This window comes from Apodemus sylvaticus, chromosome 20 (genome assembly GCF_947179515.1).
Source record: "Apodemus sylvaticus chromosome 20, mApoSyl1.1, whole genome shotgun sequence".
NCBI classification, from domain to species: Eukaryota; Metazoa; Chordata; class Mammalia; order Rodentia; family Muridae; genus Apodemus; species Apodemus sylvaticus.
The window spans coordinates 16,966,126-17,109,913 of NC_067491.1; the positions used below are offsets into that span (position 1 = coordinate 16,966,126).

A 143,788-nucleotide genomic window follows, 5' to 3' on the forward strand; every position below is an offset into this window, starting at 1 on the left:
TCAAAACATTTTCAATTTACTTGTACCGGAGAGGGCTACAGCACACAGACTCATCTTTGCTATAGCTAATATAAAGTTTAAAAAAAAAAAAACAAAAGAGTACCCCGTTGATGTGGTTGGTTATGAGTAACTAACTGAACATTTTCAAACGTTTGTTAGCCAGCTGATGAAATTTATATCTTTGTGAATCATTTGAATTCTTTGTTTCTTCTATGGAAATTTTAGAGCTTTTAATTTTTTCCTTATACCTTTTTCTTTCCTACATAGGTTCTCACTGTTTAGTTTAAACTGACCTTCAACTTGCAATCCTCTGGCCTCTGCCTCCTGAGTGCTAAGATTGGTACCTGCCCACATGGCTTCAGTGTTATAAACACACAAACACACGCGCGCGCGCGCGCGCGCGCACACGCACACACACACACACACGATGTTTGTCTCAGCAGCTAGGGGCATTGTCTGCTCTCCAAGATGACCAGGGTTCAATTCCCAGACCCTCTATACTCCTTTATAACTCCAGCTCCAGGAGATCTGATGCTCTCTTCTGACTTGTGTGGGTGTAAGGCAGGAACCACGCTCCAAGGACATCTATGCATTTTATATATATATATATATATATATATATATATATATATATATATATATATATATATATATATATATACACCTTTCATTAAAATCAGTTTTATTTAGTTTTTCATAAATTTAGAACTGCTTGTTGCAAATATTTTCTCTCTCTCTCTCTCTCTCTCTCTCTCTCTCTCTTTTTTGGTTTTTTTGTTTGTTTGTTTGTTTGTTTTGAGACAGGGTTTCTCTGTGTAGCCCTGGCTGTCCTGGAACGCACTTTGTAGAGCAGGCTGACCTCGAACTCAGAAATTTGCCTGCCTCTGCCTCTCAAGTGCTGGGATTAAAGGCGAGCGTCCCCCCTTCCCCCCCTGCCCCTCCCCCCCACTTGGGGCAAATATTTTCTAAGTTTTCTAAAGGTTTTTTTTTTTCATCTTCTTTTTCCTTTCTTGATATAACAGAGCCCAAACCCAGAACTTAAACCCCTAAGCACATGTCTTATGACTGAACTGTATGCAAGGCTCTTATTGTATATTTTATTTTTGAAATTAAATTTTATATGCTTAAATATATTGATATGTTTCTTTATAGCCTTTGTACTATTTTAGACTTAAAAATTCCCTTCTATGTCCACAGGCTGGATATTACTTATACCTTATTTTTGTTAAAGAGTTTTTTTTTTTTTTTTTAAACAATTTATTTATTTATTGTTATATGTAAGTACACTGTAGCTGTCTTCAGACACACCAGAAGAGGGCATCTGATTTCATTATGGATGGTTGTGAGCCACCATGTGGTTGCTGGGATTTGAACTCAGGACCTTCGGAAGAGCACTTAGTGTTCTTACCCGCTGAGCCATCTCTCCAGCCCCTGTTAAAGAGTTTTTAAAAGATTTACTTTCAACTCCATCTATCTGAAACTTATTTTGCTTTCTTTTTAGCTAATGTGTAGAAGTTTCTAATGCATTAGAAATATTATTCTTATGCCTTCCCGATTTGCCTCAACTTTTTATTTCCCATTTAAGTCTATCTTATTTTGATTTTGCACACTTAGAAACATTAAATTTTTGGTAGTTAAGTCTATTAATCATGAGTGATTTCTCCTTGGTTTTTAGTTCAGAAAGGACTCCCAAGAGATTTAATATACACTTATATTTTTTTTCTTTCTTTTTTAATTTTTTCTTCTCCCTTTACTTTGCTTTCTCTTTCCTTTGGCTTTGCACCCAGGCGACTTTCAGCATAACAGAACTATTAAACTTGCCTAAAGTTACTTCTGCCTCTTGGGGGCCTTATAGAGCAAGAAAACCATGGGATTGGGATGAATTTCTTTATACTACAACCCCCTTTCCCTCTTTCATTAAAAAAAAAATAGAAGAGTTCAGTTTCCCAATAAATATTCATATATCTGACAATTCACACGCTGTTGAAATGAAAAGCTGCCTGTGAATATTTGGTATATAAATTTAGCCATTTCTGCAGAGAATGAGAGTAAACGGACAAAATGGTCCAGTTTCTGAAGAGCGCTCTTGCTTCTCCTTATACCTGGGGGTTCTCTGTTCTACGTCATTTCCTTTGAAGTCAGTGGGGCTCTGTGCAGGACCTCCGCGCAAAAGGGCACGCCAGCCTCTATACATGAAGGTGTGAACTGCCATTACGATAAACTATCTGCAGTGTGGCGGAGGGAACATTGGCTTAACACACTTGGTGGTCAGCCTTGCAGATCCCACTGTCTGTGAGAGCTTTGTTCGACTGGAGCAAACAGGACCGTTTTGAATCTTGACACACAAGGGCTCATTCAGCAGAGCATCCCGTCCTGACAGGAGGCACAGTGCCGGGCAGACATTGCAGTTGCAAGCCAGCACACTGAGGGCATTTCCCTCATATCCTCCCCATCTGTAAAGAGTCTGTTTTCCAGTCCCCAAAGTGATTTCTCTATAGATTGGAGGGATGTATAAATATTTTATGTGTTTATGCTCACGCAGAAAGGAGGGTGAACTGCAGTCTTATAAAAGTAGCCTGGCCTTTCCAATATGGAAAGAGAATTCTTTGCGAATTTTACTTATGAAGGGGGGGGCGCTTCGTGAAAATCAGAGCATGTCACGGAAATGAACCTGTTGGAAGCACGGGGTTGTGTACAGTTGCTCTCAAGTTCAGGGATACTGTTCTGTCCATCCGTCTGTAGAGTCCTCTATCATCTATCCCAATGTCTGTGTGCCGTTCATTTGAAACCTAAATCAAACGATGTCAGGTTCTTAATCCTATAAACATCGGAATGAACAAGAGGTAAGAGAGATTGACCAGGGATTACACACACACAAACACACACACACACACACACACACAGACACACACAGACACACACACAGACACACACACAGACACACACACACACAGACACACACACACACATACACACAGACACACACACACACAGACACACACATACACACACACACACACAGACACACACAGACACACACACACACACACACACACACACACACACATCCCATGCCCTCACTTTATAATGGTGTCTTCTTCCTTGTCCCCACCACACCATTCTGCTCTGTCCCCAGATTTTTTTTCCCTCAGACTATAGCACACACTCAACTTTAAGAGCCTTCACTTGCAAGCCTGTTTTCAGGGCAGGACAGCGGCCCTTAGGTGGTATTTTCTCCTTCTGGCTACCATTGGAGTAGAGGAGACATTTTCTTTTCTTTTTGTAAATATTTATTTATTTATTATATATAAGTACACTGTTGCTGTCTTCAGACACACCAGAAGCGGGCATCAGATCTCATTACGGATGGTTGCAAGCCACCTTGTGGTTCTGGGATTTGAACTCAGGACCTTCAGAAGAGCAGTCAGTGCTCTTAAGCGCTGAGCCATCTCTCCAGCCCCAAGGAGACATTTTCAATGTAACATTTTAAATGCTTTTTTTTTTTTTTGAAAACCCGTGTGGGCATTTTACATTATAGACAATATTTACATCTTTGAAGCCGGATGAAATCACCAGTGGAGGAAGTATAGATGAAGGAGAAGAGAAAGGAGCAAGTTCTGGTTTTGTTTTTGTTTTGTTTTTTTATTGGACATCTTCATTATTTACAAATTTGTAACAATTGTTATTACAAATTAATAACAATTTTCAAATGTTATCCCCTTTCCTGGTCCCCTACCAAACCCCTATCCTATCCCCCCTCCCCCCTTCTGTGAGAGTATTCCCCCCACCCACCCACTCCTGCCTCCCCGTCCCCTACACTGGGGCATCGAGCCTTCACAGGACCGAGGGCCTCTCCTCTCATTGATGTCCAACAAGGCCATCTTCGGCTACATATGCGCCTGGAGTCATGGGTCCCTCCAAGTGTACTCTTTGGTTGGTGGTTTAGTCCCTGGGAGCTCTGGGGGTCTGGTTGGTTGACACTATTGTTCTTCCTATGGGTTGCAAACCCCTAAGCTCCTTCAGCCCTTCCCCAACTTCTCCATTAGAGGCCCTGAGATCAGCTCAATGGTTGGCTGCATTTGTCAGGCTCTGGCAGAGCCTCTCAGGAGACAGCTATATCAGGCTCCTGGGACATAACAGTTTTAAGAGATTGAGGGGAAGTACAAGAACATTTTGTCTTGGAGATCTTTTCACAGCAGTCCATAGGACTCCCACCACCCTTTGAAGTAACAGCCACATTGAAGGCCAGGTGTGGGGAATTGTCCCTGTAATCCTTGGGAGGCTGGGGCAGGAGGGTTACTAGATGAGCTTTGAATTTTCCTATAGCCACACTTTCAAAAAGAAAATGCAGGGATTCCTTGATGTCCCCACGTTTTCTCTACTTTTTAGAGAAAATCCTTAAAACATTCCATTCCATCTGAGAGTTGGTCTTAAGATCATGAAGGACGGAAACAGTCTCCCAAAATGAACGGCTCTGCTCCTTCCTCTGCACTTATGGTAAGATGGGCCGCAGCCGTAGGGCTCCTTTCTAGGAGCCTGCAACTCATCTCCCCGGCTGGCAGTTTTATTCTCTTCTGGGACTCGGAGTTCTTGGTATTCTCTGTAACGTCCTGTGCCTTGTTCATGATAATCGTGCAATAAACATTTGCAGTGGTTTAGCTCCAGGGATATTTCAAATAAACATTTTTAAAATTAGAAATAGGCAGGCAGTTGGTGGTGCACGCCTTTGATCTTAGCACTTGGGAGGCAGAGGCAGGTGGATTTCTGAGTCGAGGCCAGCCTGGTCTACAGAGTGAGTTCCAGGACAGCCAGGGCTACACAGAGAAACCCTGTCTGGGGGGGGGGGGGGGGAAGGAGTCTTTAAAAAGGTATAGTTTTTAGTGAGGTAAAAATGGCAAACAGGGTGCAAGTTCCTCATGTAGATCACTGCTTGGTAAACAGTGTTTACAATCACTCACACACTAGTGGGTACCAAGTGGGTACCAAGGTGTGCAGTAAACCATGGTTGAGTCTGAGTCTGAGTCTGAATGTGCGCATCAAACCTAGGGCTCTGGATGCAGCAGGTGAGCACTCTACCACTGAGCTACAGCCCTGGCATAACTACTAACTTAAAAGTTCAAGACTGACGACAGTGGGAAGAATTTTGGAAATTCTTAATACAAAGAAGTGATAAATGGGCCGGGTGGTGGTGGTGCACGCCTGTAATCCCAGCACTCTGGGAGGCAGAGGCAGGTGGATTTCTGAATTCAAGGCCAGTCTGGTCTACTGAGCGAGTTCCAGGACAGCCAGGGCTATACAGAGAAACCCTGTCTCGAAAAAACCAAATCCAAAACAAACAAAAAAGAAGTGATAAATGTTTGAAATAATGAATATACCAATTGCCAATCTTATTGTTAGATACTATATACAAATATTTAAATATCACACTATTCTCCATAAACATGTATAAATAAGTCAATGAAAACCTTAATATATTAAATAGATGTAAGACATGTTTATGTATTATCTATATTATACATATTATAAATACATTATATGTAATATATATTTATACATATAACACATAGCTATATACACAAATGTGTTATATATAATAAATACATAATATATAATACAAATATATAAATACATTCATATAAATTTAAGAATATAATATATATTATGTTTACAATATATTATATATTATATAAACCATTACATAGAACATATAAATATATAAAATACATTATAATATAATAAGTATATAATATATTATATTGTTATTATAATATAATTATATATTTACATTATTTATATATAATATATAATTACTTATATAAATACATATATACATTATTTATATACAATATATTGATCCCTAGGACCCCATGGTAGGTAGAGTCAGCCAGTTCCCACAAGTTGTCTTCTGACCCCCCACCCATACAAATAAACAAATACATACAATTTCACAAAATACTTAGAAGTAAAAATCAGAGTTGTAGTATTATATATTATATATATGGTATATGTATTATTATATTTTATATATAATATAATACATATGTTATATTACATACATGCCAAGTTTGGTAGTATATGCTTATAATTCCAGCACGCAAGAGGAGTAAGAATTTGATTCAGGCTGGGCTATAAAAGAAGACACTAACACCTAAAACAAAACCAAAGCAAAACTATTTACCAAAAGACAAGCATGTGTAAACAATTAGATTCATACTTATAAATATGAATGCACATGTCCCACTCACAAAGCAAGCGCCAGCATATTTTTGACTTACCACGTGTGTGTTTTATAAGTGCTGCAGATTAAACTTGGGCCTTGTGCATGCTAGGCAAGGGTTCTAGCTCCAGGCCGCGGCAAGCCGGCATTAAGACCTGAAGAACGATCCATATCTCTAAAGAGCTTATGGCATCCGTTAAATAATTTCATTTTGTTTTGCCAAGCATGGTAGCACATGCGCTTAATCCCAGCATGGGAGGCAGAGGCGGGCTATTCCTGTGAATTCGAGGCTGGCCTGGGCTATGTAGTGAGTAACCATGTCTCAAAATAATTATAATAATTTAAAATATATCCTTTTAATATTAAAGTTTTATTAAAATGAAGTACAAGGAAGTCCAAACAAACTCTGATATGAACTTCTATATACTTGTGAAAATACTGCATTCTTTTAAAAAATTATGTTTCTTTACTTGTATGTGTGTGTGGAGGCGGTCAGAAGACCCCTTGTGGGAACTGGCTCTCTCCATCCCCCATGGTGTCCTAGGGATCAGGTTGCCAAGCTCGAAAGTCGTTACTACAAGTGCCTTTATCCACTGAGCCTTCTCACCCTTATAAATGCTAATTTCTTAAAACAATTTTTTGGGGGGGTCCTGTTCTTCTAGGGCCTTAATCGTATGTCGTAAGCACACACACCGCCTGCATCATATTGGCTTTTATTCATAGGAATGTAAGTGATCCACTCTGGGAGGCAGAGGCAGGCAGATTTCTGAGTTCGAGGCCAGCCTGGTCTACAGCGTGAGTTCCAGGACAGCCAGGGCCATACAGAGAAACCCTGTCTGGAAAAAACCAAATCCAAAAAAAAAAAAAAGAAAAAAAGAAAGAAAGAAAGAAAGAAAGAAAGAAAGAAAGAAAGAAAGAAAGAAAGAAAGAAAGAAAGAAGAAAGAAAGAAAAAGAAAAAAAGGAATGTAAGTGATCGTCCAAGGGCCCACAAGTGGTGTCCATGGAGGGGAAGTCACTAGGGAATTGGGATCACTAGTGGTAAAGAGGCGCTTTCAGATTTTACTCGCACACGCACCCTATACAATCAAAACAACACCATTTATTATATAAACAGCCATTAAACTGAAAACTAAACGATTCACTATTTCCTGTGCTATCTAAATTTCACACTGCAGTGCCTGTATGGTCAATGCTGGTCTAGACAAGAGCTGAAATCATTCTTCAAGTCGCATATTCTGCAACTTGCTTTCTCTTGGGATAGAGAAAGTATCGTTTGTTAGCTTCACCCCCCCCCCCCCCATTACATTGTGTCCAGTCACTGTTACCATTAACTTTCAATGGGCTCTTCTAGTATTCCTCTAGATGGAGTCTATTAGCCTTACTTTATTAAACTCCAGCAGAAACACAAGTTAGATGTTTTCAATTGTCTCTTCACAGTTAAAGAAACAGACCACCTGGGCTGGAGAGATGGCTCAGTGGTTAAGAGTACTGGCTGCTCTTCCAGGGGACCTGGGTTCAATGCCGCATGGCAGCTCACAACTGCAGGTAACTCCAGTTGCAGGGGTCTGGTACCCTCACACAGATATATGTGCAGTCAAAACACCAATGCACATAAAATAAAAATAAAATTAAAAACGAAAAGCAAACAAACAAACAAACAAACCCTTTGGGCTGGAGAGATGGCTCAGAGGTTAAGCACATTGACTGTTCCTCCAGAGGTCCTGAGTTCGATGCCCAGCAACCACATGGTGGCTCACAACCATCTGTAATGGGATCTGATGCCCTCTTCTGGTGTGTCTGAAGACAGTGACAGCGTACTCACATACACACAATAAAATAAGATCTAAAAGAAAAAAAGAAACAGATCACTGGCAGGTAGGATGGTTCAGTGGTAAGGGTCCCTGCCATCAAGACTGAAGATCTAAGTTCTATCCCTGGGCCACACATCGAGGGTGGAAGAAGCACTAACTGTCTCTAAATGTCCTTGGTCTCCTCATATGCACTGGGGTGCAAAATGCCTACTTTTAACAACTAGCAAAATAAATGTGATTTTCAAAGAAAAGAAACAGGCCAGAGAAGTTTGCGTTGCACAAACTGGTCACACGGGGCTAAGCCGTCTGTTTCTGGCAGTGTACCTTTGGACTCTGCAGAGGACAGACGGAGAGAATGGAACTGGGCTGTGGTTTATGATTCTGACTTTATTTCATAGTTGGCATATACACTTTTGTCTAATTGGGAGGTGACTGAAGGCATCTGGGGCTGGTTGATGTGTTGGTTGAAAATTACTATTATTATGAGGATGATTATTATAGTATTTAGTAATTATGCAGTGCTTTATACTTCAAAGACCTGTGCTTTATAATCATTTATTAGCCATGTCTCAAAACATCTCTATGATATAAAGATGCATTTACCGTGTGTATTTTGGAGAAGGAGAGGCTGAGGCAGAGAGAGACGGGTGACCATTTTAAAAATAGAGTGAAAGATAGAGGTTGTGCATGTGTTTATGTGTGTGGTGGGTGGGGGGAAACGGGGGGATCAGAGGACAACCTTCACACCATGTGAGTTCTAGTTATCAAACTCTGGTGATCAGGGCAGCACCCTTTCCCAATGAGCCATCTTGCTTACCCCTGGGTCAACAATTGAATTTAAAAAACAAAACCACCAACCAAACAAACAAACAAAAAAAACCCAATGAAGGTGAAATGTAACTGTTTCTCCTTCACACTCATTTAAATAACTCAGTCCTGTCAACAAGACAATTAATTTAACCTTTTGGAAAGACATTATAACTTCTAATATTTTTTTTTTTCCCTCTGTGTAGCCCTGGCTGTCCTGGAACTCACTCTGTAGACCAGGGTGACCTGGAACTCAGGAATCTGCCTGCCTCTGCCTCCCAAGTGCTGGAATTAAAGGCGCTCGCCGCCACAACCCGGTTATTATGTTTTTTAAAATGTTTAATTAAAAATAAAACGCAAAACATGTTAGAAATTGTTGCCCATTCCCTTTGAGGTTATTTTTGAGGTTTTTGTTCCACGTGTGTCAAGGTAATATTTTTGCTCCGGATTCAGTCTTACTCTCTCCCATTTCTCCACCCCACCACGATTTGACTGTAAACACTGGTTCTCCAGGGGCAGTCTTATGTTGCATTGGTTTGCATCCATCGTCTGGGAGAGAAAAAAAAAAAAAAAAAAAAAAAAACGTTGCTCACTCTAGGCATAGGACTCAGTGATAACTTCCAGTTAGAGACAAACTTCACACAAGCTTTATATGAGAATTTCAGAAAATTTCAGATGTCCGGGGTTTGTTCGCTTCAGAATGAAGATGGTAAACACGTCAGTGTGTTGTCTGTGGGTATCAGAGGGAGGAGCATCTTGTGGGTTTATTCCGGGATCCCTCTAGACCGCCCTAGAGCAGACCTGGAGCAGATAGGCGCATTCTTCTGTAAACCAGTCTTCTTTTGGGTGGAAGGCAATCATGGCTATGTCACATGGGGAAGACTCAATAAATATTAGTGTAGTGGTCAAGACTGTGCCTCTGGAGACAGATTTATGAATTCTTATCCTGGCCCGGTTCCTTGTGATCCACCTTAACGAGGCTGCTCTCCACACAGAGCAAAGGGGACAGATCTCAGTCTGTCGGGTCTCAGTCTTACAGAGTCACTTCTAAGTATCTGATAGCCATTTCTCTTGTCCATACAGTTGACAACTAGTATCTGCAGCCCCCTTACATCATTGGTGGTACAGATCTGGGGCTGTAGCTCAGTTGTTCCAGTATTTACCTAAAATGCATAAAGCCCTGGGGTCCATCTCCAGCACCTCATAAACTCAGGTTTAGGTCATCTTTTGCTACATAGTGAGTTCAAGGCCAGCCTGGGCTACATATTTTGTTAAAAAACAACAACAAAACAAAAACAACAACGAAACAAAATCCACTGGCGTTGATTAATTTGTTGCATACACTTGCCTGCCTTTTGGGGATCTCAAGAACTGATATCCAAGAAAACTACTTTCAAACTCTCTCAAAGCACATTGGAATAAGTAATTATGACAAGAGTTTATACCTGATTCTTTTAAAATATCTATATTCTCTTCTATCCTGGTGGCCCCAGACTTAGTGTCTACAGTGAACACTTTACTTATGAGAGGGAATAACTCACTAACCTTGATGAGGAAGGCTTCTAACCGAAGACATAGTGCCTTGTGCCAGATTTGTGCCAGATGTTTGCCAGAGCAGTTTGAGTTTCAAGCGTTGGCAGAAGAAAAAAAAAGTGTTTTTTTTTTTTTTGAGACAGGGTCTTGAACCCCTGTCTGTCCTGCCCCTCCTTCCCAAATTCTGGGGTTATAGACATCCACCAGCAGCACGCCTTTGCTTTAAAACAAGAACAATACCTTTAATGTGGTCATGGGGAGTCAAACCCAGAGATTTGTACATGGTAGACAAGCACTCTTCAACGTGAACTACATTCTCAACCTCAACTTTTTTTAAAAAAAAATTATTTGTTTGTTTGTTTGTTTGTTTATTTATTGTATGTGAATACACTGTTGCTCTCTTCAGACCCACTAGAAAAGGGCACTGGATCCCATTGCAGATGGTTGTGAGCCACTGTGTGGATGCTGGGAATTGAACTCAACCTCATGGCTGTGAGGTTAAGAGCTGGATGGTCCTTGCTGAGCACGGTGGTGGATGTCTCTAATAACCAGCACTTGAGAGTCAGAGACAGGCAGGTCTCTTTGAGTTTGAGGTCAGCTTGGTCTACACAATCGGTTATAGTCCAGCCAGGCCAGCTAGGGAGACATAGTGAGACTCTGTCTCCAAAACAAGAGACTGAAGAGATGGCTCTGTGGTTAAAAGGGACCGGCTGCTCTTTTGGAGGACTGGGTTTGACTCCTAGCACTCACTTGGCAGCTCACAATTGTTGTAACTCCTGTTATGGGTGTGTGTGTGTGTGGGGGGGGGATGCCTTCTCTGTCCTTTGCAGTGCATGCATAGGGTGAACAGACATTCATGGAAGGCAAAACACTCATCCACATAAAACCAACCAGCCAAGCAAACAAAACAACAACCACAGCAAAGCCACAAATAATAAAAAACTGCCACTGCCACCGGTAACAAAGAAGACCCTGTGCTGCTTCCCCAGGGACCCCCAAGTGTCCCAGGGACCCTGCCTGTTCCCAGTACCTCTATTGGGTGGCTCACAATCAAAAGAAACTTAAGCTCCAAGGCACCTGGGGCCTCTGAACTCCTTGGGAAGCTGCTCTCACAAATATAGTCACACACACAGACACACGCCTACACGCATCATTAAAAATAAAATAAATCTTGTGGGTGGAGAAATGGCTTAATGGTTAGGAGCAAAGGATGATCTTACAGTGGCTCTGGGTTCAATTCTCATTCCGCACCTGGTGGCCCACAACCATGTGTAAGTCTAGTTTCAGAAGATCCAATGTCCTCGTCTGACCTCTGTGGGCACAGGGAAAATGGTTATATATATATATATATATATATATATATATATATATATATATAAACAAAAAACATACCAAAAAGAGGGGAAAAATCTTTTTAAAAATTTCAAGTTTATTTTATTTGTATATATTTATTCATATACAAATACTTTGGGACACATACATTCCAGAGCTGTCTTCAAATCTAGCATCCAAAGCTTGTGCATTTCAAGCACTTGTGCCAAAGAAGGGATCAAAGCTGAGGTAAACAATGTGTCTTTAGATTAAAAAAAATAATAATAAAAAAAAATAAAAAAAACCCAAACAAACAAACAAACAAAAAACACCTCTAGTTAGTCATAATAACACTGTCTGTAATCCCAACCCTTGGAAGGTGGAGGCAGGAGGATTAAGAATTGGAAGTTAGCATGAACTACATAGTAAGATCCTGTCTGAAAATAACACTGAAACATCTAAAAAAGCTCTTAAGGTCTGGGAGATTTGACAGTATCAGAGAAGGCAGTGAAAAATGTCCCAGGGAAGTGTGGAGTCCAAGACTTAAGCTGGGTGGTAAAGGACCAGGCCAGTGTTAAAACAAACGAAACATAAACAAAGACCGCCATTATCTCCAGGCCTGGCTAAGGGTGAACACTGAAGTGGACAGCTCTTTTGTTTAACAAACTGCCTTAATGGATCTGGGCAGAGGAGCTTTGCGGGAGACTGGGTCTGTGCCCTGTGCAGTTCCGTCAGGCATGGGGTCTGTAGGATTGGCACCCCATGAGCAACACTCCTGTTGTGGTCTTTGTGAACAGTACCCCCTGGGATTGTGCAAGCTGGCTATTAAGTCAGTGAAGATGGCCTGAGATAAAGATTAAGACCTAAGTCCTTCTACATAATAAAATAACAGGAATTTTAAGTCTTCTCGGCGGGGGTGGAGGTGGGGGTGGGGGTGGGGGTGGTTGAGGCAGGAGGGTGGAGAAGTGCTTGAAATGGAAAGAAAAAAAAGCTTTGGATTAAAAGTGTGTTTAGGAGGTAGGTGGGCTAGCCTTTGGTACCCAAGATGGTGGTAGTGGGGTGAAACTTCAGAGAAATTTCTGTCACTTAAATTACAAGTTTGACAGGGTGACAGGGAATAAAACCCAGGGTCTTGGGCATGCTAAGCCTACTCTCATTGAAGTATATGCCTCCACCCCTCCTTGACTTTTTAGTCAGGGACTTATTATATATATATATATATATTTCAGGCTGGCCTTGTGACTCCACTTGCTAAACACTGCAATTACAAGTACACATGTGGACTACCTAGTCCTGCTGTCTGTGTAGTTAACAACAACAACAACAACGTATAAGATCCTCTATCAGCTTCAATATCCTTTAGGAGATGCTGGGAAATGAAATTAAACAATTTTTTGGGAGAGGGAGTGGGGCACTCTTCTCTAAGAATCAGGGAAGAAGCAACAAAAACTCCAAAGTCCAGGCTCACAAACATGAGTAATGTGTGTCTAAATGCACAGTACTATAATTTGCCTTTCCCCCCCCCCCTTTTTTTTTTTTACTGTTTCTCTTCAAAGAGCTGAAAGCACTTTTATTCCCTCATTTCTTCTGACATTCTAGTGTGGGCAGGGCAGATTTACGATAGCATTATTTATAGATGGAGAAATTGAAAATAGAGATTAAATCGCTTACTCAACGCTGCGTGGCTGGGGTGGTGGGACCACTGGAATCTGTTTCTCCGGGCTCCAGCCACAAAGTGGAAAGCGCAAGAGCTTCGGAATTAGAGGGATCTTTTGAGCAATGCTGTTTCTACCCCGGAACAAGAATGTGGCCTTAAGTCAATTACTTCACCCCGGCCTCTGCTAGTCTCATTTGTAAAAGTAAGACCATAAAACCTCACAGCACAGTGAAGATTAATTTAGAAAATGCATGAAAAGCCTCCGACAGGGAGCAGGTCTCAAGTGAGATTTGTTTCACACACCCCCCTCCACCCTCACCTCAGAATTATCTGGTTCAGTTTCAGTACAAATCAAAAAGAATTCCCCCATTAAAACTCATTTTGCCCATTTTTATCTCCTGAGATGAATAAAAATGTTCCAAAAAGTCATTTAGTTAACTGGGAAACCTTTCCCCCTTTCTTTCTTTTTTTTCTTTCTTTCTTTTTTTCTGACTAGGCGTGTAGCTTGGTGGCACTGGCTTCCAAAGGGTTTAGAGACAAACTTGAATCTGCAGCACTACAAAACTAACCCTCCTCTCTCCTCCCAACAAGAACAACAATCGCAAAGCCCAGATTTACCACAAGTAAGCAAAGAATATGCAAAAGATAGGCTCCTAGAATGCTGCAGTTCTTTAACTTCTTATCAGATGCCCGGGTTGCGGAGGAGGAGGGACTCTTAACTGTCTAATCCTAGAGTTACAGCTTTACAAGGTCTGGGCGGGGCCTGGTAATTTGCATCTTTCATAAATTCCCAGGTGATGCTGAGCTGCCAGACCCGGGGACACACCTTGAGAAGCACTACCCTGGGTAAGTGAGAGGTTGGGGATGGGGCCCAGCAATTTGTTTAACAAGCCCTCCAGGTGATTGCGAGGCACTCTCAAGCTCGGAGACCTGCTGGCGGCAGCGTGGTGAAAAGCATCTGAGAAAACAGATTCACTCTTAAATCCAGGCTACACCACTCACCACTTATATGACAGGCTGTGATTGAGGGTTCCTCTCACTAGGTCTCTGGTGTGTGTGTGTGTGTGTGTGTCCACGCGAGCATGCATGCCCGTGCCTGGGATTGGGGGTAAAAGGCTGGAAACAGCCTAAGTTTTGTTTGTGCAGGCACTTTTTTTTTCCTTTTTTCTTTTCTTTTCTTTTTTTGCTTCAGTCTACTAGGAGGCATGAAAGGCTGCTTGAACTTGAGAATTCTGCAAGTATTTACAAACATTTCCGCAATTACACAAAACACAAGGCAGTACTTTACAGTAATAGTGATGGGACTGTTTGCATCTTAAATTTGTAATGAGGGGTTTTCTTTTACTCTGCCTTTCTCAAAACAGAATATCTTAAAATTCTTCCCTGTAGCATTTAACAGAGACTATGCATGCTAAGAAACTCTTTTTCTTCGTTTTTTCTTTCCTCCCCCCACCCCTTCTTTTTGGACTGGAGTCTTGCTTCATAGTCCTGTCCTCCTTTGTCTGGAAACTTACTGTAAAGCTTAGGCTGGCCAGAAACTCCCCAGAATCTCCCTGCCTCAGCCTTTTTAGACTGCTGGAAATACCGAAACAAAATACCTCACCAGGCGTGAGCCCTTTTCTTTGTGAGGTTTCGCTTCAGATCAAAAACCTGCCTTCAATATTTGATGCGTTTCTTAATTTTTGTGGCAGAGGAAATCTTTTAAGATCGTCTCTCTTCCTTGCCTGACATCTGACTGTATGTCTGAGACATACTATCTTTGGTCAGAGTTTCAAAAGTGCCCAGGTCTTGTTGTCTAGTTACTGGTTAGGTATAAGAATTGTGTGGACTTACTCAGTCCTGGGTACTCTGAAATGTTTACCATGCATTATATTATTTTTAACGTACACAGTCCAGAGATGAACACCACACACACACACACACACACACACACACACACACACCAGGGTGAAATGTAAAGTATCCAGGCACTAAGATTGCAGAGCTCATCATTTCAACCTTTGTTTAAAGTGCAAAGGATGGCCGATATAGGGAAATACAGTTTGGCTCCCGTCTTTGAATAATTTGAGAAGTCTTGTTTGAGGCAAACCAAGACGCATACCACAAATTAAAATAAAACTAAGAGCCAGCATATGTGGTAAAGTTTGATACCTGACCGGTTTCCTTCCCTGTAAGACATGGAGAATAAAAGCACCAATCTCCAGGAGTTTGAAGGTTATTAAAAGAGTTAACGCCGCCGCCGAAGCGCGGAGTGAATGCACGGTCTATCAAGCCTTCCTTCCATAAATGTCAACTGCGTTTTCAAGCGGGACAGAAGCGAGTAAGGATAACATCGCTGGCCGGTCCGCCAGCCGGGTGAATGCACTGGGCTCAGCTAAATTACATTATCCGAGCCTCTGTAGAATTAAGTAGCTGGAAGGGAACGATCCTAACAGCCTTTAAAATAAGGGGTGCCCCGGTAGCCTAGGGCCTGCGGGACCACAGGGGTTAGCAAGGAGCCCGGAGGCGGGTCCGCTGGCGCCGGGCGCGGAGGCCCCGCCCCTCCCGGGAGGGCTGGCAGCTCCAGCCTGGGAGCAGTTCCGGTGCCAAAACCCTGCCCTCCCCCGCTCCCCCGGAAGTGCTTGTCTAGGGTTCGGGCTGGAGAGAGGCCTGGTAGACACAGGCGCGGAGACTCCGTCGGCTCCGAGTAGGGGGTCGGGTCGCGGAGAGAGTGAGGAGCTCCGCGGCCGCCACCCCGCGCCCTCGCAGCGCCTTTGCGCCGACGGTGAGTCGCCGGGGAAGCCGAGCGGGGCCTGCGCCGGGCGGGCGAGCCTCGGACCGGGCTGTCCGCTGCAGGTTCAGCTGTCGGGGTCCGGGAAGGGGGTCGTCGGCCGCGGCGGAGCGCGCTCGGCCCGCGGGCCGGGAAGAGGCGCGTTGCGGGGCCGCGAAGTGGGCGGGGCGCAGCAGGAGAGGGTCCCCGGAGCCGCGGCCGCAGAGGGGGACTCTGGAGCGGGGCCGGGCCGTCCGCGCTGCGACCCCCTCTTTGCTCGGGCAAGTGGACTCGGTGCCTCCGCTGTGGGGTCTGTGCACCCGGGCGCTGGGGATCGGGACAGCCACACTGCACCGGACATCAGTGCCCGACTTTCGTCGCTTCTTGGGTCTGTCCCCCCTTCCCGTCTCAGTAATTATCCTGTGTCCCAGGGGTGTAGTCTCAGTCCGAGGGTGGGGCGCTCCCTGTGTGGATGCTGGCGATCTCGTGCTTTTTCATCTAGACCTGCGTCAGGGTCGCCGGGGTTCGATTTGGACTCGGCTCGAAACTTAACTGGGTCTGGACGCCTGCATAGGTTCCGTCACTGAGGCAGTATCATCCCACGAAGGGTCTTTGCAAACTTGAAAGATGAAACTGTTGGGGGTTACTTCTTAAAAACAAAGATTTGAGGAGAATCGTAGATTCAGATGAGTTTCCCCCGTGTTCTTGCTGACGTAAAAAAAAAAAGATGACGCTATTCTCTAATCAGCCTTCCGAATTCCTGTGCTCATCCGAAGTCACAGTTGTAAGCCTTCAGTCGGGACATTGCACAAGTTGACTGCAAAAGGCTGGAGAATGGTATCCTTTTCTACCCCAGTTTGTTTACTTTCATACTTGAAACTGTCATTTCTTGAGCTAAAAAAAAAAAAAATTGTCCTCAGTTTCTCCTCAGCCGTTCTTTGTGTAGTCCAGCTGTTGCAACGTGGAGGTTCCCACAGCTGGACAGAGGTGTTTGTTGATTTAAGCTTATGAAGTGTTTAGCTCTAATCAACTGAGACTTTCCTAGAGAAGAGAATCTTGTAGGCACTGTTAGTAAACGGAGTTTAAGTGATAAACTACCAGTGAAAGGTTTGTGGGAAATAATGGAGCTATTTTCCAATTTAATTCAGTTTTAAATTATAATCGGATAGTTTATTTGTTGCAAATGACGTTGTTGTGGTGTCAAGTATACACAAATCATCTTCATGAAACCAGTGACATTATCTGCACTTCTTATTATGCTATGTGAGGATTATTCTGTTTTGTTTTTGTCTTTCTGTCTGTCTTTTTGTCTTTCTGTCTTGTACTCATCCCTCTTATTCCAATACTGGAAGGGAAGATATTATCAGGAAGGAGGGGGAATGATCTGAATTGACAAGTCCCATAAACTGTCTTATGCAAAAGAAATTTATTTCATTAAAAAATGTTTTTTTCTGTGTGTGTGTGTAATGCCAGAGTTTCACATTGGGTGTTCTTCCCAGACTACTGTGATTATGATCATGATCACGATCATTTTGAGACAGTCTCCTGAGTTGAGAGCTTGTACTTGTGGTTGGACCACCTGGCCAGCAAGCCCCAGGGACCCTCCTGTGTTTGCTCTTTGTCCCCAGTCCAGGTCTAGTGGTTATCGGCACACGCCCCAGCATCTAGTTTTTATGTAGGTGCTGGACATGCCAATTCAGGGCCTCATGCTTGCTGGTGAACAGTCTCTCCAGCCCCCAAATCTGTGTCAAGTTGTTGATATTAAACAAACAAAGGGAGTGCATTTTTTTAAGCCCGTGGGAAAATGCCAGTGAAGATAAGTTGCATGCACAGTGTTTAGACTCGGGACGGTGCGGTAGGTAGCCTCTTAGTATTTGAAATGCTCAGTTGTTCAGAGCCCAAGATTGGGATGTTGAATTAAAGTCTGGAAAATGAGTCAAGTTAGATTTGATTGTGTATTTGTACTCTGGATATAGTGTGTTTTGAAGGAAAAAAAACTGTGGGAGTTATAAAAGTAAAAAAAGGAAATTGGTGAAAACCAGATACTTTCGGGCATTTTAGCTTTTAACTATTGCTCAAGTCAATTCAAATGACACTGAGCATTTTCTATTCGTAAGACTCTTTTAGTGAACCATGTAGGGAAAAACAAAGACACAAAGCCATTAGAACTTCAGATTCATGTTTTGATAATTTTCCAAGGTATGTTGAAATCGTGAAGAATTGAATTGTACTGTCTAGGAATACCAAGCCTCCTCTGAGTTGGGACCTGGAGAGAGGTGTTGAGTGCTTCATGAAGCACGCTGTGCTAGGCTGGCACTCTGAGTCGCAGAGCTGAGGCTGGTCTTTGGAATTTGGATCTAGTAGGGATGTAAGATATTTGTACAGAAGTTTACAGTGTAAATATCTGTCTGGATGCGGTGGCATGCATGCATGCATGTGGCTGCAAAGGAGTCACAGGCAAGATGACAGTAAGCTAGTAGTCAGACCAATCCTGTTCACAACAAATGACTCTGAAAACAAAAAGTGGATCTACAGACTTAACTATGTAGATGGGTTTGTCTAAAGATTGTACCTGTACAAAAGAAAGTGTTTGTTATAATGTAAGTCTTGTGTCACAGCATAGAGACATAGTAACACTTGTGAGGGTAGGTGCTTAGTTCTGTTATAGTCATGTTTTCTCAACAACATAGAAGCTTTTTTCTTTTGAGACAGGGGTCTCTCTGTGTAGGCATCTCACTGAATAGTCAGGATACCGTCATCTCAAACATGTCCAGGAACTGCCCCCTAGAATTACGTGGATAGAAGAAGTGTCTGTATTTGAAACCAGATCTGCCTTGTCGGAAAGCTGGTATTTCTACTTCATGGTGCTGCTTCCCAATAAGCTTCTTCTTTTTTTTTTTTTTTTTTGGATTTTGGTTTTTTTTTCAAGACAGGGTTTCTCTGTATAGCCCTGGCTGTCCTGGAACTCACTCTGTAAACCAGGCTGGCCTTGAACTCAGAAATCCGCCTGCCTCTGCCTCCCAGAGTGCTGGGATTACAGGCGTGCTCCACCACCACCCGCAATAAGCTTCTTTTTATTGAATGTAGTTTATGAGACAGGGCCTCCTATATCTCAAGTAGGCCAAGGGTTGACCTTGAACTTATGATCTGCTGTCTCAACCTCCTTCCTCTGATTGGGGTTACAGACACCACCATACCCTGCTCTTAAACTGGCGGTCTTAAGTTAGTTGGTGACTGAAGGTTAAAGTCTTTTAAAACAGATTCGGGAGGTAGGATTTGTGGATAAGGAAGGCCTTTCAAATTAAGAGAACGACAGTTTTGGAGATGAGAAAGCTCATGATGTGGAGAAAAGTTAGTGTCCCAGATGACCTGGATGGTTTATTTTGGAATTAGAGATGAAGTTTGCAATTTAAGTCAAGGCTGGATTGTGGAGCATGTTTAGATGCTATATTTAGAAGCTCAGCATTTTGAAGAAAACAAGAAGTATGTACCTTGCAATAGTTTAGTGTGCAGAATGATTTATTATAGCGAGCTATTAATACACGACTGAGTGAGTATCAGTGCACACTGAGTGGAGCTGGTGCAGCAAGAGCCAGGGCCCAGCCGGCCGCACAGGAGAGCCGGACAGGAGGGCCGGACAGGAGGGCCGCACAGGAGGGCCGCACAGGAGAGCCGCACAGGAGAGCCGCACAGGAGAGCCGGACAGGAGGCAGGGGTGGGACGCTGCGTGCTCTAACTGTGGATGTCGACAGCTGGGCCAGTAACTAGGAATATGAGCAAGGAGTTGCACAATTAGGTTTCATTTTTTTAAGATCGGGTAGCCTTAAACTCACAGTTCGCCCTAATGTGCAGAGAAGCTGTGATTACCAATGTGTGCTGTCAGGCCAGGCATGCGGAGGGGTTTTTGTTGTTTTATTTATTTATTTATTTACTTTTATTTAATATACTTACACACAGAAACTATTTAGAAACTTTTGGCAATGTAGGTTTTCAGTTCAAGAGAGAGGTCAGAACTATTTTATATACAGAGAGAATACAAATAGATTATTCAGATAGATATACTAGTTGAATCTGTGTAAAGAGATGAAAGTGCCAAGGGGGTGAGTAGAGGGAAAAGAAAAATCAAAACCGCAGCCACAGAACCAAGCCGGCATTTAAAAGCATCTGCTTACAACGAAGAGAAACAGTAAGTCGACTGTCGTGTGCAGTCGATAAGGAATCTGGTAATCTGGGTTGTTTCCTTGAACTATAAATTCAGATGGAGGAGAAAGAAATCTGTTCATTAAAATTCCTGTTGAGGGGCTGTTGAGATGACTCAGCAGGTAAAGATGCGGTCGACATGTCTCATGACCCAAAGTAGAAGGAGAGCACCAGCTTTGCAAGGTGTTCTCTGACCTCCACATGCCGGCCACAGTGACTCACCGTCTCATCGAGCGAGCACACACACACACACACACACACACACACAATCTCCTCTCTCTCTCTCTCTCTCTCTGTGTGTGTGTTTGTGTGTGTGTGTGTATAAACAAACAAACAATAAATCTGATTAAAAAAAACCCAATGGGGATCGGTTAACAGCACTGACTACTCTTCCAAAGCTCCTGAGTTCAAATCCCAGCAGCCACATGGTGGCTCACAACCATCTGTAATGGGATCTGATGCCCTCTTCTGGTATATCTAAAGACAGCTACAGTGTACTTACATATAATAATAAATAAATCTTTAAAAAAAATTTATTGGAGGCAGGGTGGGAATGTAGTTTAACTAGTAGAATTTTTACCCAGCATGCCCGAGACCCTGGGCTGAGAGTTAGATCCCCAGCATCTCATGCCAGGTGTACCTATAACTCCCGCACTTAAGAAGGGGAGGCAGAAGGGTCTCAAGGTCATCCTCAGCTACACTGGAGTTGAAGCACTGAAGGCTGTGTGAAACTGGTTCCCATCACACACACACACACACCCTCCTTGCAGACCCCCTTACCTCTAACAACTAACAACAAAATGAAGAAATAGAAATTTCTTGACTTTTCTGGCAAGCCTGTGTATCATTGTTTGGTCTCCAGGGAGCTCAGGCTCCTTTGGAGGGCTTTGGACATTTGTCTAGTGAGTGCTGTGTGAGGAGTCAGAGGTGATTGTGGTATGTGTTTTGTTTATTCTTTTGTGTGTATTGATTTCATTTTTATTTCAATATTAATTCAAAGATATGTGTGCCCCTCATTACAGAGACTTTTTTTTTTCTTTCGGGACAGGGTTTCTCTGTATAGTCCTGGCTGTCCTGGAACTCACTCTGTAGACCAGGCTGGCTTTGAACTCAGAATCTGCCTGCCTCTGCCTCCCAAGTGCTGGGATTAAAGGTGTGTACCACCACTGCCCGGCTACAGTGACTGTTAATATAGTTACTATTGCTTTTTGTAAAATGGTATTTATATATTTTTCCCCTCTGGCTCTTTTATAATATCCTTTTTATGACGTGGGAGTCAAGCCCAAGACTTGAGGCACTTCAGTTTGGTGATGTGCCACCAAACTCTGTTTCCAGTCCAGTAGAAGTACTTTTGATTAACATAAATAATTTTATTCAAATACTCTGATTACCATAGAGGAATGAAAAAATAAGATACTCATATCTGTCATATATGTGAAGATTATATTTTACTTAAAAAATTTTTAAGAGCTATGAATCTGTGGGTTTTCATGTCTTTTGCTTTTTGGATAGTTAAATAGAAAGAAATTGTATTTTAATATGTAAAAGATTGTAATAGTTTGCAGAATGAGGCTCAGGGTTTTCACTTTTTAAAGACAAGTTTGTTTTTAGTCAGAGTTACTGTAGAAGCATTTATTTTCTAAGGAATTAACATCTGGGACTAGAGAAATGGCTCAGCAGTTAAGAGCACTGGCTACTCTTCCAAAGGCCCTGAGTTCAAATCCCAGCAACCACATGGTGGCTCACAACCATTTGTAATGAGATCTGATACCCTCTTCTGCTGTGTCTGAAGACAGCTACAGTGTACTTACATATAACAATAAATAAATCTTTTTTAAAAAAAGAATTAACATCTTTAGCTTTTCAAGAATATGGTTTTCACTGCATCACAGGTACTAGGAGATGTCAAAGAGTCCTACAGCAGTGTGCCTGGGGAAGGGGGGCAGCGTGCTTTGTCTGGGGTGGTTGGTTTAGTTTCACTGAGCTTGGTATTAATGAGGCAAAGGTCAGGAGTTCCATTTAGCTTTGGTCTGAGTGATGGCCAAGGATCTACCTCTCACTCGCAGCAGCTGTCTGGGAAGTGCCGTGGTTGTCATGGGCTCCAGAGTGGCTAGATCAAAGTGGGGCTTTATGCTGCCGGAACAGTATAGCTTGATGGTTGCGAGCCAACTCTGGGATCTACAAATCTGTTAAAATTCTTGCTTGATCTGTGATTTTGGGAGTCCCACGACTTCCTCTAGGCTTCCACTCCTCACAATTGGAGAGGTTAATAGCTGTTTTTAGTTAGTACTCTGCTGCTTTCCTCTTGGGGCCTCGCAGATCCATCTGTGGTTCTAAGCTGATGTGTGCAAGAGTGCCATGCAAGTCTGTCACACTGTTGCCACTTGCTGCGTGAGAGGAGAAATGTAGTCTGCTTTTTAAGAATAAATTTATTGAATTTGAAAGGTAATCCTTGGGTGGGCGTGGTGGCACACACCTGTAATCCCAGCACTTGGGAGGCAGAGGCAGAAAAACAAAAAACAAACAAATAAATAATCTTTTTTTTTTTTAATTATTGTCTTCTTCTTCTTCTTCTTCTTCTTCTTTTTTTTTTTTTTTTCTGAGACAGGATTTCTCTGTGTAGCCCTGGCTGTCCTGGACCTCACTCTGTAGATCAGGCTGGCCTCGAACTCAGAAATCCGAACTCAGAAATCCGCCTGCCTCTGCCTCCCGAGTGCTGGGATTACAGGCGTGTGCCACCATTGACCAGCTTATCATTTTCTAATTTTGAAGGAAACACTTTAGTTCTTTGATGAAATACAATGATCGTATAGTAGGCTTTTTTGTTTTTGTATTTCAGGTAGTCCCTTATGTAGTATAGGTTGGTCTTGAACCCTCTACTGGCCAGGATTGTCCTGAAATATGTGACTCTGCCTCATCTCTCAGTTGCTTATTTTACAGGAGTGAGCCACCATTCCTGGCAGGACAGACAGACGGATGGATGGATTGGAGGGAGGGGTGAGTGAGTTCTTGGCAGAATAAGAGTTGGCAGTGCTCTGTTGGTCTCTCTACTCCCTTTGAAAAGATGATGGTTCAGTGAAAACCGAAAGTCTTGGCTTGGAGAACATTTGAGAAGTTGGAGAAGACTGTTCATCTTATATATTTGTGCACATTCATGTTAGCATCAGAGTCCCCTGGAGGAGCCCACGATGATTCTGAAAACTGTGGAGCATAATCCTGGCCCTCTCCTAGTTAGGACTTGTGGTGCTTGCAAGGGAGCAGTGCCGACCACCCACCTGCAGGTGGTTAAGGCGAGAAGTGGTGGACTGCCCGGGTGCGCATGCTGCTGCCGGGGTGCGGACGTTGCCGGGGTGCTGCTTTAAGGCTCACTTTGACATAGTGGAATAGCAGAAACTGGCTCTCCTTTCTCCTCAGGCAGGAAAGAGCTGAAGTGAGTGAGAACCTTTTTATTCATGGTAGCAAATAAATCCTGTGCTAATAAATTACTAGTAATCAGAATGGGCCCTAGTCGAAGGGATGGGGGCGTGAAACCCTGTGCATGGTGGGCCATGCAAGTAGAGCCATGAAGTCCCCCTTGGACACAGAGCAGCTATTAATAGATGCTTATGGAAATCAGTTGTCTAGATGAACAGCTTACCATGTCCTTGTTCTCTTAGGGGAGGGGGGAGGGCACGGGGCTTTAAGGCACAAACTTACTATAGGCTACTGACTTAAGATGTTAACATTAGTTTTCTTTGAGTGATTTAGTTTGAGTAATTAAAAAAGTTGGGTGATCTATAGAAATCTTTGAGTTTGTAGTAGGATACCTAGAACAAAATGTTGACATTAAGTTGAAGCAACCCAAGTGCCTTGAGGTTTCACTGTCTTAGATAGTAAAGATGGTGCTGGTGTAGCCTTTTCCTGTATATGATTGTTTATGGAAAACTCAAAAAAAATCATATGTAATTCATATATTTTAATAATGTTGAGTTTTTTCTACCAAGCATTCCCAGTGGCAAATGAGTTGGAAGAGTACTCTAAAAAAATGTAGGGAGATAGCCCATATATTTTCTTAAATTAGCAAGGATTTTACATTTTGTGACTTCTATGTATGTAAACAGTGTATGAAATACTTTCAGCTAAAATTGATCTTGTTGATGACTTGCTTTATATTAGAGTTTAGTAAGAACTGATTTTTTTTGTTTCTCTCTCTCTCTCTCTCTCTCTCTCTCTCTGTGTGTGTGTGTGTGTGTGTGTGTGTGTGTGTTAGTTACTTGGGATTGAGCCTAGGGCCATACATATGCCTGGCCTGGAAGGCGCTGTACTCCCCGAATGAACTCTTTCCTTGGTATCTCAGTACCCTATGTGCTTGGGTTATAGGCCTGTTTCACTCCCTAGCTTGGACTCCATTTCTGTCTGAGAAACTGAAAGAGAACATTTTCCCCTCCCCTCTCCCCATCTCTCTGTATTGGTGGAGCTAGGGATTCAACCCAGGGCTTTGTATGTACATTGTAATAGTAATTATGTTATTTGTGAATATGTGATACTCACACACACACAAGAAAATTAGGGAACAGCTCCTTTCATAATGTGTCACAAGGATTAAACTCAAGTTGCCAGGTTTTACCTTCTGAGCCATCTTGCAAGTCCTTAGAACATTTTCTAAGTTGAGGCTCACTTGGTGTTCTGTTTTCAAACTGGCTTCTGCTATGTAGCTCATGGTCACTTTGAATTCATAATTCTCTTGTTCTTCCTCTTGAGTTCTTTTTGACTGTGCACACATGCTTGTGTATGTGTGCCTGTGTGTGTGTGTGTGTGTGTGTGTGTTTTCAGGTCATATAACAGACATTGGTTCTCTCCTCCTGCTACTCTGTATACTGTCCCAGCTGGCTAGAAAACTTGTGGCAATCCTTCTGCATCAACCTCTCAGGTGGTGATTATGGGCATTAGCCACCCTATCCGACTTTAGTGATTTTATTTTAATCTTTGTGGCAGTTGTAACTATTTTATAGTTTTGAAAATTAAGACTCAGAGATAGGGTTTATAAAAGGTAGCAGTGGAATTCAAACCCAAGTATGTGCGAGATTCTTTTCATCAGCTACAGTTGCTTTTGAAATTGCTGTTAATGTTTATATACTTGTTCTATTAAATGTGCACATAACATATCCATGATTGCTGGCTAAAACAAATTACTTAAAAGGTAGTAATTCCAGTGTAATTATATATTATAATATATATTTATATGTGAATGTAGATACAATGCGTGTATCTGTATAATAGACACAATTGTATATAATGGTTGAGAACTTCAGGTTCATATGGAAGGAGTTTCTGCTATCTTGCATAACTTTAGTTCTTTTCTTTCTTTCTTTCTTTCTTTCTTTCTTTCTTTCTTTCTTTCTTTCTTTCTTTTTTTTTTTTTTTAAAGAGACAGGGTTTCTCTGTGTAGTCCTGGAACTCACTCTGTAGACCAGGCTGGCCTCGAACTCAGAAATCCACCTGCCTCTGCTTCCCAAGTGCTGGGATTAGCTCTTTTCATAAAGAACTTTTATAGAGCAAAGAAAATCTGAAGCGAGTACAGAAGTTAATGAGGAAGATTTTCTAGTATCAGTTCAGTTCTTTTTCTGGTTGATAAGCAAGCCCTTAGGATTTGGATAGTTGGACGGAGAGTTGGCACAGCTGTTAAGAGCACTTGTTGCTCTTGCAGAGGACCCAGGTTTGATCCCTCTCTCTTACACAGTAGCTGACAACTGTGTGTGTAACTTCAGGGATCTAATAGCCTTTCCTAAGTCCCATGGGCATCAAGCATTGCAGGCATGCATAATGCACGCAAAATACTCACACTCTTTTCATAGCCCTGACTGTCCTGGAAATCACTATGTAGACCAGACTGGTTTAAAATGCAAAGACATCTTCCTGCCTCTGCTTCCCAAGTGCTGGGATTAAAGGCCTGTGGCACTCTGCCTGGCATTTTTTTTTTTTAAATTTAAAACATTTTTAAGTCAGGGTGTGTAATCTGGGTTGGCCTGGAATGCACTGTGTAGCCCAAGCTAGCCTTAAACTTGGGGCAGTCCTTCTACCTCTGTCTCCCGTGTGTGGCTAAGGCAGATGTGGGTCATTGCTGTGATGGAACACTCGCTAGCGTACTATAGCTCTTGGCTGTAGGAGCCATTTATATATTTGAATTATATATATGTGTAAGAAAATCCTATATCTTCAGTCTGTTTTCTTTTTTAATGAATTGTGTTAAGTATAAGCTTGGGGGTTCAAAACTATTCAGTTAAGCGTGATCTGAAAGTTAATACTTTGATTTAAATTGAAGCCTTTTATTAAAGTTTGAGTTAAATATGTTCAACCTACGGACTGCCATTTTGTCTTATGCTGTTTTGTGAATTTGACTCTCATATCTTACATATTTTAACAAAAAAGGTTGGGGACTGGAAAGATGGCTCAGTGGTTAAGAGCACTCATGTCCTGTTCTTCCAGAGAACCTGAGCTTGGTTTCTAGCGCCGTATCAGGGAGCTCACGACTGCCTGTAGCCCTGTGTGGTATATACTCTGCCACTTCCACTCTCTCTGAACAATTAAATACAAATTTTGAGAAACAGTTGGCTATTAAACGTATTAGTGGGTATTTGCCTCCCTGTTTGGAAGACTCATAAGAAGGTTCAGTGGGGCTGTTGCTCACCTAGGTCGGGAAGGAGGGGTTAAGGAAGGGTCTCTGGAAAAAGTGGTCTTTATTCAGAATCCTAGAAGATTAGGAATAGAGCACTTGGGGTGTAGGTATGTCATCTAAAGAGAAGAACACATTTGGCCCCAGAACTTGTAAGGACATTTAGTGTTACTATGTCTGTTGAACCCCTCAGGGCCTGAGGTAGACAAAGCCACCAGACTTGTTGAGGTGGAATTCTAAATGTTTCCTGCAGTGTGGTGGCTAACTCCTATTGTCAGCTATCTAGAATTGGGTTTATCTGTGGTGAATTATTTTGATTAGATTAAATAAAGTGGGATGGCCTGCTCTTTATGGGTGCTTCATCCCCAGCCTAGGGTCCCCTCTGTCTGAGGAGGAGGACGTTAGTGAGGCTCATCCTTTGCTTCTTGACAGTGGTTACAGTATGACCAGTTGTCTGCAGCTCTGGAGGTGTGAGTCCCCGCTTTCTAGGACTATAATGTCCAGCTCTGGCACACATAAATCCTTTGTCTCTTAAGTCAGTTTTTTTTTTTTTTTTTTTTTTTTTTTTTGTTGTTGTTGTAGTTGGTGGTGGTGGTGGGTTTTTTTTTGTTTTTTGTTTTGTTTTTTGTTTTTTGTTTTTTGTTTTTTGTTTTTTGTTTTTTTTTTTTTTTTTTGAGACAGGGTTTCTCTGTATAGCCCTGGCTGACCTGGAACTCACTCGGTAGACCAGGCTGGCCTCGAACTCAGAAATCCGCCTGCCTCTGCCTCCCAAAGTGCTGGGATTACAGGCGTGCACCACCACCGCCCGGCTTCTTAAGTCGTTTTTGCTAGGGTATCTCATCCATTGCTACAACAGGAGAAGTAACTAAGGATGGAATATCTTGTAAAAACTAGTGGTGGGGGAACATGACAGTCCTGCCTTCGGAGTGGACCCAAGTGTTCTGGAGGCAGAGAGAATTGTACTCCAACTCAGGTAAAATTGGTCAGGACATAGGTAACAGTGGATGGGAATAGATACAGACAGAGAAGAGTCAAAGTTTACAAAATGGACAAAATATTGCTATTCTGAATAAAATAATTATTTTGTAGGTTTTTCCCCCTTTGGTCCTGGGGGTAAAATCCATGGACAGATGAGAGCTGTGCTACTCATCCGGACACTCCAGGCTTGGAGATATTTTTTTTTTCTTTTTTAACTAGTGATTGCATGTCATTTTTAACCCAACTTCTTTTAAGATTTATTTATTTACATATATGGGTGTTTTGTCCACACATATATCTTCACTGCAGAAGAGGGTCTTAAACCCCATGGTACTACATTTACAGATCATCGTAAGCCACCATGTGGGTGCTGGGATTGAACTCTGGAAGAACAGCTAGTTCTCTTAACCACTGAGCCATCTCTCCAGCCCATAACCAATGATAGTTCGTCAACTGTCATTTTAAGCAAAAGTAATATTGAACAGAATAACTTCATATGAGATGGCATAACTATGGATTTTGAAAAAGATGTGGAAATTGTGAAAGATTTCTGAATACGCAGAATTCAAAAATTAATTCAGAACCAAGGGTGTAATGAGTCCAGGTGTTTCTGGTAGTACGTGTCCTTGAGAAGGGGCGCAGCTTTGGTGCCAGCCTTGCTCTGACCATGGAACACGTTCACTTTACAATGTGTGTGCCATTGTTCCAGGAAATGCCAGTGAGTGTTCCCTAAAACACCTTGGCTCAGATTCCAGACTGCTGCATGGACCCGCCCGCAGCATGCGCCACAGGGCTTGTAGCTGACTGCTGGATGGCTGTCGCCGCAGGGCTTATGCAGGCCTACAGAAGGTTCTGCTCTCGTGGAAACATGATGAGCTCATTACAGAATACAGCCTTTACCACTTTCCTACTTTCATTCTTCAGAATGTAGCAAATTAGGACATCTTTGGGTTGTATTGGGTTAGAATGCTTAAATTAAAAAAAATCTAAGTTGCTGACTTAAGCTGTATTGACAAAAGAAAAGTTAAGTGGGCCGGAGAGATGGCTGGGTGGTAAGAACGCCTGGTGCCCTTGCAAAGGGCCCTGGTTCAGTTTCCAGCACACACACTAGCTAAGAGTCATTTGTAATTCCACTTCCAAGGGATTTGATGCCCTCTCCGGGCCTTCAAGAGTACCAGACACATACATGGCACACATACATGCAGTTCATGCAGGCAAAACATGCACATAAAATGAAAATAAATAAATCCTTTAAAAATAGTTAAATGAATTTTGATTTGGGAGTAGGACAGAATTTCCAACAAATTCTGAAATAGCCTAAATATATTTACGCCAGAAAAACTGAAAGATCAAACAGCGGCCCCCACATACACAACAGCAGCAATGAAGTGAGTGTTCCACTGCCACTCTGCTGTTTGGAGTGGCTGCAAAGCTCTGGGATGGACTTGACTAACATAGGGAATGAACAGACTTGACAGGCATGGGCGGGCGGAGCACTGAGTGGGTGGCACCAGAATGGGGGAAGTCAGTGCATCAGTGCACACCCAGATGGCCTGGGAGTGGTATACCTCTGAATGAGGAGAGTGCTTATTGCGTGAGCAGGCGGGTAGCTAATCTTGGTGAGGCTCTCTCAAGTGGAGCAGCCCCGGGTTACGGTCACCTGGGAGGAGGAGGCTGTGCCTGACAGTTTTTGCACATAGTCAGCATCTGCAGTACTCTGACTTGGGCCTCTTGCCGTTTGCCCCCTGGGTCTAAGGTATTGGGGTTCTAATGTGCTGTGCCCACAGCAGCAACACACCTTGATTCAGGACTTCATGTGCTCTCCATTTTAATGACTATAAAATTAAAATATCAGTCAACTCTGGAAAACATTGATGAGACTCTACATTGCCTGCATGAACTATTCAGCCAAAATTTAGTTATTTATGTAAAACCAAACAAGCACATTCATCTCATTAGAATGCAAATTTGCTTTTGCTTTAAATAAATGGTAAAATGGGTATACCAGAAATTGTTTTTTAAGTTATATATTATCAGTAACTGGTTTTCATACCTACTTTATATATATAACATACCTGAGATTTTATATATATAAAATTTCTTGGACAAAAAGTGGTCATGAGCAGAATCAGTTTAAGAAATCTGACTTATTATAGCCTGTGCTTAGTTTTGTTTGCTGCATTAAAAAAGAAGATAGCACCGGGCAGTGGTGGCGCACGCCTTTAATCTCAGCACTTGGGAGGCAGAGGCAGACGAATTTCTGAGTTCAGAGTGAGTTCCAGGACAGCCAGGGCTACACAGAGAAACCCTGTCTCGAAAAAACCAAAAAAAAAAAAAAAAAAAAAAAAAAAAGAAGATAGCAATTTCTTTTTTACATTATAAGGGTTGAACCTCAAGCCTTTGTACCTGCTAGATAAATATAATACCACTGAGATTTGCCTATGTTAAATATTTTTGTAAACAGTTTGTCATTTTGAGTTTTTGCTCTTACAGGAAAATTTAAAGAAAATATAGATGATATAAAAGTTTCTTCATGTTTTTAACTGTTACTTTTGGCCATATTCTCAGGTATATTTTTATTTTTTAGATGAAAAGATATCAACATTTGGAACATTTGGTTAAATTGCTTTTCAAAAGAATGGTATTATTAATGTTCACTGTCCTTGTTAGATCACTAGTGCTCCTACCCTTCTGACTCACCTCACTGTTCTCATTACTTTTATCTTTTTTTTTAAAGATTTATTTTGTGTATATATATATATATATATATATATATATATATGTACACTGTTGCTATCTTCAAACACTCCAGAAGAGGGCGTCAGATCCCATTACAGATGGTTGTGAGCCACCATGTGGTTGCTGGGAATTGAACTCAGGACTTCTGGAAGAGCAGTCAGTGCTCTTAACCATTGGGCCATCTCTCCAGCCCAAGATTGCATTTCTTTTTGAAAGTAAAGTTGGACATAAACTTTACAATGTAGTTTTTCCTTTAAGTGATGGAAAAGCCCTTTCCAGTCTTCCAGTGTTCAGCCGTTCTGATCTGGAGGTCACACTGCCGGACACTCATGTTTAGTTTGCCTTCGCCTTCACTCTGTCTTATCTCCTTACTCTGAGTTCTTGACTGCCCCACTGTCTGTTTCTTCCTCAGGAGCTCCTGCTTCCTCCCCTGGTACTACACCAGCATCTCCTCCTCTTCTTTTCTTCCTGTCATCTTCAAATGTCTGGGCACACTGGCAGGGCAGTGCAGCGCTGTAATCTTATCCTTTGGTAAAAGAGCACCGTCTCCCAGGTCTTACACCTTACCGTTTAATGGTCACTATAGAAGTACATGTCAAATGACCTATGTAATATGTTTGTGTGTGTCTGTACAGAAATAGTAGAAAACAAGGAAGTTAGGTGCCTTTTTATTCTTATGCATGTTCTAGGAGAGTACAGTACTACTTTTGCCCTCTGCCCATTTGAGACTGTCTCATGAGGTCAGACTGGCTTTGAACTCACTATACATCTGGGAATGACCTTGAACAACTACTTTAAGAAAATTGCAGTTGTCTGGCAGTCTGTCTATGTATCTATCTGGGTGGTGATTGGGGTGCAGTGTGCTGGTCAAAGGGTACACTGTGAGAGTCGATTCTCCTCTTGTACCATGGGTGTCCTGCGGATGGGACTCAGGCTGTTTAGCTTGGCAGTAAGTACTTTTACTTGCTGAGCCACCTTCCCAACCTGACTTTGCTTGAACTTCTGATTATCCTGCCTCTACCTCTCAAGGCTGCCATTACAGGTATGTACCACCATGCATAGTGCATGTGCATAATCTCTATTAATATAGTGTTGGGGATTAAGCACCAGGCTTTGGACAAACATATTACCATCTAACTGATCATCAGGTCACTACAAAGGAGAACAGAACTCTATAAACGTGCAGTAGGGTTTAAGACAACAGTGCTGGAGATAAACCCAGGGCTGTGCTCATGGTGGGCAAGGCCTCTACCATTGAGGTCCATTTCCAGCCTTGAGACAGACTTTAAATTTAGTGTTTAATGAATAGTAGTCATTCTGTGTAATTAACAACATAGTTTAATCCCAGCACTCTGGGAGGCAGAGGCAGGCGGATTTCTGAGTTCGAGGACAGCCAGGGCTACACAGAGAAACCCTGTTTTGAAAAAAACCAAATCCAAAAAACCAAAAACAACAATAACAAGGACAACAACAACAACAACAACAACAACAAAGAACATAATAACAGAAAGCTTTGAGTGTTACATACAAAGATTTCATGTATGATATACATTGAGTTTATAATTGAAAAAATAATTTGTGGGAAATCATAAACAGACTTATTTTTAAAATTTTCTATATTGCTAAGATTGAGTTCAAAGATTTTATCTCAGCTGGGAGTTTAGGCATCTGTCATTGGGCCTCACCATATTAGAAATCTAAACTGAAGTCTGTATCCTCTTACTAAGGGTTTTCTGTGTGGAATGCCCTTTGGGTAGAGTTTTGGGTAGGCTGTTTAGCATATACATACCCACCCATGAGACATTTCTATTACGTATCTTAATAGTATTCTTTCTTATTATGAGAGAACATGAGCAACTTTTGTGTATTATACTGTAAAATACAAACTCTTCCTGTAGGCATGTGTTTGTTTTGAGATGAATCTCCTGACTTTTGAGTCTCTGACTGTTGTGTGTGCCACTGTCTCTGCTTCTGGGTACTTTTATGCTCTCTTTTTTTAAAAAAGGTTATTTTTATTTCTGTGTATGTCTATAGGAACCAGAAGAAGGTGTTGGATCTTCTGGAGCAGGAGTAACTGCAGTTGTGAGCCAACTACTGTGGGTGCTAGGAGCAGAACTTGGGAACTCTTGAAGAGCAGTCAAGAATCGTAGCCTAAGCCATCTCTCCAGCCTACCTTTCCTGTTCTTTTAAAGCTGTCTGAAATACACCAAATTTCATAATAAAAAATGTGCAGGGACCCAACAGGATGGCACAGCCAATGAAAGGTAACTGCGGCCAAGCCATATGACCTAAGCCCGACCCACATGCTAGGAGAGAACCTACTTCTGTGAGTTGTCTTCTGACTTCTCCATTATACAACACACACACACACACACACACACACATATACACTAATTTTTTTTCTTTCTCACTCAGATATCAGATCTCATTCTAGATGGATGTGAGCCACCATGTGGTTGCTGGGATTTGAACTCAGGACCTCTGGAAGAGCAGTCAGTGCTCTTAACCTCTGAGCCATCTCTCTAGCCTGATATATATATATATGTATATATATATATATATATATAGATAGATAGATAGATAGATAGATATAATATATTTTAAGTTAGTCTTTGAGTCTTTTTGAATTTTTCATAAAACAGTCTCTTTTTACTTAAAATTTATCAGTTTACCTAGTTATAGTAACAAGTTGACAGGAGTGAGTATGGGGACAAGAAGGTGACTCTTCTTAGCACCCTGTTCATTTGATAAGAGCAAATGAGCATAAGGTAGGGACACTAAGAGAATAGCTTACTTAGAAGACTGCCCCAGTGCAGAGACTCATGCAGATCTTTATTTCTGCAGAAAGGTCAGGTTGACGTTCTTAAAGGATTTCTACTGAATTATTATTATTATTACTATTAGTATTTTGGTTTTTGGTTTTTTGAGACAGGGTTTCTCTGTGTAGCCCTGGCTGTCCTGGAACTCACTCTGTAGACCAGGCTGGCTTCGAACTCAGAAATCCACCTGCCTCTGCCTCCCAAGTGCTGGGATTAAAGGCGTGGGCCACTGCTGCCCGGCCAAGCAAATCACTCTTATTTTATTAATCTTGAATTGAGATTCAGAAATATTTCTTTTTACAAAATATATTTTTAATTGAAAACTTATTTTAGATTTATTTTGTTATTTTATGTGTAGGAGTATTTTGCCTATATGGATATATGTATAATCCATGTATATATGTGTATGCCCAGTACCCAGGGAAGCTAGAAGTCAGACCTCTTGGAACTGGAGTTACAGACAGTTGTGAGCTGCCATGTGTATATTGGGACTTGAGCCCTGGTTCTCTGTAATAGCAACAAGTGTTTTTAACCTGTGAGCCAACTTTACAGCCCTTAAAACTTTTTAAAAAAGATTTATTAATTTTATGCATATGAATGTCTTGCTTGCCTGTGTGTGTGGGCACCATGCTTCTGCCTGTTACCTGTGAAGGTCAGAAGAGGCCATCAGATCCTCTGGAGTTGGAATTAAGGATGATTGTCGAGTTACCATGTAGGTGCTGGGAATCAATCCCAAGTCCTCTGTAAGGGCAACAAGGGCTCTAGATCACCAAGACAGATCTACAGCTCCTAGATTTTCTATCTGGAAAAATTGTTGTTTATGTGATTATAGGCGTGCATGGTGCCACAGTGCCAATAAAAAATAAACTTAGTTATTGCATTGAGTCAGGGGTCGCTAAAGGAACTAAGAGAGTTATTGGAGAGGCTGAGAGCCTGGTTCAGTCCGTGAAGCTGGATGTCTGAGCAGTGCCAGGCTGGCACTGGAGTCCTAAAGAATCCCTGGAGAGCTGCTGGTCCTCAGCCGATGTTGGAATCCAAAAGGAGGTTGTAATGCTGGTGAGGAGACACCTCAGCAACAGGGTGAGTGAACTTGCCAGCAAGAGTGAGGACAAGCAGACAAAAACCAAAAGCTTCCTCCTTTATTGTTATTTTATTTGGGCTGCCACTAGAAGGTGTGGCCCTGGCTTGGGTGAGGTTTCCTACCTCAAATAATCTGATCAAGAAAGTGCCTTACAGGTGTGGCTAGAAACTTGGGTTTTAGTTGATTCCAGTTGACAACTGTGATTAGCTGTCACAAATTTATTCCTTGTCAAGTTGATACATAATCCCTTTTCCTTATGCCATACTATTTTCCAAATGAAAACAAAAGCCAGGTCATAATTCTTCCTAACATGAAATAACTATCTTATGTATAATCACAAACTCACATATATTTTAGAGTAGACGGCAGTGTACCTTGAGGAATGCTTAGCCTTTTAGTGTCTCATAAGAAGTACAGCAACTGCTATACACAAAATCTGCTACATATATGCGTATGTGTATATGTATGAGTGTGAGCGTAATCACATACATGTACATTTTTCTTTAACAAAATAGAGTAGAAACATGTCAGTTGCAGTCATTTCTACAGCTGGTCACATGACCTTAGCTGATCCTTGTAACTAACTACCTTCCAGTTCCAGAGGTTAAGAGTGCGTTATCATGAAGGCAGGAAGCATGGCAGCAGGCAGAATGGCAACTGGCACTGGAAGTCAGAGCTGAGGGTACCACAAGCTTAAAGCAGAGTGTAAACCCGGAATGGAATGGGGCTTTGGAAACCGCAAGGCCTCTTCATCCAGCAAGGTCACACCTCCTAAACTGTACACAAGGGTGTCAGCTAGGAACAAGAGTACAGACGCTAAGGCTATGGGGTGGGGTTGGGGTTCATTTCAGCCAGGCAGTCACCGTCCACTACGTGCATTTAGTCCAGTTTTACAAGTCCGCATCGTCACAGTCTCACAAGTTTCACAGTCCAACGTTCAAATTTCTTTTGAGACTCATAGGTTCTCTTAACTGTAACTCTCTTAAGTATAAACTGGAAAGCAAATCAGATACTTCAGCATAGAGTGGCACGGAATACACAGTGCCACCTGAGGAGGAGTGAATAGAAACACTGAAACACTAACTGCTGGGCCACAGCAGTAGGGCAAGTCCCAAACACTCGCTTCATGGCTGCTTCGAAGGCTTTCGATGGCTCTGCTCCTCCAGCCGTGCTCCCCGCCTGCCTCTCACATGGCTTCCTCTCCCTGATGCCGTTCTCCATGGCAGAAATCTCAGGACACTTGCATCTCCAATGTCTTGGGGTCCCTCAGGCAGCACAAGCCTTGCTTCCACAACTGATGCAGTCAGTGGGCTTGCAGGGACTCTCCATTTCTGCCTTCTGTGGCTCTCTTGAAGCTATGGAGGAGGATTCCACGACTCCTTTGTCCCTGTGGCATCTAGAACTCTAAAGCCAGTCCCACCTGAGGACACTGCAGGTTCAGTGCAGTTTGGTGGATACTAGCCCTCTTGAATCTTTCACTGCAGCTTTTTATCATTTCTTTTTAGCACTACAGAATTGATCAGGCCTTTTCCTGAGTTTAGCTGGGTGAGGTCGTGCCCTAAGGGCACCTTCCCTGTATCTCAGTGCAGATGGGCCTCCCCTGAATAGCCTTGTCTCTTTTCAAGACTTGGCTGCAACATTGTTCCTGGTATTCCTTTTAGCCTTCAGACTGTGCACACTGCATTTCTTTCTGCCCCACTTGGTCTTTTTCATTGTAAACCTGCCTCAGAGTGATTACAAACAACCATGTGACAGAGTCAGTGTTAGGCTGTCTTGGAATCTCTGCCAAAGAGATTAGTCTATTACTTCAAAATTTAGCCTGAGGCAAGTTCTTAGGATTTGGGCAGACTGCAGCCTCATTCTTAGTCAGAACACCCCAGGAATGGCCTGTCCCCAGCACTCACATTGTTGCCCTACTGACTACGTCTAAGCTCACGGACTAGGATGGTCTGCTCAGCTTCGCTCGCAGAGCACAAACACTTTCCTAGTCCAGAGGCTTCCACATTTAAAATTTGGTTTCTGTTTTTTTGTTTTTAATTTAGGTGTTCTTCAAGTTGGGATTGAAAAGCCATTTCCTTACATATGAACTTTAGTGCCTCTGTGTGTATGTGTACATATTAATCCCTTACATGTGCTTATAATTAATATAATTGGCAGTGTTCTGATCATATTCAACACTTGAGGTTTCTTGAGCTATAATTAGTAAAATTAAAAAATAGCAGTTGGTAAATTCTGAAGGTTTATTTTCTTTGTAAATATCATGATACACAAACATATAATTATGTGGCACCACTTGTTTTAAGTATACCTTTGATTCGTAAGTCTTTCTGTGGAGGGGTGCCATTAAACTCCCAAAGGGTTGGGGGTCTTAATTTCTTTTTTATGTATCAGCTAATATCTTTTGTTTTCTAACTTATATTCAAAACCTCCAAGCCCATGTTTAACATGTCATGTGGAGGCTGGAGGTTGAGGGGTCAGTTCGCCACCTTGTGAATTCTGGGAACTGAGCTCAACTCATCAGATGTGGTGAGTTACCTTACCCGCTGAGCCATTGTGTTTTGTGATCAGTGCTTGGGGTAGCAAAAGCCTGTGGAGCAGAAAACCTGGAGAGAAGTCAGTTAGGACTGAAGGACTGAGGGATGGCAGCACGTGAAGGTCGGTCCTTTCCCAGTGCTGGGTGATGCACATTAGCGATACAGACTGCAGAGGACGTGAGAAGAAGGAAATAATGTCCTTAGGTCATCTAGGGAATCCCAACTTCTGGACTGCCATGGGCTGAGCTCTTAAAGAAGGTGACAGACAAGTGAGGGCAAATGAGAGTGACTATAATTGTCTGATTGATAGAGTCTGAAGGGCCGGAGAGATGGCTCAGAGGTTAAGAGCACTGGATGCTCTTCCAGAGATCCTGAGTTCAAATCCCAGCAACCACATAGTGGCTCGCAACCATCTGTAATGGGATCTGGTGCCCTCTTCTGGTGTGTCTGAAGATAGCTACAGTGTACTCACATAAAACAAATAAATAAATTTTTAAAAAAAGATAGTCTGAGGATAAAGGAAATGGGATGGAGAGTTCAGGGCTGAGTATATAGGGTAAGTATGTACACACAGCACATGCATGCGTACATACGTACGTACGCACATACATACTAGAGTAGGATTTTTTTAAAGTTCTGAGGAGGAGGACAGTAACATCTTTATATTAAATGGACTCTTGTTTATTTTTTGAGACATGGTCTCTATGTAGCCTTGGCACTTCTGAAATTTGCAATGTAGATCAAGCTAGCTTAAAAATCTATATGTCTGCTTGCCTGCGCCTCTGGAGTGCTAGGGTCAGAGGTGTGCACCCATGCCTGCCCATCAGGTGGGCTTTAAAGAGTGCTCTGGCCAGTCTTCTCCGAAGTGGAAAACACAGAATTAGACAGTGTGCTCTGTTGTAGTCTGTTAGTTCAAAGGTGTCCAGTGTTGGTCTCACTGAAGGAGTACTAATAATTCTCTTTCTGTCCCGTTCCCATGGTGGAGCAGAGCAGCTGACCATCAGATGTGTCTGTCTGTGAACATCAACAAGCTCTTCCTGCTGTATACGCCCATCTTGTTTTGCATGTGTTTATTTTCCTTTAAATGTAGCTTAAAGCTAGGAATGGAATTCCTGAGGTTTTGAGAGGAATAGTGTTGGCAAACTGAATTTTGAAACTAAAGGCAAATTAAGATACCAATCAAAACAAAAAGATTCAGTTCCTTTAGAAAAGGGTCTTAAACCCGCTGACATTTGCAAAACTAGTGTCTTATATTTATGTAAGCTTTATATAGGAATTGCTCTTTTCTTTACATTGTTGGCCTGTAAATAATTGCTACATTTGTGTATTTTAAAAGTTGCTTGTAACACCCTTAGGTGTCTGGCTGGATCGACATTTGCCTATCAGTCCTTTAGGTATTACCCTGTCTTACAACATTAAGGTAACTAAAGTGGTTTGCAGAAGTCAAGAATTCAGGAAACCGTCATTAAATGTCATGGGCATTTAAAGTATCACTTAAATAATCCTTAAACCTGTTCAGATGCATTGCCATTATCTGAATTAGGAATTTAGCCAAGTGTTGCTAAAATGACAAATTATCGCCCTTGTAACTTTGCTGGTATTCTTTAGGTGGTTATTGCATAGCTAGGATCCTATTAATTAAACAATTTTTCTCTCTGATTTATCTAATTTTGTTCCATCTAGATCCTGTTAGTGTGTGTTTGTGGCCTTACCGGTTTGTGTGAATTTTGCCCACCAGTTGATGTGCTTTTTTGCCTCCTGGGTTCAGTGTGCTTGTGTGTTTGTTTTACTCTTAGACAGCTCTTAACATTTAAGCATTTCTTTAGGGTACAAATTTTTTCTTTTTTTGGATTTTTTTTTGTTTTGTTTTGTTTTTTCGAGACATGGTTTCTCTGTATAGCCCTGGCTGTCCTGGAACTCATTCTGGCCTCGAACTCAGAAATCCACCTGTCTCTGCCTCCCAGAGTGCTGGGATTACAGGCGTACACCACCACCGCCCGGCTGTAAATTTTCTTAATTTGTTTTGGTAATTTTCATACTGTAGTGGATGTTCCTATTGTGACAAGCAGATACTGAAGAATGCTGTATATAAATAAGTATATTAAAAAATCCTATTAAGTAGCTGGGCGTGGTGGTGCACGCCTGTAATCCTAGCACTTGGGAGGCAGAGGCAGGCAGATTTCTGAGTTCGAGGCCAGCCTGGTCTACAGAGTGAGTTCCAGGATAGCCAGGACTCCACAGAGAAACCCTGTCTCAGGGAAGAAAAAAAAAAAATCCTAGTAAGTAAGAACTCTGAGTTAAAGGTCCTTGAACTTCAAGAGATGATACAAAAAACAGATCAGTTTCAGTGCATTGAATGATTCATATTATCTTTGAGAAGTCCAGAGGACCGTCTCTGACAGAAATCTTACTTTGAAGTGTACTGGTTTTTTTAACTTACTGCTGTTAGGCCTCTGTCTCAGTTTTTTTTTCCCCCTAACAGTCTTTCTGTGAAACACAATACATCTTTTATATCCCCTCAGAGAAGAGTTATATATAATATTGAGTTCACATAGCTAATATCTTAGAGAGCTGGAATTACTGTTTGTTGACAGATAACCTAGACTGCCCTCGAATTTGCTCTAGTAGCTGAGGACACCCTTGAACTTGTGGTCACCGTCTCTCAAGTGTGTATCACGATACTTAGTTTATATAGTTCTGGGATTCAAACTCATACCTTTAGCATGCTAGGATGGCAGACAGCCAACTGAACCAAACCCACTTCTTAGTGTTTTTGCTTTTGAGCTAGATCTATCTTCTCACCTTGAACACTATTTTGACATTTTGAACTATGTATTTGGGAGAGGGAGGGAGAGAAGGAGAAAGACAGAGAGAGACACAGACACAGACAGACTCTGTCTTACACATTGTGGGATATTAAATAGACTTCTGGACTATGTTAGGCATGAGGTAAGGGCAGAGGTATCCTTAGGATCTTTGAGTCCCCAGGGTAGTATTTAAAAAAAAAAAATCAAAAGATCAAATATTTTAGAGCCAATTCAGTCTGGAGTCATTCATACATATCTTTTAGATTTTTTTATTTATTTAAAGCTGTGTCTGTGCGTGCAGCTTGCTGCTGGCTTTCTTTTTATAACGGCCTTGCTGAGGTGTGGTTAGGCAGCTCCAGTAAGGCCCAGGCTAGTAAGTGATGGAGCTGCTATTTAAACGTTTGATTCTAGATGTCATAGAAATGTTACAGAAATATTAGCTGGATTGGGTCTAGAATATAGAAACTCTTGAAAAGTTTGCAGAGTGGGCAGTGGTAATGGTTATTAGTTCTGTCCTTCTACCATGTGGGTTCTGGTGATTTAGCTCCAGCCTCAGGTCACGGTGTAGCTACAAGCCCCTTTACACAGTTAGCCATGTTGCCAGTCCCTTGGCTGACTTTTAATGGGAGGTCACTAGTGGGGTTGAGGGCGGAAACAGTATGAGTTCATTAATTTAGAGAATTTGATATGTGAGTACGATTTCCTAAGTTGAAAACATGGAGTTTACCATAGGATTTGGAGTCATCAGAGACGTTAGGAAACATGAAGAGAAAAGTCATCTCCATACTATCAGCCTGTAAGCCACTCTTTTAGTTAAGTACATTGGTTAAATGAGAGGAATAGGCGTCAGAATGGCTTAGTAAAGATGTGTGCTGCCAAGTCTTGTGACTTAAGTTCAGTCCCTTGAGCCTACATGGTAGGAGAGAGCCCACTACCTCAAGCTCTTAGATTTCCACATATATACACATACACACACTCACACTCACACACACAAACATAAACACACACACATAGAGGGGTGAGGAGGGGGAAGGAAGAGAGAATATGAGAATAATGAAAAAGCTAACAGCAGATCTATCTGGTGGTGCATGCCTTTAAATCCCAGCAGAGGCAACTGGATTTCTGTGTTCAAGGCTGGCCTGGTCTACCTAGTAAATTCTAGGACAGACTATATAGAGAGACCTTGTCTTTTAAAAGGAAGTTACCTTATTTTGTAAAAATATCAACAAGAATAGCAACAATATACTGGTAAGTGGAAAACTGATGGACTTACTTTAAATAGATAGTAGTGTCAAAATTAAAGAGAAAATGGCAAAATAATGTTATTTTAGCTGGGTATTATTACCTGAAAGTTCTCCTCATCCTAACGTGAGAGGGACGGATGGCGGGCACACACACTTGTGCTGTATGTTCCTTGTTTGGGCAGATACCAAGATAGATGGCATTACCCCCACTCCTGTCTCATCCTCCTAAATGTTAGACTTGCACACGTGCACCACCACTCCTGGTCTTCCAAAGCATCTCACTGAATTGTACTTGCCTTTCTTGTGATGGTGGAAAATTACCGAGTGCCTGCATAATGAAATGGAGTGAATTCTGTAGGCACTTCCGTGTGTTAGATTGCTACCCAAGAGTTCTGTAGACATAGGATTTGTGATACTATGGCAGTCTGTTAAGCAAGATTTAATAGTAGACAGTTTGGTCATAATGTTTTAGATATTAGAGTTTTGTGTAACATTTCTCTGCTTTTCCAGTGGTAGGAAAATAGCATTTATTATATAGCTAACTTTGGAATGTTAGTTCCTTAAAATAAAATGTATAAATATAGGCATTAATCTGTTTAACTATAAGATAAATTGCTGAATAAACACCAGGACCATTCTCCATGCTAGAGACAAGTTTTGATGCATTGTACCAGTGAACAGTGTATCTAATAGGTCTTAATTTATACCTTTAAGTGCATAGGTGGTTTTAGTTACATCTAAATAAGAACACCACTTTAAAAGACTTGTAGTAGAGCATAAAAGTTCTGTTAGACATGGAGTAGGGCTTCTGCCAGGAACTCAGCATTTTGAAGACAGATAGCATCCCAGTTCCAATTTGAGACTGGGTACAAAAACATCCTAGGGCTGAGAGTAGGTATAGTAAATGATACCAACAAAAGCTGTTTATGTATTTATAGTGGAAAGAAAATCTTCACTGTGCTTGTACAGAGAAATATGCTGTAGAGTCATTGCGTGTTGAGTACAATAGCCAAGCCCGCATTTCGTGATTACCCAGTCTGATTGCGTTCTGCTGTAGGACTCCAAGGACTCTGTAGGACTCTGCCCCTGACTCCAGCCTCCTCCTCTCTTCAGTCACCTTCTGGTTTGAGAAGTGTCTCTTTAAGTTTTCCTTATTTTTATATTTTCTTTAATGTTTTTATAAGAACATAAAATTTCCCCTAGTACTTTAAGAAATTATAAGACAATAAAGTTGTCTTCAAATGTCTTTTATTTCATCTCAACACTGAATTGGCTGTTAAGACATACTTATTTTGCGTAATTTTCTCTTCATCGAGAAGTTACTTTTAGTATTAACACGGCTGGAAATTATTTCGAAATTTAACTTATTGTCTTACTTGTAATAAGAGTTCCAGAAGTCTTGAAGGCTCTTCTTTCTGTAGCCCCAGAGGGTGTTTGCTTTTGTTATTTTAATTGGTTCCTGTAACATTGAATTGGTTTGATCTCAGATCCTCCATAAAATTATAATCAATTTTTATAGTGTCTCCAGTCTGTTAAAGATTTTAAAATAGTGCTGCAAATAAATTATGTTGATTTGTTTTTTACTAACAAATATAATTCTGCGAAAGCAGGATGACTTGAGTTTGATACCTAGAACTCATGTAGGAAGGAAGCAGCAACCTAGTCATGAGTTGTCACTTAACCACCACACATGTGCTGTAGTGCACACACGTGTAACTATACTAATAATAAATAAGTGAGGTGGGAAGTGATAGAGGAAGATACTCCACGCCAACCTCTGTCCTCACTATCCATGCATGTGCATAGTGTATGAACTAACATGTATTTACACACATGCATGCAGCACACAGTAGAGCCATAACTCTTGGTAAGACCCTTCTGTATACTCGGTAATATTTATCTATACTGGGGTTAATTCAGTAGTATGGTCTTCTGGACATTGGAGGGAGGACATGTTTCAGGTAAGAAAGAATGTGGGAATTCCTTGACTCTGGGATATCAGAAGACAGGACAAAGGTATGGTGGCTTGATGCTTTTCATTTATACAAGGAATTCTGGGTACACAAGAAACATGGGTTCCATTCATGGATATAGACCAGTAATAAGAATTTATTAGAGAAAGGAACATTGCATTTTTGGTGTAAATGATAGTACTTTAATTTCTGTGAATATAAACTTGATTAATAATTCTATGGTATAACATAGTCATGATAATTTTTTATGCTGTTGAATTTGGACATATTCATATCTTGCTTTACTTTTTTTTTGGTTTTTTGTTTTTTTGTTTTGGTTTTTTTGTTTGTTTGTTTTGGTTTTTTTCAAGACAGGGTTTCTCTGTGTAGCCCTGGCTGTCTTGGAACTCACTCTGTAGACCAGGCTGGCCTCAAACTCAGAAATCTGCCTGCCTCTGCCTCCCAAGTGCTGGGATTACAGGCATGCACCACCACCACCCGGCCTTGTTTTACTTTTAATCTCTATGAAACTGTCAGCTTATAATCAAATAATTTAGAAGAAGCTTTGAAAAGTTGAGGGTACAAATTTTTTGTAACTGTGACTTTTTGTTCTGACCTGGTCATTAGCTTTTTCCTTCTAGCCATCAAGTGTCTTGTTGTCTAGAGGGTATACTGGGACCGGAACATAGCTCAGCTTACTGAAAATATAGTTCCAGTCATAAAAGTTTTCTTGATTTGAAATCATGGGTGTGTTGCAGCATAGTTATTTTTAAATAAATGGTTTTGTTTTGGAACAGGGTTTCGTGTAACCCAGGCTTTCCCTGTGCTTGCAGTATAGCTGAGGCTAGCTTTTTATTTTTAATAGTATGCTGATGTTTATGGTAGCGCTTGGGATAGCTAATAAAGCAAGACTGTGTATTGGTAGTCAGTGCTTCTGAAGGGCTGTCACTGCATGAGGACCAGGGGCCCCATCCCTCATACAGGTTTGTTGCTGTGACTGACCTTTTGGTGAGCCTGTCACTGTGGAAAGGGGATTACAATACCTGTATGAATTTATTCATTCATTCAGTCAATTCGTTCACTTTATATGCCGATATCAGCCCTCCCGTTACCTCCTCATGCAGACCCTCCCTCCATGTCTCCCTCCCCTGCTGCTTCCCCTTTGGGTATCGCCCTTACCCCCAACCTGCCCCCCATGATTTTTTGTATATTTATTTTTTCTTTTCTGGGAAGTTCTTTTTATATAAATTCCCTTTTTTTATTTATGTTTTTTTGTATTCATGTTCTCCCCAGTATTTTTCACTGTGAAAAAATTCAGAGAGAAAAAGCAAGAGGGGGAGCGCTGACTTGCCTTCTACTCAGCGCTGCGTTTTGGCTGAACTTGCTCTGCGTCTGTTGTCCGCTCTTTATTTTCTCTAATGTGCGTTTGTACTTTAGTTCTCAGTTGTCGTGCTGTTCTGTAATGCTCACGGATATTGTTATGTCCTAGACTTGGCAGCTCTACCAGGCACTTGTTTCTTACTTTTGAAACAGGGTCCTGCTGTGGAGGCCTGGCTGGCCTGGTTCTCTGTAGAGGTCAGGCAGGCCTTGAATCTGGAGCAGTGCTCAAGACTCTAGTGCTACAGTTAGAGGCAGGTGCCACTCCTGCCTCAAGCCACTGTGTCTGAGTGTGCTGCGGCTGCTACTGCTGCAGAAGACCATGTCCCTCCTTCCTCCCTCCTTCCTCCTTCTTCCCTCCTTCCTCCTTCTTCCCTCCTCCTCCCTCCTCCTCCTTCCTCCTCCTTCCTCCTCCTACTTCTTCCTCCTTCTTCCTCCTTCTTGCTCCTCCTCCTACTCCTTCGTCCTCCTCATTCCTTCCTCCTCTTTCCTCCTCCCTCCTCCTCCCTCCTCCTTCCTCCTTCCTCCTCCTTCCTCCTTCCTCCTCCTCCTTCCTCCTCCCTCCTCCTTCCTTCCTCCTCCTTCCTCCTCCTCCTTTGTCCTCCTCCTTCCTCCTCCTCCCTCCTCCTTCCTCCTCCCTCCTCCTTCCTTCCTCCTCCCTCCTCCTTCCTTCCTCCTCCTCCCTCCTCCTTCCTCCCTCCTCCCTCCTCCTTCCTCCCTCCTCCTTCCTCCCTCCTCCTTCCTCCCTCCTCCTTCTTCCTCCTCCCTCCTCCTTCCTTCCTCCTCCTCCCTCCTCCTTCCTCCCTCCTCCCTCCTCCTTCCTCCCTCCTCCTTCCTCCCTCCTCCCTCCTCCTTCCTCCCTCCTCCTTCTTCCCTCCTCCCTCCTCCTTCCTTTCTCCTCCTTCTTCCTCCTCCTTCCTCCCTCCTCCCTCCTCCTTCCTCCCTCCTCCTTCCTCCCTCCTCCCTCCTCCTTCCTCCCTCCTCCTTCTTCCTCCTCCCTCCTCCTTCCTTCCTCCTCCTTCTTCCTCCTCCTTCCTCCTCCCTCCTCCTTCTTCCTCCTCCCTCCTCCTTCCTTCCTCCTCCTTCTTCCTCCTCCTTCCTCCTCCCTCCTCCTTCTTCCTCCTCCTTCCTCCTCCCTCCTCCTTCCTTCCTCCTCCTTCCTCCTCCTCCCTCCTTCTTCCTTCCTCCTTCCTCTTCTTCCTTCCTCCTTTCTCCCTCCTCCTCCCTCCTCCTCCTTTCTCCCCCTCTTTTGTCTTTTTTCTTTTTTCCTCCTCTGGTTCTGGGAATAGAACCTATATTCTTGCTGATATGAGCCTAGTGCTCCGTGGCTGACACGCACTCAGCCCCTCACCATACACTTCCTGTCCCCTTCTATACTGCTGCGCTTCAAGAGCCCTGGATGTAGATTGCTTTCTCCTGCGTGTTCCTATCATGTGATGGGCATTCAGTGACAGATGCTTGGGATTTTCATTGCTCGCTGCTCTCCGACTGTGTTTCTTGTCACGATAAAAATGATATAAAATATTACTAATGCCCTTAAAATGTGTAATAATCTCCTAATTATTTTTGCACTGTTCCACAATTGATAAGCGAAGTCTGACAGGGACCGCCATCCTCTGTTACTACTGCTGTAAAAGTAAACACAGCTTTTATTTCTATATGGAAAGAGCTTTGTTATTGAAAAAAAATTCTGATGTAGTTTGTGGTTTTAATTTTATGCTTTGAAATGTTTTCTTTTTTTGGAATCAGGGTCTTGGTTTAGACTGTAGAAGTATGCTAATTAGATTATATTTAGTTGTAATTTGTACCCACAAAAATGTGCCTTTTAAAAATTGCAAGTTGCTATAGTTCTTGCAGATAAGATTATTTCCTGTTTTCTCTGTCATATTTAGTATTTGCATATTTTCCATGAGGAGGCCCTTCAGCTGTGTCATTTGACATTCACATTTAAATAAAGCTTTAACTACACAAAATGTCAAAATGTCTCTTTGACCGGAGTTACCCATAATTTCTCAGGTAATTGTCCCACTTTAATTCTATGTGGGGGGATGGGGAGGAATGGGAGGGACAGGCAGACAGGTTTTCTCCTGCCACTTTGTCGGTCCTGCGGCAGGCCATTAGGCCTGCTACAAGTGCCTTTACCTTTCACCTCACCAGCCCTCCTTCTGTTTTTGTAATGTAAGGTTTCAGGAAGAATGTTAAAGTCAGTCATGCTTGGCCTTCCACCCCCTTTCTTTTGGTCCTGTAGGAATTTCTGTGTTTTTGATCCACTGTAACCCTTGGCTGGCTTGGAACTGGCTATGTAGACTAGGCTGGCCTCAAACTCACAGCCACATTAACTGTGACATCAAGATGGACAAGGAGAAACCTTTATCAAGGCTTCCCATCTTGTTCACAGAGCTTTGATATCCCTGAGCCACCTCAGCACTGCTCCCTCCTAAGGCTCCTGCACATCTAAGACGGTGTGACTGTGCTACACAGTCTGTCCTTCCACCACAACAGTTTTCATAGTGAGACCCTGACCTTTGTATGGGGAGTGATTTCGGAAGAAACTTGCTAGAACCTTCCGTAAGACTCTTTTTTTTGTTAAGTTGGGCAGTGGTGGCACACGTCTTTAATCCCAGCACTTGGGAGGCAGAGGCATTTATGAGTTTGAGGCCAGCCTGGTCTACAGAGTGAGTTCCAGGACAGCCAGGGCTACACAGAGAAACCTTGTCTCAAAAAAAAAAAAAAAAAAAAAAAACCAAACCAAAACAAAACAAAAAACCCAAAACAAAACACACACACAAAAGAGTCTTTTTTGTTGTTGTGCTGGGTTGTGTGTCTTAAGATGCTGCTGAGGCACTGGGGAGATGGCAGCCCAGTGGTGAAAGTGCTTACCACTGAGGACAAGGACCTGAGTGTAGGCCCCCAGCTTCCACGCAGATGAGGGACAGTGTGATGGTGTGACAGGAGCCACGGAAAGCTAACTGCCTAGCAGACTGGCTGTAGCAGTGAGCTCTGGGCTTGAGAGGCCCTGCTCCAGGGAGTTAGGATGAAGAACGGTTAAGGAGGACTTCGATGTCCCCTTGGGCCTCCATACATCCACATACATGCAAATATAAATATGTGCATGCAGACCACATGTACACACGTTAGAAAAAAAAAGATACGGTTAAGGTTGCCCTTTCAGACATTTCTGAGTGCCTTAGGCTAACGTAATTTCATCTTCTGTGTCTAGAGCCCTGAGAGCCTTTCTTTATTTTTTTATTTATCTTTATTTTTTGATGTTACCATTTATCTATGTATACTGGATGTCTACATTATATAATTTTTTGGACTGTTTTCTAAAGATTTGAACAACACTGCTACATTCAGATGCAATTTTTAGTTTATGATGACATTAAATATTTGCCAAATGAATAAAAATATGCAACTTTATTGACTGAATATCCCATATTCTGGAAGCATTTTGTCATTATGTCCATAATCACTAGTGATTATCGAAAAGTGTCCAAAACTTTAGTGTCTAGTGCTTTTGTTTGGTACTGGCAGTCAGAACCATGTTGGGATCAGAGATACAGCACAAACACCCTGTGTTGTGTCTCTGTGAAGCCTATTTGTGCTTTCGTTTATTTACCTCTACAACAGTGCCTGCTAAGTAGTGCTGTGATGTTGAAGTGAATGCCTCTGAAGTGCCTACTAACGCTCTACACAGTGTCTTCTAGTTAGTCTGTTTTTTGCTTTATGGAAACATTGTCTGCTGTAGCAGTATTAGAATCTGAGTAAAAATAAAAGTGAAATGCCAAATCTTAGTAGTATTTAAAGTGTGTAGCACCTTTAAGCTTTCGTGCTCCAGAATGATGTTCATTGGCAGTAGCAGATATGACATTTAGATCGTAACTTAAGTTGGGAGAAGGAATAAGCACTGTGTTACCTATCACTTTATGACTTTGACATGTTTAAGCTTCCATAACTGAGGTGCTGTTGGTCTGTAAGACGGGCATAGTATTAGTTAGTAGCCAAGGAATCTGTTGTGGGAGTTAGTGAAGCAGTGAGCAAGCGTTTGCTGTTCTCTTCCTACTCACCCCCTTCTCACGGGCTTTCTCCACAGTCGTGTTGCTGTTGGGCTACAGCAGGGACAGCTTGCTTTTCCTTAGTTTCCTTACTCCTGGCTTTGTTGCCGCCATCTCGAAGTCTCTCCTGCCACGTAGACTACAGAGTTGTCAGCTGTACCTCCGTTTGTTAGCCTTGGAAGAGGGGAGTAAGAGCATGCACCCCTGGCTTGTCAGTCTTTCTCTGAACTGTCTTTTGGTTCCTTGTGCATACACTATGTTCCTGTGTTTCATGCACGTTTTGTTTCTGTACCTTATTTCAATGGGAACTGTCAGCTCCATTTTTACTTCCAGTGTTTTGATTGCTCCTTAATTGCATAATCGCTCTTCACAATAGAGTAGTGGTTCAAAACTAGGCTTAGGTCCCTCTCATAAAACAAATAGAGCTGATTTGTAAGGCTAACCTAGACGTATCTCATTTTAAATATGTGTGTGTGTGTGTGTGTGTGTGTGTGGTGAGGATGGATGGTATGTCTACTCACTGTGTACTTAATTTCTGGAGTAGGAAAAACCAGTTCAAGTGTATCTTATAGTTTACAGGGGAGAACCCTGGGTTCATATTGTTGCAAGGGTCAGTGACTCAGGTTCAGGGTGAGCAGCCGGGAGCAGTTCCCTGAATCATACTGCACAAGGGTCCCTGTGAGGATGCCAGTGGCCTCGTCAGAGACCAGCAGGCGCCATCACCTGTCCCAGTGACATTGCTGGCTCTGGACAGCGAAATGCTGCCACCTCTGCCCCAGACTTGACCGTGCTATAGCTGTGCTGACGTTAGCATGAGAAACAACTGTTTCTCTCTGCTCCTCATGCTCACTTGGCCCTCCTGGTCCACACTGGGTATTTGTGTGATAACATGTGGGCAAGTAGTTAGCTCTCTGAGATCATCAGCTGGGGAAGGGTCTCAGCATGGCACGTGTTTGATGTTTTAAGCTATACAGGGAATTACAGAGCAGCCGAGAAGGATGCGGTGCTCCGGGGCACCTGGTGTTCGCATGCATGCCGCTTCCTCAGTGTGCCGGCGCCAGGCCCAGCATTTTATAAACACGCTTTCTACGTCACTGCCACGTGACAGCTACATTAGAGACAGGAGGTCAGAGAAAGTGCCTTGCTCAAGATCACACACTCGGGCATGGCAGTTTTGCAACTGTGACTCTAGCACCCATGTTTCCAGCTGCCTGTCTTATTTTCTTGATGAACACCTCCTTTGTAACCAACATGCTTAAAATTGGTATTAAAATCTCTTGAGGGCTGAAGAAATGGCTCAGCACTTGTGAGCTCATATACTTGAAGTCGAGAGGACCGGAATTCAGTTGCCAGCACCTACATCAGACTTCCCATAACTGCCTGTAACTTAGTTCTGGCATCCAAGGGCACCTACACTCATGTGTGTATACCCACACACAGGCACACATGCATACACATATCAAAAACAGTCAAATCGGGGACAGGAAGATGGCTCAGTTTTTAAGAGCACAGTGACTTGTCTTGCAGAGGACCCACCATTGATTCCCAGTATCTCACACGGTGGCTCCTAACTGTCAAGACTCCAGTTCCAGGGACTCTGACAGCTTGTGTGGTGCACATACATACATGAAGGCAGGCAGAACACTCACACACATTAAAAAAATCTTTAATAAATGTAGTAAACTCCTGCGCTTCAAATAAGTTCTGTAAGCCTGTAGGCTGAATCTGCGGTTTATTAACATATTTATTATGTATGACATATGTGTTTATGAATTTTAAAGTTGAAAATGGGTGGCCTTGACTTACTTTATGCTGAAGCTTCACCTGTGCAATCCGAGCTGTCAGAGAACGGTGTGTGACCTGGGCTGGCCTGAGTTTCCTGTCCCTCCTCCTCGGGTAGAGCCCTGCTTGCAGGTGTGCACTGCGTGACTGACGTCCATTTACTTTCCATTCCGATGAGCGCTGGACTGTCTCCATTTCATCTTGTTTGTGCTGCATGTATCAAACCCAGGTGCATGGTAGGCAAGTGCTTTGCCATTGAGATCCCCCAGCCTCCTTGTTGCTCATTTTAGGACAATTTTTAAATGGTTTGCCTCAGTCTAAAATCAGATGCTTTCTTTTTGGAAACCTGGGCTTGCAGTTGAGTTAGTTATTGAGTAAGAAAGGGGCATGCATGAAGGAGAGGGAAGCTAGACAGGCCAGTGCTAACAATGGAGAGGAGATACTAACACTACACATGCATACAAAGAAATACTCATGAAAGAAAGGGCACATCTATACTCTGTTCTACAAGTAGCATTTTAAATATGTTTTTGTTATTTCTATTGGTAGATTGAAAGACAATAAAATTCTTTGTCCTGGTTTAGGAAGTCATTCGTTTTACTTATTTTATTAGGGTTAAGTCATTGCTTTCCCTATAGTAAACACTGCCTTAGGATTTTTACAGTGTCATTAAAGACTACATGTCTCTTCAGAGGCATCACATTCATCAAATTGCTGTAGTCCAAGTCTGTGGTGATTTTTCCATGGCACCCAAACTGCACTCTATATAATGTGTGACCTTGCGATGGAATAGCATCATTTTTGTAAAACTGAATAATTTCAGGGTCCTTTTCTACATAGCACCTGTGGAGTCTCAGATGTGGGCTGGGTGTTAGTGAAATGCTGATGTAAGGAAAGTTTCCACAAGATTGAATTAACATTCACACTGGGGGCATTCACACTGGGGGCATTCACACTAAGCACACTGTGCTATCAGCCTGTTGGTACCACCTGCTTGTTTGTTTGTTTTTTTTAATTTGAGAACTGTTAGTTCTTTATAAAATTTTCATTTTCAATCCAGTTCAAGCTGAAAGGAGTGTGTGTGTGTGTGTGTGTGTGTGTGTGTGTGTGTGTGTAAATTATTGGGGCATCTTTGAATTTTTAAGCTTACGTCTCCTGTATTAAGCCAACAATCTTGAAATAATTTGTAGTCCTTTTGTTAGACTGAAAACAAGGCTTTGCATTGCTGGTGCCATTTCTTTTGTGTGTGTGTGTGTGTGTGTGTGTGTGTGTATACACACATACAATTTATTTTCTATATTCTTTGTTTACATTCCAAATGGTTTCCCCTTTCCCAGTTCCCCCTTCCCATATGTCCCATAAACCTTCTTCTCTCCACCCATTCTCCAATCACCTCTCTCCTTTTTCTCTGTCCTGGTACTCCCTTCCAATGCTAGATCAAGCCTTTCCAGGATCAGGACCCTCTCCTTACTTCTTCATGGGAGTCATTTGTTATGCTAATTTGCCTTGGGTATTCAGAGCTTCTGAACTAATTAATATCCACTTATCAGAGATTGCATTCCATGTGTATTCTTTTATGATTGGGTTACCTCACTTAGGATGATATTTTCCAGATTCAACCATTTGCCTAAAAATTTCATGAATTCATTGTTTTTAATTGCTGAGTAGTATTCCATTGTGTAAATATACCACATTTTCTGTATCCATTCCTCCATTGAGGGACATCTGGGTTCTTTCCAGCTTCTGGCTATTATAAATAAGGCTGCAATGAACATAATGGAGCATGTGTCTTTATTGCATGCTGGGGAATCCTTTGGGTATATGCCTAGGAGAGGTATAGCAGGATCCTCCGGAAGTGTCATATCCAGTTTTCTGAGGAACTGCCAGACTGATTTCCAAAGTGGTTGTACCATCTTACAACCCCACCAACAGTGGAAGAGTCTTCCTCTTTCTCCACATCCTGACCAACACCTGCTGTCTCCTGAGTTTTTTACCTTAGCCATTCTGACTGGTGTGAGGTGAAATCTCAGGGTTGTTTTGATTTGTATTTCCCTAATGACTAATGATGTTGAGCATTTCTTAAGGTGCTTCTTGGCCATCTGAATTTCTTCATGTGAAAATTCTTTGTTTAGATCTGTACCCCATTTTTAAATAGGGTTATTTGGTTCCCTGGGGTCTAATTTCTTGAGTTCTTTGTATATATTGGATATTAGCCCTCTATCAGATGTAGGGTTGGTGAAGATTTTTTCCCAATTTGTTGGTTGCCGTTTTGTCCTTTTGACATTGTCCTTTGCCTTCAGAAACTTTGTAATTTTATGAGGTCCCATTTGTCAATTCTTGATCTTAGAGTATAAGCTATTGGAGTTCAGGAACTTTCCCCTGTGCCCATGTCCTCAAGGGTTTTCCCCAGTTGTTTTCTATTAGTTTCAGTGTGTCAGGTTTTATGTGGAGGTCCTTGATCCACTTGGAGTTGAGCTTAGTACAAGGAGATAAGAATGGATCAATTCGCATTCTTCTGCATGCTGACCTCCAGTTGAACCAGCTGGTGCCATTTCTTATCTTTAGGAGCATTAGCTATTTGTAAATGCAAGGACTTATCAGAATTATTTGGAACTCTATATTTCCTAAAGTATACACAGACCATTTCTAATTTCCTTAACATATATGTCATCATATTCAGGATTCATGAATTTATTTATTAGTTTGTTTTAAAAATATTTAATTTTTAAAAAGATTTATTCATTTTTATGTGTTTGACTGCATCAAGTATGTGGCTGTACCCTCAGAGGCCAGAAGAGGGAGCTAGAGTTTCGGTTAGTTGTGAGTCATCTGATGTGGTGCTGAGAGCCAAGCCTGGGCCCTGTGCAGAAGTAGCACATGCTCTTAACCCCTAATGAGTTAACTTACAGTTCTCGTTATCATGATCTGTTTTAATTTATAAGTCATAAGTCAGCAGAAGCATTGCGTGTGTGCGTGCGTGCGTGCGTGCATGTGTGCGTGTGTTCTAAATGTCTATTAGGTTGGGTAATTCTAGAAAAAAAATAACCAATGTCATATGAAATTTAGTACTTCCTTACTTCAAAGTTGCTTCAGGTCCTTCAGGAGTAAAGCCTAAGGTTGTGTTGCAGGTTTGTGTTAGATTTTATTGATTTTGTTTTGCTTTCTTGTCACTCCCAAGAACTTTTCTGGTATATCTTTAAAAAAAAAAAAAGATTTATTTATTTATTATGTGTAACTACACTGTAGCTCTCTTCAGACACTCCAGAAGAGGGCATGAAATCTCATTATGTATGGTTGTGAGCCACCATGTGATTGCTAGGATTTGAACTCAGAACCTCTGGAAGAGCAGTCAGGGCTCTCAACCACAGCCCTCTTCTGGTATTTCTAATGGTGACCATTTTATGGACTTTGTTTTTTACTTTTCCTATCATTTTTCCTTATATGACATTTCTTTTTTATGTGTACATATGGTTTGCCTGCATGTATGTAGGTATGCCACATGGGTAGCTGGTGCCCCTTGAAGTCAGAAAAATGTGTCAGGTCCTCTGGAACTGGAGGTATGGATGTCTGTGAGCCACCATGTGGTTTTGTAAGAGCTTCCATTGCTCCTAACTGCTGAGCCATATGGCCAGCCCCTGTGTGTCAGTGTGTCACTTAAACACACACTAGTAAGTAGATTACCATACATAATGAAGGCGGTGGTGTATGTAGGGAGATGCGTGGACTCCCTGTGTATTTCCGGAATAGCTTGTGCTCGAGGCTTGTATGTATTCAGGGAGCCGTAGAGCAGGAAGCTGGTGCTCTGTGTGCTAGTGTGGGGAGGGAGCTACTGGGCCTTACAGGGTAGGGCTCAAAGCAAGATAATTAAGTTCTAGAAATTGCTCTTTAGAATGTGGGGCCCTGGGTGTTCATTCCAGAGCTGTACTGAAGGAGCAGGACTGGCTACTTCTTGTTTCCGAGCCATTTGATCTTTTTTCTCTGTTGTGATGTCTCCCTGAAGATGCTGATTAGAGCCAGCTCCATGCTGTCTTCAAGATGATGAGCTTTAGTTAGGTCTTAAAAAAAAAAAAAAACCCACCCTCCAGGCATGGTGCATACACACCCCTCAGACCCAGCCCCTGAGGACAGAGTCAGGTGGATCAGGCATGGTGCGCACACCCCTCAGTCCCAGCCCCCGAGGACAGAGTCAGTGGATCTCGGAGTTTGAGGCCAGCCTGGTCATAAGTCCCATAGTAAAACCCTGTCTCATTTAATTGATTAGTTTTAAAATACACTGACCGAAAACTAATAATGACAATCTGCAGGACACATGTAAAAACTGAATTCAGGTAACCCTGCTCCCTGGATAGCATAAAAGTCCAGGCTGTTTTGAGGCCAGGTTTTTTTTTTTTTTTTGTATAGTGAATGTTATAGGCATTCCATTTAATTTTATAATAAACAATAAATTTCACAGATTGGTGATGTCTATTTCGGTCTGTATACATCTTTTGCTTGTGATCTAGAAGAAAATTTTGGCCGGGCGGTGGTGGTGGTGCACGCCTGTAATCCCAGCACTCTGGGAGGCAGAGGCAGGCGGATTTCTGAGTTCGAGGCCAGCCTGGTCTACAGAGTGAGTTCTAGGAAACTCTGTCTCAAAAAAGCCAAATCCAAAAAAAAAAAAAAAACAAACAAAACAAAAAAAAGATAAAATAGAAATACATTTTGTGTAGTGCCTAGAATGTGGACAGGTTATCTGTATAAAACAAATGATTTTTTTATTTGTTTGTTTATTTATTTTGTATATTTTATTTATTTGTTTTATGTATGTGAGTACTTTGTCCCTGTCTTCAGACATGCCGGAAGAAGTATCCCATTATAGATGGTTGTGAGCCACCATGTGGTTGTTGGGAATTGAACTCAGAACCTTTGGAAAAATAGTTAGTGCTCTTAACCATCGAGCCATCTCTCTCTATCCCCAAATGTTTTACAATAGGACATTTCCTCATTTTTTTTTTGAATGTACATAGGAAGGAAGTCCAGACGATTACTGATTATAAAGATTGTACGTATAACTTTCAAAAGATCATATATACTTTATATGCTATCGCTTCCCTTTTCTTTTTTAAAGATTTATTTATTTTAGGTATATGAGTACACTGTCGCTGTCTTCAGACACACCAGAAGAGGGCGTCAGATCCCATTACAGTTGGTTGTGAGCCACCATGTAGTTGCTGGGAATTGAACCCAGGACCTCTGGAAGAGCAGACAGTGCTCTTAACCGCTGAGCCATCTCTCCAGCCCCTTTACTAGATAATTTTAAGAATGGAGAAAAAAGATGAGAAGGAACAGAACACGTGTCTGCTTGGTTTCTAAAAGCTTTTACTTGTGGACAAAGTGAAAAGTTACTCATTGGAAGGAGACTGTGAACTACTGAATCTACATTGCTTGTACTGACTTTAGAGTCACACAGAAAGCAGTTCTTCCCACCCCAAAATGTACTGATTCCTCTATGTTTATGGATTGTTCGTATGTATGTGTACCTTGTGCATTTCTGGTGCTCACTCATGGAAGTCAGAAGACAGCATAAGATCCTCTGGAACTGGTTATAGATGGTTGTGAGCTACCATGAGGGTGCTAGGAACTAAACCTGGTTCTTTAATTAGGCATGCTCAGTTTATGTTCTTCTGTACAATCAAATAATATATATTTTGTTTAGCAGTCAGAAGCAGTTTATGTAGTTTAGTGTCTATTTTACCAGATTGTGGATCATTGATAGCAAAAATAATTTCACTGATTCTTGAAATAAGCATGGAAGAGATGGGGGCTCTCACGGAACTGCTGCAGTAGGAGATCTGTGAAGTAAACATGGCGTGGATCACTTGAAGAGTATGGCTGTAGAAGTTGATGCAGCTGAGGATTAGAGTTGCCTGTCCAGGCTTTGTGAGACTCTGGGATTGGTTCTCCAGAATGTCAACACGATGTCTGTCTGTCTTGTCTTTCTCACTGACTGCTTTAGTACCTTTCATATGAAATTTATAGGTAAGCAACTTCTAAAGGTGACCATGAATTTTATGTACTTAATGTTCCAGTCCACAATGGTTATTATATTGTTTTGTGTGCTGGAATAATAATTGATTTAAAGGTTTTTTAAAGGAAAGAACAAGTAATAGATACTTAATGAATCATGAGTCTTTATGGATACTCTAAACTTTATATAATTATTGAGTTTTTTACTTCTGTGATTTATTTGAATCCTGAGAACTATTACCATTAGTCAGCATTTGTGACAAGACTACTCAATGTAGTTAAAAATTTTTTTTAAATACATATAATTATTTCTTAGTGTGAAAGGAGTAAAGTTGGGTGACTGTGTGAGGATGTGCATGTGGTGGTCAGAGAACAAGCTTAGTTCTCTCTTCTCCACTATATTCTTTCTTGGGATTCAACTCAGACCATTAGAGTTGTTGTCAAATGCCTTTACTTGCTAAAACATCTCTATCTCTCTTTCTCTTTCTCTTTCTCTCTCTCTCTCTCTCTCTCTCTCTCTCTCTCTCTCTCTCTCTCTCTCTCTGTTTTTTTTTTGGTTTTGTTGAGACAGGGTTTCTCTGTGTAGCCCTGACTGTCCTGGAACTCACTCTGTAGACCAGGCTGGCCTCGAACTCAGAAATCTGCCTGCCTCTGCCTCCCAAATGCTGGGATTGAAGGCGTGTGCCACCACCACCTGGCTCCAAGTTTTTTTTAAGACAGGGTTCTCTAGAGTCACAGAACTTATGGGTAGTTTCTGTATAGTTAGGGAACTTGTGGATGACCTACAGTCTGTAGTCCAACTCCCAACAACGGTCAGCAGCAGCTGTGAATGGAATCCAAGGATCTAGCAGTAGCTCTGTCCCACAAGGCAAGCAGGTGAAGAAAAGAGAGCGAATCTTCCTTCCTCCAGTGACCTTATGTAGGTCTCCAGCAGGAGGTGTGGCCCAGATTAAAGATGTGTGCTAGCCACCTTGTTTTTAATCCTAAATGACCTTGAACTCAGAGATCTCCCTGTCTTAATCTGGGATTCATAGCCACTATGCTTCAAGATCTCCATGCCAAGATCCAGGTCAGAAACTTGTATCTCCCAGCCTCCAGATTAGGATCACAGGTGAGCCTTCCAATTCTGGATTGTAGTTCATTCCAGATATAGTCAAGTTGAGGACGAGGAATAGCCACTAGAGAGACAAAGAAGCTATAGCCCTGAAACTTGAACAGCATGTTTACCTAAACAAAACCTGAACAAACATTGGCAGGAAAAATCTCACAGGCTCCACCCCTGCACACAGTACTGGCAATTAACAGCTCAGTTAGGGAGAATTAGTCTTTTCTAAGGACGGACACCTTAATAAGTTATATGGTACCTAGTGGAAGTGTGAAGCAGTTTCCTTAGAGATTGAAACATTTCATCCTACTGGGAGACCTCCCTAAGCAGGATGGTAAACAACCCAAAGATAAACCAAAAAGTCCCGGAAACTGACTAGGATCATTTGGTGCTTTTTGCCAGAGTGAGCAATAAAAGCTGAAAGTCCTTCTCAAAGAAACAAAGATCAGCCACAAAAGACCACTGAGAGCAGACCTGGGAGAAGCAGAGACTAGCTGAACTGGCTGGAAGAGATTTGGACCAGCGTCCCTGGAAAGGACACTCTAACCTATGGAGCTGCCGAACGCTGTGCAGCATGCGCTGGGCTCCCAGATTGGGGAGCAGCTGTCTTTAAGCTCCTTCTGCTCCTGTCAGTAACTTCTCACCTGTACTGTAAATAACCTCACTAAAACTCGTGGGCCACAGATTTGGACTTTGGTGGCCATACTTTGGTCCATACTTTAGCTGTTTTGGCTCCTAGTCTGGAGTGAGTACTGTGTGAAGTGTCTCTCCAAGGAAAGTTTTCTCACACAGTGATGAACCCTAAAGGGACAACTTTCCAAGGTTTTCGTTCTCTACACACACACACACACACACACACACACACACACGTACGTACGTCAGCGCTGTGAATGTATTGGTACAGTGGTGGTGTAAGTGCATTGGTACAGTCTTATGTGAACCTATGCTACCCACTTCATAGTCACGTTTCAGTTTCCTATTTTTACAGAGTTTTTCTCTTCGAATTTATTTTGCATTTTTAAAAGATTTATTTATTTATTTATTATATGTGAGTACACTGTAGCTGTCTTCAGACACACCAGAAGAGGGCGTCAGATCCCATTACAGATGGTTGTGAGCCACCATGTGGTTGCTGGGATTTGAAATCAGGACCTCTGGAAGAGCAGTCAGTGCTCTTAACTGCTGAGCCATCTCTCCAACTCTTATTTTGCATTTTTAATTGCATTTTTTGTGTTTATGTGATATGTGTATGGGCTTGTTTGCCACAGCATTCCTGTGGTGGTTAGAAGACAACTTATGGGCTTGTTTCATTGTTTCACTCCTTGTACTGTTTGGTCCTGGGGATCAGACCCAGGCTGTCAGGCGTGGCAGCACACAGCTGTACCAGCTGGGCATCTCATCAGCCTGTCTTGTATTTTTAATTATCTTAACTATGTTTCTAAAGTCTGGCTTGATGGTGTGTGCTGCATATAGCACAGGAAGGTGAGCTCGGAGGGTCTTGAGTTCCAGATGAACCTAGGCTCCCTGCGAGACTCTGGCATTCACCCAGCCACCCAAGCAGCCAGCCACACTTCCAGCCCAGGGGAGTACAGGGGATCTGCAGGATAGTTTTCAGCAGTACCTGGTTTACCTTACACCTTTTCTCCATCATCATCTGAGGATGATTTGGGTTTATTGTTGCTCATTTTGCTTTGTGAAAGGTGTGGGACCATCTGAGCTTGTTATTCTTCCAAGTTTTCACATGGACACAGACTCGCACACAAATAGCATTTATTATTATTATTATTACTATTACTCATTATTATTTATTTTTTGAGACAGGGTCTCACCTTATAGTTCTAGGTGTACTCACTGTAGAATTCTCTGTAGACTGACGGTCCCAGCCGGGAAGATTTAGATCCGAGGGGGAACTTTTGGATTTCAGGAAAAGGCACAGGTTCTGTGAGATGACAGACAGACACAACCACACACAGAGGCGGTTTGGATCTGAATGTATTTTTCTGTTTTGAGGCATGAGCTTTAAGCATGAGGGATTGACATTTACATATCAAAAGATGTGTCCAGTAAAGCAGGCCCAAGGAACAATTAGCATAACCATTTGGCACAAGAAAGTATAAAATCAACCAGGTAAAACGTTTTCTCGTGTAACAAATTTAGAAGCTCAAACACAGACAACATCAATCTTCTTGATATAAACTTTTAAAGAGACTTTAAAGGACGTTTTGTCAAACTCCCTGAGTCTAAATGAGTCTTCCTGAGTAATAAGTATCCTGAATCACACCTGGATAAGTTAAGAATGTTGTTTTGGCCAAAGACTCCCTAGTGGGGTCTGCAAGACAAAAGCAGTTCCTCACAAGCTTCCATTGAGGCAGCTCTGAGCTCTGCACCAACTCAAATGTAAATTCTTTCTAATTTGCCCAACACCCATCTGTTCGGCTAGGACTTTGTATAAGGTTCTTTAGATATAAGTATCTTCTAGTCTGGGCCTATTGTTCCAAATCCACCTGTCCTGCAAGGGTGACTATGAGAGTCAAAAAACAAAAGAAACTTGTACTATTCATGTGTCGCTGGTTAAACTAACCTCTTCTTAATAACATTATATCTTTTAAATTATGTCCAATGACTTATAAGCCAATATACAGTCAAGACACATGAATTATATTTATACCACTGTGCTAATTAATGCTTTTCATACCATAGAGTCAGAGCCATACTTCATTTACATACTGTTGGGAGGTAAATGTAATTACGCAAATGACTGTGGAGCAAAGCGGTGCAGGATTTTCTGGCTAGTGACTTACTTCAAGATGGATTCTTTTACATCTTACTTTGCTTGGTTTATCTTAGTCCCGGCTACTAAGAAGGGGGAGAGTTTAGGAGCAAAGCAAATTGCCAAGTGAAATTTTCGGCTTCTGAATAGAGGTGTTCCAGAGGGCTTCAGGAGACATTTCTCGCCTCAGTCTGTAAAACTTTGTCTCAGAGAGTCTACTGGAGCCACTGCGACAATCAGCCTGCCTCTGCCTCACCACTGTGCCCAGCCACAAATAGCATTTGTGGATTATCATTCAGTTATAGCCCGAGAAGTAGGGGACAGCCAGAATTGTTGGGTTTATTCTTGAGATCTGTCAGAGTAGTGACATTTCATTCCCCACAGAAGACCTATAATCCTAGTGTTCTCTAAAATACCTCAAAGAATATGTATGTTTAATAAAAAGCATCTGCCTACCCCACGTCCTGGTACCTGACAGAAACCACATATTCAACTCTTCTCAGAGTCTTTACCAAAGGTGGAGCTGGTCAGGAACCAAGGTGGCCTAGACTTCGTTCTGTTTCTGTGGTCAGGAGTGTGTCTTCCTTGTCTTTTATGGCTTTTGTTTATTGGAGAAAAGATGTTGACGGTGTAGTGGCACTCCTGGTATTTCTGTGGAAGAAATGGTGTTTGAGATTTAAAGTACTTAAGCATTTCATCAGCTGGAGTTACCTAATAATCGGTTTATTGATTGTTTGAATGAACAAGTGTGGAGCACTCATTGGCATGATAGCCATTGTGTCTAAGATAAATATATAAAGCAAACAGAAGTCCCTTTCTTGGGTTTCATTGTAGGCATAGTGGGTAAGTAATAACAAATGGGCAGATGCTTCGTGGGGTTCAAAATGTACAATTGCTCCTTTCCTATGGGTGTCTCTTTTGGTTCAGTTGTCAGTCACATTCAGGACTGTGAAGCCCAGCAGGGACAAAGGCGTTGAGGACTCAAGCACCCTGGCCCAGGGCAGGACCCAGCCTTTTAAATCCTATATAACTTGTAGTCCTGTTCATGTTTTCTATTAGGAGTTTTCTTATGGTCATGATAATATAGTTAATTGTTCTTTGCATTTATATTGTTTTATAATATAAGTCATATTCTCAATTACTGTACCTTTATTTCAGAAATGGCTACCAAGAAGTAGATGCCCAGACATAATGGTGAGGAACTAATCCAGGTCATGAAGTAAGATGCAGTATAGCGTCCATCCAGATTAGTAAGTGGCCAAGTCTCTCTCTTTTACCTTAACAGTTATCTATGCTGAAAACATTTAATAAGAATGTGAGCATTAAAAGAGTCACATTTCTGTTTTTACTGTATATTCAGATTGGTTCTACAAAATGTGTCTGCTATGTTTTCTTAAAAGAACCGTGCATGTAATGTAGTATATTGAATTACAGCCTTAGAAAAATGTATTTAAAAAGAGTTACTTCTGCCCCGTACAGCTTTTCTTACTATTTTTGAATATCTATTTTTCCTTTTTTTCTTAAAGATTTTTTTATTTAATGTATTGAATACACTGTAGCAGTACAGATGGTTGTGAATCTTCATGTGGTTGCTGGGAATTGAATTTAGGACCTCTGCTTGCTCCGGTCCACCCTGCTTGCTCTGGTCGGCCCCGCTTGCTTCAGTCCAAAGATTTATTTATTATTATAAATAAGTGCACTGCAGCTGTCTTCAGACATACCAGAAGAGGGTGCTATGGATGGTTTGAGCCACCGTGTGGTTGCTGGGATTTAAACTGAGGACCTCTGGAAGAATAGTCACTGCTCTTAACCGCTGAGCCATCTCTCCAGTCCAAGGATATCTATTTTTCATCCCAGTCTTTGTTCTTGATATTATAAAGATATAGTTTGATCATAGTGTTGTATAGACAGACTGCTTCTTATCTGGGTATGGTCCCACGTACCTAAAATCCGAGCACTGGAATGGCTAACGCAGGAGGATTGTTTGTCTAAGGCCACTGTGGGTTGTGTAGAGGGTTCAAGGCTATTATGGGACCCAGAGAGACTCAGTCTCAAACAGATGACCCCCCCCAAAAGAAAAGGTACTCTAAAATTAGATTCATTTCAGATACTTCTTCCTTGAATTAAAAACTTACTAGTATTTAGTTGAATGTTTCTTATTGGGGTGATAAATGTTAATATAAAATATAGTATTTTATGAATATGAATACTTCTGTTGAAATAAGTTAACTTTATAATATTTTTATACCTTAAAAAAAATCATCCTTCAGAATATGTCTTGGAGAAACAAATGTCATTTGAGTTACTGGTTTCTTAGAATATGAAACATTATGTGCCTGACAAAATTGATTTCATTTCAGTTGATAAATAAGTGATGTTTATCTTTTTATTTTAAGATTTACTTTTAAAATTTTATGTGCATGAATGTTTTGCCCCCATGTCTGTATATACATGCACATCTGGTCTCCTTGGAAGCTAGAGAGGGTGTCAATTCCCCTAGAACTGAAGTTGCAAATGGTTGTGACCTACCGTGCATTGGGAATGAAATCCAGGACCTCTGCAAGAGCAGCAAGTGTGTGCTCACCACTGAGCCATCGCTTCCGCCCCTTAAGTGGTAGTTTTATAGTAAGAGTGGATTTTATGTTTTTGCTAAAATTACATTTATTATTAAGAAATTACTGTCATCTGGGAATGATGGTATACACCTTTTAATTTCAGGACTTGTGGTAGAGGCCGGTAGATCTGTGAGTTCAAGGCCAGTCAGGACTACATTGTGAGAGCTCTCTTAAAAGAAGTCAGTTGGCTAGCCTGGTCTACAGAGTGAGTTCCAGGATAGCCAGGGCTATACAGAGAAACCCTGTCTCGAAAAACCAAAAAAAAAAAAAAGGAAAGGAAGTCAGTTCTAACTGATTTTGATTTTTGAAATTTTTCATTTTCAAAAAACTATTTTCAAACAATTCTTTTCCTACCTGATTTTTTTTTAAGGAACAAAATTATATCTGTTTTTCTCAAAAATAATTCCAAAAGGTAAGAAATCATTTATATAATAGTAAACAAAATGGGAAAGGGTAGAATGATTTCTACTGAAAGATAAGGGACATCGTTTCTGTTGTCTTCCTTTGGACGTTATTTCCTCAGTGTGCCTGTGTGTGTAGGTGCGCACGCGTGCGTGTGTGCCTGTGTGTGTGTGTGTGTGTGTGTGTGTGTGTGTGTGTGTGTGTGTGTAGGTGCACACTCAAGGCCCTGGAGCTAGGTAACCGAGCTTGCTCAGCCTGCGAGTCATCTCACCGCCCTGTTTTGGTGGTTATCTTTTGTTTGTTTTAGTTTTTAAAGATGGGGTTTTTATAATGTAGCCTTGGCTAGCCTTGAACTTGCTATGTAGATCAGGCTGGCCAGTAGTTCACAGAGACCCTCCTCTGCCCTCCTTTCAGCACAGAGATACACCACCATGCCCTGCTGTTTTTTGAGTTTTTTAAAACAGGGTCTCATGTAGCCCAGGCTATGTCAGATTCACTGTGTAGCTAGCTAGCTAACTTTGGCTTTGGCCTACTGCTTGAATTATAGCTGTGTCCCACTATAATAGATGGTGTTATTAGGGTTCCAGCCCTAATAGATATTTTTTTAAAATTCCTTATAGATCACTTTTCCAATGGATTTTCAACAATAGTTTTTTTTTTTTTTTTTTAATTCTTTAGACTTTTTGAAGGAAGACATCTTCGAACGAGTAGAAATTATAATAATGTTTGTTGGTTTGTTAACTGTGTACCAACTACTTGGATTCAATTTGTGGGCAGCTTTAAAAAGTCACTGTGGTCATATGTCCTCAGGAACTTTGGAGGTAGATAGTACTGATCATTGTAAATTAATTCCACCGGCCAACTAAATGCCAATTTAAAGACAATAGTTTTTAATTCTTGTGGATCACCTTTCCAATTTTTAAGAAAATCCTTTTAAAAATATTCTTTAGACTTTGTGAGAGAAAGCTTTTAAAGTTATATTTTTCAGATCAGTAACCGATTCCTGTTAAATTTTCCAGTATTATACGCTTTAAGGGATGCATATACTCTGAAACATCCTTTTCCCATTGTTGAAACCACTGCAGAGTTAATCCTAGTCTAGGACCTCCAGGCTGAAGCTGAGGGAGCCCAGAGCAGCAGGGAAGGAAGGCAGACTGCAGGGGAGGGCTTCAGCCTCCGCCCCAGGAGCTGGGCTCAGCACTGCAGGACCCTGGAAGGTCTTGGGATGTAAATAGCATGTTCAAATTCAAGGCGTTGAGAAAGTACTTAAGTAGAAATCTAAAATGTTCTTTTCCTAGACTATAGTGCGTAAAGCAAATTTTCTGTGTTTTTTGTATTTTGGTTTTTGTTTGTTTGCTTTTTGAGACAGGGTTTCTCTTTGTAACTCTGGCTGTCCTGGAACTCATTGTGTAGACACCTCAAATCCAGAGATCCATCTTCCTCTGCCTTCCAAGTGCTGGGATTAATGGCTTGTACCACCAGCTCCTGGTCAGATGTACAAAATTTAAAAGGCTTAATCTCACTGTTCTTAGTCTATTCATCTTTGTCATTTTCTTTTGGAAAATGAAATTTAAGTCTTCTACATTAGTAAAATGTATGATTCATAATGATGATGGATCATAGGGTCTGGTACTTTTAGTGCTCTCATCTAAAGTGGTAAGTGGTTACTTTTGTGATTTTTAATTTGTATTTTATTGATTCTGGGCATTGAACCTAGGGCCTTGTATATGGTAGGAACATTCCTCTTAGTGAGCCATGCCTAGATTCCATGCCTAGATTTATTTTGTGTTTGTATGTATGCATCCTTGTTGGTACATGTATGCAGATGCACATGTTTGCAGATGTACATGTGTATGCAGATGCACATGTGTATGCAGATGCATGTCTGTGCATGTGTATATAGAGACCAAAGGATAACCTCAGCTGTCATTTGTTCATTTGTTACTTTTTCTCTGGAGACAGGGTCTCTTACTTGCTGGAACTTGCCAACTAGGCTGGACTGGCTGGCCAGAGAGCCCAGGGGACCTTGTCTGACTCTGTCTCCATCGGGTCCTTTGCTTGCAAGGCACGCACTTTACTAACTGAACCATCTCTCTAGCATCCTGATATTTTTTATTTAGTGTCAAAAATTAACACATTACACACACACACACACTCGCTCGCTCCCATATGCACAGGTGCTGTGGAGCACAGTGGTAGTTAAAGGACTTGAGAAAGTTGGTTCTCCTCTTCCTCGAAATCAGGTGCTCAGGCCTCGTAGAGGCACCTGTGCCCATTGAACTATCCTGCCAGCCCCCTAAAGAAGTGTTTTAACCAAGAAGAACCTCATAACATGGATGTTTAAAAGCCATATGTATACAGTTAAGAAAGAGAATGAAATCAGTGAATAATTTAGTTTTTAGTAGTTTTTAATTTTTTTTTATTTTATGTGTATGAATGTTTTGCCTTCATGAATGTCTGTACTGACTATGTGTTTGGTGTCCATGGAGGCCAGAAGTGGGCATTGGGTCTTCTGGAACTACAGACAGTTGTGGGTCACCATCTAGGTACTGGGAGTCAAGCCTGGGTCCTCTGGAAGAGCAGCCAGTGCCCTTAACTGCTGAGCCATCTCTCCAGTCCCAAATGCTTTTATTTTTTACTTAAGTATGCTTATTTTGAGTTCCACTGAAGTAGCATTTATTGAATTAATAGGATTTGGTTTACCTCTTATATAGAAAAACATTTTATTAATGTTTCAAATTTATCACAAATACCACAAACTTTCAGTTTAGAATATTCTGGTTTACTTTCTTTAAACGTTAGGTTTCTGATTTTGTTGGGTAGGATATTTTAAATACCTTTGTGGGTTATGTAATGAACAATTTGATTGAATATATTTCAAAGTGTCACAGTTTTCTCTGCCTATTTTATAATATGGAAATTATGTCTAACGAATTATAAAACTGCTTCTTTTATTCTGAAAGTCTCAATTTGCTTCAGACCCAGGTACAGGTAGAGATCAAGATTGTTTCTAGTAGGTCATGTTATCTATGTCAGTCTAGATCTTAGGACTTCAAATATGCTTATTACTTGATTTTATTTGAACATCTGGAACATTAGGAAATTGTAATATAGGTGACATAATAAGGAATGCAGACTGGCTGATAGTCCACTGGTTACGTTCCTGTGGGACTTGAACTTCAGCAGCGTGGTGGTGCTGGATGTCTGCCCCAGGGCCTCTCACCTGCTGGGAAAGTGCTCTCTCCCCGTGCTTTGTGTCTGAGAGTCAGAGACAGGCTCTGATACTCTAAAGTTAACACCTTCTAATTCAGACGCTCTGCAGTAGAGCAAGACTTCAGGTGTTAAATTTAACTGAAACTGAACTTTATTTTTGAAACTTGAGAGTTTTAAATTTTAATAAAAGAGTACGGTTGTTCTAGGTAGCTTTGTGTTTCATATTGTGCTCATAATCTTGTATGATCTAGCTGGACTTTGCTGTTTTAGTTGCTTGCTTTTAGATTTACTCAGAGTAGGTTGAAACTGCACACAAAGTGCTACCGCAGACAAAAGTGCTGATGAGGACGAATCAAGCCCTGTAATGTGGACTGAAAGGCAAACCTTCTCTCCCCCGCTTGCTCGCTCGGAAGGACAAGCACTGTCCTTGCCAACGAGGGCTGACTTTAAGTGGACCAGCTGTCCATATTGGGAGCATAGGGTTGCTAAGGGGACCAGGGCTGTTTGCAGCAGAATGCAGCTGAGAGGGCAAGTTCTTGCTGTGTGAGCTGAGGGAAAGAATGTGGTGTGACTGCATCATTCCTCCTCACAGAGTGCTGTGTGGGCAGCGTGGAGACAGGGCTGAGAGCCCATGCTGTGTATGCAGCCAGAAACGCAAAGTTCACTGGCGATGTCTGCTTGCCTGGGAAGTAAGAGTGCATTTCTTCTGCTTGATGACAGAAACATTCATTATATCCAATTTTAAAAAAGTACTTGACATAAATGTTTACTTATCCCATCTCACCCTTTTTAGTTGTGAATACAGTGTTGATAAGTCCCCAGTTTAATGATGTGTTCTTTGCAATCGTATTTCTTTAACTTGACACTTTAATCAGGATTATTTGGAAAGCCCCTCCCCCACCTTTGCTATTCTAAGGGCAGTCCTCAGACCTCTGCCTCCCTAGGTCTGACAGCAGGCTTGCCCTGTTGTGCCTGGCTGGGTTGTTTCCCTCCCTCTCCCCACCTGGGTTATGGCTGTTTCCAAGAGAGATCTTAGCTTTGTTTTGTTGTTTGTCTACTTGTTCTTTATTTTTCTTTTTTGAGCCTGGATCTTACTTTGGAGTTTGTAGGCTTGCCTCAAGCTCCTCATGTCTCCCCAGCCTCTGCTTCTGAGTGCTAAGGAGAGCTTGTCCTGTCTCTGTGTGTGTTTAAGGCGGTCTGTCCCTGAACCTGGCTGGAGCTTGCCATTTGGCTAGGCTGCCTTGCCCGGCAGTCCTGGGGCTCTGTCTGTCTGTGTCTCCCCAGTGCTGTAACTGTAGCCCAAGCCTTCATGCCCAGTTTTTTAAGGCCTCCATCCTGTGTGGCAAGCACATTAGCCACCGAGCCCTCCCCTCAGCTATGTGAGATCCTCATACATTCATTCATTGTTCATCCTCTAACGCATCTGCAGATAGGTCATCCTCTAATGCATGTACAGATAGGTTCTGCTGTTTGTATCTAGTAAACCTGTGGTGATTTAAAGGGAGCTGGAGGTGTGTTTACAGTTAGGAGCTCTTTCAGAGAGCTGCAGACTTAGGTCAGATGATTATCACCTGTCATGCCTGCAGCTCTGAGGGACCCAGTGACTGCTCTTGACCTCTGCAGGCGCTCACACACTCACAGACACAAGCCCCTGCAGAGACAAAGGCACATCCATCCCCAGGCTTCAGCTCTGACGCGCTCTGGATTCTGCTGTGAGCATCATCAGGCGTACTTTAATAAGTAAGGTCTGTATGGAGACATAGACGGAAATCTGTGTTGTTTTGACTTAACTGTTTTCTTCCCAGATTCCAATGGTAATGTGTGGATTCTCTCCTTTGTTTTTGTTTTGTTAAGACAGTGTTTTATGTACCCCAGACTTCCTTCCAATTTGCTGTGTATCAGAGGTGGCCTTGAACTTCTGCTGCCTCCCTGGTGCTGAGACTGCAGGCGAGTCCAGAAGATTGAATTTAGGGCCTCCCATCCTTAGGCAAGTGCTGTCAGCTAAGCCACAGCCCGTCCCAGGGGTGGGTTTGTCTTCAACCAGGCTGAGGCGACATTACCAGAGAGCTAGCTGGAGCAGTCGCAGCCCTGTCCGTCAGCCTTGTGATATTTAAGCCTTATTGCTCTTGCCAGCTTCCCCCACAATCCTCCTTCCTCAGCCTCCAGAGCCGCCACAGCCCACGGCTCTTCATTTTCTTAAGTAGATAATCTACTTGATTTGACAAGTTTTTGTTTGATTCGTTTTATAATTATATAATTTGAAGGGTAATTAAAGAATTAAAATAATTCGACCTCTAAATTCTTTTGACTACGTCATGTTTCCTGGTAGATCTTGATAAGCTTTGATGCCCCCAAACAAACAGCATGTAATCAGTTCCCACCCCGCCCCCATTCTCACAGCAGTCCTTAATTTCAATGCAGGGAGATGTGAGTTGTCTTTCATTTATAGTTTATCTTAAGAAAGAAGTCAGGTTTCAGAGATGAGTAGTTTGTGTTTCTGTGTGCTCTATTTCACTGGCTTGTCTAGTCCTGAACCATTGCTCATAGAGGTTTGTCTTACACATCTGTGAGTTCAAGTCCAGCCTGGCTGATAGGTGAGTTCTAGACCTAGCCACAACTACATAGACCCTGCCTCAAAACAAAGTTCTTAAAATAAAAAAATAATAATAAATAAAAGAATTGCATATGGCTCCAATCCCAGCACTCTAGAGACCAAAAGATGGAGAGTCTGTGGCAGCCTGGACTACAGAGTGAGTTCCACCTGAGCCACATGGTTAAGTCTGTCTTAGCGTACCACACCCGCTCGGCCTCACAGCACCCTGTAGTGAGACTTGACTTTTTCTGACATTATTTTTTTGTTACTTTCTCTCTTGCCAAGAGAAAAACTATGTTCCAATTTTATAGTTTTAAAACATTTGCTCTCATCTACTTGAAACATGTCTATTAAAAAGTGGTGATAACTCTATTTTCATAAAGTTGTATTAATTTAAAATTACCATTTTTAATCTCAGTATGAACTTTTTAACGATTTATTTATTTACATAGTTCATGTATATGAGAGCTATATTTGCATGTGTGCCTGCATGATAGAAGAGGGAATTGGACAGAAGAGGGCGTCCGATCCTGTTGCAGATGGTTGTGAGCCACCATGTGGGTGCTGGGAACTGAACTCAGGACCTCCTGAAGAGCAGCTACTGCTCTTAACCGCTGGTCATTTCTGGAGCCCTCTTAGTCTGAATTTAATTCTGCACTTTTATGCTAATTTCTCACACTTTTTGTAAAACTCAGTTAAAAGCAGAATCCTTAGAAGTCACACAGGAAGAGCACCGCAGGGCCTGGAGGTGGGTGTTAACTAGCAGTCTCCACAGGAGAGAGAGGTGCAGTGTCCTGTAGGGAAAGGCAGCTTCGAGCAAAGGAGCAAGCCCTACAAAGACAGGGAAGTGTTAAAGGAACACAGGGAGTGACGAGAGTGCAGTGGCCAAAATCGAAATCATGTCAGCAACCAAGTCATGGAAAGTAGTATTCACAATACTCAATGTAAAAGAAATGTCCGCGGGTCAGAAGTGGCGTAAATATGTGACTGAATAGAATCAAAGTGGGGGAAAAACCACTCCCGAGCACAGAAGAATTCCAAACGATTGGTCAGTGTCAGAGATAAAGCGCAGCAAAGATCCTGCCTGCCCAGCACCTCAGCCAAACAGTTGGACAGTGTTCCGTCCGTCAGAGAGAATTGAAACTGCCTCCCCCCCACATCTCCTTTCTGCGTGTCGTTCTAGGGCTTGAACCCAGGCTCTTCCATACAGCCGGCAGAACTTTCTCCCCCCACCACCCAGTATTGCAGTTGGACTCTGCCCCTTGAGTGCTAGCAACTGTACTTGTGGTGTCGTCGCCTTCTAGCCCATACCGCCTTTCCCGTGCCCAGGCTAGCCCTAAGTTTAGCGCTCTGCCTTAGCCTCTTGCATATCCTGAGGGATTGTAGGCCTGCAGCACCATGCTTGTCTTCTATACTATATGGGAAAGAGTTGGAATGGAATAGCTTCTAGTGGAGAAATGCAGGCACAACCCCGGCCAGGTGACAGGTTAACATCAGCCGCAGTCATGCTGATGGTGTTCCAAGGCCTGTAAAGGGCCATCTCTGGTTTTCCCCAACCTCATAATCGTCGTCTGTATGAGGGAAACATAAAACAAATTCCAGCACAGAACTTTATAAAGTACTTAAACTAGTACTGCTCAGAACTGGAGGAGTCGCCAGAAATAAGGAACATTAGGAGAGGGGCTGGAGAGACGGCTCAGCAGTTAAGAGCACTGACTACTCTTCTGAAGGTTCCAAGTTCAAAGCCCAGTAACCACATGGTGGCTCACAGCCATCATCATGAGATCTGATGTCCTCTTCTGGAGTTTCCGAAGACAGCAACAGTGTACTTACATATAATAAATAAATCTTTAAGGAAAAAAAAAAAAGGAAAAAGAAAATGTTTTGGGGTGGGGGAGCTGGAGAGATGACTCTGTGGTTAAGAGCACTGACTGCTCTTCCAGAAGTCCTGAGTTCAATTCTCAACAACCACATGGTGGCTCACAACCATCTGTGATGGTATCTGATGCCCTCTTCTGCTGTGTCTGAAGACAGCTACAGTGTACTTACATATAATAAATAAATAAATCTTTTTTATATATATAAAAGAAACATTAGGAGAAAATGTTACAGCCAAGAGAAGCTTGTATGATTATATATAATATAATTAAGAGGTTGTATGATTATATATAATACAAGTATCTTGGAAGGAATGAAAAAACTTATATAAAAACTAAGTAAAGCCAAGGATACTTTTTTTTAAAAAATTTTAAATCGTTTTTTGTTTTTGAGACAGGATGTCACATTATAGCTAGGCTGGCCTGGAACATCCTGTATAGCCTAGGTTGGCCTCAAACTCATGACAGTCCTCCTGCCTTGGCCTCTTGGATGTTGGGATTCAGGCCTAAGCTTCCGTGGTTGTCATAAATGTGTATTTTAGTTGTTAATAAGATATCCATGTTGTTCCGTTACAGCAGATGAGCTGTGTGATGTAAGATGTTAGTGGAGGAGGAAGGCAGGCACGGGTCTGGGGGTCCCTGCACCAGCTTCTTGGGGTTTCTCTAAAGCGGGAACTTAGTAACCTAAGCCTTTCAAGTATTCTTTCATCCCAGAAAATATGTACCTCATAGTTTTTCGAAAGCCATAGTTTAAATAATACCATGCTGTTGAGCAGCTCAGGTTTTTGTTTTATCTTACTTTAAACTCTAATAACTACAGTACAGGAGTACTTTGCCGCAGGGTCTGTCCTGGGTTCTTGTAAAGAGCCCCTCTGAAGACACTCATGAATGTTAGTTGTTGTTGTTTAAGTCTTAACTCCTTTAGAACATTTCAAGTTTTTTTTATCTTCAGATTTACCAAAATTCTTATAAAATACTGACTATATACTTAAGACTAAAATTTTTTGCCCGTTTTTTATATTGAGTTTCTGTTTTTGTTTAGCTTAACTTGTAAAAGAAAGGCTGCAGCGTTAGTGTTATTAACGTTACTAAGTCTACTCTGGTATAAAAGCAGCACTGTTGTAATCCAGATGGAGGAGTTGGCTTTTAATCTACAATGATGTTTTTGTACAGTTTTTTTTTTCTTCCTAGCAATAATTTTAACATAGTTTTAGTAATTTAAAGAGAGATGCTGGTTGCACATGAGTAACATTTATTTTTCAGAATAATTTTGCATTAAAAAGTTGAATGATGTGATTATTCTTCTGTTAATAAAGCAGATGTCATCAGAGCTCTCTCTGTACAGGACATGCACTCACCGCTTTCTAACTCGTGTGTTTTGGAGAGAGGAAGTGTTCTGAATATTTTCCTTTGCCACAAGATTTTCTTAGTATTGACAAAATAAACACTTTCATTTCTGGCATTTTAATTAAAGTGTAAAAACACATATGCTGCCAATCCCAGTCCTAGACAATACCAGTCTTGGTGATAGGGGTGACTTACAGTGACTTTACCCTAAGGTTAAAGAAGATGGACTTGTTATTCCTTGATTTTTTTTTTCCAGATTTTTGAGCAAATTAGTAGAAAGAAAACTAATTGGAGCCGGGCGGTGGTGGTGCACATCTATAATCCCAGCGCTCTGGGAGGCAGAGGCAGGTGGATTTCTGAGTTCAAGGCCAGCCTGGTTTACAGAGTGAGTTCCAGGACAGCCAGGGCTATACAGAGAAACCCTGTCTGGAAAAACCAGGAAGAGTAAAGGCAAAGCCCTATTATATAGAGACTCACTTCCTTTTCACTGCACATGCACTGTGTTCAGTTCTGAGTCATTCAGCAGTGAAGAGAAAACAGAGATTTAAGAGTCAGTCACACAGGGCTGAAGAGATGGCTCAGCGGTTAAGAGCACTTCTCTTCCAGAGGTTCAGTTTCCACCAACCACACGGTGGCTCACAACCATCTGTACTGCGATCTGATACCCTCTTCTGGTCAGTCTGAAGACAGCAACAGTATACTCACATACATAAAATAAATGTTAAAAATAAAAAAGTCACACAGATGATCTGAATCAAATCAAATACCCACAACATCCATGGTCCAGTGAGTTATTCTTCTTCATATTGGGAGTGTTTTAGATTGTTTGAAACTGAGAATATATTTTCATGTACAAAGTATGATTTTAAAGGAAGCACAAATCTTTTCTACCCAATACACCTTAAATGGTAGGTATTTGTACTGGAAGTTTTATATATATATATATATGGAATTATTGCTTATTTCCATGTATTTTTTTATTCAATATATTCTTTATTTACATTTCAAGTGATTTTCCCTTTCCTGGATCCCCCCCCCCCAAAGTCCCATAAGCCCTCTTCCCTCCCCCTGTTTCCCCATCCACCCCTTCCCACTTCCCTGTCCTGGTATTCCCCTATACTGCTACACTGAGCCTTTCCAGGACCAGAGGCCACTCCTTCCTTCTTGGGCATCATTTGATATGTGAATTGTGTCTTGGGTGTTCCAAGCTTCTAGGCTAATACCCATTTATCAGTGAGTGCATACTGTGAGTGTTCTTTTGAGACTGGGTTACCTCACTTAGAATGATGTTCTCCAATTCTATCCATTTGTCTAAGAATTTAATGAATTCGTTGTTTCTAATGGCTGAATAATACTCCATTGTATATATACCACATTTTCTGTATCCATTTCTCTGTTGAGGGACATCTGGGTTCTTTCCAGCTTCTGACTATTATAAATAGGGCTGCTATGAACATAGATAGTGGAGCATGTATCCTTATTACATGCTGGAGAATCCTCTGAGTAGTATATGCCCAGGAGTGGTATAGCAGGGTCCTCCGGAAGTATCATTCCCAGTTTTCTGAGGAACCTCTAGACTGATTTCCAGAGTGGTAGTACCAGCTTGCAACCCCACCAGTAGTGGAGGAGTGTTCCTCTTTCTCCACATCCTCGCCAGCACCTGTTTTCTCCTGAGTTTTTGGTCTTAGCCATTCTGACTCATATGAGATGAAATCTCAGGTTGTTTTGATTTGCATTTCCCTGTTGACTAAGGATGTTGAACATTTCTTTAGATGCGTCTCAGCCATTCAATATTCCTCAGGTGAAAATTCTTGTTTAGCTCTGTACCCCATTTTTTAAGGGGAATATTTGGCTCTCTGGAGTCTACCTTCTTGAGTTCTTTGTATATCTTGTATATAAGCCCTCTGTCAGATGTAGTGTTGGTAAAGATCCCAATTGTTGGTTGCCATTTTGTCCTGTGACAATGTCCTTTGCCTTATAGAAACTTTGTAGTTTTATGAGGTCCCATTTGTCAATTCTTTTTTTTTTTTTTTTTTTTTAGATTTGTTTTTTTCGAGACAGGGTTTCTCTGTATAGCCCTGGCTGTCCTGGAGCTCACTCTGTAGACCAGGCTGGCCTCGAACTCAGAAATCCGCCTGCCTCTGCCTCCCAGAGTGCTGGGATTACAGGCGTGCGCCACCACCGCCCCGCCATTTGTCAATTCTTGATCTTAGAGCATAAGCTATTGGTGTTCTGTTGAGGAAATTTTCCCTTGTGCCCATGTCCTCAAGGGTCTTCCCCAGTTTCTTTTCTATTAGTTTTAGTGTGTCTGGTTTCATGTGGAGGTCCTTGATCCACTTGGACTTGAGCTTAGTACAAGGAGATAAGTTTCCATCTCGATCCCCTCACACAGTGCCTCCTCCAATGCCCCTCTCCCCTCCTCCTCATAAAAGCAAGCAAATCCACCATAATCCATTGGCAGTGCTAACAGTCAACACATTTACCACATAAAGTGATACAGTGGACTGCAGCCATCTCAGCACTCAGGAACCGCACAGTGAGGACTGCAGGTGTGACGGCTACCTGAGCCAACAGAGGGCCCTGTCTCAAAACACCCACAACAGACAGTAACAAACATGTACACATACTGACTTCAAAACGAGGCCAGAAGAGCTGGGGGTGATGACACAGCTTTTAATCCCAGCACAGGCAGGCTGATGTCTCTGAGTTCATCCTGATCTACATAGTGAGTTCCATGACAGCCATGGCTATATAGTGAGACCTGTCTCAGCAAACAAACAAAAAAGAGGACAGAGTGTTTTTCAAAGATTTAAAATGGAACTTTGAATTGGTTTTAAGTCCTTGCAGGTTAGCATACTGATTTTGTAATATGGATTCATTCAAAATGGATTTTTCTGGGTTTTTTTTTTTGTTTTTTGGTTTTTTTGTTTTTGCCATTACATTCTCTCATTACTAGTTGTAAACTTACTCAGTGTGGAAGTGGGCAGATGCTGAGAGCCCCCAGCAGAGAAAGGATTCTTTGAGTGATTAGTTAAAGCTTTGAGAAAAGAAGTAGACAGAGGAGGCAGAGCCTCAAGGAAGATGAGTGGCCTGTGAGAGAACTCACTTAGCTGTGGGCGGTTCCTACACAAGAGTCTCTCTGGATGTGCAGACTCACACACTAATATATCTGAGTCGCTGGAGAAGGGAAGAGGGTATAGAGAGCGGAACTTACTAAACCTTTTCATTCATGACCGCTTTTGTGTGAGAAAGTTTCTTATAACTATAGGTGTATGTTTATAAAGTAAGTATACAAAGAAAACAGTTACTGATAATAAATCATGAAGCTTTTATTGAAACATTTTTGATATACATATAGTTTTACCAAAAGCAATTTTGCATAAAAATTAAATGTTGGGTGAATATGCAAAACTGTAGGACACAGAATATCAAACATCTTCATAGTTGGTTGATAATTTGTGATAATCAGTGTTGAGAATGTCCATACTTGGTATGAAAATGGCAGAAGTATGTCTAGAACCATTTCTGTCCTAGGTCCAAACCAGACTCCACTGAACAACCTTTATGGCACTCAGGTGGGCAGCTCAGACAGTGCTTCCTAACTCAAGCCTCCGGTGCGGCGCGGTGCCAGGCAGAGGTAGACAGGAGAGTGTGGTCTCTGTAGCTGTAGTTACGCCTTTGTGTTTGTACAGGAGCAGAAAACTTCGTACAGTATACATCCTGCAGTTCACGGCACTGAGTGCGAGCGCCCCCCTGCCTGAACCAAGCCAGTGTTCCAAGCTGTGGTCTCTGATGTTGGGATGGACACGGAGAGTGAAGCCATGCACTGCAGTGCAGTAGACTACTGTCAGAAACCTCACATTTATTGCCCATTTGATATCAAATTTATTTTTGATCATTGGACATTCATAAACTTGACTGGGGCTGGAGAAATGGCTAGTGGGAAGAGCACTTGATACCCATGCCGAAGACCCAGGGTTCAGGTCTCTGACAGCTCACAGCTGTCTAATTTCAGTTCCATGGGATCCAACACCCTTCCTGGTCTGAGCACCAGACATGTTTGTGGTATACAGGTGTACATGCAGGCAAAACTCATACTTATAAAATAAAAATAAAATTTAAAAACCGGGTGGAGATATATCTCAGCATTCAATGCACTGTTGCTCCAACAGGACCCAAGTCTGAGTCCTCAGAGCCACATGGCAGCTCACAGCCTTCTGTGACAACACTTCCAGGGGATCTGATGCATGGTTTAGCCTCCACAGGCCTCATGCATGCACATGATGCATAAACATACATGTAGGCAAAGCCACATGAATATACACAAAAAATAAAAATAAAAAATGATTTTTTTTATAAAACATTGTGTGAAATTCTCAAAGAACTAATTAAAAATATACTTTAAAACTCAAAACAAATCTCCTTTTATTGTTGTCAAATATGTCTTGAGACCTGTAGTTTTTAAGAAGCCATGTTATCTATGACAAACAATGTCTCGGGGCTAGACATGTACTTCAGTTAATGTTTGCACTCAGCATGATGACACCCTGGGTTCAACTGCCAGAAAGAGATTAATTTTTTCTGTTATTTCTAGGTTAAGGTAACAAACGAAGACATATTTTGAAATATGATTAATCTCCTGATGCAGCATCAGAGGCTAACAATATTAATGGCCAGATCTAGGTAAGTTGAAATTTGCCTTAAAGGAAAGGACCAATCAAGGTGATTTTGTTGAATGTAACCATATTGTGTGTTGATTTGCTGACTCCCCTATCCCCAAAAAATAAGGACAAATGGCTTTTATTAAACTAACACAGTACTTACTAATATACACTATTCAGCCGATTTGTGGAATTTTTGATTGCAGACCGAAGCTCCCTCTTGCTATTAAGTGCAGTCAGATAGCTGTGTTCTAGGGGAGCATAAGACCCTCACATACGTGCTGAGTTGTGGTTTGCAGAAATGTGCTAATGAGCTCACATGGTTCTCTGTCCAGGGTTTAAAACACCAGTGCTTGTTAGGAGCTGTCAGCACAGAGCTGTGGCCTCCAGAAACCAGTCTGCTGTTCAGAAGCACAGACTCCAGCGCCCTGCCTTTCCCTGTGCCTAGGACAGTGTGGTTCCGAAGGAGGGTGCAGAAACTTGAGTGCACCCCCCCCCCCATCCTGGAGGCAGTGCACAGCTGTTAGAATCAGGGCCTCGCAGTGGAGGGCATTGTGTGGGGGAGGGCAGGCACGCGTGGGGAGGCGGGCACGCGTGGGGGGGGGGAATCAGGGCACCGGCCCCTCACTGAGGAGCTGTGTAGCACACTCGCCAGTGTTCCGTCAGCTGGAGTTCCCCACTAGTGCTAAGCCTCTGCTTTCCCTCTGTTGCTTCTTTCCTGACCAGAACACGCTGTAACTTCTCTGTCTCCTTTGCCCTCAGACCCTAGATCAGTCAAGCTCTCTAACTGCCGAGTGCATAATCTTGACTCCCATCTTCTGCTGAGGTCCTTGCACCAAAAAAAATCTTCTTGGTCACTCACTTATCTACTAATCTCTTCAGTTCCCTCATTTTGCAACCTTTGTCTTATATTTTATAAGATGGGAGATGTCATCAACTTCAGTTTATTTGATGTTGTTACTGACTGGTCCTTTAGTATGGCGGTGTTCATGAGTGTACATATGTGTATAAATGCACATGCATGTGTGTGTGTGCATGTGTGCTGTACAGATAATTGTAGGAGCCAGAAGTTACCTCTCTAGTCCCTTCCATTCTTATTTTTTTCTCTTGCTTTAGAGTCTACCACCTAGACCTCACAGTCTGGCCCCTGTACCTCCCTCAGCCCCTTTAGGGCCTCAGCCCACTCTGTTAGTTAGGCTCCCCATACACGCTTCCCTCTGGTTTTTACAAAAGAGAAAACCTTTTTCTGACCCATTGATTGTAAATCTGCTTCTTTAATTATATGACACCTTAAGGAACACTATGCATGTGGTGCTCTCAGGACTTAGTACTGTAATCTCAGTCCTTAGAAGACTTGAGACAGGACAGTTTTAAGTGTGAGGCCAGCATCCCATACTTATTTTCTGTGTGTGGGCTTGAGCGTATGCATGAGTATACATATGTATGTGTGTGCATGAGCCCTCCGAGGTCAGATGGCAGTGGATCCCAGGCACTGGAGTTACTCGTGGTTAGGAACCATCATCAGAGTGCTGGCAACCACACCTGGGTCCTGGCCCAGACTGCTGCGTGCTCTTCAGTGCTGAACTGTCTCCAGCCGCCTCCGGCCTCCTTCACTTGATAGCTTCAGCGTCCGTGCAGTCTAAGCTCCTCCGCAAACCCATATTTACACATAAGTAAGTCTTGGTTTGTAGCTTCAGGTGAGGAGTCGAAGCTGAGTCCATCATCGTGTGTACCACCAGAGTCTGGTGGTGGAGCTGGTACCAGGCACCCACACGGTGGACCTCGGTGCCTGCTCTTCGGTGCCAGTGAGCCCCGCAGCACTGCAGGCTGGCTCTCTGGCATCATCACTTTCTTCCTGTGCCTACTGCTGCTGGGCTGCCCGGGCTTCATCCTAGTTCAGGGTTTTGATGATTTCTGAGTTAATCTTACTCAGGTGTATTCTGCAGGCAAATGCATTTTAAACACACATCTGAGTATCTCCCTTTTGTGGTTAAAATGAATGAGTTTTAAGGAGGTTGGGGAAAGAATGCTATGTAATTTTAAGATTTTCAAAATGTTTCCATCAATTTCATCTTTTTGCAAACTTAAAAAATTTCCATTTAATAATTTAGCCCTTCTTGGTAAAAAACAAAACAAAACAAAAAAACGGAACATGCACTATGATGGACAGTATGCTAGTGCCCTAGGAAATGAAGAAGACAAGGGGCCTATCTCCAGAGAGATTGCAGCGGAGTAAGTCAGTACAGACAGATAACTATTGCCACAGAACATATTAAAAGGCCATGACAAGCCAGGCACACACCTTTAATCCCAGCACTTGGGAGGCAGAGGCAGGCGGAATTCTGAGTTCGAGGCCAGCCTGGTCTACAGAGTGAGTTCCAGGACAGCCAGGGCTACACAGAGAAATCCTGACTAAAAACACAAAAACAACAACAACAAAAAGGCCGTGACAGTTCCCTGTGGAACACTGGAGGTTCTTGTTCTTCAGGCATATATATACTATTATGATTTTTTGTCTTAATTGTAACTGCCGAGCAGTTCACAAATGGCCTAAAGTCCCTACTTTGTACTGAACACCAGGTATGCAAGGGTGCGTGTGGCCTGCTTGTACTGGGAAGGGGCTCATGATGGAGGAGAATGGTGTGTACATAGATAGCCAACCCCAGTTCCTGCTATGTACAAAGCATGGTGGATGCTTTGCTGTCAGGACAACCTGGGGAGCTTAGATGGGGATGCATGATTATGTCTAAAACAATTCTAAATCAGCCAGTACGGAGTCAGGAAAGGGAAGCCACAGAAAGCTGTGTGGAAGGACAGGAGACAGTAGACTGCTGTGGGGGAAGGCAGTCTGTTCTCTGAAGTAAGGTAGGTAGGTTAGCAGAGGAAGAGGAGGGTTTCGTGGTTAAACCTGAGAGTGGTGAAGAGGTGTCTTGAACGGCTTTATGGCTGTGTGTGTGTAGCAAGCAGCAGGGTCACTCCGCCGCTCCCCTTCGTTCAGGAGTGCCTCACATTCTCCTGTGTTCATCTGGAATGTCCTTGAACACGAGTCTCACCTGTAACCTTTCCTATCTGACCTTCTATGACAAAGAATTAAATACACAAGATATCAGGTTGCCCTGTGCTGTGTGTTTTATGCTACTGGCGGACTTTTGAGTTGACCTTCTGTTTTAAGATTTGATATTGTGTAAAGTCTTTGATTTTGCCAATGAACTATGGTATAATAGAATATGTAATAGAATAGAATATGTAAAAGGTACTACAATGAATAATGAGTCAGAATACCTGATGGTTCAAAGTATAGCATCCTTTTATTTTTTAAGATTTAGTTATTTTATATATATGAGTACACTGTAGCTGTACAGATACATGGTTGTGAGCCACCATGTGGTTGCTGGGATTTGAACTCAGGACCTTCGGAAGAGCAATCAGTGCTCTTAACTGCTGAGCCTTCTCTTGAACCCGTATCCTGGGACTTGAATGTAAATCAGGCTGGCCTCAGACTCACAGGGAGCTGCTTTTTTCTGCTAGGATTAAAGGCATGTGTCCATCTTTTTTTTTTTTAAGGAAGGACATGAATTTCCTGATAAGCCATAAAAGATTGGTTTCTTGATTAACTGTTGAATGACTGTAAGCTAATTATGTAGATAGTGGTATAAGGTTTTAGAATATGCCAACTGTTATAAATGAAACTGGAAATGTGAGTTTCTGTGGCATGTATAATTTACTCTTATCAAAAGCGTAATTGACCAACTAGGTGAGTGAAATTTAGTCCTGAACATCAACATTATTGGGCCTTATTTTCTGCACCACAGTACTGTGCTCACACGAGATGCTTTGAGGTCTTTCCCTGTTTGGGATCTTTTGTGTCCTGTGTATAACAATTCTCTTCAAATTATTTCCTATTTAGTGCTCACATGGTCTTCTGAAGAAGCCATGGGTAGCTGTTGTAGCTGTCCAGATAAAGACACTGTCCCAGATAACCATCGGAACAAGTTTAAGGTCAGTAAAACCAGCAGAACTACAAATGGTTCTCCTTGTGCCTCATTGGACATGCATACTCAGACACTTGATCTAGGCTGCCTTGTTTGTAGCCCCGCCTTCCCCCAGTGTGCCCTTTGTATGTGAGTGAATGAGAGTGCTTTCCTACCGGCAGTGTGGGCTGTCACTCTGTTCTCCACGGCTGCACACATCCCTAAAGCTAAGGAGGCAAAGCAGAGGTGTGCCTAGCTAGCTCACAGTTCTGAAGAGAAGACATGAGTCAGCATAGCGCCGGCCCTGCCCAAGAACCCCTTTAGTAGACTGCCTCCTTATGGGAGAGATCTCAACAGTGGACTGCCTGAAGTCTCACAGGAGCTATATTGATTCCTTTTGAGGGCACAATAGCCTAAGGACCTTCCACTGTGCCTCAGCTCTTAAAGGTCCTGACACCTCAATACTGCCACAGTATGACCAACCCTCCAACACAGGAGCTGTTAGTTTGCATTGGAATGTTTTCGTCCAACTAATCACATAGTTTTGGTAATAATTTTTTAAATGTCATTTTACAGTTTTCTTGAGACTACAAGCTCAGCACTTGTGAGCTTTCTGTTACTGTAACAAAATCTTATATCGACGAATAATTTTATTTTGGATGAGTCTTAGAGGTTTTGGTACATGGTCTGTGAGCCCACTGCTTTAGGATACAGTGTGATAGCACCTCAGGGCAGCCTTGTAGTATAGAACAGAATCCTGTATGCCATGGTCAGCACATGGTCAGCACATAGAAGCCCTCATCCTAGGCATGTCCACAGTGACTGGATGGCCCCCTCTTCAGGCTGACACTTTGAAAGTGCTGCTGCAGGTGAGCATTGGCGCCCTTACTGTCTCAGAGACAGCTTCACGCGTGCTTACATCAGGGGCTTTTCTTAGTAGAGAGGCTCGCTGTCTAAGGCTGTGTGCCGTCCAGGCCTCCTCTTCCCTCTAGCTGGGATGGCATGTATGTGCCACCATGTCTGGTTGATTTCTGAACTGCACTGTGACCCATCCTGAGGTTGGCATGCAGTCAGTCCTCTGTCATCCTTCAGTAACTGTGCTGAAATAGGCTAACTGCTCCCAGGGCTGCTTAGTGTCATTTACAGTCTGGCCTCAGGATGGCACTGTGTAAGTGCAACCCCTGCTGTTTCAACACTCGGCTCTCCTGGGCACTGTGTGTGATCAGGAAGCCTCACCTCCCATGGTGCAGTGGGAGCCTGTAGCCTCCGATGTTAGGGGGAGCAAATGGTGGGCGTACATGTAGATCATGTAGGTCGTCTGTCTATGCTCCAGGAATAACAGTTCTCTGTATGTTACCCTTTATTCTTAGTCTTTGGCCATTTTCTTTGTTGTAACACTGGGAGTGGAACCCAGGATCTCAGGCATGCCAGTTACCTGCTCTACCACTGAGCCAAACACCAGCTTTCTGGGTATTTTCTGAAGCTTAGAGTGCAGTCCTCTTGTTAGATGGACTTTGTGCCTGTCTTAATTTGGTCTCTTTGAAAGGTGCTTTCTCCCAAAAAAAGGGGGGGAGGCAGGGCGGTGGTGGCACACACCTGTAATCCCAGCACTCTGGGAGGCAGAGGCGGATTTCTGCGTTCGAGGCATCCTGATCTACAGAGTGAGTTCCAGGACAGCCAGGGCTACACAGAGAAACCCTGTCTCGAAAAAATCAAATCCAAAAAAACCCCAACCAAACAACCAAACAAACAAACAAACAAAGGCACTCTCTTTGTTCTGTTTTAGCATCGCACCTTCATGCCAAGTCGTGAATCTTGTGAGCCGCCAGAGTTCCTCTGTAAACTTAATCCTGCTCAAGCCTGAAAAGGGCCTTGTTTCATTCAGCCACCTTAGGCTTCCATCGCTGCCTTGTGCGGGCTCTGTTGCAGTCGTTTCTCAGCAGGCAAACAGTCAGACTTTGTTTTACTACCTGGGAATGTGTGCGTTCTATGTGCATGTGGACGGGTATTCCCTTATCAGGACATAGTGCATTCCCTGCACACACTGGTGGTTTGAAGTGGCACATGAAGGAAAGTGGGCAGAATTGTCAGGAGTACATTGTTGTTACATTGTAGTAAATAAAGGCAGTGGCCTCTGCTCTCTTCTTAGGTCATTAACGTGGATGACGATGGGAATGAACTGGGCTCTGGAGTGATGGAGCTCACAGACACAGAACTGGTTCTCTACACCCGGAAGCGGGACTCGGTGAAGTGGCACTACCTCTGCCTGCGGCGATATGGCTATGACTCAAATCTCTTTTCTTTTGAAAGTGGTCGAAGATGTCAAACTGGACAAGGTAGGGAAAGCCTTTATTTTCTCCAGATGATAGTGTATTTGAAGCATTGTCCTTCCAGTTACTCTGCATAAAAGACTGGGCATGGAGACACACACTTGCACACCTAGCACTTGGGAGGTAAACATAAATTACAAATTCATTTACCAAGCATGCATTAAACACTGTGCACTTGCTAGAAACTAAGTGTTAACTGTCCTTTCAAAGGACAGTTTGGGCAAAGATGTAAACATTGGACTGATGGAGTAGTTGAGAGCTTTTGTCCTGATCCCAGGCAGCAGGCTCAGAGCACTGGCCTGGCATGGGCTTTTGAAACCTTAGAACCCACTCCCAGTGACACACAAGGCCACACCTCCTAGCTCTGCTCATAGGAACTAGACATTGGAAGATCTGAGTCTGTGGGAATCATTCTCATCCAGACCGCCACGAAGCCTCTTTCCCATGTCTTCCTCTCTGCATGTCTCACACCTGAAAGTCTCATCCCCATGGACTCATTACACATAGCATGGCCTTCATTGTTCTTTTCACATGTGTACATAAGAGAGCTTGATCAGCCCACCTCCCACCTTGCTCGTCCCTGTCTTCTCCTAGATAGTCCCCATCTACTTTCACGTCACTGGTGTGTGCAGGGCCAAGGGACGACAGCTTGGGGAAATTCAGTGAGTTTCATTTAGAGTTATTTACAGGCTCATGTGTGAGGGTTTGTTCAGGGGTATAGGTACCTTACCAATGACTACGCTATAAGTGTATCTATACCAAAGCCCCTTGGGCCAGCTCTCCTACCCACTGATAGGGTCTGTTGATGGGTCTAATGAGTTCAGTTCTCTCGTGCACGGTAGCAGCTGTTCTCTTCCCTGGAAGTCAGCATTCCCGACCACTCCTTGTCCTTCCTTTGGGTCTGACAGTTCTCTGCTTTCTGTACTGTTCCTTGAGCCTTGGAGGGAAAATCTGACAGCGGTCATTTGTTTTTGGTCCTTTGAGTCAATCTCTGCAGTTATGACTGACTAGTGCAAAAGGAAATTCTTTTGGCCAAAGTTCCTAGAGCTTTGTAAGGGCATGGTTACCATGTTTTGCTCTCGATTTATATTTGTAGGCATTTTTGCTTTTAAGTGTGCCCGTGCAGAAGAATTATTTAACATGTTGCAAGAGATTATGCAAAATAATAGTATAAATGTGGTGGAAGAGCCCGTCGTAGACAGGACTAGCCATCAGACAGAATCGGAAGTCCCGAGAACACCTCGAACACCTACAAGTAAGTTCCCTGTTTCCTTCCATGATTGCATGTCAGACATTTATAAGATACAGGTTATGGATATGTAATCTATAACAATTAGAAATGGTGGTGAACAGCCACAAAACCCCTGCTAGCTTTAGTTACAAACATTTGAAAACATTGAGCATGTCACATCGTCTAGAATGTGAATTAAAGGTAGGAGCATAGGTCAGTTTGGAAATGTTTGTCTGGCCTGTGCAAGGGGGCGTGTGTGTGTGTGTGTGTGTGTGTGTGTGTTGGAAGAACAGCCAGTCGATGGGGTCAGACTGCACGAGCTGCTTCCTATGCTCTGGGTCTTGACAGGAATGTCACAAACTCCCAGTGTGTGTTAAGTCTCATTCATTTTTATTCTCTGCCCTACTCCATGACCTACCTGCCTTTCTTCTCAACGCAACAAACAAACCACAGCTCCAGGGCTTGGTGCTCAGAACTTACCTAATGGGTATCCCCGCTACCCGTCGTTTGGAGATGCTTCCTCCCACCCCTCAAGCCGGCACCCTTCTGTGGGAAGTGCTCGCTTACCTTCAGTTGGCGAAGAGTCCACACACCCTTTGCTTGTGGCTGAGGAACAAGTAAGGTCTACCACTGTCCGCAAGACTGATTGTGTGGGGTTAAAGTGTACCTGTGTTAGTGCCGGAAACTTCCCGTCCTGTAAATGACTTCTGCACAGACAGCTGCAGGAGTGGCATACATTGCTAGCATGTCTGTAATGTGCACAGATGTCCGGGGAGCCTCACTTTCCTTTTTCCTTTCTGAGGGAGGGTTTCCCTATGCAGCTCTGGCTGTCTTGGAACTTACTTTGCAGACCAAGCTGGTCTTAGACTCAAAGAGATCCTCCTGCCTCTGCCTCCTGAGTGCTGGGATTGAAGAAACTTGCGAGCAGTTTGTCTGTCCATAGAGAGGTACAGCTGTCGATGAAGAAAGGCAAACTAATAGTCAGTTCTGAATAGAATAACTGTCCGTGGGTCAAGATTTTATGCTGCTTTTGATGTTTTAGTCTGTGTTACCAGGGAACTGTAGATAGAAAGGTAGATTTTGCTGTTGAGGTTGTTTGAAGCCATTTGGAGTGCCTCACTAGTTCAAATGTGGAGCCAAGTATTTGAACATTATATATTATCAGATAAGTTTATCCTTTGTAAACTGTATGATCATTTATGATTAAGAGTTTTTTCGTGTTTTTAAAGTATAGTTCTTTGTGGTTTTTGCATATTAAAACTTTTTATATTATTCACTATAATTATATCTACTTCAGTTTTGCAGTTCGTTTTGAATCCTAAAATTCTTAGGTAGAGTCCTTCAGATACTTGTAGATTGCCTTCTGCAATACCATCGGGCCTTTCTAAGCAGTGACGACACCTTACTAGGTGGCAGCTATTTCGCATCTCTAAATTGTATAGAGGGGTTTCCACTTTATCGAGTTGGATCATGAGGAGATAGTGACAGAGCTGCCTTTTCCTTCCATGCTTGTTGTTTCTAACTTCTGAGTCATGTGTTAATACCTAAGAGCTGCAGAAAGAGAAGAGAAGCCTGTTTGGTTCTGATTTCTTTCCTTTTTCCTTTCCTTTCCTTTCCCTTTCCCTTTCCCTTTCCCTTTCCCTTTCCCTTTTCCTTTTCCTTTTCCTTTCCTTTTCTTTTCTTCCCCCCCCCCCTCTGGTGGTGAGTGGTGGACAGAGTCCTGTTCTATAGCCTATGATAGCCTCAACCTGTCTGTCTTCCTGCCTCTGCCAGGATACCAGGATTATAGGTATGCATCACCATGGTCAGCTGACTTCCTGATGGATGCAATACTATTTCAATATAGTGCTGCATGTTATTTTAAAGTAGTTACTCTTTTTATAACTTAAGGGCTTTCTGCATACTTTCCCTACTTCCAGCTTTTTAATTAGGTAGAAAGAGAAGTGCAAACATTTTAAGGTAACAGTGCATTTAAAGAGGATTGATAAAATTAACGTATGTAAGCCAGGAATGGTGGCACAGATCAATAATCCTAACATTTGGGAAGTAGAGGCAGTTGAATCTTGTTTGATGCTAGCCTGGCCTACATAGTAAGACCCTGTTTCAATAAATAAATAGGATGAATTGACATGACCAGTATCTTTGTAAACGTTTATGTGTATGGGTGTTTTGCCCGTGTTAACGTGTGCAGTGCCTGTAGGGGCCAGAAGAGGGCACTGGAGTTACAGAAAGCTGTGAGCTGCCATGTGGGTGGGTGCTAAGAATTTTGAACTCTTTTGGGTCCTCTGGAAGAGCAGCCAGTGTTCCTTACCACTGAGCCATCTCTCTAGCCCCCTGAGAGTCAGCTTGTTTTCGTTTTTAGCTTTACACTTGACTGACTTGCTCCGTGTCTTTTTAGGTACATACTTATGTTAATACTACAGGAGTGCAAGAAGAGCGAAAAAACCGTGCAAGTGTGCACATTCCCCCAGAGGCCAGGGTTTCTAACGCCGAAAGCAGCACACCAAAAGAAGAGCCGAGTGACTCTGAAGACAGGGACCCGAGAGTGCTTCTTAGGCCTGAAGGCGTCAAGTTTGTTCTAGGACCAACCCCTGTGCAGAAGCAGTTAATGGAAAAGGAGCGGCTGGAGCACCTTGGAAAAGACCCAGTCGGTGGGGGTGGGGCGAGTAGCACAGAGTGGGACACTGGCTATGACAGCGATGAACGCAGAGATGTGCCCCCTGTTAACAAACTGCTGTATGAAAATATCAATGGGCTCTCTATCCCAGGTGCCTCAGGGGCCCGGAGAGGTCGCCTGACTTCTGCCAGCACCTCAGACACCCAGAATATCAACAACTCAGCGCAGAGAAGACCTGCACTATTAAACTATGAAAATTTACCGTCTTTGCCTCCTGTTTGGGAAGCCCGCAAGCTCAGTAGGGATGAAGATGACAATTTAGGACCAAAGACCCCATCTCTAAATGGCTACCATAATAATCTAGACCCAATGCATAACTATGTTAACACAGAGAATGTAACAGTGCCAGCAAGTGCTCACAAGATAGACTATTCGAGGCGCAGGGATTGCACACCGACAGTCTTTAACTTTGATATCAGGCGCCCCAGTTTAGAACATAGGCAACTCAATTATATACAGGTGGATTTGGAGGGGGGCAGTGACTCTGACAACCCTCAGACTCCAAAAACGCCGACCACTCCCCTCCCACAAACCCCCACGCGGCGCACAGAGCTGTACGCTGTGATAGACATTGAGAGGACTGCTGCTATGTCCAACCTGCAGAAAGCACTGCCACGAGACGACGGTACATCCAGGAAGACGAGACACAACAGTACCGACCTCCCCATGTGAGCCCGGGAAGGTCTTCGACGTGAAGATGCAATGCTTCATGTTCATTTCTACACTAACTCCTTATGTAGACTGATCTTTGTTTTCTGAATATTTCATGTGCATCTTTAAAGGGAATGAATGCAGAGCAGGTACTCCTTGAAGACCCTAATGTCACGACAGTCTCCTCCTTGTCCAGCAGCTCCCATTTTCACAGTGCCTACTTAACATGAGAATTGAAGTGGGTGCTGTGCTGGCTGGCTTTGTGCTCGCTTTCTGGGTGTGCATAGCTCCCATGTCTAAGTGTGGTTGGCATGTGAGCCTTTTCTAAAGTCTCTCGATGATGCGCATGGCTAACATAACTCTAGGCCCTGAGGAGTCCCCATGGGTCACTGTGCACAGGGAACATGAGGACTCTGAAGACAGTTCCCTGCACTGTCTCCAGCAGGGAACGTGAGGATTTTATTTCAGTAGTTAAGGGCTTTTTGACTTGGGCCAAATTTGTGTAAAAGAAACAAAGAGAACCACACTTCCTTTTGTACCAGTCAGCTCCTCTGTCTTCAGGGTACTGGAAAGAGTCCAGTCTCTTTCCAGTTGTGTATTGGAAGGCAGACAGGAGACAGCTCTGTGTCCTCATCTCCTGTGTCATCTGAAGGGTGTGTCCAGATAGCATCTTACTCAGACTTATGATGGGTTTAGGAGTCAGTCTCAGGTCACTTTTACCCCAAAACATTTGAAAGTCTACACCATGATCTCCTGGTGTTTCCTTGTGATAGATTGTTGACAACACATTGTTTCTGGAGACATTTGTGCCATTAAATTCCTGTTGACCTTCAGTTGTTTTCCCCTTCGGTCTTTGGGTTGTCTTATCTTGTTATGTAATATCTTTTTCAACTTACAGTACAATGTTGTGTATTGTTTTGAGATGGGATCGTGTGTTTGCCGTTACTACTTAGTCTGCATCTTGTTGTTGTGGTCTTGAAGGTCCATTTGGAACTGACTATTATTCTCTAACAGGGTTGCCCTTGTCCAGTGTTTATTTATCTGCTGTTTACTTTCAAGTTGATGAAAAAAAGCATTGTTTGGATTTGAAATTTCATTTGTGTCTATGGGTGATCTCTTTAGTAGCTGAGAGGAAAAGGAAGATACTCTTAACCATGTGAGTCCCCGAAGGTCCTGTCCTCACTGGGGCGCCCTGCGCAGCACTTTAGCAGGGGTTGTCTGAGCCCCACTGCAGGCCTGCCCTGCCATCCTCTCCCGTGGAACTGGGCTCTTATCACCCCATGATGTTGGTGAGCTGTTAATGTGGCTGCCGACATAGCAGGTACAGGGGCGTCTTCAAGCATGCGGTTGTGTCATGACTGCTGCTGTGAAAGGGATAGTTTCCATACACTGCTGAGACCCACATGTTGAACTCTTGGAAATCAAGAACACTCCGAGACCACTGTACAGTAAAGCGAAGGGAGGACCAGGCAGACCGGTAGCCTTGTGTTATAGTTTACGCTTTTCTCTCAAGTTGAGGAAGTTTCGTGTTATGATCTGGATATACCAGATGTGACGAGGGCAGATTTAACAAGAAACAGTTTTAGTCATCCAGCATTCAGTATAGTTAGGAACTCACCACAGAACAGTGACTGATCAGCAGAGCGGTGGAGTGGGGCCACGATACAGCGCAGCGCACTGTTCCCTCTGTGAACTAAAATTCGTGCTGTTCTCTTCAGGAGAGTAGTGGCTACGTGTGCAGTTTACATGTGTGATACACTGTTGCATTCATCCTTTCTGAGTAGCTTGCTAATTGTGCCAAATTTCCGTGGTGGTTTTGTGATGTGGGGTGGGAGGACCACGGCCACACAGAAGTAGCTCTCCACCTCGGGCCTGGTCTGCACGGCCATCCATCTGCAGGCTGGATGCTTTGTCCTTTCTTTGGTCTCTTCATTTTCCCCTTCAGACTCAAATTAGGTTTTATACTTTTTGGCTGATTGATATCCTGCCTACAGTTACGCTTTAAGTAGTGTATGGCTTGAGAACGCAGACGTGACCAATTTGTCTGCTAGGAATTTGATCTTAGGGTACAACATGAATATTAGGAAGAGGTAGACAGGTGTGTTGATTGCAAGACGTCTTCTGGAAACCTCCCTTGTTTCTGTTTAATCAGTCATGTAGAACACCTGTGTCCTTTACAGTCGTCTCATAATGGCCATCTAGCTCAGTCCTGGAAGAATGCACCTATTACTGTTTGATGAATTTTAGAGTGAGATATTTTATTGCCACATATTTGTAGCCATATGTCTCAGATTTTTCTGAAACAAACCTAATTTTAGATAATTGGTTTTGTTGACTAGACCATGCAACCCCACTTTTTGGTTTTGGAAATATAATCCTTGCTCTCTTGTGTTCTCCCCAGATAAAATCTTTTTTTAGTCCATATAGATCCTAACATTTTGGTTTTGTTTTTTTTTTTTTTTTTCCCAGACCAGGACTGCAGACTGATATGGGTATCACTAGTGTTTTCTGAATGTTGTGTTTCCCAGTTTCATCTTCCTTTGAAAAGTGAAAATATGGTGCCTTCCCTCCTTCCCTCCCTCTCTGCCTCCCTTCCTCCAAGAAAACTGGCAAATATTTCCTTGTTCTCCCCCTGCTGTGGAGTGATGAGACACGCACTTTACTCTTGAAGACTCAGCAAAAAGGCTCACTTCTCAGCATATCCATAACAGACCACATCATTTCGGACTTAGGAAACTTTGCCAAGCAGTCTTTGTCATTACAGATAGTGATGTTGTCCCCACCCCCACCCCACACTGTTGTAAGTCAAACTGGCGTTTGTTTATGCTCCCCACTGCACCGCCCCCCCAATCTGTGGCACAGCATATAAATGTACCTCACTAAAGTTCTATTAAAAATGAGATAGGGCCTTATGTTTTCATAATTTCCCAGCAATGTGCCACCATGCGTTTGCCTCAAGGCAAAGGTTTAACAAGCTAACAAGTACTTCCCAGTTCCCCTGTGCTGTTTTCTACCCACAATACCCAAGTGTTTTGTGCAATGTGTAGTGTGTATGTATAAATATATATATATATATATTCTTTAGAGACATCATTCAGAAGTAATGTATTGGCATCTCATTCATATTTCTGATGTGAAGTATATGGTACTATTTACTTTTTCTTTAATGTTTGCCAAATTAGAATCAAGGTGTTGGTACGAAATAACAGCATGTGTAGAAAACATTTTGGCTTGAAGAGTTAGCCTGAAATTCTTTCCCTGGGCACAGTGTGCTCTGCGCAGACCAGCGCCCTGCCGTCTCGCTGCCCGGTTCCCGTCCCTGTGTCCTCAATTTTCAGGGTGTAACACAATTCTTTCATAGCATCCTATCATTGAAATTCTCTGGCAATTGGACAATGACAGCGTGGAAACAAGCTGGTATAGATAGTACAGTAGTCACTAGGGTGCCGAATTCACATCAGCAAATGCAAAATAGATGTTTTATAAAAGACAGACTTTGTGTTATGTTTCTATTTTCATTACATTGTATAATAATGTAAGATTATTGTATGTTCTAATTTGCATTATAAATGTTTTTCCTACATAAAGGCATAAATATAGCAACTTTGTATAAAGGTAGCTTATTAGATTTTAATTTTTCTTTTATAAAAGTTATTTACAGTGGGACTACCATTGCCAAATTGTATATGAGATATGAATTTTCCCCTATGGTTAATTTCTAAACATTCCATATTTCTCTAATGAAAGACGTGATACTGTACTATGCATAAATTGTGTTTTAATGCTGTTTTATATCACAGGTTAATCTTGGGTTGGCAAACGTAACCACTGTGACTACGATAAAACCTTGTGTGTGTGGCAGCGTCGCGGCCCTCTGGCCCTCTGTCTTTGTTCTTGCTCCCCATCAGTGCCAATGTCAGGTGTCCTGGAGCACGGCAGTAAAACAGACCTTTTACACTGAGGCTGAGTGTGGCTTTCTGGAGGCCGTGGGCGTGGGAGGACTGCCCCGTCATTGTCCGAGTGTAGAACTCTTCTGCTGTTGAAGCCATATTGTCAGGCGTAAGAAGTTATATGTGATATAAACACACTTTAAGGACAAGGGTGCTGTGCTCGAAAGCTTTGTTTCTGATGTAACAACTAGTTTTTAATCTTTGGAAAAGTCAGAGTCCTTGAAGTACAATCAAGCCTTTATTAACTGGAGTACTTAAAGAATAAGCTAATAATGGAGTTTTGTTCAACAAGGGCTAAGCAACACTTCTAAAATTTTCTTATTTATTGCATTAGTATACTATCCTAAAATTAGAATGTGTAAAATGTGGTTTGATCTTAGACTGTATAGCATCTTGCAATGCCTTACTGTTACCATTGTGGCATAGATGCCCATGATGAGGTACGTGTTGGTGCTGGAAGCTGAGCTGACGAGACCTGACCTTAAGCGTTCATGAAGAACTGCTTTGTTGAATAAAGTCTGATGAGTTCTTATGGCCACTTTCCCCTTATTGCCAAAAGTAGATTGCAATAAAACCCAAATAAAAGTTTGGTTGGATACTTACATAAAGTTTTACTGTATTTATATTCCACGTATTATTGCTTGACACCTTATGATAAAGGTGTTAGTCTCACGTTGGGAAGTGTTGCTGTGCAAGTAAATGCAGTGCCCATGTAGGCCAGAAGAGGGAGTCAGCCCCCAGTAGGCTGGTTGGTGGGAAACAGACCATGGTCCTCTCTGCAAGGCCAGTGTGTGCTCCTAAACACTGAGCCATCTCCAGCCAAATTTGTTTTCAAAGCGAACATATACTGTGTTAAAGATTATACATTAATTTGGCAGACCATCTTAGTATCTAATGTGCAGGATCATTCCAATTTATCTCACCCAGTTCTGGGAACCCAGACCTTATTTAAGCGACTGAAAGAAACTTCCAAGTCTTGTCTAGTATAGCAGAGATGGGGATGGAAATCATTGAAGCAGACAGACGCACAAATGGTTGGGTGTGTGCATGGGCCACACGTTAGAGAATGCTCAAGTTGGCTATGGTGTGGTGCGGAGCGTCTTTGAGGACAAGGGTGCTAGTGCTCAGAATATGAAAGCTGCTTTGAATTGCTTATGTATTTCTCCTTCGAAGATCTTTTGGGGACAGTGACTGGTCACAAGTTCTTATTTAACAGATGGATTAAATTTGACTCTGTGCTAGTCACCAAAACAGCAGTCTTCATCCTTTAAAAAAAAAAAAAAATCTACAGTTACACCGTCACTAATAATAGAAGACAGTGTTGTTCCTTCCAAAGAACTAAGCCTGAAGATATAGATTACATATTACACACAACTTCTATAACTTTAGAATGACAGTAGAGTCAAATTCCATAGGAGAATTGAGGAAAGTGTAATTTCTTTTGTTTGTTTTTCTTTGTTTTTAAGGTGTGTGTGTGTGTGTGTGTGTGTGTGTGTAACTCAGGTTCTGGAGGTTTGCTTCCTTATGAATATTTTATTCAGTTATGTAGTTAAGGCCTATATGCATCCTAGGAAATGCACATTGGTTTTGGAAGAAGCATTTCTTGTGTACTGAAGGCTATCTAGGTTTCCCTAAATATGTCCCACCTCATAAAAAGTATAATAGTGATTCTTTTATAGAGGTTCCACATACTGAAAAAGAATTTCCTACTCACTACCAGAGCAGTCAGTACAGTCCACACTGAGATCCACAGGGTCCAGAAGCTACCTATCAACACAGACAGCAAAAGCAACTGATGTAGTGTGTTGTTTAAATACTGACAACTTTTTTTTCATAGAAATTAAAATTTTGACTTGTAAAATGCCTTAACTACTAGGCACTATCACAAATGCTAGCTTGCTTTATTTAAAAACTTTCAAAATGTTAATTTATGTGTGTGTTTGTATGTGTGTGCAACTATCCTTGGAAGCCTGAGAACCTGAAATCCTAGATCCGGAATTACAGGCAACTGAGAGCTGCCAGACAGGGGCTGAAAACCAATCTCCTGCCCTCTGCACGAGAAACCAGTTTTTCTAAATGCTGACACAACTGAGCCATCTCTCCTGCCTCTTGTGAGTTTACTTTAAAGATGAGCCTGGCTGGGGCAGGTGAGATGGCTCAGGGGTAAAGAGCACTGACTGCTCTTCCAGAGGTCCTGAGTTCAAACCCCAGCCACCACATGGTGGCTCACAACCATCTACATCTACAAAGAGATCTGATGCCCTCTTCTGGCATATAGGTGTATATGCAAACAGTACTCCTACATTGAAAATAAATGATGGTGGTGGTGGTGGCGATGATCCTGGCTAATCTTGCAAGCTGCCTGTTCTCTCTCTCTCTCTCTCTCTCTCTCTCTCTCTCTCTCTCTCTCTCTCTCTCTCTTTTGGTTTTTTGGATTTGGTTTTTTCGAGACAGGGTTTCTCTGTATAGCCCTGGCTGTCCTGGAACTCACTCTGTAGACCAGTCTGGCCTCAAACTCAGAAATCCGCCAGCCTCTGCCTCCCAGTGTGCTGGGATTACAGGTGTGCGCCACCACGCCCGGCTGCAAGCTGCCTGTTCTCATTGGCAGACTATTAAGAAGTAGCTTCCTGTGTGGTGAATGATAGGATAGCTTAGTGTCAAACAGAATCAGAAGTAGGTATTGATTCTGGAGTCCTAATAGTATTATGAAAGTTCTTGAGGAATGTCGAGAAGTCTTATTACTTGTGTTCTGGTTGTTCTCCAATGGGGACAGGCAGCCTGTAAGATTAGCCAGGATCATCATCATCATCATTATGTTAATTTCAAATGTAGGAGTACTCTGTCTGCATATATATACCCATGTGCCAGAAGAGGGCATCAGATCCCTTTGTGGACGGTTGTGAGCAGTTCTCAACCATGGGTTATGGGGGTGGAACAGCTCTTTCACAAGGGTCTCCTAAGATAGTCAGAAAATGCAGATATTTACATTATGATTCATAACAATAGCAAAGTTACAGTTATGGAGTAGCAATAATTATTTTATAGCTAGGGTCACCACCATATGAGGAACTGTATTAAAGGGTTGCAGCATTAGGAAGGCTGACAGCCACTGCTCTAGACAATGACTCTTCTTTTCCCTAAATCACCTCTTTTCAAATATACTTCATTGCAAGTACACCAACTGCAGAAACAATGTTTTCCCAAGCATACACTGGAGTTACACCTAAGGTAAATAGAGCTTGCTATAGCCCAGGCACCCTCTAAGCAATTTATTCTTGCTTTTGTGAGATACGTATTCTGATTATGTCCATTTCATACACCAGGAAGTTGAGGCACAGAAGTAATGTAGCTAGGGCAGTCACTTAACAGAATTCACCAAAAGGAATTCCAACCCTAGGCAAGAAAGACTGGCAGTGGCGGGGTGTGGGTGGGGGTGGGGTGGAGGTCAGAGGGCAGGATGAAGAGAGCCAAGAGAAACAACCTGAGGAGTAAAAGATGAGAGGAATAAGCAAGGGTGGTCCACGGCCCTGCAGCATTCCCAGTTCAAAAGGGCTACACACGTTAAAAAATGCTAAGAGACAAGCGATACATTCAGCTAGTGGGACTTTTGGAAACAGTTCAGTCAGTCAATTCAGAACGTTTGTGGAAGCCCAAGATTACAAAACTAGTTAGAAAAACAAGCTGAAATTCAAACCCATTGTAGCTTGGTTCCAAGTGAAGTCTCCTCTCCCCGGAGAGGAGGAAGAGACCAAAGATGCAGGGGAGAAGACAGTCTCTAGAGCCCGGTTACAGGGGACTGACTGCTGGTGCCTCTCAGCTCAGATCTACAGGATGGCAGCCAGTATCCCTGTTCTATTCAAATGTCTTCATGTTTACTACTCTTCTAAAGTCTGACAGGGAGGGGACAATTGGTAACCCACAGTCTAAGTTTGCCTGCCACCCACTGGACTCTGTGTACTTTGTGCACCAGAAAAACAGCCTTGTAAGATGTGCAGGTATGTTAGCTTCTTAGTGTGACTTGCTTCTAAATACCACCTGGGATCTGCCCATCAAAATACTTTTCAGGAGGCAGAGGCAGGCAGATGTCTATGAGTTCGAGGCCAGCCTAGTCTACAGAGCTAGTTTGAGGACAGCCAGGGCTACACAAAGAAACCCTGTCTTGAAAAAAACAAAACACACACACACACAACCTTTTCCTAAGAAAAATTTCCCGGTGACAGAAGACTAGTAAATTTTAAATAACAATTTCCTGGGTCCTTGTTATGTTGAGCCTTAGGATAGTGTAGGGTCACACAGGGTCACACCAGGGTCACACAGACTTATTTAAAATAATGACTGTTGTAGGCTCTGTGGACGTAAAAACATTTGATGGGGGGCTGAGATGATGGCTCAGAGGTTAAGAGCCCTTGCTGCTCTTGCAAAGAAACAGAGTTAAATTCCCAGCAACGGGGTTGGACTGCTTACTACTCCCGCCCCAGAGGATCTGCCGCCCTCTTTTGACCTCCGCCAGCACCTACATGCACATGTAAATACACATACACACACAGGGAGAAATCAAAAGTTAAAAAACAGGCTCCGAGGATAAAGGCGCTTGCTGTTGAACCTGACAGCCTGAGTTCCGCCCTCGGGACCTATGTGGTGGCAGGACAAAACTGGTTTCTCCAAGTTGTCCTCCAGTGTTTGCCTTTGTATACACCATACATATGCCCACAATTGTTTTGAAGTGCTTAAGACTTTATAAGCAGTTGATAACTAGATTTGATTCTCCAAAGCTCACCAACCCAATATAAATTAACTTACTACATCTAAGGGTAAAAAGAACTAAAAATGGAAAATGACTTCCTGTTGGCGAGCATCAGACGTATAGGTACTTGCTAAAGCGATCAGAGAGAGAAATGTTACCAGTGGATAAAACAAAAACTAACATTCTTTATAAGCTCAAGAGCTGTGCCTTAGGTGTCAAGAGTAAAGAGAGAAAAAATTAATATTTTTAGAGAAGTATTTATTTTATGTGTATGAGTACACTGTAGCTGTCTTTAGACACACAGTGAGAAATCAAATTTTCATCAGATCGCATTACAGATGGTTGTGAACCACCATGTGGCTTCTGGGGATTGAACTCAGGACCTCTGGAAGGGCAGTCAGTCTTATCCTCTGAGCCATCTCTCAACTTTTAAAAAATGATTTTTCTGTATTTTATGTATTCTGAGTGCTCTATCTGCATGTACACCTACATGCCAGAAGAGGGCATCAGATGTCAGTGAGTCTCCATGTAGTTGCTGGAAACTGAACTACCTGTACCCCGGGAATCATTAACCACGGAGCCATCTCTCCAGTGCAGAAAAAACTGTTTTTGATAAGATGAAATATTTAGGACTTGATCTTGATCTCTGCTTTGAAGTTATTCTGACAGATATATTAGGGTCTCTCCCAACCCGGAGAGAAAACAAATGAAGAGGAAAACCTGAACTGGGCAACCAGGGCCAATGTAAATTTCAGCTAAGCCTCAGTAGCCCTTGACTTGGGCAGTTAAAATCCAACACAATGTCTTAAAATTAAATGAACTACAGGAGTAAGTAGCGCCCACCTTAATTACCCGCACTGTGGAGGCAGGGCAGGAGGATCTCAGAATGGCCAGCCTGCCTGGCCTACAACGTGAGTTCTAAGCTAAGCCAGAGCTATACAGTAAGACCATGTCTAAAAAATCAAATGAGGATTCCTTTATAATAATAATGCTAAAAACTATTATTTAGTAGCCTATTAATAAATAACCCTCCCAAAGAAAAAAAGCACGAAAAATGGAATGGTTGCTTCCGAGGAGAATAAATAGTGGAAATGATTAGTGTGCAACAGTTGAAAATGTACATCTGACCTCAAGACAAATTTTGAAAGACAAAAATTTTAAAAATATATATAAGCAGGAACTTGGTTTCCGCGGCAACCTGCGCGGTGCGTTGTTCTTTGTTCTCTAGTTCTAGTCTAAATCAGCTCGCCCCTAGCCCCGCCCACATCTCAAGGATTTCCGCCGCTGGCAGTAACAAGAGCCGAGGCCCCGCCTCTTCTCCAGCGAGCGGCTACGCTTCCGGCCCAGCCCGCCGCGCGGCAGGCGGAAACCCGCGCAGGTCGGCCCCGCCCCCTGCGGTAGAGCGTGTCGTCACTTCCGCCTTCCTTTCCCCTGCTGGCTTCCCGGAGCGGCTTGTGAGGGATTAGCCTCTACACTGAATTTGTCGGAACCATGGTGAGCCTAGCTTTGGGCCCAGGACTTCGGCTCCTGCCCGGTCCCCGCTGTGTCCCGCCTCCCCGCCACTTCTCTTGTCTAACCGGAGTCGCAGGCTCCCTGCGGCGGACTCGTGGGCCCTCCGCACATGGCTTGGGCCGGGCATGGGGCCTGCGTGGGACCCGCTGATCGAGCTCTCTGCGGGGAGCGGGAAGGGAGAGCGTGGCGCCCTGAGCCAGCATCTCTTTGTAAGATCAGGGCTTCTCGGCTAGGGGTCCTCGACGACCCCCCGGTCCTCACCCCAAGCGCAGAAATTTCTAGCAGTACCCTCGTCGGCCCCGCCCTCTATGGGGCGGGGTTTGAAGGGCGAATGGTTGTGCGGGCCGGCGGTAGACGGAGGGTTGCTATCTGGTGGTCGGTGCTTGCCCGGCCTTAAGGTTGCCTTTAGTTTTGTCATACTCACCAGTGGGTCGATGTGATGATTTATTCCTGGCGCCCACGTGAACGTACTTCTGTCTATTTAAATAAATACCCACTCCCACGACGGACACCAATTTTTATTAGCTAATCTACTTACCGATGTAGTGAGAGCCCCTAGTTGTGTGTTAACGAGTACTGGCATTCAAACGGAGTGTGTTGGTTTCCCCTTTTAGGCCTCCCTTTCCCTCGCGCCTGTTAATATCTTCAAGGCTGGAGCTGATGAAGAGAGAGCAGAGACAGCTCGCCTGGTAAGCCCGTCTGTTGCTTTTAAAGGATAACATCCAACTCTTTGTGAGCGTAAATTTTGACGGCCTTTTCTGATTTTTTCTTTTATAATTTAAGTCATCCTTTATTGGTGCCATCGCCATTGGAGACTTAGTGAAGAGCACTTTGGGACCGAAGGGCATGGTAAGAAAAATAGAGAAAAAAAAGTTTTGTTTTTTTTTAAGAAGTTTCTTTGGTGTGTTTCAAGTTTTGTTCATTTTCCTGTGGTTTTGTGTTGTAGTGGCTGAACAAAATTACAAGTTTTAATAATGGTTTAAAGCCTTTGGTGTAAATGTAATTAGTAACAATTTTCTTTTTTATCTCCTGTAATCTAAAACTTATAAAAACTTCTCCTGTGTTACCATTCGCAGTCTCACATTCCTTTCCAGTGGCAGCAAGTGTTAACATTCGCCAAGCCTACTGGTATTTTTCTGTTCACTCACGGATAAGTTTATCATGTTATGTATTTTTGCAGCACGTGGTTTTTTGGGTTTTTTGTTTTGTTTTGTTTTTTTGGGTTTTTTTGGATTTGGTTTTTTCGAGACAGGGTTTCTCTGTATAGCCCTAGCTGTCCTGGAACTCACTCTGTAGATCAGGCTGGCCTCGAACTCAGAAATCCACCTGCCTCAGCCTCCCAAGTACTGGGATTAAAGGCATACACCATCACCACCACTGCGTGTACCACCTCTGCCCGGCTTGCAACACATTTTTTTAAGTAACAGAGACCGTTTTTGTTTATGTGTATCTGGTTTTAGTGTGCTATTGTCAGAGTTTGTGCAACCTCTTATTACATGAACAAATTATTTTTATAGCCTTAGTACTAATGCTTTTTAACTGATCTTTTGGTTAGCACAGGAAGGGTTCCATTGTGATTTTTTTTTTTCCCCCTTTAGTATGTTATACTTCTTTAACTGTCATATAGTGTTCTGGGATTTGCTTTGAACTCTGTTGATGGAGATTGGGTTCTATCGTTGTGACATGTGGCAAAGCTAGTTTGTATTGCCTGTACTTGTAAGCTTTGCACACATTGAAGTGTGGTCGTAAGATACATGCATGGGAGGAAACATTTGGTAGCCAGCTAACCATCCAGAGGTTTTTGTGTCTGCACATATTCTTGAAGAAGTACGTAGACCTTAATTTGACAGAAATAAGTTTCCTTTCAGGACAAAATTCTCCTAAGCAGTGGACGAGACGCCTCTCTAATGGTGACCAATGACGGAGCCACGATTCTGAAGAACATCGGTGTGGACAACCCAGCAGCGAAAGTTCTTGTCGGTGAGTCTGAGACTTGCCTGTTAGTATTTCCCGATAACTTATTTCCTGATAGACTGTGTCAGCTATTTAAATGATAGCATTGGCATTATATCCCTAATACAATGGATTTCAGAAGTAGCACTGTTATCTATAGTCCATGCCAGCCACTGCAACCACAATTTTTAAGTGATACAAGTCTGTTTGGCTGAACTGCCCAGTCCAACATCAATGGCCCCTTCTCGTAAGGTCTCTCTTGCTGTCATAATGACAGAAGGCCTAATTTGGTGAGGCAGAAAAAAGTTAGGGATTATTTCCATGAACTCATGAGGCACATTCAGGCTACAGTATTTAACACTTTAAGGTCTTCCAAAACTTTGTCAGGCATGGAATGTACTATTAATGAAGTTTAGGTTTGTTGTGGACATTTTAAAAGAATTTAGTGATGTGGAGAAATCATTTCGTTTTTTTCCTAGATATGTCAAGGGTTCAAGATGATGAAGTTGGTGATGGCACTACCTCTGTTACTGTCTTAGCCGCAGAGCTGCTCCGGGTGAGTGGCTGACACTTGTGCCTTAGAACTGGACTGTGGTTTTGAGCAGTAGTGGAATCCTTCCTTACTTTTGTGTACCTGTTTATTGGCAGGAAGCAGAATCTTTAATTGCAAAAAAGATACATCCACAGACCATCATCGCAGGCTGGAGAGAAGCCACAAAGGCCGCACGAGAGGCCCTGCTGAGCTCCGCGGTGGATCACGGGTTGGTGGACCACAGTCCCGCTGGGAAAGTCTAGTCTAGGGAGCATGAGCGTCATCTTGCTGCCTTGCTCTACCCACCCTTCTAGGAGCTAAAACCCCACACCACCACCACCCTCCTAGGAGCATCCCGTGCTCTAGAGTCAGCGCTCACTAGCCTCAGATTCCGAGTCCCTCCTGCCCAAGTGCTGGGGTTACAAGCCTGTGTTTCCATGCCGAGTTTATTAATCTCTCACACTGGACTAGCCAGTGTGTTTGTGGGAGTTGATACGTTCTCTGTGACATTAATTGTTAGGTGCTTCAGTATAGGACTAAAAGTTCTACCTTTTGGGAATTTATTACTCAACTATTTCTGGAAGTGGGATTGCTGAGTCCCAAAGTATACACATATTTAGTTTACTTCTATGCATATCAACAAGTAAACGGCCAGAAACGGTCTCTATGTGCTGAGTGAGAACACCCGTGGGCCTGCGTGTTCAGGGCTCACAGAGCCTCCTGGGTGGACGGAAAGACAGGGTCCCATTGCTCCCTGGCTTCTTGATCTGAGGACCATGAGGATCTGAGTGGGGTCAGGTTCTTAGGTGAACCTTTGAAAATTAAAGGATGCTTAATGGATAATTTTAATAGCATTTTCTTTTCTGTGTTCCGTTTTATTAGTTCTGATGAAGTCAGATTCTGGCAAGATTTAATGAATATTGCAGGAACGACATTATCCTCAAAACTGCTCACTCACCACAAGGACCACTTCACCAAATTAGCCGTCGAGGCTGTTCTCAGACTGAAAGGCTCTGGTAATCTGGAGGCCATCCATGTCATCAAGAAACTCGGTGGGAGTCTGGCAGACTCCTATCTAGATGAAGGTATGTACACGTGTGTACCCAGCATGCCCTTTGGTCCCGCTCCCCTGAGAACAGGGAGCCAGAGAACTTGTCTTTAGGGCTGGACTGCGCGGCTGCTTTCTCATTTTAACCACTTTGTTGTGTCAGCAGGATGCTGGGTCTTAGCTCTGCTTGAGCTTTGTAAATTTTACACATGAAGTCTTCTGCTAATAATGAAAGAGAAGTTACAGCTTTACCAAAAGGTCTTCCTAAATGCTACTTTTTTAGGATTATATGTATTTCCAAGCATAGTCTCTTAAGTCAAATCATTTAATTAGCAGGTTGTTGGTAGAGGAGTTTTTATCCGATTGATATTTATTGGCATTTGTGTAGCATTGGCTTTTTTTTTTTAATCAAAAATTTCTAGACTTATGTGTTTTGACAACTTATATGTGTACCACATGCATAACTGGTCCCATGGAGGTCACAAGAAGGTGCCAGGGACTGAAGTAAAGATGGCTGTGAGCCACCATTTGGGTGCTGGGAACCAAACCAGGTCTTCAGCAAGAGGAGCAAGTGCTCGTAACTGCTGAGCCAGCTCTTTAGCCCTGTTGTTTTTAAAGATAGTCTTGTGTAGCGTGTGTGTGTGTGTGTGTGTGTGTGTGTGTGTGTGTGTGTGTGTGTGTGTGTTTAGCCAAGGATAACCTTAAACTTCTGTTCCCTCCCAAACTGATTTTGTAATGCTGGGGGAATCCATCTAGGTATTTGTGAATGCTAGGTAATTATCTTTTTGTGTGTGTGTGTATGTGTCTTTTTTTTTTAATTTGATATATTTTTTATTTACATTTCAAATGATTTCCCCTTTTCTAGCCCCCCACTCCCCAAAAGTCTCGTAAGCCCCCATCTCTCCCCCTGTGGTAATTATCTTTTTAACTGAGCTATATTGTCAGCCCCAGGAAAATTTTTTTGTATCAAAGATTATTAATTAATCGCAGTCTGTTGTTTGTGTCTTGAGTATGGGTATGTGCATGTCTGGCCAGAGGCAGCAGCTCCACTTAGGTATAGTTACAGGCTGTGTGAGCCTCCCAGTGAGGTGCTGGGAGCCAACCTCAGCCAACTCCTCAGCAGCGGTAAGCGCGCTCAGCGTCTGAGCTATCTCTCCAGCTTATTTTTTTGTTTGTTTTGAGGAAAAAATACTTTCAAAGTCTCTTTAAATGACAGGTGTATGTAATTAATGTATAGGGATGTAGTTTCTGAGGACTAAGTTGGGAGATGCTGTTTTCTTAGTGTAATTTGTAGAGCACAGGCTATTCAGTGTCTTCACCTTGGATTTTCAAATGAGCTGTGGACCATGCAGACATTTTCCTAAAGGGTTTTTAAAACAATCAAGTTGTGCTGTGTAAGCTTGTTTCTACAAGTGATGTGGAATGCTGGCTTTTGTGTATGTTGTGTTGTTTTTTTTACAGAGTTCTGAAAATATTTTGGTCCCATCGATCTGCAAGGGCTCTGTAGTGTTTCTAGTGGTCTGCCAAGTAGGGGAAACTTTGTAGCAGTGGCTCATACTCCTGTGTGTGCTCGGTGCCAGGAATGGGGAGTGAAACCTTGGTCCTGTAGTTCCAGTCGTCTGCTAGGTGATAGACAGCTGAATGGAGCAGAAAGTGCAGGGCAGGCTTTAATAAGCCAAGCTCTTGTTATGTGTCTGAGAGAAGCCTATGCAGGCGGTCACCACCAGGTCGTGCTGGCACCAAAGCAGCAGAGCTGGAAATGAGTGTCTCTCCTTCAGTTGTGCGGGACTTACCTGTGAGTGTCTGCTTGACACTAGCCATAGCCTGAGGTCAAGAGCATGATAGGACCAGGCTTATGTAGTTGTGTTGTCCGTGGTGGTTCCATTTTACCACTAGGCCAACTTGTCTTGTTTATTTTCATGAGTCAGGGTCTCTGTTATTTTGCCCTGGCTGTCCTGAAACAGCCAGGTGTCCTGGTATGTAGAACTGCTGTCTCTGATTGCCAGTTTTAAGCTAGTAAAAATGAACTTTAATATTTTTGCATTGTAATCTGTAGACTCTGGTCTGCTGTATATATGTGAAACAAAAGTTTCAGGCTGATGTGGTTTGTTTCTGTGCTTATGCTGTAGGGTTGCCCATGTGTATTCTCTTTTTTAGTTATTTGCTTTATTACTGTTTATGGGTATTTTGCCTACATAATGTCTGCCGTGTGTATGCCTGGTGCCTGTGGAGCACAGAATCCCCTAGAACATTAGATCCCCTAGAACTGGAGTTACTGAGAGTTGTCAGCCAACGTGTAGGTACTAGGAAATGAACCCAGGTCCTCTGCAAGAGCCAGCAGGTGCTCTAAGCCACTAGGCTGTCTCTTCAGCTCCGTTATGGTCTATTTTTCCAAATGTATTTTAAATACTGGGTTGATGTTTGTGATCACTGCTATAATGAAATACTTTTTAGATTCTTGGAACATGGTACATTGAACTTGTAAAATGTGTTATTTGCATTACTAATCTGTTAAAAGATTATTACCGTTTTTATGTTTGTTGTAGGTTTTCTCTTGGATAAAAAAATTGGAGTAAATCAACCGAAGAGAATTGAAAATGCTAAAATTCTTATTGCAAATACTGGAATGGATACAGATAAAATAAAGGTATGTGACTACATTTCTGGAACTGCTGTTGCTGGTCGCCGTTAACTTAAACTAAGCAGCTTGAGTAGATAATATATACTTATTATATATGAAATGTAGTTCATAGAAACACTGAAGTAAAGTGTGTTTGTTAAATAAATTAAGCTTTGTTTTTAAGAGGAGTGAAACTTACGCTGCCCTTATGTCTTCAATCTTAGATATTTGGCTCTCGGGTAAGAGTTGATTCCACAGCAAAGGTTGCAGAGATAGAACACGCAGAAAAGGAGAAGATGAAGGAAAAGGTCGAACGTATTCTTAAGCATGGAATAAATTGCTTTATTAACAGGTCTGTGTGATCTAAAGTTACTTTTTTCTCATAAAAATTGTATTTCCTATCAAGTTACTTATCGTTAGAAACTGCTGCATGTGGTTTTACTTACAATTACAGATTGCCATGGTTCGTCCAGTCAGTGCAGTCAGTGGGCTGTTAGCTTGCAGGCGAGTTTGATGTGTTCTAAGGTTCCTCGGGCCCTTACTGCACTGTTCTCGGTACTTTATATATATTTTCACTGCACTCAGCTTCTGTGTGCTGATAACAGGGATACAGCTTGCTGTGGTATGGAGTAAGGCTAAAATAGTTGAGTATTGTGCCTTAATGTAAAGCCCTGTGAGAGAGTTGGATACTATCTATCTATCTATCTATCTATTTATTTATTTTGGTTTTGCAAGACAGGGTGTCCTGGAACTCACTCTGTAGACCAGGCTGGGCTCGAACTCAGAAATCTGCCTGCCTGTGCCACCCAAGTGCTGGGATTAAGTGCATTGCCTATCATTTGAGACCCAAGGATTAAGCCTAGATCAGGAGGCTGGATTGTTTATTTCTGGTGAAGTAAAAATGCTTGCAGGTTTTGCGTTCTAATTAATTCAGCTTGAGAAGTGGCCATTTTGAGCACAATGTGTATTGTCTTCACAGACAGTTGATTTACAATTACCCTGAACAACTCTTCGGTGCTGCTGGTGTCATGGCCATTGAGCACGCAGATTTCGCAGGTGTGGAGCGCCTGGCTCTCGTCACAGGTATGGAAAATGCATACCTTAGAGAGTATAGTTTCTAGGAAGTTACTGTGCAATGCAGTAAGAGTATGAAGAAACCCCTTAAGGAGCTGAGTATATACTTGCAGTTATGCCTTTAGTTTACTTGTTTGGAGAATTACATTCATTGATTGATTTTGCGTGTGCATGTGTGCACTGGGTTGCATGTGGAGGTTGTAGACACTGTGGGACTTGGGTCTTAACTCAGGTTCCGAGGCTCTCTAGCAAGTGCCTTTATTAACCTGCGGAATATCTTGCTGGTCGCTAGATATTATTATAGGCGATTTTCTCTTATTTAAAATGCTCAGTACTCAGAAGTTTCTCAGATATTGGATTTTGGAGGTGTAGAGTGAAGTGTTTGTGCATAATGAAATGAGTAGGGTAGGGCCCAAGTCTAAATATGAAATGTAATCATGTTAGATGTATGTACCTTATACAGAGAAAGTTTGTGCAGTGCTTTTGGTTGACTTGTATTGGCCTCTCCATCTGGGCCATTTTCTTTTCTTTTCTTTTCTTTCTTTTTTTTTAACATTTATTTATTATATGTAAGTACACTATAGCTGTTCTCAGACACACCAGAAGAGGGCATCAGATCTCATCACAGATGGTTGTGAGCCAACATGTGGTTGCTGGGATTTGAACTCAGGACCTCTGGAAGAGCAGTCAGTGCTCTTAACCACTGAGCCATCTCTCCAGCCCTGCCATTTTCATTCTTAAAGTTGCATGTTTGGGGGTTGCGCACACACACACACACACACACACACACACACACGGTTTACCATAGCTATAGAGTTCTTTCTGTGGTGTGTGGTATTTCAGGACAACTCATTCTTTCTCACAAAAACAAAGACTTTACTTTCTGGGCATAAGCAAATTTGAGCTTAAAAGAAGAATCTTGAATAGTTTGTTTTGCTGAATACTTAGTTTCTTGTACCCCGTGTGAAGTAAAGTTACAGGAACCTTTAATGAAGACTTCATGCCCTTCACATGCGCTTCAGAGTGGGTCAGCTATGTACCTTATGCTTGAATCTAAACAAAGCTTTTCTAAGTTTCTAATTTCCCAAATGGTAAAAATGTTTAAATGATTGAATCAATCAGTTCAGCCTGGAACTCACTGATGTGTTTATGTTCACAGGTGGTGAAATTGCCTCTACCTTTGATCACCCAGAACTTGTGAAGCTTGGAAGTTGCAAACTTATTGAAGAAGTTATGATCGGAGAAGATAAACTCATTCACTTTTCTGGGGTTGCCCTTGGTGAGTGACTATGTAAATCTTGGCTTAAGTACCTAAGTCCTTGCTGGTATCTGGAAATTGAAAAAAAAGTTGTAGGCTGGAGAAATGGTTCAGCAGTTAAGAGCACTGCCTGCTCTTCCAGAGGTCCTGAGTTCAAATCCCAGCAACCACATGGTGGCTCACAACCATCTGTAATGGGATCTGACGCCCTCTTTTTGGTACAACTGAAAACAGTGACTGTGTACTCATACTACATGAAATAAATATTTTTTTAAAGGTATCTATAGTGCTAAAATATATATCCTATAGGCTGTTGAGATGGCTCTGTGGGTGGACGTGCTTGAAGCCTAAAGACCTCCGTTCCCTTTCTAAGGCCCTCAGGCTAGAAGGAGGACCAGTTCTCACCTCTGACTTCCATGCATACATGCACCCAGGCACATGCGCACGTGACTGAGGATTATTAAGTGGACTGGATATGTGTGTCTTCAAGGGCAAATATAAATTTTGAGAGTGCCTTTTTTCTTTTTTAAGGTTTATTTATTTATTATGTAACCACACTATAGTTGTTTTCAGACACCCCAGAAGAGGGCATCAGATCCTACTGAAGATGGTTGTGAGCCACCATGTGGTTTCTGGGATTTGAACTTAGGACCTTCGGAAGAGCAGTCGGTGTTCTTAACCACTGAGCCATCTCTCCAGCCTAAGAGTGCCTATTTTATGTTTTGTTTCAGTGTCTTAAAGTCAGGTTGATATTTGCTGCCTTTGAAATGTGTATATTTAGCATAGGGCTTTTTTTTCTTGATCACTCAGAACATTTATGAACATTGATCTTTAAAGAGAAAGCATTGCTGCCAAAGCCCAATAATAGTCATTACGTGAATAGTGACGTGCGGATGAAGCTGTGGTGGGTGGCTACACGGTAACTGATTCACGAGTGTCACATTTAACCTTAGGGGAGGCTTGTACCATCGTCCTTCGTGGTGCCACTCAGCAAATTTTGGATGAAGCTGAAAGATCTTTGCATGATGCCCTATGTGTTCTTGCCCAAACTGTCAAAGATCCTAGAACAGTTTACGGAGGAGGTAAGCATGTGGAGGGGCTACATGCTTTGTTTCTTGACAGTATGTCCTTTTAGCATGTCGAACGTATTGGCTTTCATAGAAACAGAGGCGGCAGAGTGTATGACAAGTTTTGGGTTAAATCTGCAGGTTGTTCTGAGATGCTGATGGCTCATGCTGTGACAAAGCTTGCCAGCAGAACCCCAGGAAAAGAAGCCGTAGCAATGGAGTCGTTTGCTAAAGCCCTGAGGATGGTGAGCTGTGGAGAACTGAACACATATTTCATCTGCTTAATTTTAAACTGAATGTGTTCTTCTGTCCTAGAAACAATTTTTTCTCCTTACCTTTACAAAAACGCAGTACACAATGTTTTATGTTCTAATTCTACATTTAATACCCAGTCATGAATAGTTACTAAGAATCAGATAGCCAGGCATGGTCTTTACCTGTAATCCCAGCATGAGGGAGGTTGAGGCCAGAGGATCTCAAACGTAAGACCAACCTTGTCTGTATAGTAGGAGCTTGTCTGAAAAGAAGAGCAGGAAGCAGGCTTTCTGTGGCCCTCAGAACTCTAAAGTTCGCTGTCGCTGGGTGAGACAGTGCAGTCCGTGGTGGTTACGTGACACTTTGATGTTGCAGTTGCCAACCATCATAGCCGACAATGCAGGCTACGACAGTGCAGACCTGGTGGCCCAGCTCCGAGCTGCTCACAGTGAAGGCCAGATAACTGCTGGACTGGGTAAGACACCAACCCCTTCTGCAGTCACTTTTGAAAGTGATTTTCTTCAATTAAAAATGTTATGCACACATACACCCTGTATATCTGTTGACACGCACATATTGCACTTTGGTCATACCCCCTTCCCTTTGTTCTCTGGACAGCTTTTCTCCTTCACTCAACCCTTTGTTCCCAGGTCCCTCTCCTGCTCTCATGGCGGAAGGTTCTTTACTTGGATAAAAGCACCTTATCAAGGCTGTGCCCTGAGGAATAAGACTCATCCTTCCCCAGCAGCCAGAGTAGCTTTTCAGTGAGGTTGGGACCTTAGAAGCCCCTTTCCTCTCCGTGATGGAATGTTAAGAGGCCTGGCTGTGTACAGGTGACCACTGCTGCTGAAGTCACGGATGTACTGGGAAGCTCAGGTCCAGGAGATAGCATCCAGAGCACTCCTGCTGCTGCTGATGCTGCTGCTCCTGCTCCTCCTCCTCCCTCCCCATCCCTCTCCCCCCCCAACTCCTTCTACCCTGTTCTGTAGTTCTCAGGCTTATAGGGAGTGGTGGGCACTCCCTCTTAGTGTTTGGGACCGAGTGAGCACTCAGGCATTTATTTCCGATACTTTGACCAGTTCCGAGGCTCCCCAAGGAGCCGACTCTGGACTGCAGACCCGCTTTTCCGAGTAAGGAGGCTCTGCTCCGTGCCTGTAAACAGAGCCCTTTAGAAGGAAGGCACTTTGTCTGCAAGTATTTTCGTTTCATTTTGTTTTTAGTTCCAAGACAAGGTTTCTCTGTGTAGCTCTAGCTGTCCTGAAACTCATTCTATTAACTAGGTTAGCCTTGAACTCAAAGATTAGCTTGCATTTGCCTCCCCAGTGCTGGGATTAAAGGTATGCAACTCCAGTGCTAGGCTTAACAATTTTTCTTGTCACTTTTTTTTTTAAATAGTGCTTTTATAGATGGATCTAGCTACATCAGGTAGTGAGGTGCTATAACAGCTTTAGTTTTATTATTAGTTATTAGAAATGTTTTAATGCCTTTTTGTTATTACTTTAATAACTACCCTTCAGATATGAAGGAAGGTACCATTGGCGATATGGCAATTCTGGGTATAACAGAGAGTTTTCAAGTAAAGCGACAGGTTCTTCTGAGTGCGGCGGAAGCGGCTGAGGTGATTCTGCGAGTGGACAACATTATCAAAGCAGCACCCAGGTAGGTACAGAGTGCTGGCGCTCCTAGGAGAGCATGCTGGACAGAGTCCAGGGAGCTTGATAATTCTGTTTAAAGAACAGTTAGAGCTTAGTAGTCTGTTACACATACTACTAAGACACTATGTAGTCATAGTTCTTAGAAAGCCTTAGGAGGAAACTGGTTTGCATAGCCAGGGGCACACTCATATTGGAAAGGTTAAAGAGCCAGGCTTGTGAATTGTGAGGGTCAAGTGTCTGGGACCGTGTGGGTGTCTAATGTCTTTACCAGGATGGATCAGGCCGCTGGCTTCCCTGCACACCCTTATAAGTGCCTGTGTGCTTGACTTGGTAGCTCTGATTTTGGAGATGGTCTTGCTGTATAACTTGGGCTGGCCTCAGATTCACAATCCTCTTCCCTGAGCTTCCAGTGCTGAGCTGGCAGGTGCCCCCCACGTGGCTCATGAGGCCGTTCACATTGTAGAACAACGTTACAGACGTGGTTAAATGAAGTGTATCAGTTTGCTTCATGTTGCTGTGTCAGAAATGCTGACAAAGGAAGGGTGTGCTTGGGTTCACAGATTGAGGTGTGTGGGTTCATTCTCCTCAGGGTGGGACAGCTGCCGGTGAGGAGAAGGGAGGGAATCTGGGCGATTGCTTGACCCTGGCCTCAGCGTCATTGCTTTCTCTCACACGCAGGGTTAGTGGAGGTTAGTGTGGGGATAAACTTGGCCCTGTAGTGGGCTCAGGAGAGAAAGAGTGCAGCTTCTCTCTGAAAGTGAAACGTGAGGTACAGGGTGCAGGTGTTCTTCTGTAAGTGTGCAGAGAAGCTGGCCAGGAGAGGAAGCCTGAATAGCTAAGTGGAAGACTGTTTACAGTTCTGTAACCTTGAAACTTCTGAGAGTTCCAGGGATGCTTGCTAATGCCCCTGGATCTCACATACCATGGGTTTTTAAAAAACCTCACTTTTTGCCCTAAATGTGTCTTTTATGCATACACACATACATCATACGACATACATACATACATAAACATTGTTTAAAAGCATTTTACAAACAAATGTAAAATTAAAAATTCACGGATATGCCTGCTGTCCCTTTGGCACACTGCCCTGCTCACTCTCTAGCTTATCTGTGGACACTTCCTGAGTAGATTGTCACCCAGGACCCCTGTGTCACCTTTCTTTGGCTTTGGTTTAATGTAACTAACATTAATGTAACTAAACCGATGAATTTGGTAAACGTTCCTAATCCTTACATTATTTAAAATCATGAAGTAAGCCACATGTGGCAGTATATTTCTTAAAGACTGAGGCAGAACAATTGGAAGTTCAAGTCTAGTCTTAGGATATACAGTAAGATTTGATCTTAAAGAAAAGAAAAGGAAGCAGAAACCATTAACGTTTTTTTGGAAAGCGTCTTGTTTGTTAAGTCGGTGTTTGGGTCAGACACTGAGAACTGCTGAGTACAGGCCTGCTCGCTGCCGGGATTTTCCTGTGTCCTCCTAATAGTGACAGTGATTGCGTGGTGTTGTGCACTCATGGGAAGTGGGCCTGCAGTGACTTTACTGAGACAAAGGTCTCAGTATTTGTAGTCAATGAAAATCTAGTTGAAACCATACTTTTCAGTTTTTACTTTTTCTTAATAGTGTGATTTTTTTTTCCTTATAGGAAACGTGTCCCCGATCACCACCCCTGTTAAGCATTCCCATTTGCTGTTGAACTCTGGACCAGTTCATAGCAAAGTTGTATTTGAAAGACTTCAACCTTTAAAGAAGACTGTGGAATTGACGTGTCCAGGATAGCCTTAAGTTTGAATATTTAGCTGACCTTCTGTGTTAAACATGGGTCTAATTTATTTGCTATTTCATTTTCCATACAATTCAGTTGATTTACAAGTTCATTTCTCATACTGTGTATTAAAATAAAAATCCAGTTACTTGGTCCTTAATGTCTTACTGATCTGTATATATCCTGTTTGAAATCTACTTATGGAAGCAGTTGTATCTCAGTGTAGAGTTGTTTCAGCCTAATCAATTATTGACTTTACCGTTTTATAAAGTAATTATTTTGATTGTGCCCATACATATATTCTCAATCATGCATAGCTTTTACTGAACATTAATTTGGAGTAGAAGTCCCATAAGGTACGGTTCTGATTTGGTTTGATATAAGTACCCTTTAATTATTTACGTTAGACATTTTATTTCTGTTCAAGTTTGGAAAAGTGACATTTAGCCATCCACCGCTCTTGGGTGCCTTAATAGGATAGCATTTTCCTAAGGTAGTGCTTTTGTTTAGATGTCATTATGATTGTTTTGTTTGAGTTTTTGTTTTGGTAGAGGGGCAGGGAGCATAAATATGTACTAGGGTTGGTTTACACTTGACGTAGATGTGGAAGTTAATCAGGATATTGCAGAGTGCACAGCATGTAAGAGCTCAAAAGCTTAGGAGTTGTATTGGCTGCCAGGGCATCGGGATTCCCTGGGGCAGGGGGCACGTAGGGGGCTTTGAGGGTAACGGGGAAGTGGCTCAGCACACACTTCCACACGAGCCATCCCTAACATGTGATACATTCCTGACTCCAGCACTGGAAGGGCTGGCCTTGTTATGTAGGTGGGTTTCAGGTTCTATGAAAACTATTCTGTGTGTTCTTTAGATGTATGTGTATGAATATTCTGCCTGCATATGAGCCGCATGTGTACCTGGTGCCTGAGAGGTCAGAAGAGGGCATGAGGTTCCTTGAACCTGGAGTTGAGTGGTTGTCAACCACCACATGGATGCTGGGAACTGGACATGGTTTCTTTGTAAAAACACAAGTCAGGCATCTCTTTATAACTCTCTATATTTTAATACCAGGAATTTATTAGGGGCGGGCAGGATGGTTCAGTGGTCAAAGATGCTTGCTGTCAGCTAGAGGACTTGAGATGAATCCCTGGAACCCACGTGGCAGGAGAGAAGCAGCTTTTAAGTTTTCCTCTGGCCTCCCTGTGTGAGTGGTGTCAACCCAAACCCCAAATAAATACATGTAAAAGTACAAACGGGTACCTCACAGAGTCGTTGATGCCAGTTAGTGTCACTGCCTAGAAAATGCAGGATTCCAGGACACAGTAAGGCTGCCCCGGTCCCCCGTGTGGCTGACTCCCATGAGGACTGGAGTGCTACTGTTTAACTTGGGAGGTACTGACAGATGTGCGAGGGAATCTCTTCCTGATTCCCAGAGCAACTTGAACTCCACAAAATCTCGTTCTGATATCTTTTTTCTTAAGGTTTAATTTTCAATGTGTGTCTCGGGGTGGGCATTTGTACGTGAGTGCAGGTGTCCTTGGAGACCAGAGGAGTTGGATCTCCCAGGAGCTAAAGTTACAGGTGGTTGGGTTCTAGGAACCAAGCGTAGTACCCTTAACCACGGGGCCATGTTTCCAGCCGCAGTTTCTACATGTGTGACTTGTTTCTTCGGTGGCTGTTGAAGTAGATTTGAGCAATACTTCCCTGTGAACTCATCCAGAAGGAGCACAGTTTCCTGCTATTGGTACTGTCTCCTATTCCTATAGCCTTTTCTCTATCTTCAGTCATACTCCATTTTATACCCGCCAGGGCACTCACACTTGGTAAATACAGACTGGTTATTTTGCTAGGTTCTGGTGGGTGCATTTCAATGTCTTTAGAATTGGTGGGAGCTTTTCTGTAGATCACAATTGCTATAGAACTTGAAAACTACCACCATGAAAAATACATGTTTTCAGTGTATGTTGACTTCAGGGCAAAAGCCATGTCTCTCCCCAACCCCTGAGATTTTTAAGACTGACTTAGCCCTGCTTTAGCCTACTAGGTGCTGGGGTTGCAGGTATGTGCCAGGATTCTGGCAAATCCTACCTACTGAGTGCAAAATCACAGGTTACGGTGGCCTGCCACTTAGGGCAAAGTAGAAATGCTTGGTGGTCTATTTTCCTTAAAGATGAGTGGGTTGGCCAGGCAGTGGTGGCGCACGCCTTTAAACCCAGCACTTGGTTGGCAGAGGCAGGTGGATTTCTGAGTTCAAGGACAGCCTGGTCTACAAAGTGAGTTCTAGGACAGCCAGGGCTACACAGAGAAACCCTGTCTCAGGAAAAAAAAAAAAGATGAGTGGGTAGGCACAGTAGGAGTCTTAAGTTTTGAGTTCAGCTGAGGCATATTGAGGCTGTCTCAAAAGAAAACAAGTTAGCTATGTTCTGGAGTTTTTATTGCTGTGGTAAAACAAACCGAGGAAAGGATTTCATTCATCTTACATTTCCAGGAAATAACTCCATCCCCGAGGGAGGGATGTCTGAGAAGAACCTGAAGCAGAAGCCATGGAGGACTGTGGTGCCCATGAGGCATCATTCACTTTCCCATAGAACCAGGACCACCAACCCAGGAGTGGCACCTTCCCTCGTGAGCTGGGCTCTCCCTTATCAGCTACTAATCAAGAGCATGCCACACAGGCCAATCTGGTGGAGGCTCTAACTCAGCTGAGGTTCCCTCTTCCCAAATGATTTCTAGCTTGTGTCAAGTTGATGTATAAGTAGCTGGTACTAACTCGTCCCATCCCCACCTGGGATGGTCTGCAGGAGATTTCCCTCAGGCCTTTGGGTTTCCAGACTGAAGACCCAGGGGTGGGATTAATAATACTTGGTGCTTCTGCCTTTCTTCCTTATTTTGCTGACAAGATCTTAGTATCTCCAAGACCACCAGAAGATAGCTCTCAGCTCACAAACCCTGTTGCTAAACCTCTGTCTCCAAAAATAATTTACATTATGATGAATGACAGCAAAATAACAGCTATGAATTAGCAACAAAAATAATTTTGTAGTTGAGGGTCACCACCACATGAACTGTATTAGAGGGTTGCAGCATTAGGAAGGTGGAGAGCCACTGAAGTAAAAGAAATGTAAATTCCATATAAACGTGATTGAAAGCTTAAGAGCGGAAACAATTTTTGGCAGCAAAATCAGCCACGTTCGAGAAAGTTACGTTTGTGGCAAACTTACTGATTTAGAAAAAGAGGTTGGCTATACTCCAAGCGTTAGTGATTTATAAGAACATGCTCAGTGAGAACTCTGGTCAGTGAGCTTCAACTCTAGGCTGTAGAAGGCAGCTTATGCTGAAGAAGACGGGCCTGTTCACCTTGAGAGGGAAGACTGGTCAGAAAAGCAACCAGTAAACGGCGGTAGCAGGAGCTGCCTTGGAAGGCAAATTCTTGTTTGCAAATTGCATTTAGAATCAGCAGAGTATATGGCTTCAGTCACCTGAATAAGAGTAGACCAAAAAAAAAAAAAAAAAGCATTCTAGTAATCTAGTAGAAGATGGACTCGTTGCTATGGGGAGAAATCTGTCCCTATGGGAATAAACATTACAGTTAATGATTAAAGGCATCTTTGGCGGTCTGATCACTGGGCTGCAGATGTTCTGCACCCAAGAGGTGGTGACAGGTTATGTGATACTCCAGGACCTCTGACTTAGCCAGCAGCATTTCTGAAAGGATTCTGACATTCCAGAGCTGGGCCTGTGAAGGTCAGTCCTCCGAGGTTCTTTATAAAACCTCAATCTGGTTTGTCTTAGTTAGAATGACAAGTTTTGTCCTTGTGTTCTGGGAAGGTTATTAAATCATATATACTGACAGCAGTTTAGAATTTTTGCATTTCTGATAACATTCCTCCCTAAATAATGGCCAAAAACCTATTGTAGACTGTCAGTAGACCCTATGAAGGAAAACCCAAACAAATTATGATAAAAAGCCAAGATAAAGGCTGAGACTTCCACTTCAAACTTGAAACGCTTGTCTTAGGTGAACTGGTTTTTACATTCTGCCTTAAACAAAGTCTGTCTCGGGAAGCATGGCTGTGTTCTGAAGGGCAGCCTGCACTTACCCTAGGAATTGCCAGGCTGTCTGGGGAAGGAAGGCTCAGCTTTTCAGATGACAGCAGTCTGAGCGGACTTTAGGTCCTCAGTGAGAACTCTGGTCAGTGAGCTTCAACTCTAGGCTGTAGAAGGCAGCTTATGCTGAAGAAGACGGGCCTGTTCACCTTGAGAGGGAAGACTGGTCAGAAAAGCAACCAGTAAACGGCGGTAGCAGGAGCTGCCTTGGAAGGCAAATTCTTGTTTGCAAATTGCATTTAGAATCAGCAGAGTATATGGCTTCAGTCACCTGAATAAGAGTAGACCAAAAAAAAAAAAAAAAAGCATTCTAGTAATCTAGTAGAAGATGGACTCGTTGCTATGGGGAGAAATCTGTCCCTATGGGAATAAACATTACAGTTAATGATTAAAGGCATCTTTGGCGGTCTGATCACTGGGCTGCAGATGTTCTGCACCCAAGAGGTGGTGACAGGTTATGTGATACTCCAGGACCTCTGACTTAGCCAGCAGCATTTCTGAAAGGATTCTGACATTCCAGAGCTGGGCCTGTGAAGGTCAGTCCTCCGAGGTTCTTTATAAAACCTCAATCTGGTTTGTCTTAGTTAGAATGACAAGTTTTGTCCTTGTGTTCTGGGAAGGTTATTAAATCATATATACTGACAGCAGTTTAGAATTTTTGCATTTCTGATAACATTCCTCCCTAAATAATGGCCAAAAACCTATTGTAGACTGTCAGTAGACCCTATGAAGGAAAACCCAAACAAATTATGATAAAAAGCCAAGATAAAGGCTGAGACTTCCACTTCAAACTTGAAACGCTTGTCTTAGGTGAACTGGTTTTTACATTCTGCCTTAAACAAAGTCTGTCTCGGGAAGCATGGCTGTGTTCTGAAGGGCAGCCTGCACTTACCCTAGGAATTGCCAGGCTGTCTGGGGAAGGAAGGCTCAGCTTTTCAGATGACAGCAGTCTGAGCGGACTTTAGGTCCAACCTTACAAGGGAAAAGGAGTGGAACTAGCTTGAAGCACTCCGAAGTTCTGGGGCCCAGCTCCCCCGAAAGGCTTCTTTGTGGTGTTTACAACAGGTGTTAAAACAGCTGGGAAGCTCAGGCCTGTGTTTTTCTCTTCAAATCAAGACTGACTAGGTAGAGTTATCCCTTTCAGGAGCCAAATTAGTAACACCAGTACATTGATACTATACAGAGCTTCATAGTAAGGAAAAGGCATGTATGAGAGCTAGAGACAGGCCACCTGAGCACTTGATAGCGTTGTTTTCTTTATTTTAAGAAAGACTGTCTTTGAAGCACTCACCAGCCTGTGACCGGCCATTTCTGGATGGTGGGAGAGGGTTATGTGCTGTGACCCGTCTTGCTCTTCGGTGTTTCAAAATAGCTGCTTCTGGCCCAGGAGTGACAGTCACGCTGGGTTCCGGACCAGCCCTAAGAAGAGGTGCTGTGGACTGGAAAGGTTTTCTTCTTCGCAGTATTCCTTTAGGGCATCTCACCTGGCTCTCCATCAGCCCGGGGATGAGCCAGGACCATCCATTCCCGCTCTAAGGAGATGCTTCGGAACATCTGGGTCCTTTGAATTGGCCTTCAACTGCAGCTGCTCAAGAGCTGGGGGGAAGAAGTGGGGGAGGTGGCTCTTGATTCTCTTCCTTGGCCAGCGCGTATCGCCTAGCTTTTCTGGGGTTAGGCTCTGGGGTCTCCTCTGCCCATCTCCCAACACGGCGAACGCCTTTGCCCACCTTGGGGGCGTTTCTGCAAGGATTGTGGTCATAGATGACCAGCTTCAGATTTGTCAAGTGGGCCAGGCTGGGGAAGTAGCGGATGCTGTTCCGATCCACGTCGATCACCTCCAGGAAGGGCATGCGAAGCAGCACAGGGGGGAAGTCAGCGAGCTGGTTCCCGGAGAGCCAGATGGTCCTGAGCTCGCGCAGGCGCCGGAGCTGGCCGGGCAGCAGACGCAGGGCGTTGGAACCCGCGTGCAGGGTTTTAAGGAGCCGCAGCTCACACACCACATCGGGCAGCCGGGTGAGGCAGTTGGACTCAAGCCACAGGGTCCGGAGGTTCTGGAGCAGGCTGAGCTCCTCCGGGAGGTCACAGAGTTTGTTATTGCCCAGGTAAAGGATGCAGAGCTGTTTCAAGGTACACACCACCTGGGGGAGAGCTTTGAAGTTGTTGAAATCCAAAGCCAGGATCTGCAGGTTCTGCAGCTGGGCCAGGTCGGGAGGCAGGCTGTGAAGGTGATTGTCGCTGAGGTAGAGCTTTACCAGCTCGGTGAAGGAGCACACGTGCAGTGGGAAGCGACGCAGCTGCCTCCCGCTCAGATCCACCATCCGGTCCAGAGGCATCTCCCGGAGGTCTCCCACCACATAACTCTGGCAGCGGTCGGTGGGGATGAAAGCCACGAGGGCCCGGATGGTGTTCCCCATGCGTGAAGCTGGCTGCCGGGCGGGCGAGCCCCTGCCCACCAACTCTGTCAGGGAGTGGGCTGGCTCTCTACTCACTGCTCGGGATCCTTCTACTCTCTCTTTATAACCCGGAATTCTGTGACAAAAGCCAGTCACTTTGACAGAATAAAGTACTCCAGATAGCAGCTAGAGTGTCTGGTGACAGGCGGGACAGGCAGGGTCTGGGACGCCATGTCCAATTCACATATTTGTCTTTAATCACTTAAGCCCTGATCTCTTATCTACTCTTTCCTGATTTTTTTCCTCTAATGATAAAATGCTGTGACAAAGGTAGAAAGGTAAAAATGAAAAAAAAAAAAAACCACCTATATTTGTACTAAATAGCTAGAATTGTAAACATTTGAAAGCCTAGCCATCTCCTTTATGCTACAAATGATTAATTTTTTAAATTACGTGTGAATTTAAAAAGTCACATCATGGAGATAATTTTGTACTTGCAGCTATAAAATATACAATTACTTTAAACCCTCACACAGTATTTCACATGCATATCCAATGACTTAAATGGTTCTTCACACTGGACCAGTAGGTAACTTATAATGTGTGGCTCTTCTAAACACCCGTGTATATACAGATGCGAGAGCAGCAGTGTCAACTGGGGAGTGTCGTCCTGAATGAGGCGACCCAGTCACAAAAGAACACTCATGGTATGCACTCACTGATAAGTGGATATTAGCCTAGAAGCTCGGAATACCCAAGACACAATTCACATAATCAAATGATGCCCAAGAAGAAGGAAGGAGTGGCCCCTGGTCCTGGAAAGGCTCAGTGTAGCAGTGTAGGGTACTACCAGGACAGGGAAGTGGGAAGGGGTGGATGGGGAAACAGGGGGAGGGAAGAGGGCTTATGGGACTTCCAGGGAGTGGGGATCCAGGAAAGGGGAAATCATTTGAAATGTAAATAAAGAATATATGGGGGGGGGGGAGTTTAAAAAAGGGGAGGGGCAGCAATGGCTGGGACAGAGCTCACCCAACCTGAACAAGGCCCTGCTTCCATCCTGAGCAGAGCACGAAGCTCCACCAACACCCTCCCAACGTGCTGCCAAAGGCCTACATCCTTTACTTCTCCAGTTCCGACAAGCCTTAACCAGTGTGTACTCAGAAGCAACGCTTTGGCTTTGTACATTCCTGCTCTGCTTCCCGATAACATCTTGCCACACTTTAAAAGGCTATGTTTGAGCTGGCAGTGTAGCCCAGTGGTGGAATGCTCGTGAGGCAGAAGTGAAGGCTTGCCTGGGATCCCACTCCATCTCTGTCAAAACAAACACCAAAAAAAGCCCTTCTTTCTCTTTGACAAAGGACAAGAAGGAACCGGGTAAAGCATTGATTACTTAGAATGTGATCCTAGGGGGCAACTGCACCAGGTGCATTTACACGCCCATCAAAGCCCTGTGCTTCTCGGCGGCCATAGGACATTCCAAGGATTGCTCAAGAACGAGGCCTTCAAGGTCTGACCCCTGGGGGTTGGAGAGATGGCTGGAAGGTTAAGAGCACTTGCTGCCCTGTTAGAGGACCCAGGTTCCACACCAGCCAGCCCTCATATCTGGAGGTTCAAAACTACCTTTAAGCCAGGCGGTGGTGGCGCACGCCTGTAATCCCAGCACTCTGAGAGGCAGAGGCAGGTGGATTTCTGAGTTCGAGGTCAGCCTGGTCTACAGAGTGAGTTCCAGGACAGCCAGGGCTATACAGAGAAACCCTGTCTTGAAAAAAAAAAAAAAAAAACCAAAAATAAAATAAAACTACCTTTAACTGCAGGGGTGTGTGTGTGTGTGTGTGTGTGTGTGTGTGTGTGTGTGTGTGATGATCCAGCATCCTCTTCTGGCCTCTGTGGGGACTTGCACACTTGTATGTACACACACACACACACACACACACACACAAATAACTATTAAAGATCTGTCTACTCGAAATGGATGCAAAAAACAGCTTAACATCTCCTCTGTGACTCTTTGCGGCACAGCAGGAACAGGCTCCTCTCCCCAACTCCCTGGCCGCATATTGTCACCTAGGGTGACTTTACAAGTCAGTAAAGTATGTGGAAGTCACATGCTGGAACTGGCAGCACTTCGGGTCATCCTGGGTGCCTGAGTGAACTCTGGGGACGGACACTTCCCTCCTCACAGCTCCAGTGCCCCATTCAGCACCCCACGGAATCTGGGGAGGAAAGTGAACTGACCAAGCCATGAGTCTCTTCCTTATATTACTGCGTTATAGTATAGATCTCCTCCTTCTGTTACCTTGTTAGACTATGGATCTCCTTGTATTACCCTGTTATAGAATAGATCTCCTTATATTACTGTGTTAGAGTATAGATCTCCTCCTTCTATTGCCCTGTTATAGTATAGATCTCCTTATATTACCCTGTTATAGTATAGATCTCCTCCTTCTCTTGCCTTGTTAGACTACAGATCTCCTTATATTACCCTGTTATAGTATAGATCTCCTCCTTCTCTTGCCTTGTTAGACTACAGATCTCCTTGTATTACCCTGTTATAAAATAGATCTTATTACTGTGTTAGAGTATAGACCTCCTCCTTCTATTGCCCTGTTATAGTATAGATCTCCTCCTTCTTCTATAAGAGTATAAATCTTATATTAGCTTGCTATAGTAAAGATAACTTAAAGATAAACAGATTAATTTGTACAAATCCACCTGAGAAGATACTTAGAAGTCTGTAAAAAGTCTGCCAAAGGCCTACATCCTTTTCAGATTTTCTCCAGTTCCAACAAGCCTTAACCAATATGTAATCAGAAGCAATGGTACCTTTCACCTACCCAAGCAATGCTCAGAACAATTTTATAATTTCCGCCTATGAAAAATCATACTTTTATATGTTTATGAAAAATCATCTTTGTGTGAGAGTAAATATTTCTGTTAAGAAGTAATGGTGAAGCCGGACATGGTGGCTCACGCCTTTAATCCCAGCACTTGGGAGGCAGAGGCAGGCGGATTTCTGAGTTCAAGGCCAGCCTGGTCTACAGAGTGAGTTTCAGGACAGCCAGGGCTATACAGAGAAACTCTGTCTCGAAAAACCAAAAAAAAAGTAATGGTGATTGTTTATAAGAAATCTTCCTAGAGATTTAGGATAGCCTGGGGGATGCTAACTATCTTTAGTGCCATTAGAATTTTTTTAAACAGGCATATATTATTTTAAAATTAAACCTTGGCAGGGCATGATGGTGTATGCCCAGTCCTTGACACGTTGAGGCAGAGGAATTGCTGCAAACTTAAGGTCAACCCAGATTACGCAGTGAGTTTCCAGACGGCTTGGTCTGCAGAGTGAGACACCATCTAAAAAAACAAAACGGAGATAATAATAAAATAAAATGTAAAACTAACCCAGAAGACAAAGAGCCCGCTCACCACCAGCTTGCTTGCTGTTTGGAAAGAGCACCCAGGCTTGGCAGGAAGAGCTGGGTCACCAGGGTCCTTCTGCCACACCTCCCCTGTAACAGACCCGACAGAGTCACAGGCCGGAGCATCCAGGAGAGAGAGCGGGTGGCCCGCGGATCCTGTCAGCACTCATTTCCTACTCACGGGATTGTGACCAAAGCTGCGGGTTCCGGCCTCTCTGGGCTTCGGATGTCAAGGGCTATTATCTTGAGCCCTCTCCTTGCTTTGCGTATTTGTGTTATTATAATAAGTAGTCTCTGGACAAGTGCTCGGCTTTGCCTCTATATTTAGCCTAGTCCGTGGTGACCACAAATGGTCATGAAGCAGCGCCCTCATTGTCCCTAGAAATGATAACTAGAGAGGTATTCCTACTGGCTGTTATTTACTGAGCACCTGCTAAGTGCTAAATAGACCCAGTGCCACATACTTTGGTATAGCGTATAAAGGTCTTAGACATAGGTAAGTGTTTTACTCCGTTTCGTCTACGAGAAACAAGTGGCTCAAAGAGCCTTTATAATGACGTCACATACTTGCTGATCGCGGGCTATGAATGAGTGCGTGATCCTGGTAGTTAACAATGCAATGACAACACTGAGGACACTATTTCACCCCGGCAGGGAATGCTGGGGCTGGGAAGGCAGAGCATTTCCTACTCTTTGTTCCAACACACAGGACTTCCGTTCAGCACTTCACCACCATCCCCACCCATCCCCAACAGACGCTGGGTAGCTGACCATAAGTCTCGTGGTTTGGAAGTGATTTTCTGCTGACTTGTGTCTCTGGCCCGTGGTACAAACTGCTGCCCTGGCCCCTGGCTGTCTCTTCTGCAGAGGTGGGCTTCACCTTAGCTTTCTTCTGCTTTCCTACACCCCTAGCGGCTGAATCGGGGCACAGAGGGAGGAGCCCTTTGCCCTAGTCCCACCCTGGCTGTAAAGGGTGCCTGGAGCTCTCAGATTCAGTCAGAAGGAGAAGATGGTTTCCAGCCCCAAGAGTCACAGAGGGAGGAGCTCCCTAAACATAAGTTGAGTTAAATATACGGTGAGTTGTGTGCCCACAGACCAAAAGAACCACAAGTGGCCCCAGAACTAGCCTGGGGTCCCCCCTTCCTCCTGTGGCTGCCTGATCCTGCGAGGTGATTTTTCTTCCTGTATCTATGTGATTATTGTGAATAGTCGATTCGGCAGACTTAAGATGGGATGTGTGTTGCTTCCTAGAGCTGGGACCCAAGTCTTTCTTTCTTTCTTTCTTTCTTTCTTTCTTTCTTTCTTTCTTTCTTTCTTTCTTATTTATTTAGTATATGTGAGTACACGTAGCTGTTTTCAGACACTCCAGAAGAGGGCGTCAGATCTCATTACGGATGGTTGTGAGCCACCATGTGGTTGCTGGGATTTGAACTCATGACCTTTGGAAGAGCAGTCCGTTAACCTCTAAGCCATCTCTCCAGGCCTCCCTCACCCCCAGTGGTCTTCTAAACAATCATGCAGTTCTAAAAGGTCTTCAGTGGGAGGTTTATGATGTTAAGACTCCAAAAGGACCCAGCCACATTCAAAGCCATAACTTTGTGTTACAAGCACAACCCACACGGGAAAGAGCACATCAGCTGTCAGTTTCAACACCACCAGTCAAGACTGAAACCCGAGCCATCCGTCCAAACAGCTCCTGCCAGAGAGGCAGTTTGCTAACTTGATTCCATGATTTTGTTTGTTTGTTTTGTTTTTTATTTTATTTTTTCAAGACAGTGTTTCTCTGTGTAGTCCTTGCTGTTCCGGAACTCTTCCTGTAGACCAGGCTCAAACTCACAGAGATCCACCTGCCTCTGCCTCTGGAGTACTGGGATTAAAGGCATGTGCCACCTTTACCCACCTGATTGATTCCGTGACTTTAAAAGTTAAAAAATAAAAGAATTTGTTTTAGTTAGATTTTGATGAGTTCAGAGGGATACTATCATACTCCGTTCACAAGGTGGCGGTAGAGTTTAGTATTGAGAGCAAAGACTGCTATTAAAGAGACCATTTATGATCTGAATTGGGACCTTGTGTCTGTCTGTCCTCCTTCTCCTCCTCCTCTCCTTCTCCTCCTTCCTCCCTCTTCCCTCCCCCCTCTTCCATTTTTAGGATTTACAAACTTTATTGGCTCAACAATAAACAGCTAAGAAAACATTAACACCCTTGGAAAACAGACCTCATATATTTCTTCCTGAGCTGTGGGAGTTACTTTTGAGCCACCTGATATGATGCTGGGAACCAAACTTGGGTCCTCTGCAAGAGCTACATGTTCTCTCTCTCCCGAGGAGCCGTCTGTGCAATCTTGTGAGGTTTGTTCTTCATAGCAATTTCCCTCCTCCAGGAGACCGTTGGTAACATTTGAATGCTTTGTTTATTTGCCTGGTTTTGATACAGAATCACAATTACTGTATATGTTGGAGCAAAATGCTTAAGTTCAATTGCTCCCTGTGGTCACCCTCACACAGAGAGGAGATTGTTGTAACCGAGAGACAGACAGCAGTGTTTAGTGGGGAGGGGTCTGGTGCTGTTGAATAGTCTACAGTGTGAAGGACAGACCCTCCCCTCAACTAAGAATCATCTACCCCCCCCCCCCCCCAGTATCTCGTGCTCTAAGGTTAAGGAACCCTTAGCTGTCTGTGCCAGGGCAAGCCAATCGGTCTTCTTCCTGGGGACTGTATCACCAAATCACCCCGCAGAGTAAACAGCTAGGAGTGTATATTCTTCAGTGGAACAAATGGTTTGTAGTGTCGGGAAGATTTTCTTTCAATTGAATACAGTGGGTGGGCTAGTATTGAAATACTCCACATATAGCCTGCCTTTTATGAATTTCTGGGCCAGGAAAATGTCTCAGTGAATAAGGCTGCTTGCTCCAGAAGTTCGGTAACCTGAGTTTGATTTCTGGAACCCTTTTTAAGCTATAAGGAGAGGATCAACTCCACAAAGTTGTTCCTTGATTTCTACATATGTGCCGCAGAACTTCAGGACCACCCACATCTAGAATATAAAAATAATGATGATAACACTAAAGGTGACATCCAATACTTTCCTTTGTTGCAGCTGATTGTGGTTGTGCATGCATTTGTTCCCAGCTACCAGTGCTCAGGGGACTGAGGTTGAGGTTTGTGAGTTCAAGGCCAGCTTGGATCCAAAAAGCATCATAGAGGTTTTTAAAAAGAAAAGACTTTCCTTCGGCAGTTTGATAGTTCTAAAACTTCCTAATAAATTGTGGGCTGATGGGTTAATATTGTGAAGGAAGTTTTGGATTTGAACCTGTAAGATTTGAATTGACTGTGTGTTTTACAAAGGACCCACCAAGCCAAGTCCCCTCCAGTCTCTGGCTTCTTCTCTGCACCCACTCTCCCTCCCCCTCCCCCCTCCATGTTCTTCCTCTCTTCTTCTTGGTGACCAGGTAAGGAGAGAAATCCACGTGTGAAGCATCACGTGACGCTCAGACACACCTTCAGCACCAACCTCCATCATCTTTTGATTAGATGGCTTTGGAGAAGCAGCTTAACCTGTTTACAAGCTTACATTTCTCAGACATAGATGACAACGGTAGCGCTGTCCTTCTGATGAGGACCGAGTGGGTGTTAATACTCCAATACACTGAGCAGAGGAAACTTAGCCTACGTCAGGGGTTTCCTCTCAGCCGTCTGCCTCTTCTCTGTTAGGCGTGTCTTATGTCTCCTCGAATTTTTCTGGGATATAGATGTTTGCAGTAGTGTCGGAAAGCAGAGTCACATCGCTAGAACTCCCAGTAATTTAGAACCTCCTGGAATTCACGGAGCAGCCTTGGGAGTCAATGAGCCAATGCAACCTCGAATGTGTGGGAAGAAGATGCAATTTTTATTTTATTATTTTATTTTATTTTATTCCTGACCCCCGCTCACTCTGCCTGGCTCCCTCTGGCCGGAAGATGCAAATTTTAAACAATGAAACAGATGTCTGGGGCCGATGTGTGTTTAGATATTTGTAGATGAGGGGACATCAGGGAAGGCTATGAGAGGCCAAATCCTTTCAATTCAGACTCCATTTTAGAGAATTTGAACTCAGGCAAACTAACAGGCTGTTTAGCATTGGTTTCCAAGTTGCCCCCCCTCCCCCCCCACACACACATGAAACCTGAACCTAGCTCCAGTTTCTAGCCTAACCCCCAACAAGACCAGCATCTCCAGGTTAATCTCCTCCAACAAATTCAGAGTTACCAACAGCCTGCCTTCTATCTAACAACCACCAATGCAGTGGGAAATAGAAGTTAAGTTTATGGTTTGACTCCTAGCACCAGCCAATTATGGTAAAGGCCATAGTAGCACTCCAACTGGATGCTTGCCAGGCTAGAAACACCCCGCCCCCACCCCGCCCCCAGGGCCGGCAGTCTGGAAGCCCAAGTATGAGTTTGTGAATAAAGACCCTGGGTTCCCGAACTCAGGATATTGGATGAATGCAATGAAATCCAAGCGAATTGAGACCAGCCCCATGAACTCACGTGTCTGTCTGTCTGTCTGTCTGTGTTTTTCTTCCTCTTCTTCAGGAACTGAACTCCAGTCTTCATACTTTCTAGGCAAGTGCTCTACCACTGAGCGACACTTGATAGCTTCTCTATTTTTTTCAGGGTTTATTTGATACAATTTATATCTAGAAGGCATTATTAGCGTTTTTGCACTGCAGACTGGACATCTCTTGGTAAGCGCATCGCCACTGATGTAATCATTGTGAAACTGGGCCCTGGAGTAGCTAATGGCATCTCACCAGCTGGAGATGGCCTTGGTGCTTCTACTTAGAATGTGTGCTATAAAGCAGAATGACCAGAGCACATTTGTGTGACTGTGTTATGTAGCTTGTAAGAGACTACACAGTGTGTGGGTCCCAAGTGCCACAAACTTGGCCCCTTTAGAACTTCAGGGTGAGGGTGATGGTTTATATATGCTCTGCCCAGGGAGTGGCACTATTAGGCGGTGTGGCCTTGTTGGAGTAGGTGTGTCACTGTGGGTGTGGCCTTTAAGACCCTCATCCTAGCTGCCTGGAAGCCAGTATTTTGCTAGCAGCCTTCAGATGAAGATGTAGAACTCTCAGGTCTTTCTGCGCCATGCCTACCTGGACACTGCCATGCTCCTACCTTGATGATAATGGACTGAAACTCTGAACCTGTAAGCCAGCCCCAATGAAATATTGTCCTTATAAGAGTTGTCTTGGTCATGGTGTCTCTTCACAGCCGTAAAACCCTGACCAAGACAGTGAGCTAGCTGTTTTCCTCGTTTTTCATTTACTCATGGGGAAGGGACATTTGGCATCAGTTCAGTATCACTTTGTTTCAGGAGCCTGTTGGTTCTGATCTTTGCTAGACACTGCCGGCTTGAACCGCCATCTGAGTGTGTGGTAGTGTGGCTACAAGGGTCCTGGACTTGGACTCTGAAGGTCTCTTTGAACTTTATCAATTGTTTCCTTGTTTATCTTTCTATGATCTCTTTCTCCTTTTCTGGAAAGAAGAGGGTTGGGGCTGGAGAGTGGCTCAGCGGTTAAGAGCACTGGCTGCTCTTCCAGAGTTTAAAATCCCAGCAACCACATGGTTTACTTATCTGACAAATTGGGCTCGGCCTGAGGTCCTAGAGGTACTGGGTTCACAGTATCTCACACACGGAAGCTGCTTCGTGGTATAACCCTTTTATTAGTAGTATTATCATCAGATGTAGGGAAAAGGATTATTCCAGGAAGTCCTTGGATACTCAAATGGCTGGGCTGGAGGCGGCGGTGTCTCCCTTTCCTAGATCTATATGTCTCTCAGGTTGGTTTCAGAAAGACCTAAAACTTTCCTAATTAACTCTATACTCTTCTGGTTCACTACCTGCTCCCTACAACCTATTCCCGTGGTGATAGAAAAATACAAAATTTCCCTTTAGTCTCTGGAATCCTATGGGTTTGACACAGCCTCTCACAAACTCCTCTGTAAGGGATTTGGTTGCCAGCCTGTGGCGCTATTGCAATCCTGGCAAAGTTAGGTGATCCGGCACATGCCCTGGAGAAGACCATCTCTAGTCTCCTCCTGCCTGGCTGTCTTGTATTTTATTCACCACAGATGCTGTTACGGCATTTTCTTCTACATCAAAGGGTCTCCCCCAAATGGGACCAAGTTGCCACAAGTCCTGAAATCTCTGAAATCGTTCTCTCTCTCTCTCTCTCTCTCTCTCTCTCTCTCTCTCTCTCTCACACACACACACACACACACAGATACACACACAGACACACACACACACACAAGATGTATTTCTTCTTTTATATATGTGAGTACAGTGTAGCTGTCTTCAGACACACCAGAAGAGGGCGTCGGATTCCATTACAGATGGTTGTGAGCTGGGAATTGAACTCAAGACCTCTGGAAGAGCAGTCAGTGCTCTTAGCTGCTGAGCCATCTCTCCAGCCCAACACCGTTCTCTTTTTTAACAGATTTTTGTTGAGTCGATTGCAGAGCCCAGGAGAACTAACATCGTTTCCCATACAGATATTTTCCATTTCTTTTATAGCAAAATTTGCTTTTTTTGTGGACTTTGAATGGAATTTTTAGAGAGGTCGGCAAGTTGCTACTGTTGGTTAGGAAGCGCCTTCCACCGCCTATACTTCCGAACTCCTGGGCGTATGAGTAAATCAGCCTCAACAGTTGTCCTAGTTGGTTTCTTCTCCCCCCACCCCCCACCTTGTTTGTTTGTTTGGTTTTTTTGAACAATGGTCCTGAAACTGAGCATAGCACCAACCTGCTCCTTGGTCAGAAACACAGGTTTGGAAAGAACGTCTCTGCCTAAAAATGGGGTAGCCAGAGAGCTTTCCTGGGGCTTTGTGATGAGTCTGCTGCGAATGCTTTCTGCTCCGAGGGTCCAGGTGACTCAAAGCTGCTATTCTGAGCAGAAGGCCCTGGGGTTGCTGGCTTCTCGAGACACTTCAGGTAGATGTTCAACAGCAAACACCGCGCCAGCGAGGAGCAGAGGCCCCAGCATCGTAGGTTAGAAAGCCCCTCTTGTTAGGGTTCTAAGCTCCACCCCACAATTATGCCCCGCCCTACAGTTGCCTGGCAACTGCTAGGTAGGCCTGGCCTATAAAAGGCTGCTGGGCCCCTCCTCGATCTCTTATCTCTCTTTCTCTTGCCTCTCTTCCCTTTCCTCTCTGCTCCTCTTGGGCTCTCCTCCCCTCCCCCCTCTCTTCACATAGTTATGACCGGCCTCTACTTCTCTACCCTCTCCCTCTCTCTGCCTTTCTCTGCCTCCACTACCCCATTAACTCCCATCCTCTGCCCTGAATAAACTCTATTCTATACCACGGCAGTGTGTGTCTGGTCCCCGGGGATGCCTACTGGGGCACCCCCTCCCCCACATCGTAGTATTCCGCATTCTCTCAAACCCCTCTCTCCTTTTCTGAACATAACAGCTCTGTCCACAGTTTAACAACCTTGCTGGTCAGGGCGCTCCCTGCTCACTCCCTCTCCCTCACACACATTTTTCTTTTTGAATTCTAACAAAAGTCAGGATTTTCCTCTTCTAGTTATAACGGTTGTGGGCTGGGGTGTCAAGAGATGCTCTCTGGAGGCAGGCTTCCTGGGTTTGGGGCCTGTTTTGTTTTTGTTGTTTGGTTTGGTTTTTTGTTTGTTTTGGTTTTTTTTCGAGACAGGGTTTCTCTGTGGAGCTCTGGCTGTCCTGGAACTCATTCTGTAGACCAGGCTGGCCTCGAACTCAGAAATCCACCTGCCTCTGCCTCCCAGAGTGCTGGGATTGCAGGCGTGCGCCACCACCGCCCAGCTCATCCTTCTTTTTAAAGAACATCTTCCTGTTGGATTCATGTGGGATGTCACTGTTCAGACTGGCTTCTTTCTCTCGGATATGTGATTTATGGCCCCTGTGCAAGATCTCACAGCTTGCCGGCTCATTTCTGTGTCACAGTGAATTGAACCGGTTTGGATGCCTGGGCTGTTTACCCGCTTCCCTACCGGGTGGCTTCCTGGCTGCTGTCGAACAAATCTATAAGTCTTGAATAAAGCAAACATAAACACTGATTTGCAGTTGTGTACATCAGCTTTTGATTTATTTGGATAAATACTGATGAGCACAGATTGCTTGTTTATAAGGTAGGAGTACACTTGGATTTTGAAGAACCCGCCAATCTCCCAAACGGTCTTTGGCTATACCTTGCTAGCTTCAGCAGCAGAGACAGACATTAAAATTGAATACTACAGAGACTGGCATAGCCCCTGTTCTGTCTCGTTCACATTCCCTCCATCCCTGAAGGGCCTCCTCTCCTCCTCCCAAGATTGGTTCTGCGTTAGGTTTTTTGTTTTTGTTTTGTTTTTGAACCTGTTTTTGCTATTTGCAAGGGTTTTTTTTTTTATTTTGCTTGTGTGTGTATGTTTTAAGATTTCTTTATTTCATGTATGTGAGTACACTGTTGCTATCTTCAGACACACCAGAAGAGGGCATCAGATCCCCATTACAGATGGTTGTGAGCCACCATGTGGTTGCTGGGAATTGAACTCAGGACCTCTGGAAGAGAAAGAGCGGTCAGTGCTCTTAACAGCTGAGCCATCTCTCCGGTCCTGTTTTTTGTTTTTTAATGCTTGGGATTAAACCAAAGGCCGTGTGCAATGCTAGGCAAACATTCTACCACGCAGCTGAGGTGGGTCATTAACAGGTCTTGGGTTCCTAGTTTGTAAAACCTAGAAAGCACCAGCGCCTCTACCGTTGGATCGATCCGAGGGGTAGAGTAATTCACACAAAACGCACAGAACAGGTCCGGCTTATACACGATAAACATCGGTATGACACTTGAGTTAGTCTGGATCTCTCTTTCAGGAAACACTTGAGGTTCTTGGCAAAAAATGTTTACTTTGGGCAGATTCTGCAGTTAATTTTAATAAAAACAGCTGCCTTCTTGCCTTTCCCCACATGGAGGGCTTTTTACGCGGTATTTTACCACGCCCAGGCTGCTCCTTAGAGGCTAACACCGTTTTCTGCTTTTTAGATGCAGATGAGAGGGCAAGGCTTCTTCAAGCTGGGGCTCTGGGACTGAGTTTCCGCATCATGGCTGCACTCCACGTGATCATAATTTGCCTCTGGCTCTAGTGCAGTCCTTGCTGTATTACTGAGAAAACACTGGAAGACAGGAGCGGGCAGGCAGCAGCAGGCGGGTCCTCTCAGACATACTGCTCCCCCAGGCTTGCTGTTAGGTCGTAAACCCGGGAGAAATGGCTGTCGGGCCCTCCCAGCATTCCTCATCCCTATCTGGTACAGGTTCCAGATTCCTCATCCCTTATCTGCATACCCCGCCCCACTATCCAAAACTTCTTCAGCCCAGGGTTGGGCTGCCCTTCCCCCATCTGTGCTTCCTTATAAAATCCAGACGTTTTGTTTCTCGGTCCTTTTGTCCGCCCTTTGCTCTCTCGGCCTCCTAGCCTGAGCTGCCTCAATCCTCTCTCTCTCTCTCTCTCTCTCTCTCTCTCTCTCTCTCTCTCTCTCTCTCTCTCTCTCCCCCCCTCATCCCACCCCTCCCACTTCACCCCTCCCACAGACGGTTTGGCCTGCTGGCCATGTTCCGCCTGGACTCTTCCTTCCCTCTGCCTACTTTCTTCCTTGTATCCACAATAAAAATATTTTCCATACTTGAGAAGTAGACATGTCCCCCTCCTTTTATTTCATTATTTTTTCATTCACCTGCAAATTCTGAGACAAGCCGCACTGGACACTCTAGACAGCGAGCTCTCGGTCGCGAGCTCTGAGCTGCACCGACAGTGGCTGCGTCCGGCAGGAGGTGTCTCAGTCCCGATGTGAGCTCCAGAGGCTTCAACAACAGAGGAGATGCTTTTGAAGAAACTGAAAAGTGGAAAGATTTGTGCAGACAGCCACCTCCCTCTGGTGTCCATAGCAAAACTTCCCCAGAATCTCAGGCCCGGTTTCTGGCTGGCTGTTCAGGGCTCACCAAGCTCTGAGCCTCAGACCAGGCTCTTTAACAACCAGTACCGGAAGTGAAGCAGCCCCAGTCCCCAGCTGTCCCTTCCAGAGCAGTGCATTCAGACCGTCCTCCCATCCCCACCTGACCTGTTCCTTAGAAACCCTGGCTCTTTCTGGGTAGTGCCCTGGGGCAGTCTGGGACAAGAAAAGAAATGCTGGTGTTAACTCCGGGTCAGGCTGACCTGGATGTCCTAAGAAACACCTGTTGCTGGCAATGCAAATCTGTAGAAACCAGAGACCAGCATGCGTCAAAATGGAAGGTAGAAAGAGTTTGGCAGAAAGTATCTTTAACGATATTCTTGGGCTGGAGAGTTGGCTCAGCGGTCAGGAGCGCTGGCTGCTTTTCCAGAGGACCAGGATTCAATTCTCAGCACCCACAGGGCAGCTCACAAACTGTAACTCTAGTCCCAGGGGATCTAGAGTCCTCTTTTGCAGGTATCAGATACATAAGTGGCACACACACACACACACACACACACACACACACACAGAAGAAATTCCCATACACATAAATAAAATATCTTTAAAATATTTAAGAGGAGCCGGGCAGTAGTGGCGCAGGCCTGTAATCCCAGCACTCTGGGAGGCAGAGGCAGGAGGATTTCTGAGTTTGAGGCCAGCCTGGTCTACATAGTGAGTTCCAAGACAGCGAGGGCTATACAGAGAAACCCTGTCTCGAAAAACCGAAAATCAAAAAAAAAAAAAAATATATATATATATATATAATTAAGAGGAGACTGGGTGTCCCAAAGTCAAGCAATCTGCACTGTGAACTGCAGGATGACAGACTTCATAGAAGTTGCATGAGCCTTAAAAGGGACAGTCTGAGTAAGATTTTGATGACACATTTGGATCGCGGCAAACGTTTATTATTAGTCATCAGCATCCAAATAATCGCTTCTGGGCGAGGGAGATAGCTGCTCAGCTCACCAGAGAGCGTGCTGGGAACGCCTACAAGCTTCAGTCCGCAGTAGAAGAGAGAGAAGCCAGTCATCTGGCCACCAGGGGGCACTCCTGGCCCTGGGCGCCACCCCCGGCGGGGCCATTATGATTCATAGGTAGACAGAGGGGAGAAAGCTGAAAAGTCTTGATGGCCGATCCAGCTGAGGCTGAGAAAGAAACCGCCTTTAGAACTGGAGCTGGCTGGTTTCCCTGTCTGGAGCCGAAGCTGACCTGACCACATTCCATTCAAACCAGATAGTCCCCGCGACGATCCTGCATTCTCCCCGAAGGGCAACGCCACTAACTCCTAAGATGTGCTTTATTTATTTATTTTGATTTTTAAGACATAATTTATTGGTAGACCCCTCCGAATCTTGGACATATTAATGTGAGAGAGGAATGGCCTTTAATTGAAAAGACATTTTTTTCTTCAAATAATATATCCTGAATCCAGTTTTCCATCTCGCTATACTTCCCACTTTCTGACTTTCATTCTCATTGGAAAACTAACAGGCTTCTAAGGGATAATAACATAATAAAATATAATAAGACAAAACAAACAGAAGGAAAAGAGCCCAAGAAAGAAACCATTTATGATTACTATGAAAGGGATTGAAATAGAGTCTGGAACTTTCTGCCCACACCAGGCTCATGTGTTTAAAGCGGTGGTTCTCAACCGGTGGGCCGCGACCCTAGGACCCTTTCACAGGAGTCACCTAGGACCATCGGAAAAACGCAGAGATTTACATTACAATCAAAACAGTACCAGAGTTACACTTATGAGAGGACAATGAAAATAATTTTGTGGTTGGGGGCCACCACAGCAGGAGGAGCTGTATTAAAGGGTCACAGCATTAGGAAGGATAAGAACCCCTGGTAGCCTTCCTTCAGGCTAACTGGCCCCCCTGCTTCCAGGCAATCCTTCAGTTTCTACCTCCCATCTTGACAGAGGAATGCCGGGATTACATCTGTGTACCACTAAATTGTTTGTTTCTTTAAAAGATTTATTTATGTATTTATATATTTGTTTATTTATTTATTATGTATACAGTGTTGTGCCTGCAGGTCAGAGGAGGGTGCCAGCCAGATCGCTTTATAGGTGGTCATGAGCTCCCACGGGGTTGCTGGGAATTGAACTCAGGACCTCTGGAAGATCAGCCAGTGCTCTTAGCCACTGAGTCATCTCCCCAGCCCCTGAATCCAGCGTTTTATGTGGTATCTGGGCCTTCGTAGCTAGTCTCTCTACTGAACCATCTCTTCTGCCTTTAAAAAAAATTCATTTTGAATTATAGTCTCATTAAGTGGCCCCGTGTGGCCTTGAACTTCCGGAACCTCGAGCCTTGGAGCTTTTAGGACGTGAAACTGTTGATGGGAAACAGGAAGGCTGATCGGGGTTCTCGCTGAGGTGCTGAGGCCTTGGCATGATGTCGGTGCTGACAGCGGGCTCTGAATATCACTGTAAAGGCAGTGTGGTCAAGGCTGATACTGTGATGGGCCAGTGAGATGGCTCAGTGGGTAAGGGGGCTTGCAGCCAAGCCTGGTGGCTTGTGTTGGGTCCCCAGGATCCACACGGTGGAAGGAGCTGACTGATTCCAGTACGTTTTCCCCTGATCTCTACATGCGTACCTTCCATTTCCATATGACATGACCGGAAAATTAAATAAATGAACAAAAACATAATAAGCCGGGCGGTGGTAGTGCACACCTTTAATCCCAGCACTTGGGAGGCAGAGGCAGGCGGATTTCTGAGTTCAAGGCCAGCCTGGTCTAAAGAGTGAGTTCCAGGACAATCAGGGCTACACAGAGAAACCCTGTCTCGAAAAACCACACACATACACACAAAAACAAAAAAACAAAAGACAAAAAAAAAAAAAAAAAAAAAAAAAAACCAAACCCAAAACAAAAACAAAACCCCACATATAATAAATGCATTTAATAAAAGAAAAAAGATCTCTGGAGGGTTCCTCATATTTTTTTTTTATTTCCATTATTCACCTCACTTGGCCACGCCTGGGAATCTGAGGGATGGTTAACAAGCCTGGCCACAGGTGGCCAACAACCAAGCCCACAGACTCCTGGGAGATACCAAAGTCCCCGTACTCCTTTAGACTGTTAATAGTAACAACAGTTATTGACTACAACCACATAAGAAACAAAGCAAACGCTGAAACTGTATCAAACGGACTTCCTCGAGTGCCCACCATCCCGGGAGGCAAGGCTGTTCCCCTCCCCCGCCCTGCCCCACGGTGCAGCGAACCCCGCCCCGCCCCGCCCCGCCCTCCCCACCCCGTGCTGCCCCGCAGGCTGCTCTCTGGGAGGCACTGTACTCAGTGGAGCAGGCTTCCCCCGGCATCATGGACTGGCCTCCTGGGTAGACGTTGAATGTCTGTAACAAGGAGGCCCGTGCACTGGCAAAACCCAGCTTCAATACCTGAGCGAATAACAGACAGACAGAGGGACAGACGGAAGGAACTGTGCTTGCTTCTGGGTGCACAGTCTTTTGGGGAACCAGCACTATGAGGGGACTCGCTGCAAAGATCTTAAGAATAATTTGGTTCTTGGCTTGGCAAGATTTGGTCTCTGTAAAAGATTCTCTCTCTCTCTCTCTCTCTCTCTCTCTCTCTCTCTCTCTCTCTCTCTCTGTGTGTGTGTGTGTGTGTGCGTGTATGGTGCACATAAAAAGATCTGTCTCTCGGTCTCTCAGTATTTCTCTGTGCCTCCGTCTCTCTGTCTGTCTCTCAGTCTCTGTATTTCTCTGTGCCTCTGTCTCTCTGTCTCCCTGTCTTTGTCTCCCTGTCTCCCTGTCTCTCTGTCTCTGTCTCTCCCTGTCTCCCTGTCTCTCTGTCTCTCTGTCTCTGTCTCTGCATTGGCTGCTTTTTGATGTCAACTTGACACAGCCAGACTCATCATAGAGAAAGGAGGAAATGCTTCCATGAGACCCAGCTGTAGGACATTTTCTCAATTTGTGATTTGTGGGGGAGGGCGCAGCCCACGGCGGGTGGGGCCATCCCTGGGCTGGTGGGTCCTGGGTTCTGTCAGAAGGCAGGCTGAGGGAACTGGTAAGCAGCACCCTCCATGGCGTCTGCATCAGCTCCTGCCTTCAGGATCCTGCCCTGCTTGAGTTCTTGTCCTGACTTCCTTCAGTGATGAACAGTGCTATGGAAGTGTAAGTCAAATAAACCCTTTCCTCCCCAACTTGCTTTTTGGTCATGGTGTTTTGTTGCAGCTCTAACTTCTTGTCCGTCTGTCTGTCTGTCTGTCTCTCTCTCTGATGCATGTATGGAAGCCAGTGACAGTGGAGAAGGAGACACCTAGATGAAGTGAGAACAGGATTTGGTTGCTACAGGAGGCCTTTGGCTGATTTTGGCCCCAGATGGAGGCAGCCATCTGGTATCCCAGCATGCAGTGGGTTTCCTGGGGAAGGAATGCAGTGGATGAATTTCATCAGGACAACATAGGGAGAATCACATCCTACATGAAGTTCTTGACTTGGTACCAACACTGCCAGCTGACTTCAGTGCTCTGAGGACAGTCCAGTCAGTGGCCCACTGACTGTGTTTATTGTCACCAGCCCAGGGTCACTGGGTGTCAGCAGCTCAGGGGTCAAGACCGTGATGTCCTGCAGGGGGGGGAACTTCTCGTAATTCCCCATGGATTTAAAGAGAGGACCTGGTGAGGCTGAGGCTCCCACAATGTGCACAGAGGGGGCCTCACTCCTAATCTCTGTTTGGGCTGTAGCACCAGGCTCCAGGTGACACCATTCCCTTGTTTGTTCCTTACCCAGACATTTAACTCACTGTTTCAAGACAGTCAGCAAAGAAAAAGAAAAACCCAGCTTCACATTCCTTTCCCATGCAGATGATCCATCCAGGCTGCCTCTCATTTTGCTTCTAGAACCAACAAAGTAGCAAGGCTGTCTCTTCAAGGGCTTTTTGTGATCCAGGGCCTCCTTCCTTGAGCCAGCATGGGTTTTGTGTAAATGACTGCGGCTTCTTATCCCACAAGTGTTATTATAGGCGCTGGAGAATTGGCTCTGCGGTTGAGAGCACATGTTGGAAGAACTCATGGAAGATTGTCCTGAGATCCAAGATCCTGGCACCGCCTGTAACACAAGCACCAGGGGATCTGGCGCCCTCTTCTGGCCTGAGCTGGTACTGCACTCATGTGCACATACCCACATGCACATAATAAAAATGAAATCTAAAAAGAAAACCACTTTATAAAAAAGCACCTGAGCCCATAGGCCAAATGGACATTCCTCACCTGCTCTCTCTCTCTCTCTCTCTCTCTCTCTCTCTCTCTCTCTCTCTCTCTCTCTCTCTCTCTCTCTCTCTCTCTGATGACTGTTATTCCTTTCCTAGAATCTGTAACAGCTGAGTAACACTTTTACTTAAGAGGTCTCCATTTAGCACACCACCCAACCCACGTCTTTCGGACAGCCATGCTGTGTCCTGATCTCTGATGATGCTTTCATCTTTGCCCCATGCTTCCTGCAGATTAGACCCTCAGTGGCCCATTTGTGTCATGTGCAGGGTGGCAGAGTTTCCGTGTAAAACCCTTGCAGCTGTTTTAGAGGCCTGGAGGCACAGGGATGAGATTGTGTGCATGCAGTGTGTGTGTTCACAATGTCTCCGGCGAGGCGGGGAGAGCCCTGGGTCCTCAGGGTTTGTCTGTATGTCAATGCATGTTTTTCGTGCATGTGTCATTGGGATACATTGCACAGTATGACATGCAAACACTGATCGCTTTCACCTTGGGTAATGGATGCTGGCCAGGGTGCTAGAGAGAATTGTGTGGAGCCCAACTCTCAGAGCCCGGTGAGATGGCTGAAGGGAAGATTACCAAGCACAGGTGGGGTCTTCCGTGTTAATCCAGGGCTCGTATCAGCAGCCATCTGAGCATCCCTCGGGCATTCGGGGGACAGGGACTGGCCTTGCTGCTGGCTCCACACTAAGCCAGTGCCCATCATGAGAGAGCCCCGCCTCTTCTGCTTGGTGCGTGGTGACCTTCAGCCTCTCACCAGCCTCTGCTCCCCGCCTCTTTCAGACAGCCTCTTCTGAGGAGTGAGTGAGTTGGAGCTTTTCCCCGCCATCTCTCCTTCAACCTAACATTTTACCAGCCTTGGCTCAGCCATTTGATCTTCCTTTGTGAACCGAGCTGTGCATTTTCTTTGGAGAGTAGGGCTGGCTTCAAAAGTCCCCAAGCATTATTTCATGCCCCCCCCCTCTCTCTGGACTTGTCCCCATTTTCAGTGCCAGGTGCTCTAGAGCCGACCTCGGAGCAATGAGTGTAAATTATACAATGGCTGCCCTGGCCCCAAGGCAAGAGTCAGCCAGCCTGCTGGGTACCGCGAACTTGAGTGGAAAGGCTCAAATTTCTTTAATCACAGTGACACAGCCGTGACACGCCACCGTTCCTGGGTTGTCTTTGACCTGATGTCTCTGCAAGGCCCGCTGCCAATAAGCCTGGTCAGGACACGGGGGTGCCCTTGAGCCAGGGAGAGTGCTAAGACAGTGCATGTCTACGTGTTATAAAGCACAGGACCCGGGAAAGGCGGGTCAGAGGGGAAAGCGGCTAGGCAGTCGCATGGGCTGTGGGGGACTCATAATCATGAACAGAGATGATGATCCAAAGTGTTGAGCTTTGGTGTGTGTATGTGTGTGTGCGCGTGCATGTATGTGTATGTGTGTATGTGTGTATGTATGTATGTATGTGTTTGTGTGTTTTTGTATGTGTATCTGTGTGTATGTGTGTGTATGTATGTGTGTATGTATGTATGTGTGTGTATGTATGTATCTGTGTGTATGTGTGTGTATGTATGTGTGTGTATGTATGTGTGTATGTGTGTGTATGTATGTTTGTGTGTATGTGTGTGTATGTATGTGTTTGTGTGTATGTGTGTGTATGTATGTGTGTGTGTACATACTTGTTAGCATGTGTACATGTGTGTAGAGGGAAGAGGTTTGCTGCACTGGGTGTCTTTTGTCAATCACCCTCCATTTTATTTATTTAATTGAGTTATTACTTTATTTGCATGGGTGTTTTGCCTGCATGCGTGTCTGTGTATCATGTGCATGCAGTGCCTACAGAGGCCAAGAGAAGGTGACAGATCTCTTGAGATTAGAGTTATAGACTAATGTGAGTCCTAAAAGTCTGTTTGTTATCTAGGGAGAGATGGAACCGGAATATATCCAGATGGGAGAAGAGATGGGGAGGGATTGGGAAGAGAAACCACAATCAGGATATATTGCATGAAAAAGTTGATTAATTTTAAATTAATTAATTTTAATTAATTTTTAAAATGTCTTAATTGAAAAATGAGAGCGGCAGTTGAGAAAACAGATGAGGGATGTTGTACTGTGGTTGTGCAGGTGGGTCGAGTAGGCTTCGGACACAAGGCCAGCTGTTGGGGTGCGTGGGCGCCATCGTCCCAGCACTCAGGAGCTGTTGGCAGAGTTCTGAGCCAGAGGCAAGCTTGGGCTACATAGGAAGACACCATCTCAGAAAGAGCCTGAGATATACCTTCCTAGTAGCGTGTGAGGTCCTGAGATAAACCTTTCTGGTAACATGTGAGGTCCTGGCTTTGATCATTGGCATCACAAACACAAAACAATTGTCCACCAACATGAATAGGCACTTTCATAAGACTGTACGCAGCCACAGGATGGTGGTGGTGCCCATCTTTGATTCTGGTACTTGAGAGGCCGAGGCAGGTGGATCTCTGGGTCTGAGGGCCAGCCTGGTTTACAGAGAGAGTTCTAGGATAGCCTGGGTTACATAGGGAAACCCTGTCCCCCCAAAATGTAAGAAAACAAAAGTTTGTACACTGAGCAGACTGACATCAAAGCCAAACAGGATTGGGATTAAGAAAAGACACAGGCATACTTGAGGGCGTGTGTGCCTTTCACAGGGCATTTTCTCGTTCACTGACACCCACAGAGGAGAGTGGTGTGTCAGGGACCGGCTTGGAAGGCGGGGCTTCCTGGGCCTGGCTTGGCTGATGCTCAGTGGTGGTCCTTACTGTTTCCTGGGTGACCGAATGGAAGGCTGGCTGTTGACCTCATCCACGACATCCCCAGAGCCTCCTGGCTATTCATTGGAAGGCCTTGAGGAAAACCCTGCCTTTATCTTCAGTTGGGAGGTTAACGGATCCTATCCTATCCACTGGGAGGAGCTACTACTACAAACTACTTTCTAGAGAAGCCATGGTTTCTTTATTTGATCCTAAATAGGAGATATAAAAGGAGACAGGGTTTCTCTGTGTAGCCCTGGCTGTCCTGCTACTCACTCTGAGGACCAGGCTGGCCTCAAACTCAGAAATCCGCCTGCCTCTGCCTCCCAAGTGCCTGGATTAAAGGTGTGCGCCACCACGGCCCGGCCTTAGGGACAAATCTTAGCTAATATTTTGCACACCATGTACACAGCATTTAGCTTCATAGTAGCTACCTACAGTATTATCTGAGCCAGCCTTGGGTGTCAGATCTGACCTCTGTTTATTCTCTCGAGTTCTTTGTCTTTCTCTGGCTCTCTTAGACTAATCGCCCAATGGCTCTTTATCTTTACCTTCTTTTAGTCTAAATCGAGTGTTTATGCCTTGGCATTTGGGGGTCAGCTTTCTGAGGTGTCTGTCCTGTGCACTGCAGGGTGTTCAGTAGCATCCTTGGCCTCTTCCACTACATACCAGTAATACTTCCAGAATGATGAGTGAGAACGTCTCTCTACACTGCCCAGCGTCTCCTGGGGGCAAGATGGCACCTGGTACCGAGCCACTACCCAAGACAGCAACTCATGCTGGCAACCAGACTTGGTCATGTGTAAAAGTCACCCATGTGGTACTGGTTTTGAAGGCACGAAGGGTTCATGGAGAGCCGCAAAACAGGACAGAGTTTCTGCACAAAGTCAACTTTAGAAATGTCTTATTTGTTTTGGGATACAAAATGTACTTCCCCTTCATCTCTGTTAGGCAATTGCCCAGAAGTTAAAAGCTCAGAGAAGGGGACTCCATGGAACTATTGGGCCAAACCCATCTGTAGCATGAGGCAGAATTGGGCCCATTTTCTAAAATTCACAAACAAAGAAGTTTAATCAAAAGTTAGTATCTGGTCTGGGTCATGTGAGGTTTCGTAGGGAATTTTGTATTTGCCACAGCCGGGGACATGCTGACTGCACACTCAGGGATGCCGAGGGACAGCTTAGAGTGTGGTGAAGGATTCAGGTTGGATTACCGTTCCAAGGCTTTGCCGGAAGATTGGGGCCTTCTGGGTTTTGTTAAGATGTGCAGTCAAGGAGTCCTGATATTGTTCAATTGTTTCTCAGCAGCCATATCAATGGGGAAACTGTCCCAAGAGTTGGGCTCACAGGATTTAGGTCAAAAATCTGGAAAGACAAGGTTCCTGCCTGAGATAGTCCAGTTAGACAAAAAGGAAGTCCCTGGTTAGCCATGGGACTTCAGGCATCAGTGTTTGCTGTTGACCACGCTGATGGTTGTGAGGGGTGACAGGCACGAGGGTTAGATTCTGATTTGTGTTTGCTTTGGGTTTTGTGTTTGGTTTTGTACTTGCGTTACTCCTAGCTAGCTGATACAGGACCGGCTTTGGGGGGAGCAGCTGTCCTAAGACATTTGAACTCCGTGTCCTAAACCCTCGAGACTCACAGTGGAAAGGACAACTGCAATCATTTTTTTTATTTTCCATCTGGTTCCACATTTTGATGGGGAACATTGGTACACATAATGAGTTAGATGAGAAATTCAATAGCTGTGGTAATACGCCCTGGGATGCTGTGTGTGTGTGTGTGTGTGTGTGTGCATGCGTATGTGTGCCTGTGTGAGAAGGAATGATGGGAAATGGCAGAGAGAAGGAAGATGGTAGAAGCTGGGAAGTATCAGAGAGGGAAAAAAGTCCAAGGAGACTGACAAGACAGTTACGTCAGAAGGAAATCTTTCTAATGACAGAGAATCCCAAGGGAAAGGGGGGACCCTGAAGAACAGATTACCATAGTGAGAAGAGAACTTTGTGATAAATCCCTGGACACCAGTCACAGTCCTGCTTCTGGGCCCTGCTTCTGGGCCCTCAGGACAATCTGAGGTGTCTGCCCTTCCCATCGACTCCCATGATGGCTAAGAATGGCCGTGAAACCTAGTGAGCAGCCCATTTTTGAGATGAGAATCTGTCAGTTGGAAAGACGTGTATCTATTCAATTTCCTGCCTGCCTTTTTCTTTCTCAACGTCTTGCTGTTGCTTGCTTGGTTTGGATTTTAGAGGTCAGTAAGATCTTGCTACGTAGCCCAGTCTGGCCTTGAACACATCACATAGACCTGGTTGACTTTGAACTTTCCATGCTCCTGCCTCAGCCTCTTGAGTGCTGGGGTTAAAGGCACATGCCACCATACATGGCTTCATTCAAATTTTTGACGTTGTCCCAAGGTGATTCAATGATTCTTCTTGGTACTGACGGTAAATTTTATATTTCCCTATTCCATTTAATCTATGCTATCCATCCCTTGGGCTGAAGGAGGCTGAGAGTGAGTGCCCAGAGGTCTGGAAGCCATGGCCTGGGGGGATGGGACACTGAAGGAGGAGAGCGAGCGACCAGGGACCAGGCGGCCCCAAAGGCTTGTGCAGGAGAGGAAAAGTCGGTGGGTTCTGAATCATATTGAGATTGAACCCCGGGGTCAGGGCAGAGCTGTCCCTAGGAGCAGGGAGAAAATGTAAAGGCTTGGCCTCACTGCTACCGTGATATGCAGATCATGTCGAAACACAACTAGGCTAAGCCTGCTCTTGGATTGGTCAAACCACAGGGACATTTGACTATTTGTCTGTGAGGTAGAGCTCAGGAGAAAATGACCTAGAAACTGAAGAGTCGGGCAGAAGAGGGTGACTCTTTTTATTTAGGAGTCCTGGCCATGTGGGATAAAGACTCACTTTAGGATGGAAGGTTTCTTCATTTGAGCTCATTGGAGCAAGTCACAATTCAGTTCTTTTAGCGTGAACACAAAATGAGAGGCTGCACTGGCTGGTTTGTGTGTCAACTGGGCACAAGCTAGAGTTATCAGGGAGGAAGGAGCCTCAGTTGAGGAAATGCCTCCATGAGATCCAGCTGTAAGATATTTTCTCAGTGATCAGTCGGGGAGGGCCCAGCCCATTGTGGGTGGGGCCATCCCTGGTCTGGTGGTGCTGGATTCTATAAGAAAGCAGGCTGAGCAAGCCATGGGGAGCAAGCCAGTAAGCAACACCTCTCCATGGCCTTTGTATTAACTTCTGTCTCCAGGTTCCTGCCCTGTGTGAGTTCCTGTCCTGACTTCCTCCAGTGATGGACTATAGATCTGGAAGTGTAAGCTGAATAAACCCTTTCCTCCCCAACTTGCTTTTTAATCATGTTGTTTCATCCCAGCAATAGAAACCCTAAGACAAATTGGTATCAGTGCAGTAGGACATTGACTTGACACACCTGACTATCTTTTAGGGAATAATATGGAAGAACTTTGGGCTAGAAGAGACATTGAGTCTTGAGACCTCAGTGGGAAGTTCTGCAGGGGCTGGGAAGACGGTGTTGGGAACAGTGCAGAAGATGGAGGCCTGGCTTGTGACATTTCAAAGGGAAGATTAAAGACTTGATCAGGGCTGTTTCTGATTTTGATTTAAGATTCTGTGGTTCTGGTTTGCTCTGGCTGAAGATCAGCTGTGATTAACAAGATACCAGAAGCACTGAGGTGAAACGTTTGTGTTACTGGGACAATTGACGCTGGTTAGCTGGAGCTAAGAAATTAGCAGGGGTTAAGATGAGACCAGCATCATGGAGGTGAAATCTTCCCGGAAGTGTTTTCTGAGAAGATAAAGAAGCTGTGTTCCAGAGGCGGGCAAGGAAGCAGCAGACTTGGTAATGTCTAAGAGCCACCCAGGTTTTGAAGGCATGAAGGGGTCATGGAGAACAGCTGAGTCTTGGCCCAGGGAGAGCTCGGGGGAGGCCATTGGTGAAGGTGCAGCCTCAGTGGCAGTTGAAAGGTCAGGATGGAAAAGGTTATGCAAAGAAGTTGAGGCTTGGGACCAGGGGGAGAGCCTATGACAGGCTACTGGTGAATGTGCACTTCGCCAATTGCAGAAAGGGATCTCAGTGGCTTTGGAGATGCCAGGACCATGGGAGGACCACTACGAACAGCAGCAGCAGTGGAGGGGAGCCAGTCGGAGCCTAGAAGACAAGCTGTGTGTGCTGCAGAGGGCAGAGCTGGAGACGCGACCCAAGCCCTTTGAAGGAGTTCAGGGGGTCATGAGTGGATCTCAGGTATTGGGTTGTTGGATTTTGATTTTGCTTTGCTCTGATTCTGTCTGTGCCCCAATTTTTCCCTCGTGAGGTCGAGTATTTCACTGGAGCCCACAGTTAAGAGACTTTGAATCTAAGGAATTAGATATTTTAAAGGGACGGAAAATTTAATGTTTTTGAATTTGTGGAGACTGTGAGACTTTTAAGGTTATAGATGTTGGGGATGAATAAGAAAGTAAGGGGTTGAGGCTAATAGTGATGCGTTTGTGTGTCAAGTTGACAACGGGGACAGTTGTCCTGGCTGGTTTTGTGTGTCAACATGACACAGGCTAAAGTTGTCAGAGAAGAAGGAGCCTCAGTTGAGGAAATGCCTCCATGAGATCCAAGTGTAAGGTATTTTCTCAGTGATCAATAGGGGAGGGCTCAGCTCTTGTGGGCGGTGCCATCCCCGGCCTCGT

At 43.6% G+C, this 143,788-nt stretch overlaps 3 protein-coding genes across 4 annotated transcripts; 2 read left to right on the forward strand and 1 right to left on the reverse strand.

Annotated features, from left to right (window-relative positions):
* The first annotated feature begins 15,945 nt into the window (after positions 1–15,945).
* On the forward strand, positions 15,946–91,717 carry Frs2 (fibroblast growth factor receptor substrate 2). 2 transcript variants are annotated; one of them, XM_052165128.1, is made up of 8 exons: positions 15,946–16,101; positions 61,346–61,437; positions 76,829–76,917; positions 80,803–80,894; positions 83,016–83,202; positions 84,293–84,451; positions 84,881–85,044; positions 86,826–91,717. In XM_052165128.1, exons 4-8 carry the CDS (start codon positions 80,829–80,831, stop codon positions 87,774–87,776), a joined length of 1,527 nt encoding a protein of 508 aa, XP_052021088.1. In that variant the 5' UTR covers positions 15,946–16,101; positions 61,346–61,437; positions 76,829–76,917; positions 80,803–80,828; the 3' UTR covers positions 87,777–91,717. The 2 variants fall into 2 exon arrangements, with proteins under 2 accessions (XP_052021088.1, XP_052021089.1); XM_052165129.1 differs by lacking the exon at positions 61,346–61,437.
* Positions 91,718–97,837: 6,120 nt separating this feature from the next.
* Positions 97,838–111,346, forward strand: Cct2 (chaperonin containing TCP1 subunit 2). Its single transcript, XM_052165352.1, has 16 exons — positions 97,838–97,943; positions 98,576–98,650; positions 98,745–98,810; positions 99,830–99,941; positions 100,394–100,470; positions 100,563–100,675; positions 101,329–101,531; positions 104,041–104,141; positions 104,339–104,466; positions 105,094–105,197; positions 106,348–106,467; positions 107,400–107,528; positions 107,655–107,758; positions 108,144–108,243; positions 109,286–109,427; positions 111,072–111,346. Exons 1-16 carry the CDS (start codon positions 97,941–97,943, stop codon positions 111,100–111,102), a joined length of 1,608 nt encoding a protein of 535 aa, XP_052021312.1. The 5' UTR covers positions 97,838–97,940; the 3' UTR covers positions 111,103–111,346.
* A 5,538-nt stretch (positions 111,347–116,884) lies between these two features.
* On the reverse strand, positions 116,885–117,709 carry Lrrc10 (leucine rich repeat containing 10). Its single transcript, XM_052166029.1, has one exon. The coding sequence runs from the start codon at positions 117,707–117,709 to the stop codon at positions 116,885–116,887; it is 825 nt and encodes a 274-aa protein (XP_052021989.1).
* Positions 117,710–143,788: the final 26,079 nt, after the last annotated feature.

Excerpts from the sequence above, each read along its gene's own strand:
- Lrrc10 (XM_052166029.1), bottom strand. The coding sequence starts at position 117,709 with ATGGGGAACACCATCCGGGCCCTCGTGGCTTTCATCCCCACCGACCGC.
- Cct2 (XM_052165352.1), top strand. Across the intron at positions 105,198-106,347 it reads GCGCCTGGCTCTCGTCACAG|GTGGTGAAATTGCCTCTACC; the intron begins GTATGGAAAATG and ends TTATGTTCACAG. Across the intron at positions 107,759-108,143 it reads TTGCTAAAGCCCTGAGGATG|TTGCCAACCATCATAGCCGA; the intron begins GTGAGCTGTGGA and ends TTGATGTTGCAG.
- Frs2 (XM_052165128.1), top strand. The coding sequence starts at position 80,829 with ATGGGTAGCTGTTGTAGCTGTCCAGATAAAGACACTGTCCCAGATAAC. Across the intron at positions 83,203-84,292 it reads AAGATGTCAAACTGGACAAG|GCATTTTTGCTTTTAAGTGT; the intron begins GTAGGGAAAGCC and ends TTATATTTGTAG. Across the intron at positions 84,452-84,880 it reads AACACCTCGAACACCTACAA|CTCCAGGGCTTGGTGCTCAG; the intron begins GTAAGTTCCCTG and ends AACAAACCACAG.